This window comes from Stegostoma tigrinum, chromosome 1, assembly GCF_030684315.1.
Source record: "Stegostoma tigrinum isolate sSteTig4 chromosome 1, sSteTig4.hap1, whole genome shotgun sequence".
Taxonomy (NCBI): Eukaryota; Metazoa; Chordata; class Chondrichthyes; order Orectolobiformes; family Stegostomatidae; genus Stegostoma; species Stegostoma tigrinum.
The window spans coordinates 60,405,519-60,549,697 of NC_081354.1; the positions used below are offsets into that span (position 1 = coordinate 60,405,519).

A 144,179-nucleotide genomic window follows, 5' to 3' on the forward strand; every position below is an offset into this window, starting at 1 on the left:
AAAATTGGAGGAGCAAAGGAAGCAGGACAGGTTACCTCAGAGTACAAAGGGATGTTGATCAGAGGGGCAAATAGGCTGGTGAATGGCAGATGGAGTTTAATTTAGATAAATGTTAGGTGTTGCATTTTGGAAAGGCACATCAGGGCAGGACTTATACACTGAATGGTAAGGTCCTGGGGAGTGTTGCTGAACAGAGACCTTTTTTTTCTATTCATTTGTGGGATGTGGGTTTCCCTGGCTGGCATTTCTTGCCCACCCCTAGTTGCCCTTGGGAAGGTGGTGGTGAACTACCTTCTTGAACCACTGCATTCCTCCTGCTGTGGGTTGACCTATAATGCTATTGGGAGAAAATTCCAGGATTTTGGCCCAGCGACAGCGAAGGAACAGATATATATTTCTAAGTCAGGATGGTGAGTGACTTGAAGTGGAACTTGGAGATGGTGGTGCTCCCATAGGTCTGATGCACTTGTCCTTCTACATGGAAGTGGTCGTGGGTTTGGAAGGTGCTGTCTGAAGATCTTCAGTGAATTTCTGAAGTGCATCTTCATCATTGCTGCTACTGAGCATCGGTAGTGGAGGGAGTGAATGTCTATAGTGCCAATCAAGTGTAGATTCGTATTTCCTTGAAAGTGGAGTCACAGGTAGGTCGGGTAGTTTGGTATGTTTGCCTTAATTGGTGAATGCATTGACATTAGGATTTAGCATGTCATGTTGTGGTTGTTTAGGGCATTGCTTAGGCCACTTTTGGAATACTGGTTCAATTCTGACCTTCCTTCTGTAGGAAAGATGTTGTGAAACTTGAAAGGGTTCAGAAAAGAATGCTTGCAAATAGGCCTTTCACCACTCATTATTGACATTCTCATCTTGCTATTGAAATCTTGGTGAATAATTAGGTGTAGAGCTGAATGAACACAGCAGGCCAGGTCATCAGAGGAGCAGGAAAGCTGACGTTTCGGGTCTAGGCCCTTCTTCAGATATACCTTGTTATCTCAGACTCCAGCTTCGGCAGTTCCTACTATCTCTGAATACTTAGGGTTTTTTTCTCAAAGTCAAGAATCTAATTTTTCCAATCCCCTTATCTTTCGCTAACTGTCTTGGCATTGCCCACAACATTCAAAAGTGGGAAACGTTCCACCCAGATATATGGTATAAAATAAAGGATACTATTCTGAAATATCGGCAGGAACTGAGCGTATAGCTGGTTGTATAAGTGCGTAAGTCATTGAAGGTGCCTGGTCCAATAAAGAGAACGGCTAATAAATCCAACAGTATTCCAGGCTTTACAAATAGGCACGCAGAATACAACAGCAGGAGTTAATGACCAATTTATATATTACACTGGTTAGATCTCAGCTGGAGTATGGTGTTGAGTGCATGTGTATGGGGAGGTGATGGCTGAGCAGTATAATTGTGAAACTATTAATCCAGAAACTCAGCTCATGCTCTGGGGACCTATCACACAGATGGTGGAATTTGAATTCAGTAAATACTATCTGGAATTAAGAATTCCATAATAACTATGAAGCTACATTATCAGAAAAACCCATCTGGATCACTAGTGTCCTTCAAGGAGGAAAATCTGCCATCCTACCTAGTCTGGCCTACATGTGACTTCAGACCCACACAATGTGGTTAACTCTCAATTGCCCTCTGAATTGCAGCACCTATCTGTATCAATCACAAATGCCAGACAATGAAAATCACCAGTCAGAGATGATCTAACTACTTCCCCTTAACATTCCGTGGTGTTACCATCACTGAATCCCCCACTATCAACAACAGGGGGGTTACCATTGACCGGAAACTGAACTGGATTTGTCACATAAACACAGTGACTCCAAGAAAGCATTCTATCTGAGTGTTTAATGGCTTGGTATGGCAACTGCTCTGCCCAGGACCGTAAGAAACTGTAGAAAGTTGTGAACACAGCCCAGACCATCACGCAAGCCAACTTCCCATCCAAGGCCTCCATCTACACTTCTCCTTGCCGCAGAAAGGGAGCTAACATCATCAAAGCCACATCCCACCCCATTAGTACTCTCTTCCAATCTCTTCCTTCAGGGAGAAGGTAGAAAAGCTTAAACACATGTACTAATAGCTCCTTCTCTGCTGTATTAGACTGCTGAATGTGTCTCTCAAAACCCGCCCCCGCTGGTCCCTCTGTTAGGCAATACTCCCCAGGACCTTACCATTAAAATAAACTTGTTCTCAGAGCAAGCGGTTAGGCTCTGGAATGCATTACCTGCAAGTGTGGTAGACGCACATTCAGTCAAAACATTTAAGAAGGTACTAGATAAATAATTAAATAGAAATGACATGCAGAGTTATGGAAATAAGGCAGGAGTTTTGCAATACACCAAAATACTCAGTGACCCAGTGAAGACACAAAGAGTGCAATAGCTTCCTTCTGCCCCATAACAATTCTGTGATAGCAGCACAAATTGGTCATCAGAGATAATAGGCTGTAGAGCTGGATGAACACAGCAGGCCAAGTGGCATCAGAGGAGCAGGAAGGCTGACGTTTCGGGCCTAGACCCTTCTTCCGAAATGGGGGAGGGGAAAGGGGTTCTGAAATAAATAGGGAGAGAGGGGGAGGTGGATAAAAGCTGGATAGAGGAGAAGAGACAGATCAGTCAAAGAGGTGGGGATGGAGCCAGTAAAGGAAGTGTAGGTTGGGAGGTAGGGAGGAGATAGGTGAGTCCAGGGAGGACGGAGAAGTCAAGGGGGCAGGGTTAGGTTAGTAGGTAGGAGATGGGGGTGGGGTTTGAGGTGGGAGGAGGAGATAGGTGGGAGGCAGGACAGGTTAGGGAGCGGGGACGAGCTGGGCTGGTTTTCGGATGCGGTCGAGGGAAGGGAGATTTTGAAGCTTGTGAAGTCCATATTGATACCATTGGGCTGCAGGGTTCCCAAGTGGAATATGAGTTGCTGTTCCTGCAACCTTTGGGTAGCATCATTGTGGCACTGCAGGAGGCCCAGGATAGACATGTCATCTGAGGAATGGGAAGGGGAGTTCAAATGGTTGGCGACTGGGAGGTGCAGTTGTTTACTGCGAACCGAGCATGGGTGTTGTGCAAAGCGGTCCCCAAGCCTCTGCTTGGTTTCCCCAATGTAGAGGAGGCCACAACGGGAACAGCGGATGCAGTCTCCCACATTGGCAGATGTGCAGGTGAACCTCTGCTTGATGTGGAAAGTCATCTTGGGGCCTGGGATGGGGGTGAGGGGAGGTGTAGCACTTCCTGTGGTTGCAGGGAAAAGTGTCAGGTGAGGTGGGGCTGGAGGGGAGTGTGGAGCGGACAAGGGAGTCATGGAGAGAGCGGTCCCTCCGGAAAGCAGATAAGGGTGGGGAGGGAAAATTGTCTTTCCCTGGTGTTGGGGTCAGATTGCAGATGGCGGAAATGTCGGAGGATGATGCGTTGGATCCAGAGTGCATCCTGGGCCTCCTGCAGTGCTGCAACGATGGTACCCATAGGTTGCAGGAACAGCAACTCATATTCCGCTTGGGAACCCTGCAGCCCAATGGTATCAATGTGGACTTCATAGTCTCCCCTCCCCTGCCCTACCCTACCACATCCCTAAATCAGCCCAGCTCATCCCCACCGCCCTAACCCATCATTCCTCTCACCTCAAGTCCCACCCCCATCTCCGAACTACTAACCTCATCCTGCCCTCTTGACTTCTCCATCCTCCTTGGACTCACCTATTTCCTCCCTACCTCCTCACCTACACTCCCTTTACTGGTTCCACCTCCACCTCCACAACCAGTATGTCTGCTCTCCACCTATCTTCTCCTCTAGGCATCTTCTATCCACCTACTCTTCTCTCCATTTTTTTCAGATCCCCCTTCCCCTCCCCCATTTCTGAAGAAGGGTCTAATCCTGAAACATCAGCTTTACTGCTCCTCTGATGCTGCTTGGCCTGCAGTGTTCATCCAGCTCTACATCTTGTTATTCGCAGATTCTCCAACATCTGCAGTTCCTTTTATCTCTGAAACAAATTGGTCATCAATTTGAATTGGCAATTAACAACTGACAGGGCATTTATTTCTTGTTGCAAATTAGGTTCATAATGGCATGTGTGTGTCCAGCTTCAGAAGATTATTTTTTCAACAAAATCAGGGCCGACATACCAATCAAAGATCTGGTTTAAAAAAAATCTCTCAGCTTTCATCTTGCCAAGACTTACACAAATAATTTCCATCCTTTTCACTGGGCTCATCTGGTTTGATTTGGTATCAAAGCCTTTCAAATATTTTACTCAACCTGTTCAGACATGTTGTGACACACCTCCAGCACAGGTGACACTAGAGTGGAACTTGATCCCGGAACATCTGGCTCCTGTGCATGGAGATAAGGAAATCAGATTTAGTTCCTTATTAATGATATGAATGGAAATGAAACAAGGAAAAATTGATTTTTTTGTTACCAATTTTGAAAACGAATCTTGAAAGCCAAAAATGAATATGTAGTTCCTCTGTAACAGATACAAATTCCAAACTTTTCTTTACTATTTGGTTATGTGCACTTTTAGCTTTACGTTTGCTGATTGCATTACACGATAGAGCATCAGCAATAGCCGATGGCCGTCTTTATTGTGTTAGCAACCTCTGCTGGACTGTTATGCTAACTACAAATCTGCGTCTTTCAGTTTCTGAAAAGGGTCGTCCTGAGGAAGAGTCACTTGACTCTAATCGTTTTTTTTCCCTCCACAGATACCGCCAGACCTGCTGAGCTTTTCCAGCAATTTCTGTTTTCAGTCACTGCTCATTTATCTGCGCTGCCAATGACTCAATACGCTCTGTGCTATTTCACCACTCATTTGGGTCCGAGCCTGCACGCAGTAACACTCCACTCTAGCGTTCGCTCGTGATCTAGCCTCGAACATATATTCTTATTTAGGGTCGAGGAGGCAGTTTTTCCTACGTCAAAAACAAACTTTTTGTCCAGCCTCCTCCCGTGCTGTAATTTTTACGCTGCCCAACCAAATAACGTTGAAGATGAGAGATGATGGGAACTGCAGATGCTGCAGAATCCGAGATAACAAAGTGTGGAGCTGGATGAACACAGCAGGCCAAGCTGCATCTTAGGAGCACAAAAGCTGGTGTTTCGGGCCTAGAAAGATGAGGCATACTGGGTGGAGAAGCAATCACAAAGGGTCTCTTCAAAAGATGATTTTAACTTTTGTTCCAACTAACGCAAATCATTCATAATTTCCTGGGCCACACCAAAGAGACATTCAGTGAACCTCGGAATGGGAAGGTAAGGAGTCCTTCCCCCCGCTCAGTTTTGAACTATTAGCAATTCGTGTTTCTTTAGGGGGCAACGTTTTGCAGTCAGCAGACATTTTTTAAAAGTTAATTGGAGATAGGAGTTACACCTTTGAGCGAGCAGTGGCAAACTCATCGCCCTGGCAGGGGGAAACGTATCAGTGATTCTGAACTGTCGCTGAGCCAGACTCCTGGAAATTCACTGCCTAACAGCATCCGTGGCGGGTCTCCCTGCACAAAATGGATTGAAGAAGGCAGCTTACCACCGCCATCTCAAGGGTAACTAAAGGAATGGCAATAAAAGCTGGCCCAGCGAACGGCTCCCATCTCCCGTGAGTGAATGAATAAAATCAAAGATTACAGAATAGGGTTGGAATGGTTATCTTCGGTAATCCAGTACAGCAGCCCTGTAGTAAAATGCTGTTGTTGCAGAACCCTCACCCCATCCCCCTCTTTGATGAAGGGTCTAGGCCCGAAACGTCAGCTTTTGTGCTTCTGAGATGCTGCTTGGCCTGCTGTGTTCATCCAGCTTCACACTTTATCTTGGATTCTCCAGCATCTGCAGTTCCCATTATCACTGCTGTTGTTCCTGCTCTGTGACAAATGTTAGGACGATGTGCTGTACTGAGCAAATCATCTATCACTCCTGATATGTTTGTGAACAGCGAACTGAACGACACTGCATATGCCCTCAGTGCCCGTTGGAAGATAAAGCAAGCATAAAAAATCAAGCCTAATGTGGCCTCTATTGCCACCATACAGCCATATGGATGACAGATATCATCTGGAATCTCACCAGTTAGAGGATTCCTGAGCCAACCTGAGTGCTAGGGGAGGGCTGAATGCAATTCCCATTGTACTATGTATATAGAATAACATCTCTTGGCAATTCAGGGAAAAAAAAACATGGGTTTCCTGTTCAGTTCTTGCACAGGTTGCAACATTATATGGGCAGAAGAAATAGATTACATATGTCACATGAAACTTTGAAATACGATTCATTCCCACTTCAGCTCCAATTATTAATAATGTTAATTTGACTTTTCCCATCCAACTCCCCACTGCCTGCCCAGAAACACTGACTGAAGCAGATAAACTGGAGAGTGCAATTTTATTAATGTTGTCCTGAATTACTGTTCCATAGTCCTTAGCAATTACTGGCTCACTGACACTTAGCTTGGGTTCTGTCAGGGCTACTCAGATCCTAACTTCATTACAACCTTAGTACAAACATTGACAAAACAATTGAATTTCAGAGGTGTGTTGAAACAGACTGACTTTGACATCAAGGCTGCATCTGACCAAGTGTGGTATTGAGGAACCCTAGCAAAGGTAGAGTCAATGGGCAGCAGAAGGAAAACTTTCCACTGCTTAATGTCATATCAGGTACAGGGGCGCGTTGTTGGAGGTGAGTCATCTCAGCTCGAGGACATTTCTGCAAGAGCTCCTCAGGGAGTGTCATAGGTCCAATCATTATCAGCTCCTCACCAACAACTTGTGTTCCATCAGAAGTTCAAAGGGGGAATGTTCAACAATGATTGCACTCTGTTCAGCACCATATGAGACTGCTCAGGTACTAACTCAGTCAATGCACAAATGCAGCAAGTCCTGCACATTGTTCAGGCTTGGGCTGATGGTGGCAAATAAGATTCATGCCACACAACTGTCAGACCATTTCCAAAAAGAGAGAACCTTACCGTCACCCCTTGCCATTCAATGGCATCACTGAGACTCCTACTACCAACGTCCATTGAGCTGAAATTGAACTGAATCAGTCATATAAATAGAATGGTTTCAAAAGCTGTTCAGAAACTAGGAATCACTAGGACTCACCTCCTAACTCTTCAAAGTCTGTTCACTCCATACAAAGCAAAGGTCAGGCAACTGATGGAATACTCCCCACTTGCCTGGATAAGTGCCACTCCAACAACACTCAAGAATCTTGCCATCAGGTCAAAGCAGCCCATTGATTGGCACCTCACTTACAAATACCACCCTACCCTCCCCACAAGTGACACCTGATAGCAACACTTTGCATTATTTATAAAATGTACTATCGGAATTCACCAAGGCTTCTTAAAGAGCACCTTCCAAACCCGTAACCACCACTATCGAGAAGGATAGGGGCAGGAGATACATCAGAGCACCATCACCTGCAAGTTCCCTTCCAAGCCACACAGCATCCCTACTTGGAAATATATCACTGCTATTTCAGTGTCACTGGGTCAAATTTCTGTAAGTCCCTCCCTAATGACATTGTGAGTCGACCTGCGTGACATAGATGGCATTCATTGATGGGAATTCGCCTCCACCTTCTTGAGAGCGACTGGGATGGCATAACAAATTCTGTCCCATCCAACAATGCCCACATTCCTTGAATGGATGAAAATATATAAATATTTTCTGGATTGCCTGTAAAAATAACATTGAACTGTTTTATGACATTGTACATTGAAAAGGTTTGAAAGGACATATGATTTCTGAGGGTTGCGTTCAGCAACAATCACTGGCTTGTTGAACTTTGAAAAACATTGTGGCTCACCTACTGTCTATGAAAAGCAAACTGACTGTGTAAAGAATGGAAACTAAAGCTTCTGAAAGAGTTAAGAGTTAAATCTTATGGATTACAATTGCTGGACAGACTGACTTGGGAGATCTTGTCCTGAAGATTGCCTAGCACAGTCTCTGAACTAAAGTTGCTATTTCAGTGCACAGCTGCAGCGATCAATTATAGGAACAAACATCCAATAAGGTGGGGTGCAAGAAGATCTCTCAACCTTAGAAAAGCAACTTTATAGCAAGACAAGCTGCACAGATCTCTCAGTAAAGTATCTTATGGGAAACTAAAAAACTTCCAGAAATACATAACATCAATATACTCATACTCTGAACGCCAACTTCTTACTTCTATTCAAAGATCTAAATCTAACTGACTTTGCAACTGAAATGAAATCCTCTTTGAAGTCCTTATCAATTTCACAGCTGTTAACACTATGATGTCGATCATAAGGTGTTGAATAGTCAATGAGATGTCTTATTTTTCTATCCTTTGTATTTGGACTCTTGGTCCAGCACAGTGTTCTTCCTTTTCTGGTTTACAAACCAATATCACCTCTGCAGAGTTTTATTGCCTTATCTGTCATGTGAATGTATGTTTGGAATTAAGTGTTTGTAGCTTAATTCCACATAGTAGTTTAGTTGCTAACCAGTTTTGGCACCTAATGTAGAAGCACTGTTTTACGCTTATAATAAATAGTTTAGTTTTGAGTTAATTGAAGGAGTCTGGTGAACATTTCTTCTGGACAGTAATACAAAAGAGAAATAAATTGAGCGTTTTGATGATTAATACTTTTTTTACAACTTGGCTACAGCTAGTAGAGCAGTGGGGCTTGATCACATCTGTCAGGATCATATCAAAGGTACAATATATATATAAAATTTTTACAACATTGCATTCAAAATAGAGGTGAGTGAGTATTGGTGGCATCTGTGAAGAATTTTCTTTATTAATTAGAACAAGATCAAAGAGTCACTTTGGTACAGTGATTGAAATTTAAGGGCATTTGTTAGAAAACAGGTGACTACAGACCCTTGTAATGTTAATGGAGAGATGTTCATACCTTTGAATTTTTGACCAGAAGGGTAAACATTTAAAACCATCACTTTTGCTTTCGTTTCAGAAGAACCTAAGACTGACCAAATATTTAACTCTGTTCAGAAGGTTGAATTCATAAGAATGTTTATTCACTCTCCCAGAAGAGTTCAGGCCAGTCTTTGGAAATAATCAACTTCTCAGAGTTTATTTTTCTAAACTAGGAAAGTTTGGTGAGAAATCTGTAGGTTATTAGGACAGGGAACATTTAGGCTCTCAAGTTTGTGTAAAAGTTTCTGTTGGAAGACTTGGAATTGATTCTTTGAATTGCCTCCATAGTCCATAACAAATAAAACTGTAAGGTGCCTGCTCAGTAGAAATTTAGAGTAGAAATAGGGGTGTTTTCTCTGGGCTTGAGTCTCTGTAATGGATAATATCAGGAATCAGGTGGAAGCATTATTTTTCTGTATGCTTTAAGATCATTCTGTGTTCTATATTTAGAAACCTTGCTTTTTTGTGCAATGAATGCCTTTTCTGTTGATAAAGAAAACCTGCAGCTTTGTGTGAATAAGTTTTAATGACTAGCCCCCACTTTAGCTAACTAAACAAATGGAAAAACACAACCTTTTAATGCAAGATTCTTTTGGGGATCTGATTTGTTTGGTCATCTGGGATCACAATTATGTGAGTCTGTTTAATATTGATGTTCACTGAGCTTGAGTGGTTAAACATTGATGTAGACTCATAGAACAGTAAATAAAGTATAAATATTTCTGGAAGTTGGAGCTGCAGCACAAATGCAGATATTTTATGACTGCAAAGCTATTTTAAAACACTTGCTAAAAATGTTCAGTGTACATATGTCCTGGAGTATATTAAGTCAGCATTGCTCTGAGACATAAATTACAGAACAGGGCTGTTTGGCCCATGAACAATGCATGTGAAAGCATAATCACTGTGATTTGGTGACCAACAGATGTATCAATAATAGTCATTAAACTCCTGCTAAATTTCAATCCCACTGCACCCCTTCAACAACATTAAAGGGACTAAGGAAAGCTTTTAATGATCATTGTTCATATGCCCACATTCTACTGCTTCAGGCAATGCCCCTAGAATAATTAGCTGCAAGTCCCCACTGGAAATTAAAATTCTCCTCACGTAATCCTATGGCCTGTATTATGCCAGTACTATTTTTGGCACTACCTGTTATTCTGTGACAATGTATAAATAAACCGACAACCTCACACTCCTTCAACAATATTGAAATCCCAGGCTGTAGATAGTGTTGAATGTGCAGTCATGCATACAAACAGCAATACCCCATTGAATGGTTCAGCAAATGTCATGTGAGCATAGAGTATAATGGCTGAGCCAATAATGGAGATGGAGCTGAGAAAATGTTTGAAACTGCATCAGAGGAGTTAAGTTACGATGTAAAAAGTGGAAAGTTTTGAGCTAGTCAACTTTGAAATGAGATCACTGAGAAGAGACATTCTAAGATGTGTAAGATTTAATAATACAGATAAATCCACAACTATTTCAAATTGAACCAAATGAGTCAGATTGAAGGGCCAGATTAGCTAGAGCAAATTTAGAATTGATATCAGGAACATCACATAAAGAGTGATTGATACATAGAATGGTCTTCCAGGAAGGGTTGTGGAAATTACAGCCTGGAATTATTTAGGTAACAGTTGGATACTGTGAAGAAGTGGAATTTGAGGATATTTCAGAATGAAAGAGCAAGATGGATCAAATGCCCTTACTTACCCTTTCCCATCTCGTTATATGTTGTCAACAAATTCTGATTTTAAAAGAATATTTTAGCATGATAGTTATAAATGGACAATCCTTACAACACGCTAGACTCTTTTTTTAAAAATCACTACTTTTGAAACTATAGCGAATAGTTTCCTTAGAAAGCCCTCCCGTTCTTTGAAAGCAAATGGTAATCAACGAGAATATTGTGCCTGAATCAATCAGAACAGATGATCAATGCTGTTTATAACAGGATGGAACTTTGAATACCATGTTGACTCTGTCAGTTTTACTTTACTACTCAACTACTAAGAGCATAAGAACACAAAAAACCTCAATGACAGGAGAAGGTCATTTGATCCATAAAAGCTGCTCCATGACAGCCAGTCTGGCATCCAACTACCACTCATATATTTACATTTCCTGCCTTATGCTTGGTAGATGAGTCCTTTATTTTCCATACAAGTTTTAAAGTGACTGTTCAATATTCCGAATTTATGTCCCCAGGGAATAGGCATAATTCACTACCTCCTAAGACATCCATTCAGTCTTTTTTTATTCCTTGATTCGATTTCAGTTAGGAATTCCATATCTTATTGGAAACTGTTCATGAAGGCGCACCATACTTCAATCACAACTTCTCTCTAACCTAGCTCTTCAGTGCTACCAGTGAAGGGCGAATTGAGTGACAATGGAACAAGATTACGCAGGTAATTTCCATTAATACCATTGGAATGGTCACGTATAGCTACAGAAAATATGACTAGCAGTACGCATATATGTAAGTTATTGTCAACATCTTCTAGTATACGGCTGAAATGCTGCAAACTTGATTGACAGAATTGGGTTGTTTATCATTTAGTGCCTTCTCTTTCCAGAAGCAGGAATCAATAGGACACTTGTTTTACAATAATCAATATTAACCCATGAAAGTGTACCAATAATTAATATAATTACTTCCCTCTGGGTCAATATCAATCTAACTCTGATTTCTCTCCGTAGATGCTGCCAGACCTGCTGAGCTTTTCCAGCAATTTCTGGTTTTGTTTCTGATTTGCAGTATCCACAGTTCTCTTCTTTATTTTAATCAATTTAAGTAATTTGGTTTGGTGACTTTTGCAAAAATTGATCAAATCTTTTCATTGACTTGTTCACATTTCACTTCATGTCCACTGAACGATGCTGGAATTAGATAATTCTGACTCAATCTGTGGTGTCTGATAAAAGAAAACAATTCAATTGCTATTAGAAGTGTAAGGAAAGAAAGTATTTTGGAATAATCCATCCTGAGGAAGGGTCACTTGACCCAAAATGTTAACTCTGGTTTCTCTCCACAGATGCTGCCAGATCTGCTGAGCTTTTCCAGCAACTTGTGTGTTTGTAGCAGTTCAATAAAGTTTGTGGTATAGAGTAAGTATCGGACTTCTTTGTTGTTTCGTGGCCGGTTATAATATTGCCATACTTAGTCTAATTACTATCTTCCTTCTCGTTGATTGGTTCTTGAATTGTATACTAGACTTAAAAACTAAATTGGAAATGGCAGTGTTATAAAACAAAAACAACAGGAGCAAATTCTATCAAACAATATTTAGAAACGACCATATATTCCTAAAGAAAAGTTGCACCAACTAATGACTGCTTAGCAGACATCCAACAGTGGCTAGTCACTAAACATAAGTGCCCTTTGGCTATCTATACTCTAATAAGTAAGTATTTTGTGTGGGAGCTGAATATGTACCAAAAAGGCTAGCCCTGACTATATATCACAAGTTTCATTTGGCATCGCTGACAACTCTTGTGGGTCCTTCTCGACCAATTAATGTTACTGGAGCACTGAGTGCCAACCCCAATATCTTACAAAAAAACACAAATGTCTTTGAAGTAACTTACATTTAAACATAGACTCCAGCTTCCTTGGTGAAGTCTCTACATAAGTGAGAAAAATACATTGATCTAATTATGCAGCAGTACAGAGCTGTGGACACTTTATGTATGTCAACTAGATAAACTATCCTGCTGTATAAGACTTACATTCCAAAAATTTCATTCATTATCAAGAAGGTCAACTATGTTGTATGACACCAATTGTAATCCTTAAATGCAAGTAGGTAAAATATTGTAGCTGGTGCCTGGGAGTGAATAATTAAGAGACACAAGGAGTGATGATAGAATAAGGTTGGAAGAGCTCTGGTAGAAACTTATTGCATGCAGCTATGATAGTTTGTCGGCCATCACTAACTCCCATAACATCCTATCCCATGCTTGCTAACCTACATGATTTACTGGATTGGCAACACTTGGATTTTAAAACTCTCATGCATATTTTCAAATCCCCCTAATCTTGCCTGTTCTCACCTCTGCCAACTCCCATATCCCCACAATTCTCAGAGAACTCTGAATCTACGCTCCTTCGATTCTAGCTTCTTGTTTATCCTGGATTTCCATTCCAGCACTATGTTGATCATGCCTTCAGCTGTCTTGAATTTAAGCTCTGAATTCCAATCCAAAATTTCTTTGCCTCTCCAGAACTCCCTTCTCCATTAAGCTGTCTCTAAAGCTTAGACCTTTGACCAAGAGTTTGTTTGTCTGTCCTAATGTCTCATGGGCCTCAATATCAAACCTATGAAATACCTTGGGACACACTGTGACAATTCAGGTCCTAATGGATGTGGTTTGATGTATTTTGGAGGGATGTGATTGGGGTGTCTGTAAAGTTTGTGGAGTTGATATTCATCCTTTGTCCAATTATCCTTCATAATATTATTCTTCCGAATAGTGGCAGATTAATAAGCATCCCACATTCTTTGGGTGATGGGAGAAGACAATGGCCAAAATGCAGTTGCTGTTGGTGATGGACCTTCATGGAAGAGGGCAGAAGTTCAGAATAGATGAACGTTATCTCCTTGGGATTAAGGGAAAGGAGCAATGGGGTGGAAGATTGAAGCTTCATAAAATTTGACTTGTATTTGTGCAGGTAAACATTTGCTGACCATGCGACCCTGACCTTGCCATCTTCCCAGCAAGAGCACAATACGTTCCCTGAAACTCCTTAGCTTTCACCTTGTGGGGAAAAAGAGTTTGAGTGTACCAATATCCATTCCGATAGCCTGTGTGACGCTTCAGTGAGGAACCGGTGATGGTCCCCCGCCAAGCAAACCCTGCCAGAACAGCAACAACAGAGAGAAGATTCAGTTAAAGAATTGTTTTTCCAGTTTCCTTCTGGGCCAAAAAAAGCATCATATTCCCAAAAGGAAGTCTTGAGCCCCCCCTTCAACTAAGGTATTCCCCCCCAACCCTAACTCCCACCATGATTCCCTCTATCAGGAACTCACACCTCGTGCTTGGCACCATTACCTGCTGTAATGGAGCTGTCGAGTAGATATTGTAAACAATTATATATTATTAAAAAGACCCATCGGCCTATCAAGTCTGTACTGCCATAAATATCTACACTATCTACACTAGTCTCACTTTCCCACACCAGGCCCATAATCTTGATTGTTATGAGACTTGAAGCACTCATCCAGGTACTTGTTAGGATTTACGAGTTTTCCCATCTCAACTACCCTAGATGCCTGTGATCATTTCATTTCCTATACCACTCCCGCAATGTTATTCTATGTAGCAATTAATATGGTTGCCATCATTTCACTCAACAGCACCTTGCCACTTCACTAGCAATTAGGCTTCACAATTTGACCCAATTGTATTATATCCATGAAAGATGCTGGTAAAGTTCAGAATGTGTGTCGTAACTGATCATAGAATCAGCAGATAAATTCTTGAAAAAAACTTTGCTTTTCCATGTATCTTCAAAACAAACAAATCGAAAATGAATCTACGGTTCCTAGGCCATTCTCTAAACATGCCAAGACATCATTGCCAAACCAAACTGACCTAATTAAAAAGAACAACTCCCATATCCCCACAGAAGATTTCTGATGAAGGGTCCAGACCTGAAATGTCAGCTTTCCTGCTCCTCTGATGTTGCTTGGCCTGCTGTATTCTTCCAGCTCTACAAAATTGCTATCGTAGATTCTCCAGCATGGGTGGTTCCCACTATCCGTGACCATTTACAGCCAAGTCACAGACCACCCTGATTGATCTACCCATTTCAGTCAGGTTTAAGCATTTGGCAGAGTATCATGTTCACTCCTGCTCTTTATGTCCTTGATGCTGTTCCCAGATGCAGTGAAAGACATGTTCCGTTTTAAAGTGCATCTGCCTCTCATTTTTGTAAGGAATTACATCCAGCAATTACAGGCAATGTTTGCACTAATTTGGTCTTTTAAATGACTTTGAATAAAACACAATTATGAAGAACAAAAATATCATCATTGAATTAATCACTCACAGTGGTGCTGAAACACATTTTATTTAGATTTTTTTTATCTGCAAGTTCTGACAAGGCATTCTTATTGAACAAATCTTTGTAACCCTGTGTTATAGTGAGTTACATCTGTTGATGTTCTAGTTCCATGTCCAGGAGGCATTTTAGGTTCTGATTGCTTTATAAAGTAGTCAATTGTAAGTAATTAATTGTGGCACAACATCAGTAAATTTTGCTGCTGCAATGAGCCTGTGAAGCCAGCAATTTAAACTATTACATCCGATGTCTTCCAATTAGCATAATTTCATCCTGAAGTAATTATAAGGGATGTAGTATATTGACTACATCTAGTAACGTACTAAGTAAGTATTAATATCCAGCGATAATATAATAAAATTAAATAACAAAATAGGAATTAGTGTTTCGTTATCTCACTGATTAGTTACATATGATTTTATATTATGAAAAGACCTTTATTATTCCTAAGATAAATTGTGGCATCACTTAGCCCCTGGAGGAACAGCATTATGGCCATACCCTTCCCCCATCACCGGAAGAATGTGCAATGCATATTAATCCATCCCTGTTAGGAAAGGATAATATTACGTTGGCCAAAGGCTGAATATTAGCTTCACAGACTTAAAGGGCAAGCCAACCACATCTCTCCGACATGTATCAAACCACATCCTTCTCAACCACCAGTATATAAAGACATCTCATCATTTCTGAATATCTGTTCTATATGTCTGGCAAATTGCTCTCATAGAGCTGAATATTTTTGAAGTGCAGAGAATATTTCAGGTTAGCAAACAAGAAAGAATTTGACACTAATGCTATTGTATAACTTACGTCTGATATTACAGACTACCATTAGAAATTCAGGGAAAAAATACAATGGGGTTGATAATGCAGCCCTAGAAAGAAAGGGGTGTCTTTGCTGACTTTTGGGGACTTGGGGGGTGGGGTGGGGGGGGTGGCGGAGTGGTTAGCTGTATATGTAGAATTGTGGGCAAAATTCTCCCTTCCCTGGTGTGGTGAGAGTAATGACCAGTATGCTGACAAAATAGGAAGTAAATTATAAGGTTGTAAATGGCGAGAACAATTTCTCATCAAAAATAAATGGCCATTGCAGAATCTTATTTCTAAATGGCAATTCGATGGTTTTCATTTACGTTAATCTCTTTAAAGCCTGATCTCATCTTAGTTAGACTTCCGATTCTTTCCGCCTCCACCAAAAAAACAAGAGACTGCAAATTTATGGCAGGTTAAACATAGTAGAGACATTGTAAAGTCTGAAGGCAGATAAATCACCCAGACTGGATGGGCTACACCCCAGATTTCTGAAGGAGATAGCTGAGGAGATTGTGCAGGTGTTGGTGGTGATATTTCAAGAATCTCTGGAGTGAGGGTGGGCCCCCGAGGGCTGGAAACTAGCTAATGTCACACCCTTATTTAAGAAGGGAGGGAGGCAAAACACAGGCAAGTATAGGCTAGTTAGTCTGACCTCAGTCATTGGTAAGATTTTAGCGTCCATTATTAAGGGTGAGATTGCAGAGTGCTTGAAAAGGCATGATAAAATAGGGCTGAGTCAGGAAGGACCTGCCTGACAATCTGTTAGAATCCTTTGAGGAGGTAATGACTAAGTTAGATAAAGGAGAGCCAAAACACATGATCTGTTTGAATTTCCAAAAGGCTGCACAGGAGGCTGATGAATAAGATGAGTCCATGATATTGGGGCCAAGGTACTGACATGGCTAATGGATTGGCTGATTGACAGAAGGCAGAGTAAAGGGTAAAGGTGTTTTTTTCAAGATGGCAGCCGATCACTAGTGGAGTTCCACAGGGGTCAATAATGAGACCGCAACAGTTCATGATATACATTAATGATTTGGATGAAGGAACTGAGGGCATTATTGCTAAGATGATGCAAAGTTAGGTAGTGTTGAGAAGTGAGAGACCTCAGAAGGACTTGGACATGCTAGCTGAATGGGCAAAGAGATGGTAGATGGAATAAAATGTGACAAAATGTGAGGTTACACATTTTGATGTAGAATAGAGGTGTAGATTACTCTCTAAACGGAGAAAGGATTTAGAAATCTGAAGCACAAAGGGACTTAGGCATGGTAATTCAGGATTTGCTTCAGGTTTAGTATGCAGATTCAGTTGGCGGTAGGAAGGGCAAATGTAGTGTTGGCATTCATGGCACTGGGCTAGAAAACAAGACCAGGGATGTACTCCTGAAGTTGCACAAGACTCTGGTTAGATTGTATTTGGAACATTGCAACCATTTTGGCCTCTATATCTAATTAAAGATGTCACGATAGCAGATGGAATCCGCAAGAGCTTTACAAGAATGATCCCAGATTGAAGGCCTTGTCATATGAGGAACAGTTGAGAACATTGGGACTGTACTCGATGGAGTTTAGAAGGATAAGGGGAGGGATCTCATTGAAACTTACAAAATAGTGGATATGGAGAAGACACTTCCACGAGTAAGAGAGAGTAGGACACATGGGCACAGGCTCAGAGTGCAGGGACAACCCTTTGGAACTGAGATGAGTAAAAATTTCTTCAGTCAGATGGTGGTGAATTTTTGGAACTTATTGCAACAGAGGGCTGAGGAGGCCAAGTCATTGAATATTTAAGACAGAGATAGATAGGTTCTTGATTAGTACAGGAACCTAGGGTTATGTGGAGAAGGCAGGAGAATTGGGTTGAGTTCCCTTATTCTGCTTTTATATCTTATGGTCTTATAGTGTTATGGACAAACTGAAAGGCCAGAATGAAAACGCCAAATATAGCTAAGCATTTGTTGAGATTTTTAAACAAAATTTTGAAGCTAAGCTATCAGGATGTCGTCTCAAAATCACTTTAAGCACCATGTCATTGTGTATTTAGGAGTGATTAAAGTCTGGATTTTTCATATACCAAATGTGTACTTACAAATTCTTCTGAAATTCTATCACAGAACTGACAAGCTTACAGTCAACGCACTGTGGAGCTAGAGGAACACAGAAGGTCAGGCAGCATCAGAGGAGCAGGAAAGTTGATGTTTCGGATTGGGAATCTTTCTTCAGAACTGGGGAGGAGGAAGGGAACTGGGAAATAAATAGAGGGAGGAGGGGTGGGGCTGGGGAAAGGAAAATGGGTTGGTGGTATAACTTTTCCCCAACCCCACCCCTCCTCCCTCTATTTATTTCCCAGCAACCTTCCCCCTCCCCAGTTCTGAAGAAGGGTCCTGACTCAAAATGTTGACTTTCCTACTTCTCTGATGCTGCTTGACCTGTTGTGCTCCTCCAGCTCCACACTGTGTTGACTCTGACTCCAGCATCTGCGGTTCTTGCTATCTCCGACTGAGAGGCTTACCTTACCTGACAGGTTTGCCTTTCTCTGTGCTGTGGCTTCACACTTCATTGCCTCACCTACTGACATTGGTGAGAAAGGCAGACATGCCAATACCCCAGAACTTCTCAAGTGAAGAGGCAATCTCGTAAAGATCATGAGATTTGGTATAAAATCATGAGCTGATATGCTGTTTCCAACATTTACCAATTATGAATAGCTGGTTTTGAACCCTTATCCGTGACTGTTTAAATTTGTAACGAGTCAGATCTGTTTAAAGAACTGTGGGGCAGAATTTCCCCCTGAAGTTGGGAATTGCAAGCCAGAAGGTTCCCTGATGTTGTAATTCCATCTATTGCTTAACAATCCCCAGCCACGCTATTTTCATCATGGAGTAACAGGCATGGGCTGGGGCCGGCACTGCCATTGCCCCTCAAAGTTGGACGTGGAGTGGGTGGATGTCGAGATGGACAGATTGAAAGGCCCATCTTTATTTACTGGAACATCAGCCCAGTTCTTTACATGATAAATGGGGAGATGATGATCAATATTCGACTTTCTTTGGTCCAGTTAATCCAAATCTGCTGGGATTCAAACCTTTTGTTCGCGAGAACATTACACAGGTTTCTGAATTACTAGCCCAGAAGTCTCCAAAATCCTGAGGAGTAGACAGGATAAATGCAGAATGAACAGAGAGTCCAAAGGTTCTCATCTAAGGATACAGGTTAGACCAGTTAGGGCTGGAATGAGGAGAAATTTCATTACCCTGAACAGTGGTCAACCTGTGGAATTCTCTGCCACAGGAAGAGGTTGGGGCTACAACATGCTTTCTCAGAGGAGTTGGATGTAGATCTTAGGGCTAAAGTGATCAAAGAGTATGGGATTGGATGAACAGCCATGATCATAATGAATGGTAGTACTAGCTCGAATGGTCGAATGGCCCACTCCTGCTCCCATTTGCTTTGTTTCCATGAAAGAAAATAGCCTTCTTCACCTGGTCTGGCCTACATGTGACTCCAAATTCATAACAATCTGTTTGACTCTTAATTTTTCTTTGCAATGTCCTAGGAAGTTATTAATTTGTATTAACCTCTAGCAACTAAAAAAGGAATGAAACCAAACAGACTATTTGGTGTCAACCAAGGCACCAGAAATGATAAAAGGAAAATACATCTTGTTGATGCTGAAAATTCCTACTAACTAATATGTTGGGGCTAGTGTCAACATCGTGACAGCTGTCTCATAGATTAGCCAAGCAACTGCCTGACATAGTCATACTCATGGAATTATACTTTACATACAACATTCCAAGGTACATTCTGCCCCGCCAGCATGGCAGTCCCAGCACAGGTAGTGGCACAGTGGTGTACAGTCAGGAGGGAGCTGCCTTAGAAGACACCAGCATCAACTCCAGATCTCACCAAGTATCACGGAATCCGGTCAAACATCGGCAAGGAACCATCCTGCTGACTACCCTCAGCTGATGAATCAGTATTCTCCAGGTTGAACAGCATTTAGCTTTAGTTAAATGAACAGTTTTCTTTGTTTATTTAAAAGTAATTTTGAGGTGTTGATTGTTTACTTCGGCCAACTTCATGGCCACATCATAAGGTTAAGATTTTTCAAGTGGAGCTTTAAAGGGCGAATGCTCCCTGAATGTTAATATACAGCTTATGAAATCTGTCCAAACTGAATAATGTGTGAGTGGGCATTGGGGAATTTGGGGACCTGGCTGATATAGGTGAAGGTAGGATATGAGGAAAGGATGATATTGCCAAGGCAGGGAGTGGGTAGGGGGGTGAAGGAATAAGAGGTAACTTCAATGGATGGGAGAAGTGAAGGGGTAAGAGATATGCGTTAGTGATTTTTAAAAATTTATTTGTTTGTGCATCTTGGCTGGGCCTTCTTTGTTGCCTTCATGAGCCATTGAAGTTAATTTACCGTAGTTGGACCCACAATGCTATTTGGGAAGGAATTCAGGACCCAGCAACACTGAGGAAATGATAATATGTCGAAGAGTAAGGATGGTACGTGACTTGGAGGGAAACTTGTAGGTAGTGATGTCCCCATGTAACTGTCGCTTTTGTCCTTTGAGTTGGTAGTGATCATGGATTTGAAAGAAGCATTGGTAAATATCTGCAATTCATCTTATAGACGGTGCACATTGCTGTTACTGAATGACAATGGTGGAGGGACTGAACATTTGTGGATATGATGCCAATAAATTGATATGCTCCATCCTGGACGGTACCAAGCTCCTTGAGTGTTGTTGGAGCAGTATTCATCCAGACAAAAGGGGAGCATTCCATCACACTCCTGACGTGTGCTTTGTAGATGCTGGACAGGCTTTGGGGAGTCAGATCCTGAGTTATTCACTAGTACTCCTAGTCCCTGATCTGCTGTTGTAGTCCCTCTATGTGTACAGCAAATCCAGTTCTGTTTCTGGTCAATGGTAACCGCTAGAATGTTGATAATAGGGGAATTCAGTGACTGTAACACCATTGAGTGTCATTATTGGTTTTATTTTCAGGCTTTGTCTACAAAGCTGTGTTGGCCATTCAATTACACAAATGTTGAAATCGCATCAGAGTACTTTTGGGAAAATTGTTGGTACGCATTTAAAACAATACAAAATGTTTTTTTTGAATAGCTAAGGTAATAAAAATGATTTGAATGTCTTTTCAAAATTGAAAACAAAAATTAATAACTTTCACTTAAGAGAAAGAATGTCCCTTATCTCCTCTTGATCTGTTTTATTGATAGGTGCACCTTGAAAAACCCCAACTATTTTTATTAAGCTCATTACTTACATTTCCCAGAGTTTAGCAATAAATGTAAGCCAATTTTGAATGCTTGGCTGAGTTTCAAAACATTGAAATATCTTATCTCAGTGGGAGCCAGTGTTCACAATTTGATTGGCAGCTTTATGTGGTTAATAAAGAAGTTTGCCTTTGATTTACTTCTGTGAGTCAGAAGCGCAGAATCAGAAAAATCCAAATTCTGTGATTCTAACTTTTAAAAGTGGCTGCTTGTACATTCGATTTCCAGTCCAGGGTTTGGGTTACATTAGCACCTGTACTGGGCAACCTTGGAACAAGAGTGGAGTCTACCACATGCAAAGATAAGCTGAACAACAGGTTTATAATGATGCACCAGTATTACGTTGATATTTCAGAAGAACAGTATATAGAATCTCCCTCCATCTTTCATCTGCTATACCCATTCTCCCCCACACTATCACACATTCCCTATCCTTGCTAATTCTAGCCACAACTCACCCCATAATCCATTAGCACCCCTTGTCAAACCCTGATAATCCCTTATAAATCTTCATATCTTCAATGTCAACTGATACTCCTGTACCCAATCAATAATGCCCATCCATATCCTCCTTGTCAACTTCACTTCCTCCACCCAACCCTCCTTGGGCTTTATGGTCCCAGTCTATATTAACCTATGTCATCCATCCAACACACCTGGCCTGTATAGCCATAATGTCAAAATGGTACCAACTTGTGCCTACTCATGTACCTTACAGGACCCTTTGCTCTTTCATCTACTTGATTTATATCCATCATGCTCAGAACGTAAATAAAGTTCTAAGTTTATGATGTAATCTTCACTATATTGGAAAAAACACTCGTTCATAAAAAACAACTGTATTTATTTTTCTTCAAAAACATGCGGCCTAAAGACCACGTATTTCTTTAAAGTGCACCACCCTTTATAAAGACAAGTAATTGAATTAAAATGCAGTCGCACTTCAAAAATCTATCATCACATGTTTGCCAATCAAAAAATGAAGTTGCAGGCACCCCACTGTCATATTGGATAGTCATGAAATTAACCATGTAGCAATAATCCACGAATGGAAACTTTTAGAATTGCATTAACAGATGGATTGAAGTAACAAATAATGATTTTTTTCAACAAGTGCAGGCATTCTGTTTTTCCAAGCATTGTGAGGGCATTAAGTGCCTTAACAGCTCCTTTTGACCATTGTTTTTTAAGCTAATTTTACAGTTCTATTGACAATTTCAAGGAGATTGACAGATACTACCTTTGGATATTTTTACACACATTACGCCTACTTTAAACAATTCAAAAGGGCACATTACCTTCCCAAAAGTGACCTGACCTATTCCTAAAATGTTACAGGCCAATATCCAATGGGCTACCTTACTTCTCTGTGATCAAATGACCAAGGCCCAGAATTTCACTAAATTAAAAGCCAACGCCTATTGAGAACAGTGGAAACCAAACTGAAAGAAGTTACAAATGTCCAAGGGAACCAGTTACAACCAGCCCAAGGATTGTGTGTCAATCAGACATTCTGACACCTTGACTTTCAGCCAGTGATTGAGAATGTGCACTTTATACCTCCCAGGCACACCAACAGCGAAGGATGTTGGCACAATCCCATTGAATGATTTGAACCCAGTTCAGGACCCCATTGGCCAAAGGCCTCAGAAATCTCCAGAAGGCCAGGAGTAAGGGGGTCACTCATTTGATCGCTAGCCAGCCAGTAAAGACTCAGGAAACTCGTCTTTAAAACTGGCCCAGCTGGGGAGCTGCAACCACCACAACAAAGAGTGAGAGAGACAGAGACAGTGAGAAAGAGAGAAGACCCACTGTGACTTGTGAGACCCACTTTGTGGAAGAGAGCCAGGCCTAATTGGAGAGGAAAGAGATTCCAATGGCCCAGCTCAAACACATGGAGCGTTGCAGGCAATATCCTTTCTCAGATGGCTAGATGTAAATAAAGAGTAAATATTGTGGGAATTGGGAAATGCACACATGGTGTTTTTAATAAAGAATATTTTGTGAATAAAATTGTGTTGAACCCCAAACTGAATTCTGTGCCCCTTTGTCCACGTAACTAGCAAGAGCGCCTGGGTAAATTGTTTTTAATGTATAAACTGTTGAACCATCCAAAGGATGGACACCATCTCCATCAAAACACTTGCACATATTTCAGTCATGCTCTTACAATGTCTACTCTACATACTTCAGGATTCATGCTCCTGGGCTACAAAATTCCAACTTGTGTACAGGCAGCTGACTATTTAAATGACTTACTGCCTCGGTGAATTGCACATGAATGAATCCTAATGTGACTTTTCGTTTTACCCTGCAAAAATAGGGATGCCATGTTTTGTGGCAGGACCTGTGATTTCCAAGCTCGTCTGCCATTTTTTGCCATCTTCATCACAACAAAAATTCAGGCCTATGTATTTATGATGCATTTAGTAAACTGCTTCTTTTTCCTTCAGAAGTTTTAATATTTGAGAAGCTTTACTTTGAATGCATTTCAGGATGAGTGATGTTTTAATTAGAAATGAATTTCCGTGAGAGATATAATAGAGTTGCAAAAATTTTTGTTGCCTTTCTTGTCTCCATTTTGAAGACATGAAATCTGTTCCTCGTCAACACTGGGTAAGTGACGAGGGGACACAAAGGGAAGCTTCAGAACTGGTGAAATGGGGAGAATGCAAGGGCATGGAGAATATATAGGAGCATGTGTGATGTGAGGGAGAGTGACAGGCATTTGGTGTGAGGGTGGCACATGATGATTTAAGGACCTGACATTCTTCAATTAAGTAGGGCCAATGCCCCAGTACATGGGTATGATTCCATCCCATTTGCCTCCCAACTGTTTGCCTCCATTGTTGCCTCAGGCGTCAGTCTGAAAGTTGACTCCATCCGATCTGGAACAAAAATATGATGAGCAGCAATCTATTTTTGAGAAAGGTTTGTGGGGATGAAAGCTTTTTGATAGGACCTTATGTTGTGCTAAAGATCGGCAAAATCTTGTAAATGTACATCGATTGCCGAAGGCATCAGGACAAGTGGATTGGGTGGTAAAGAAAGTATAAGGGTTATCTTTACCCTTATTAGTTGAGTTGAGAGGTTATGACAGATCTATAGAGGATGTTAGTTAGGTCACAACTGGAGACATATTGATAAGGTATGCCAATGAGAAACACTAAAACTCTTGCAAGCTAGCCCAAAGTTTGCTATTTAATATGGGATAGAGATGGGAAAGTCTGAGCCACATTAGTGAAGATTCTTCTGGTGATTATAACCATATATTGTAGACACTCACGTAGACATATATGTAATGGAGTTTTAAATGTAAGCAACATTAAGGGGTTTATTTGAACTCCTGCAGGCAAGTCAGCTTTAGGCAGTAGGAAATGACAACCTTTTCCACTTGCAGGTGAGTACTGAATAATTGGTGCAGAAATTCAATCTGGAATGTGGTTGAAAAAATGCATTGTGAAAGTTCAAGAATATGTAATAAGAGGTAAACATCATGAGATCATGGGAAGATACAGAGTTTTCTATGATTGATCATGCAGTCACATAATTAACTTGATTGTGTGTGTATATAATTAATCAATAAGTCAATAAGTTTATAATTGGTTTGTAAATGCTAATGCAGGGTGACGACAAATGTATGATGAAGGGTCTAGGCCCGAAACATCAGCTTTTATGCTCCTAAGATGCTGCTTGGCCTGCTGTGTTCATCCAGCTCCACACTTTGTTATCTTGGATTCTACAGCATCTGCAGTTCCCATTATCACTTATAAAAATTTATGTCTTTCCTTTGTTCCACATAAAAGCTTCTGGACCCATATTGGCATCAAACTCTTTGATACTGGAAGTAGACTCTGGGTGTTGAGTGATTAATTTGGTCATTCCACAACTGAGCTTAAACTTACTCAGTTCTATGTAGCCTCTTCATGGTTTTATCCCCACACCTTTTTGTTTTGGTCTGGGACTAATATTTTTCTTCACTCTAAGAATAACCTATATCACTGTATCCTTCTCTCTCAGGAGCACTGGTCTATAGTACCAACCTCATCCAAGGACTTCAAAGAACTGCCTCACTCAAAGTAAAACGAAAACCAAAAACCTCTCGTTCTAAGTTGAGTGTTTCCCTTAAGCTTAAAAAATCAGAAGTTCCAGTGGGCTCTAACAAATCTAGCATGTCATTATTTACTTTGCTAGGTTATAAAACAGTATAAAATGAAATAAAATATCCATTAACAGCATACACAAACTCTTTCAGACTAAAGCAAGTTCTCAAAAACTGTTTTAAAAGAAATCACGAAGGCTAGAGAAACACCTACAAATTAATTAATAGCTTCAGGCACACAGAAAAGCCCCAGGTTACAAATTCAAAAGCCAAAAAACTAAACTTACAATAAATTACATTAAAAATATATATATATCCGTTAGATTGTTTACACTGTAGGATCCAAACCAAACACTACAACCTGAGAGTCATGAAGCCAGCAATTGGGGTTTCTAGTTAACAAGAAGTTATAGCAAGCCAGGCCATGAAATGCCTTTTAAAAAAAAATCCAAAGTCCGGTCATTGTCCTCTTTAAAAAAAAAGTGTCCATATTCCTTCAAACACAAGCCAAAAGAGGTTAGAGACCTTCATAATACAAGCACTTGCTAAGAGAAATTGTAACCAGCCATTGCTTTGGACTATGGCTGGCACACACTTGTTCTTCTTATTGTAAAATAATGTCTCTGCCAGTCAGTAACAAAGTGGACCAATGATAAACACCCTGGATCAGATTTTCAAATCGAAGGAAGGAGTCAGGTGACAGGGCTAATTCTATGTCCCATTCGCTGCCCTGTCTTAAGTCTGGGAGAATACTGGATTTTCTCAAGGTCAATGCCAAATATGCTTGCCTGTGTTTCCAGATAAAGTATTGCAATGCAATCAGCCATTCACCTTTACACAATTCAACTATTTGACCACTTAAAAAAACCCTCAATATATCCCCTCACCCAAATTCTTATCCATTATCCAATCCAATATATAAAAACTTATTGTCATAGCTAGAAGCTGTTATATAGCCCACAAAATTCCCCAAGTGAATAAACAGCCTCTTTAAAACAAATATATAGACAAGATCAAAGAGCTATAAGATAATTAGGCTGTTACATTGGAACCAATGGCCCATAAAACTCCCTGTGAAAATAAACCGACTTCAGAACTGCTACTTCAAAAGATATTTGTATAATATACATAAAAATAATGGGAAAATATTAAACATTTATACATTGTTGTGTCATGCTTGGCCAACTTACCAGTAGTACGGAATGTCCTCTAATTTTTTCTTAATTCTGAGGACTATTCCACATTTATAATGTTGATCTTTTACTCAATCGTTGGCCTGTTTACAAAAACAGCTGTCTGACAAACACTTTTAGGTAATAGTTACAAGTTGAAACGACTGTCAAAACTCACCCTAATTAACGAGTAACAACTCATGTCACAGTATCTATTAAGAAGCCAAATCAATTTTACTTACCTTTTCAACTTTTCCCACATCCAGTCCATGGTTCACACTTCCATATAGTTGGCATTAAAGCCATCAGTAATTGAAATCTAGCTACTTCCTTGAAAATTAAAATTATCAGAGACTCTTGCTGTGCCCACAATGCCTCCTGTACAAGTGTGGGCGGATCCAGAACAGGGTCCCTCTCCTAGTTTCGTGAAAATTGTCACCAGGTGTCAGGCTATGTTGCTTGGAGACTGCCATCATTCCCAGAATCACCTCCACTTCATGCCAGTCAGGACTGTGAAAATCTCATCCCCAGTGGATGACAGTTGATCTGATTGATATTTTTAATAAACCCATTCAGACACATTATGACATCCCTGGTGCAGACAGGGCTTGAACCTACACCTTCTGGCCCAGATCCCTGTTGGTCTGCTGTACCGGTGTTTCTTTATAATCTTCCTGTAACTGGAATAGTAGCTGGTCTGGATTTTTGAAGCCTTGTAACGGGAGACCTGACTTTGAAGGGAATCACAGTACGATTATGATTTAGTTTAGTGTGCTTGCACCATGTGAAGGTGGCACTATCATGCAATTGATTTCATGCAGAATAATAGTAGCTTTGTATTAGAATTTGAGCTTTTCCTCCCAGCTCAGAGAGTAACTGTTGTGTATTCGTATCTTTGAGTATCATCATCATTCATTCCTCTCATTCCTGCTGACAAGGGACCCAATGTGAGCTTTAAAAAAATCAGTTAAATCAATTTAAATCAAAAATCCAAATCAAATCAAATTAAAACCAAGTTAAAGGGCACCAGCCCCTAAAAGGGATACTCTAAGAGAAATCAAGGGTACAAATTTGAATTCATATTCAAATTAGAATTAATATTCCACTCCAGCTCCTGCAGCAACAAGGAGATTGGCCAGCTTGCACAAACAAGATGATGGGTGTTGCAAGGCAGGTCAACAGCTAGGCTGTCATCACCCCCCCACAGCCCTGGGGATAGAAGGCCTTGAGTGTGCCAGTGAAATGTACACTCTTCCTCTCCATAGCATGGCATTTCATAACCACTCACTGCCTCTTTCTGGTGACCTTGGCCAGGCACAGGAGCACGTTCATGAGGAAAGTTCTAAGACCTCCCTGTCGCCTACAAGGTGGCTAGCCATAGATTAAGCATATGGGGCTGAAGTACACCAAAAACTTGAGGAGCCCCTCGTTTCAGAAGTGAAAAAGGGACTGCAAACAATCGTACCTAGTATGTACGTGGAACAGGGAGTCCTTGAGGCTGCAAGAGACATAAGCAATTTGGCAGCCCATGAGCCATCCTAACTGTTTATTACATGGCAGACCCAATATTATGTTTATTCTGATCCAACCAGGATGGGAGTCAGAGGCAGCACACTGCAAAAGACCCATTTGTGAATGCCTATCAAACATTTGAAGATTTCAAAGCCTCCTGTGAGGTTATATGGCTAAATTTTATCTGGAGATTGTATCTGTTCTGATAATTTGTGAGATTTGACATGACCGGAAATAAGAGGGCACTTGGATGACTATTTGAAATGTCACAATATTCAAGGCTGTGGGCCTAGTGTGGGGATAGTGGGAATACTGTCGGTAGTAGTGTATTTTTAGCAGTACAGGCTCAATGGTCCAACTGGCCTCTTGTGTGCTGAGTAGGTGATCGCATTTTTAAGTTCCATCCTTATGATTTGTGAGATATTGTCCAGCTTGCCTATTCTATGAAATGTCTCTCTGGTTGGTTGCATTCACAAACTTTTTTAATACGTTGTCCTGGTTCTCACATTGAGCATACATTTCCAAATAAGGGATATCGATCCCTTTCAGTAAGCTGACAAACTTACTAGCCATTTAGGCCAGTTTATGATGCACTCTACCACCTCCCCAGTCAGCATTCATTTCCTTCTGCCTCCAGTTTCCCTTGCTGTCTTACTTCCTACTCCTATCCTGAAGGGACTGATGCTTTCCAAATCCACACTATCCTTAAGGTCCATGGACGTTCATTTCATGGAGAGAACAGCAGCATATCACACTAACTGAGACCTTCAGAGCAAGATGTTACAAAGCGCATGATTGCATTGCCTTAGGCACTGGACACTGTGCCCTCTGAGCCTACAATGCCGATCAGTTATCTTGTGTTGTCTGATACCTGTCACCTAGGTGATGTATCAGTATGTAATGTGGTGTAGAGGTCTGCATTTACAAGAGCACAGTTGTAACCAACTGCCTAGAAAGTCACAATTTCATTTAACACAAGTTTCCAGTATTTGCACCTCGGTCAGTAAATTCTGTGCTCAGGCAGTGGCTCCTTTTCCATCATGTGCCTCAACCTTTCTTCTGGCCTCTTGATGCTGAGGACTCTATCTTCCAATGTGGTCTGCTTTCTTTGTCACTAATGGCCTAGATGTCTGGGGGTGAACGATCCTTTTCAAGTTGTACTCCTCCTGATGCTCAGCTGGCATCTGAAAGTAATGTCCACTTCTCAATGCCCACACAGTGGCAGGTGATGCCAGCGGGGTGACAATGCTTCCTTCTTCCTTGATCTGTGATGAGCAGCTACAACTTTAAATTCAAAGGGTTCAGCCTATTAATCTCAAAAATGTACTTGTTTTTAGCTGTCTCACGTCTTCATGCCTTCATGAACTACCACAGACATTGTCCCCGCCTCCATCTGAATATCTGATTCACACTGTTGCTAAATTCCAATTCACCCATAGATAGCTAACCCCTCTCTGTTGGTCATTTATCTCATAATTGGTGCATTTATGTTTTGAGGCTTACATTGTCATCTGGCTCGTAAATTGAAGGATGGAAGTGTAAGTGGGACCTCTGACTGCATGACATTACAGCTTTTCTTTTACTGCCTACCTCAACTCAAATTCAAGACCCTTGGAGATCTGGTTATCATTAAGACAATCAAGAAAAGATAAAACATAGATGGCTCCAGTGTAAATATTCACTTTATTTGCAAATTGTGAACGTTTTGTAAGTAAGCACCAGTAGCAATTGAGTTGTGGCCAAACCTTTCCAAAAAAGAGAATAGGCCTTTTGAAGAGCAAATAGCTTTGCAGAGTATAAAGTAGCAAGGTCATTTTTGGCAGGTAACAATATATCACATTTACATGACCACAGTCATACAAACAGTTTGAGTCACTCAATGCGCTGGTATGTTATACATTTTTACTTTTGATATGCTTTTTTGAAAAAAACGTCACTTGGAAATAAAAAAAAGTTGTTTATCTTAAGCAGTAGAAGATATCCATCCACAGAAGATATAAAAAACGTCTGTTGTCCATTTTGTTTCAGAGATATTAGGAACTGTAGATGCTGGAGAATCTGAGATAACAAGGTGTAGAGCTGGATGAACACATGCAAGCCAAGCAGCATCAGAGCAGCAGGAAGGCTGACGTTACGGGCCTATACCCTTCTTCATTTCTGAGGAAGGGTCTAGGCCCGAAACATCAGCCTTCCTGCTCCTCTGATGCTGCTTGGCCTGCTGTGTTCATCCAGCTCTACACCTTGTTATCTCCATTGTCCATTTAATTTGTTATTTTGGAATTCATTTGTAGTGTTTTTAAAGGATAAAAAGACATCAATTCTATTCATATAACAATCACAGAAAACAAGAATAAGGCAACCCGCTCCTTACAAAATTATAGATTCATTCCATCATTTTTTTCTCAAGTAACAGCCTGGATCACACATGCCATAGGTAGTTAGGGAGAAAATATGCCTTTTAATTGAAGGCAACAAACAAAATGATCTCTCGCAAGTTCTTTTCTGCCATAACATACAGGTATAACTTTGGGCATACAGATTCACACAGCAACCAGGTTGGTGTTCATTTCAGTTTGCTATGATCTGTGATGCCCTCTTGTGCTGAGGGCCTGTCATTATAATTGGCCCCTTCAGAACTAAAAGATTAAGAAAATATGTTTTCAAAATATATTTTTCTCACATCACAAGAAATGTTTAAGGTTAAGACCTACAGAGTACAACTGCATTCTCTAAGGCCAACTTGCTCATGTTTCCTCCATTTATTGTAAAATCTACAATCACAATTAATTATTTCGTAGAAGCCAGTCTGGTGAACTTGGTCCCAAATTGGCAAAGAATGACCACCACCAAGGCTTTCCTCCACGTGAAGATGAATATTCATTCTCTTCATCTTCATATCCTGGCTCAGTCCTCTCCAGATGTTCTATCAGGTCTAATTCATCTGATCCTTCATCGAAAGATTCGAAATAAATATCAGGTTCAATGCGACGCAGAACAAAATCCACACGTCCAGATCCCTCCATCTTTATTGGTAAATATATTCTCTTCAAAACGCGTGTGTGACCTCGAGCATATGCACTTACAAAATGTGTACCAGGAGGCAGTAATCTCCAATACTCTCCATTAGCAACTGAGGCCAAAAATGGAAAATAAAGTTATATTCATACATGAAACAGAGCAACATGTTCCAAGAGTATGTTATATTCTTTTACAGAAATTATAAACATATTTACAATATCATTTTACATGAAAACAAAGAGAACTTTTACCCCGTAACTTATCCCAATTTTTCACATATACCTGAAAGGATACTGTGTCTGATTCCTCTAACTTTGATCTGTGCTCCTTTAATTCCTCTTCCTTTGTCATCTTTTACAATTCCTTTTATTCCTCGATGCACCTACAAGACCAACACAATACTGTGAATTAGTTCCAGGTCTTATTGAGAAATTGTGCTTTTCACAGCAATGGACATTCGTGGATTCCATGGCACCCACGCATTTTATCCTAACAAAGTGAGTACAGGACACTAGAAATCTACACACAGAACTCCACCTCTGCCAACCTCCTGTCTTCAGCATATATGCCACCTTTTGCCAGCTACAAATCAATTCTGAAGAAGGGTCACTGAACCTGAAATGTTAACTCTGCCTTTTCTCTGCAGATGATGCCAGACCTGATCCATGATAATGGTTAATTTTGCACATTTGTACTATTTTTTCATGCTATCCTCACATTCATAGAGTCATACAACATGGAAACAGAACCTCCAGACCAACTAGTCCCTGCTGACCATGTTCCCAAACCAAACTAGTCCCACTTGCCTGATTTTGGCCCATATACCTCTAAATGATTCCTATTCATGTGCTTATTCAAACTTATTCTAAATGTTGTAACTATACCGGCATCCATCACGTCCTTTGGTAGTTCATTCCACATATAAACGACTTGCTGTGTAAAAAGATTGCCCCTCGCGTCCTTTCTAAATCTTTCTCCTCCCCCTTGCTAACCTTATCTATGCCCCTCATGATTTTATAAGCCTCTATAAGGTCATCCCTAACCCTCCCATTTCAAGTGAAAGAAGTCCCAGCCTATCTTTCTAACTCAAATCTTCCATTCTTGGCAACATCCTGGTAAATATTTTCTGAACCCTCTCCAGCTTCACAATATTCTTCCTATAACAGGGAGACCAGAACTGGATACAGTCCTCTACATGAGGCCTCACTAACACACTGTATAATGTTAACACTACATTCCATCTCCTATGCTTAAAGGTCTGAGTAATGAATTCAAGCATGCTAAAAGCCTTATTTACCACCCTGTCTACATGTGACATAAATTTCAAAGAATTATGTACCTAAGGCCCTTAGTTTCTCTGTTCTACAACCTGAATTGTATGAGTCCTGCCCTTGTTTGTCTTACCAAAAAGCAATGCCTCACATTTTAAACTCCATCTGCTATTGCTCAGCCCATTGACCCAATTGATCAAGATCTCTTTGTAATCTTAGATAACCATCTTCACTATCCACATATTCCCAATTTTGGTGTCCTTGATATGTTTAATATATAGAAAATGGTTGATCACTGTTTCAGATGTTCACAATGTCTGAGTCTCCACAGACCTACCCAATAGATATAATATTTTTGGGTATCTAAAAGATAAGGCTACTTAATAAGATAAGAGCCAATGGATGGCAACCTGTAACTAGTGGAATGCCACAGAGATCATTGCTGGGACCGCAATGATTTACAGTATATATTAATGACTTGGATGAGGAAAGTGAAAGTACAATTACCAGGTTTGGAGATGACACAAACTATGCTGGAAGGTGAGCAATGGGTTGACATAAAGAGTCTACAACAGCACATGTAAAGGTTAAGTGAGTGGGCAAAGACTTGAAAATGGAATATAATGTGGGAAACTGTGAGACTATTCATTTTGGCAGAAAGAAGAGAGATCTATATTACTTAAATGGAGAAAGATTGCAGAAAGCTGCAGCAGTGAAGAATTTCCTCATAAATCACAAAAAGTGAACATGTAATTTCACAAGATAATAGGGAAGGCAAATGGAACATTGGCCTTTATTTAAAGGGGATTAGAATATAATAATAGGTTCGACTTGCTAAAACTATACAAAGCACTGGTTAAACCAGACCGAGAATACTGCAACCAGTTTTGGTCCACTTAACTAAGGAAAGAAATACTCGCGTTTGAGGATTCCAGGGAATGCTTACTTGGTTGATCATGGGTGTGAAGGAGTTTACTTATGAGGAGTGATTGAATAGATTAGGCCTGCACTCATTGGGATTTAGAAGAATCAAAAGTGACCTTGTTGAAACAAATGACATTCTTGGGGGCTTGACAGTGCTGATGCAGAAGGAGAGTTTAGAGCCATAGGGCATAATCTCAGAGTAAGAGGCCATCTATTTAGGAGAGTGATGAGGAGAAATTTCTTCTCACTAAGAGTGGTTAATCTGGAGCTCTTTACATAGGCGTAGAAACCAGGAGCAAGTCTTTCAGCCCTTCAAACCTGCTCTGCTGTCCACTGATTATGGCTGATCATCAAAAGATTGTTAATAAGTGTATCTGAGGCTAAGATAGACAGATTTTTAATTAGTGAGGGAATCAACGGTTTGGGAAAAAGATAGGAAAGTGGATCTAAGGATTATTAGATCAACCATGGTCTTGTTGAATGGTGGTGCAAACTCATGGGCCAAATGGCTTCCCTTCACTCTTACATCTCATTGTTTTATGGTCTCATGGGTTTTATTGTTATTAATTTAATAGAAATCAGTTTTGTTATTTTGTCTGGTCTGCATTATAACACTGTGTAAACTCAGGAAAAGGATTCCCGGAAAACTGTCATTTGACTTAGTTTCTCAGTTTGGTGAAACAACAGTTGGCAATTAATTTCCTAGTCATATCCACTATTTCCCCTACTCTAGAAAGAACGTGAAGTGAATGCAAACTATCTAGCTTTAAATAACAATTGTTGGCTTATATATAAGTGAATTTAAACATAAATATGTTTGGAAGTAAACTCATGTGATTTAAGATATCAACATGTCAAGTAAGAAAACAAGCTAAAATATTAAAAATGAATTGAGTTTTTGATGTTGACTTTTAATAATGTGATTTGTTAGACAATATCCCAGTATTCAATACTCGATGCAGGGATTAAATTCTTAAAACAAATACCATTTCCATGTATGTCAGGAGAGCTTCCTTATTTTGTTGCCAGGCTGGATAGAGGTCGTCTTCTGGAGGATATTTCTCACATCCAAGCTCCAATGTTATCTCAAAACAATTTGTGTGCAGGTAGTTGAAATCTTGCATTCCTGAAATTTTAAAATGTGTCTGATGGTACTTTAAACATGCATAAACATATACAAAAAACTGAATTGTCCAACTTCTGACTTATTGAACTACAGTAAATATACATTTTTGACTATCCTCCTTGTCATGGTATCACTTTAACATATTAACATAACACATTATTTTTAGTCTCTGTCTGGAGCACTCAGTAAATGATTCACATCATTGTCAAATCAAAATCAAATCCAATATCCAGTGAATCTTTTCATAATGGTTCACCAGAGATGTGTAACACCTTCTTTCCTGCAGCAAAACTTTGAACCTTGACATTTTTATCTGCTGTAGATTTCTTAGTTTTGTTAAGTGACTTTCAAATGCTTTTTGGCCTGTTCTCATGCTTTGGTTAATTTCTCCACAATACATTCACAGGCTGGATGTGTAGTTTCTGAGTTTTGGTTTATGAATTAATTTAAGCGATCCTCTTACTTCACGCCCATAGGGGTTCATAAAGATTCAATCTTGTGGAGTCAGCAGGAGCATCCTTAATGATTAAATCATAACCAAGGAATTTCAGAACGCTGCACGGTCAGTGTGAAGGAGACTTCAGGGGAGTGTGATGAAGGTCCACTGAGTGTGCTGCAGGAAATTTTGGTTGAAGTGGGCATTTGGTGCAAAGGGAGACAAAAGAGCTTTAACTTAAATTTACTGCAAGTATATTATTCAATGGAGCAAGAGATGAGTAAGAGAGGATAAAAGGTATGAATGTCTGCGGCCTGTCTGCGGTGAGACCATTTGCATTGATCTATAGGGCTGTTTTTGCTGGAGAGTTGAAGGCTGAAGGGTGACCTTATAGAGGTTTACAAAGTCATGACGGGCATAAATGGGGAAGCTAGACATGGCCTTTTCTCCAGGGTGGGGGTGTCCAAAACTAGAGGGCATAGGTTTAAAGTGAGAGGGGAAAGATATAAAAGGGACCTAAAGGGCAACTTTTTAACACAGAGGGTGGTGCGTGTATTGATTGAGCAGCCGGAGGTCATGGTGGAGGCTGATACAATTACACCATTTAAACGGCAGCAGGGTGGGTATATGAATAGGAAGGGTTTAGAGGGATATGGGCCAAATGGTGGCAAATGGGACTGGATTTACTTGGAATGTCTGGTCGACATGGACAAGATGGATCACTGTTTCTGTGCTGTATAACTCTGAGGCTTTTATGTCATTTACGTACTAACTAAACATAAAAGACCATAAGGAACAAACCGATGTGGTTTAGATGAGAGTTAAGTGAAGGATATGTTGAAAAGGCGGGTGGGAATGGGAAATATGCCAGGGTCTGCAGGTTATGAAGATGAAGAGGCAAGGTAGAATGTATTCTGAGAAATGGTTAAACCTTTAACATCCCAGATACACCAATAACGTTAAGGTAATTCCTTTTACAGCCATCAACATATTGATGATGCCAGGAGGTGGAAAAATAGGTATTTGTTGCTCAGCAGGGCCAAGACAGGTCCTACAAATACTCTGTCAAAATCATTTTACAAATTGAGAAATTCTGTGTGGGATACAAGACATGTTTAAAGAGTCATCTAGAAATGTGGGAAAGTATTCAAACCTTTGCTGAACTTGGGGATTAAAGAGAATTCAAAGAAGGGAATAAGCATTTATTTGAAAAAGGAATCATGTTTTTGGAGAGAGCTTCTGCAGAAAGCTACAGAACAGAGGGATGTTTGAATCCTTGTCCACGTATCACAAAAAGTTAGCATCCAGTTTCAGTGGGTAATGTGGAAAGCAAATGGAGTGTTAGTCTTTATTCCAAAGGTAATGGAGTATAAAAGTAGGAACATTTTGCTAAAACTATACAAGGCATGAGTCAGACCCCAACAGGAATACAGTGAACAGCTGTGGGTCTCTTATCTGAGGAAAGGCATACTGTCATTGAAGACAGTCCAGAGAAGCTTCATTAGGTTGTTCATGGGTATGAAAGGATTGTCTTATGAGAGATTGAGTAGATTGGGCCTATACTCATTGGAATTTAGAAGAATGACTGGCCAGTTTGTTGATGCAAACAGGGTTCTTAGGGAACATGGCAGAGAGGATGCAAAAAGCTGGTTTCCCTTTGTGGGAGAGTCTAGGACCAGAGGGCACAATCTCATAATAATGAGTTGCACATTTAAGACACAGGTGAGGGGGAACATTTCTTTCTCTCAGAGGGTTATGAATTTGAAGAATCCTTTGAATGTTTAGGCTGGGTCATGAAGGATATTCAAAACTGAGAAACCAATTATTAAGCAGTAAGGGAATCAAGGTTGATGGGGAAATGGCAGAAAAGTCAAGTTGAGGATTATCAAATCAGCCATGATTTCAATGAATGGCACAGCAGACTCAATGGCTGAATGGCCTCCTTCTGCTCTTATGTCTTATGGTCAAAGGAGTTGAGAATTCAGAAAAACTGCTACAAGTCAGATTATGACCACATAAAAGTTTTAATCCTAAAATGATAACAGCAATAGGTGCTCATACTGCTTATTGCACAAATATATCAATTCTTGTGTGAATGCACTTAAATGTTATTCATACAATTTTTCCATAAATTTATGCAGCTGATCTACCTCCAGCAAAACTGTACCACTGTGCTCCATTTATAATGCCTCCTTTTTCAGCAAAGTTCCCTCCACATCTTTCATCTGTTTTGTCCGACATTATAGGATGTGCATCAGCATATGTTTTAGCCAACATCTTAAATATCTGGAATCATAAATGCAACAATTAATTTGTTTTACTATGAATGTACATTTTGATAAATAACATTTCAAATTTTTTTTGCAATATACCTGATCGTCTGGAGTGGGTGAGAAAAACTTGTTTTCTTCTGGAACTCTTGATAAATCAAAAGGATAACTAACGACTAAATCCCCACCATGCAAACTTGCAGAAAGAACAAAAGGTATTTTCTTAATCCATTTTATCACTCCCCTTGTCTCGGGTGCCACCTAAAAGTAGCAGAAAGGAAATGGTGTACAATGCAACATAATAGATAACAGATAACTGTTAAATTTCTAAACATTTCATTAACTTTATCTGGTGTGAACAGTATTGCTATAAGTTTTACTTTTGCTGAAACAATCAAAACTTGTTCAATATTATCATAGGATCAGAGAATACTCCTGTACAGAAGAGGTCAATTGCTCCAAGAAATATTGAGAGGTCTGTCACTGAGCTGTTTATTTAGTTTCACTCTTTTGCTCTTTCCCAATATCCAGTATCTTGCTGTACTAGCCTCCTTCTGTGCCTCTCTAGTTTTCTGAATACTATATATTTGCACTATACTATATTGTAACTGCAAGTAAGAGCCTACAAACAAGTATCACCATCCGCAGCTTGGAAGTCAGTGATGAATGTGGATTAAGTGAAAAGTTGGACGGAGGAATAAGTAAAAGGATTGCATTATTTTCAATGCTTTCAGCTCCATCTTAGTAGTGATCATTCCAATGATGGTGATGGCTGTATTCTTCAAGGTATAAGATATGATGATGTACAGAATTATCGTCCACAGAGACCCACAGGCATCCCAATCTATTAGAGAGAAAGAGAAAGAGAGAGACAGAGAGACAGCGAGAGAGAGAGAATCTGTAATGTGTAGTCTGAAGATAGACACTCAATAAGGTTGAGGTATGAGGCCAATAGATACATATAGCATTGTTCAATCTTGTTAAATAAATATAAGTAAAGAAAAATTTCGCTGAATGCCCATCTAGAACTAATAGGTAGAAGATCAGTTTGTTGGTATGTGATCATCCATGTCCTATTTTCTCCTGCATGTTCCACAGTTAATCAATTGTGGGAGATATAGCAGTTTGGATCGGAAATTGGCTTGCTGAAAGAAGACAGAGGGTGGTAGTTGATGGGAAATGTTTATCCTGGAGACCAGTTACTAGCGGTGTACCGCAAGGGTCGGCGTTGGGTCCACTGCTGTTTGTCATTTTTATAAATGACCTGGATGAGGGCATAGAAGGATGGGTTAGTAAATGTGCAGACGACACTAAGGTTGGTGGAGTTGTGGATAGTGACGAAGTATGCTGTAGGTTGCAGAGAGACATAGATAAACTGCAGAGCTGGGCTGAGAGGTGGCAAATGGAGTTTAATGCAGACAAGTGTGAGGTGATGCACTTTGGTAGGAGTAACCGGAAGGCAAAGTACAGGGCTAATGGTAAGATTCTTAGTAGTGTAGATGAGCAGAGAGATCTCGGTGTCCATGTACACAGATCCTTGAAAGTTGCCACCCAGGTTGACAGGGCTGTTAAGAAGGCATACAGTGTTTTAGCTTTTATTAGTAGAGGGATCGAGTTCCGGAGCCAAAAGGTTATGCTGCAGCTGTACAAAACTCTGGTGCGGCTGCACTTGGAGCATTGTGTACAGTTCTGGTCACTGCATTATAAGAAGGATGTGGAAGCTTTGGAAAGGGTGCAGAGGAGATTTACTAGGATGTTGCCTGGTATGGAGGGAAGGTCTTACGAGGAAAGGCTGAGGGACTTGAGGCTGTTTTCATTAGAGAGAAGAAGGTTGACAGGTGACTTAATTGAAACATATAAAATAACCAGAGGGTTAGACAGGTTGAATAGGGAGAACCATTTTCCTAGGATGGTGATGGCGAGCACAAGGGGGAATAGCTTTAAATTGAGGGGTGAAAGATATAGGACAGATGTCAGAGGTAGTTTCTTTACTCAGAGAGTAGTAAGGGAATGGAACGCTTTGCCTGCAATGGTAGTAGATTCGCCAACTTTAGGTATATTTAAGTCATCATTGGATAAGCATATGGAAGTACATGGAATAGTGTAGGTTAGATGGGCTTGAGATCGGTATGACAGGTTGGCACAACATTGAGGGCCGAAGGGCCTGTACTGTGCTGTAATGTTCTATGTTCTATGTTCAATAGTCCTGCTGTTGGCTTTATTCTGCTCTACACTAGTTGCTGATTAGTGCTGCCTCTTCTGATTAAATGACATCCTTGACTTGGTCGAATTTGATGCTTGGTGAATGATGTGTGTGCAGCATAAAGCAGTCTTTGAAGACTGTGGTGCTATTGGTTGGATATGACATTTGAAGAAACATTCACTAACATTATCCATGCAAGTGAGGCATTCAATTTCTTGGGACACTGCATCCAGGTCCTCTGAGTTAGATATGTGGTATCCAGTAACACCATCTTCGTAAAGTTTGTTTGATTATTTTCTGCCTCCTTTTGGATATCAATATCACTCTTCATCCCCACTTCTCACACAATAGCCTCCAATCGTGTTTTAAAGTCTCGGAGCCTGATCTCTGAAGCTGTCTTCAAACAATCAAACTTGCTTCTCACTTCTCACAGTTTTAAATGTTTGCTCCAATGAGCAGCAACTCAAATGCATGCTTAGCACTGGCAATTTCAATTTGTAGTCATCATGAAATTTAGGGCAGTTTATCAGAAGAAACTGGTGTATGGTATAATATTGCAGTGTCTCAACCAGCATCATTAAATCAGTTGTTGCTTGTTCTGCTCAAATTCACCTGCAGAGGGTGTTGCATTGAATCATATTCCTGATGAGAGTAAGTCTACACACTAAAGTATCCAAACATTTTGTAGGTGATTGACAGGGAGATGAAAGGCAAGCTCCATTTCTTTACCACATACTACAATGTTTGATTGACTGTGGAACATATGGGGGTGGGGGGGGGGGGGGGGGGGGGGGGGGGTGGTGGAAATAGGATATGGATGACCACACTAGAGCCAATTAATCACTGCCCTGTCTTCCATCTATTAATTCTAGATGGGCGTTTTGCAAAATTTTCTTATATTTATTTATCAAGTGAGAACAAATGCTATACGTGGTACATAGAGCATAACCAGCTCTTTTACTTTTTGCTAAATGTACATTGAACTGTTGGCAAATTTCAGGTTCCTAAACCAGCCATGTTTTTGTATTTTCATCTCATATGTAATAATGTTTGCATAAATGTACACATCACAATAAAAACAATTACTCAAGTGACAGTGTCGCTATAATAATATGAACTCTGTATCGCAAAAATAAAAGCCAGAAATGCTTATTCAAAAAACAGAAATTGTAACCACTTTACCTTATTTTCCCTTCCCTTTTGCTCATTTTTCTTAGTTGTACTTGTAACTAATTTATAAACAATACCACATTAACTGAAGAAGAGCCACTAAACCCAAAACATTAACTGCTTTCTCTCCAAAAATGCTGCCAGGCCTGCTGAGGTTTTCTACAAATTTCTGTTTTGTTCCACTTTATCTATTCCTCGATTATCATCATTTAAAAATAATTTACCTTATTTTCATCATTCCCTAGTTTGCACAGTCTAGTTTCAGTTTGAGAATGAAGGTAGAAAATGCTCAAAGGTCATAACACATTTATAGGTTGTACTGATTAATCATGACTCCAAGCACAATGTTCAATATAAAAAAAGTTATGGCTCACAATATTAGTAAGCATGGACTTTCCACTCCAATTCAGCTCGGAGAGTGAAATCTTTAGAGCAGACATTCTACCAGCTCCCCATTTGTCACTTTCAATATAAGATGACTTTGCATTAAAATCACCTAACTTGCTTAAATTGGGTTGAGATTTGGCACTCATCTCACCCTGATCCTACTGCACAACTGTTGCAGCAAGTTGAAACTGGTACTTAAATTTTCATCAAGGTCACAGCAGCCTTACACCCTGAATCATGTTCACTTGCAATTAGATTCAAACAGCACTTGTTAATCTGAATGATGAGTACATTGAAGTATGCATACCATACAAGGTAAGTGCATTGCACCTGAATATGATAAATTAAAACTCTCATCCCAAAGTTAAAGGGTGCTGGAGAGCTTCATTTTCTTCCTTTCATTTGTTCTTATTTATTCACAACCATTGAGAACACACTCAGTGTAGAGAATGGAAACTACCATTGCAAGGCTTGTCACTGGGAATGTCAAATCAGAAACACTCTTTGCATCCTCTGAAAGCAACTTAACAGCTGCTGTATGAAGGAAAATGATGCAATCTGCAATCAACTACTGTGGCCTTTAAATGCAAAGCAAGATTCAGCATTGCTATCAACAGAATAGGATAAAAATAATTTAATCCAGTACAACATGTTATCAGGTCATACCTTACCATTCCAATATGATCTTGGAATTGGGATGTGATCAACACGGCCTCCTCTCTTTCTTCTTTCTTGATAAAATATTTCGGTTAAATCTGGAAAATTCCTGTTCAAATCAATACTCTGAACGTTTAACCTTCCGGTACCCCATCCATTGTACCCAGGACCCTGCATTATTAGGAAAATTAATTCATTAGACATTATCACAACAACAGGTTGAACAGTGATAAATGAGTTCAAAGTCATTATGTTAGTCATTGGCTTTTGTTTCTGCCATCAGCTCTCCTGGCCCACACTCTCCATCAAGTCATTCAATGCTCTATTTGTACCCAAATTCATACCAAGTTCAATTTGACCATCCCCCAGCTCTCCCTTCTCCACATGCTTCAACTCCTGAAATATTTCAAAGTTAACATTTTCAGCACTGTCTTCATATTCTGCATGGCATATCACCCTCCCTTTTGAGGAACTTTGAACTTGGCTGTGAGTAAATCCAGCCCAACCAGAAGTGATAGCCAAACTCTTTTCATGTTTATAAAATTAAAAGTGCACACCAATGATTAATCCCATTGGACATGAAATTAGTTGAGTAATATAATGCCATGTAAACTGGCTATCCCTAGTTTAAACACCGGTGAGGCTAGGCATTCCACCCTACACCAGCACCCTTCTTAATGCACTCTGTTGTTCATCCTGTGCTCCTCTAAGCCTACATTGGGTTATTGCCTTGTCAGCCAACTATCAGGAATTCTCCCTAATCTTTCTGTCTCTCCGTCTTTTCCTTTAAGGTCTGCTTTAAATTTTACATTTTTGACAAAACTGGTTAGTCATTGTTCATAACATCTTTTTCGATCCGCATTCAAATTTTTCACTTGACTTTCTGAGGAAGATGGAGAAGCTAAATAAATTTCTATTGTTGTCGATGGATGCTCAATCTCTAAAAATTCCAGAAGCTTTACAGAATTGGTTTGTATAATGTTGCTGTTAGCTCAAAAGCAATATTAAGCATATGTACTGGAATACAGAATGTCTTGTGAAGCTATTATTGCTACATTGTCGACCAAAATATCCTTATGTACACTATTTGTTCAAAGTAGATATTCATACATCTCTGACAGAGTCATCTAAAATTAAAACTGGCATGGTTTCTGATATCCAAAATCCCATTTTGCTCATCAAGATTTCCAGAGCAGTAACTCTGAAAAGACATTGTTCCCCATAGACCATAGTTGTATTATATTGTAGCCTGTTCTTGCATGACCTTTGACTGGCAATTATTTCAGCTGGAGTAATTTTTGGATCTGAATATGCATTAATGACTTCTGCATTGAAAAAGCATCAAAAATGAAATCAGAATTGTCATTAGCTAGCATGGAGTTTTTTTTTACCTTGTGGGAGAAATGAAGCATAAATTTAGCAATCTCAAAGGCAATAACACAAGCAAAATGGAAAAAAAGACTCCTTTTGAAGTCCAATATATTGACTTCAAATGAAAATTCAGCAGTTCTAATCAGCATTTCATTTCAATACCAGCTCAAAAAGAAACCTCTTTGTTTTGTAGCCATCCTGGTGTCAGTGTGCTATTTTAAACTTAAAGGCATCTGAAAACTATTTTCTGCACTTGTTACAGCTATTATTATGACATTTCTGTCCCGATATGAGAGTTGGTAAGATACATTGCAGTGTTTGTGTATATAATTTGGAAGCATGCGGCTAGTGGTGGCTCTCAAGTAATTGCTGGGAGTCTGACCGAATCATTATGTTTATTAATGGGTTAGATGACAGAAATAGACAGCCACATATTCAAGTTTGCTAGTTGCACAAAGATTCTTGGCACACCAAATAGTCTTCACTATAAAGCCCTAGTTTACTCATTGTTTGCTTGTCCACAAAGTGACATGAATAGATTGAGTGGAGAAAAAAAAAACTGTGGCAGATGGAACTCAATGTAGGTAATTGATAACAATTTGGGAGCAAAAGAGATGTGTATGTTTGAAGTAGTGAAGAGCAGGGAGCACAAGAGGTTGAAAGAGATTTAGGAGTATACATATATAGAAAATTAAATGTGATGGTTTAAAGTAAAACAATCAAGATTGCTAATGTGATGTTATCCTCTGTATCTAAGATCTAGTAAGTAGCCAACAATGTTTTATTTTCAAAGTAGATAAAATGTGAGATCCAGGCACCTACTAAGAGAGTAAAGCCATAAGATTCCACTAGCTTGAACAAATACTGTTTTACTGAACAAGTTAGAGCAGTAATACATTTTATAGTAGAAGTATAAGTTATTTTTAACATGGGTAATATACTAGGATTGAATATACCACAGTTCATATAAAAATGGTAAATGTAATTGATACAAATCCCATGGATTTCACAAATACTCCCCTTGCTTTCCAACATTAATGACATGGGAGGTCTTCAAATCTCCATTAATTTCATGAGGGAGTACAATTTTTCACTTTGGCCAATGCAGTCCTGAAACACCTCCACAGCGTTCTGTGGCAGTGAATTCCATAGATTCACCACCCTCTGGCTGAAGAAGTTTCTCCTCATCTCTGTCATAAAGGGTCCCTTTACTCTAAGGCTGTGCCCTCAGGTCCTCGACTCTCCTGCCATTGGGAACACCTTCCCAATGTCAATTCCGTCCAGGACATTCTGTAAGTTTCAGTTAGATCCCCCTTAATGCTTCTAACTGCATCAAGTACAGATCCAGAGGTCACAAATGTTCCTTGTACGTTAAGCTTTTCATTCCTGGGATCATTCTCATGAATGTCCCCTGGATCTGCTCCAGGACCAGTACATCCTTCCTGAGATATAGGGCCCAAGATTGCTCACAATACTCAAAATGTGGTCTGACAAGAGCTTTATAAAACTCAGAAGTACATCCCTGTTTTTACAATCTAGTCCTCTTGAAATAAATACCAACACTGTATTTGCCTTCCTAACTACCAACTCAATCTGTAAGTTTACCTTAACAGAATCCTGGATAAGGACTCCCAAGTCTCTTTGCAATTCAGATTCCTGAATTTTCTCCCCATTTGGAAAATAGTCCATGCTTCTATTCTTCTTACTCAAGTGCATCACCTCACACTTTCCCACATTGTATTCCATCTGCCACTTCTTTGCCCACTCTCCTAACCTGTCAAAATCCTTCTGCAGCCTCCCCACTTCCTCAGTACTATCTGTCCCTCCACCTATCTTTGTATCATCTGAAAATTTAGCCAGATTGCCCTCAGTTCCTTCAGCTAGATCATTAATGTGTAAAGTGAAAAGCTGTGATCCTAATACCGGCCCATGTGGAACACGACTAGTCACTGGCTGCCATCCTGAGTAGGACCCTTTTTATCTCCAGCCTCTACTTTCTGCCATACAGCCAATCTTCTATCCATGCTAGTATCTTAGCTCTAACACCATGATGGAGAACTTAAGAAAAATGCATAATAGACAGAATGCCATCAGTTTCTGAAGTTATTGAATTTAATTAGAGTGCTCGAGGCTGTACTACACCTAAGCATAAAATTATATATTATTTCACCAGTTTATGATGGGTTTTATTGGAATGTTGCAGCAAGCCAAGGACAGAAATGGAAGCCTGAGATCATTATGATTTACTAAAATGGCAAGCAATTGGGAAGTCAGATTCATTCCTATGGACAGAATGGAGGAGTTCTATAACTCAGTCAGCGCTTGGTCTCGCCAGTGCAAAGGAAGCTGCTTTGTGAGCAGTGAATGCAGTAGATTGAATTGAAGGAATTGCAAATAAAACAATGCTTCACTTGCAAGGTGTGTTTGGGACCTTGAACTGTGAAGAGAGAGAAAGTGAATAGGCAAGCGTTACACCTTCTGCGCTTGCATGGTAGGCTGCCACTGCGGAGTGAGGAAGCAATAAGAATGATGGAGGAGTGGACCAGAGTTTTAGAGAGGGAACAGTCCCTGCAGAATACTGACACCAGCAATGGCGGCGAGATGAGTTTGATACTGCTATCCTGTTCAAAGTGATAGAAACAGTGGAGGATGATCCTTTAATTGTGGGGTTTGGCAGGGCAGAAAGTGAGACAAAGAGGTATCCTATCATTGTTTTTGAAAGGAGGAGAAGGGTTGAGGACACATGGGCAGGACATGGGTTGGAGGATAAAGGCTCCACAAAATGGGCGCAATCCTCTGTTTATGGAAGAGATCATATCAGAGCTGGTGCAATGGGAGGTGGTATTATCTGAACAGATGTGGCAGAGACAGAGAAACAGGGAGAATGAAATGGAATCCTTGCAGGAAGCGGGGTGTGAGGGAGTGTAGTTTTGGAAGCTGTGGGAGTTTCTGGGCTTTTCCTGAATAAATGGGCCTCTGCCTTTGTTAGAAATATAACAATAACCCCTTTCCTTTCAGTTCTATAGAGGTTCTCAAAGTATAACTCAAAACTTTAACTGTTTCTCTCTCCACAGATGTGCCAAACCTGCTGATTTAATGAGTTTTTGAAGTTATTGAACTTCTCTGTTTTTGTTTCAGATTTCCAGCATCCACAGTATATTGCCTTTATGCTCTTGGAACATAACCCACTGTCCCCATACAAAAGCTTACTGTGTTATACGCAATACAATACAGTTGTGACTCAGCACTTCGAGCATGGGATCTACATTGTGTCTGCCTTGAGCACACACTAACATTTTTCACCCTGTCTGTCTCTTTTGAACTTCTGTTGAGTGAATCACTCCCCCCAACTCTACTGAAAACATTGCGCCTCACCTATCATGAGGCAGAATTGAATGTTCCCACTGAGCAACTTATGGAGCTGCCCATTCCTTGGATGTTACAAGTCATGGAGCTGACTTGCTCAGTATGAGGCAGTTGGGTACTTGTGTGACCAGTCCCAGGCTTTCTGCAGAATCCAGGGCCCTGGCACGACAACCCCAAGAGGAGCCAATGAATCTAAAGCTGGTGTTCTTCTTGCAGGTTCAGGACCTCTGGCAGCTACTGGCATACACTCACCAGAGGCCCAGCATTACTGAGAAACATAAGTGGCCAGAAACTGAGAGCAGGTTGGAAGTGGGTATTAATTTCCCACATAAAAGCCTCAGTTTGCAGGGCTGATGGAGAGACTGTATTATGGTTATACATGAGGCCACCCACCCTAAAATTAATGGGCCACATTGGAAATGAGTTCTCATCTACTACTTTTCTGCCCGATTAAATGTCCTCTGCCATCATTCACACCACGAGGGAGGCAAATAATCATTGTCCACGGACATCACTGATTCACTTGATGTGCGTGTGACTCTAGGCAAGGAATTCCTAACAATTTGCAACACTGGTATGTCCTGAAAGGAACACTGGAATGTCCTTTGCCTGGAATGTCTATACCATGGACGGTGCTGAAGAGTAGGTTCCTGCAGTCCAATCAATTTGTCATCACAGGGCCTGTGGTTTGCTCAGGGTGAGGTTTTACTGTGTCCTTTGAATGTAGTGTATTTCAGGGATTCAGTCTCTATATCATTTTATTGCAGTGATTTTGACAAAGGAATCATTGATTGCCATTCTTTGGTATATATGTTTCAATATGCGAAGTAGAAGAATGTTTCTACCTGCACTGGTATTCGTTTTGCATACAGGCACTGCTGAGCCTGTATCCATGGGACTATAATCTGGATACTGGCAAAGATTTCTGCTGGTACCACTGTGCACAAGTCAGCTCATGTTGTGTGTCAATGATCTGGTCTGGTACATCGCTGTCAGAGTAGCTTGGCTAGACATTCCGTGGATTGTGCCTCAGGGTTGTTTGTTGCATGGTTTGATTAGTTAGAATGCTGTACCTGTCTGACTTTCAGTTGTGGCTTCTCATGGCATTGAACAAGGTGTTTCAGGATTTTATTGACCCTTCAAATGTTGACTATATTTTTTCTGGCTTCTTAAGGTGGTCATTAGTCAGACCTAATGTGTTTTATCTGTGTGGGTCTCTGTTGCTGTTAACAATTTGAATTTTAGTGGCTTGTTTTTCTAGTTTAATAATACTGAGGTCCAAAAAAAACCACAGCTTGGGAACTCGGCTGCTGTCAGAACAAAATAAATTCAAATTGAAGAATTGTTGACTTTCAATTGAATGTTGGACATTTTGTTCTGGTCATGCAGCTTTTCTGAGGACTTTTAATCTTATCTGGAGCTTTTATAAGCTGTTCAAGAGTCTTCCAGAATTTTCTGTGTCTTCCAGTTCAGTTCTGGTCTCCCAGGAAGTTGATACTGGGGGATTCAGTGATAGTAATATCTTGGATGTCAAGAGGTGATGGTTAGATTGTATCTTATTGGAAATGGTCATTGCCGAGTATTTGTGTGTGTGAAGGTTACTTTCCACTTTTCACCTCAAGCCTGGATATTGTCCAGGTCTTTCTGCATTTGAATGTGGGCTACAGTTATTGGTGAACACCTCTACTTGATGAAGGGAAGATCATGCACTGATAATAGTCACTGGGAGCTACGTAATCCATTTTATGTCAACTTCTTCTGCTTATAGATTGTCCGTGCATCATGGATTAGTACAGCGTTTCCTATTGAGATGGGCAGTGATTGATAGTAATTGAAATACCCTTTGATGTTTGCACAAAATAACACAAAAGAAATTTGAAACAAAATTGGTGTCATTGTCTAGCTCAGAATAAGAGCTGAATGCTCATTCATAAACATAATTGGAAAAGGGGTGAGGAAAACCTGAACTGGTTTGGAACAATGTGTGCTCAATATATCTACAATGTAAGAAATATACATTGACATATCTGCAGCAGGTAATTAACAAGGCAGATGGAAAATTGTCCTTCATTGTTGGAGGGTTGGAGTTTAAAAACAGGGAGGCTATGCTGCAGCTGTATAGGGTGCTGGTGACGCCACACCTGGAGTACTGTGTACAGTTTTGGTCTCCTTAGTTGAGAAAGGATGTACTGGCACTGGAGAAGGTACAAAGGAGATTCACCAGGTTGATTTCAGAGTCGTGAAGGTTAGCTTATGAGGAGAAGCTGAGTAGACTGGGACGATACCCATCGGTATCTGGAGGAATGAGGGGGAATCATATATAAACATACAAAATTATGAAGGGAATAGAAAAGGTAGAAGCAGGCATATTGTTTCTACTGGCGGTGAAGCTAAAACTAGGGAGCATAGCCTCAAAATAAGGGAGAGCAGATTGAGGACTTAGTTGAAGACGAACTTCTTTACCCACAGGGTTGAGGATCTGTGGAATTCTCTGACCGGTGAAGTAGTTGAGGTTACCTTGGTGAATATTTTTGAGGGAACGATAGATTTTTGATCAATAAATGAATTAAGGGTTATGGTGAGTGGGTGGATAAGTGGAGCTGAATGCAAAAAAACAGCAGCTATGATCTTATTGAATAGTGGAGCAGCTGGTCCTATTTCTGATCTTCTTGTGTTCCTATCAGGATTAAGTGGTAAATTTAAAAGAAAACATATTCAAAGTGAGGAAATGTTTGGACATGTGGAAGGCGACAGGTAGAGGGGGCTTCTTTAGGTTGTTAAAGTTAAGAAGGCTACAGGCCATTCATCTATGAGAGATGAAAGTGTGAAGAATCTGTACAAACACAAAGGAGAGGAGATGGTCAGAAAAACATGATTTGGATCTAGGCAAATTCAGATTGGGCGGGGGAAGGAATAAGGTGAAGATGAGAGGAAGCAAGTAACAAATGAGGAGCAAGATAAAGTTTCAGTCGATTTTGTATTTCATAAGTTACATTTTATAGCCTTAGAAAGGAAAAAAGCAACCTACATGAAAATCATTGCAATAATATAATCTGTTTTGTATGGTACATTAGAGCTTATTGTGATTAATACCATGGAAGATTTCCTGGTATTTATGCTGTAAGAAGATCAAAAAGAAAAACAAAATTACCTCTTCAGATGCTATTTCGTAGCCATCAGGATTCATTGAAGGAAGTAGATGGATTCTGGTGTTATTGATTAAAGCCTGAATTCTTTGGTTTCCACTTAAATACTCAGAACACAAATACTGTGCAAGATATAGCAGTAGCTCTCTCCCCAGTGCTTCATTGCCATGCATGTTTGCAATATATTTAAATTCTGGTTCAACTGAGAAAGAAACATCATTATTTATTATTTTCCATTTTTAAATGTTCATACTAATAACACATTCTACTTCTTTTGTTAATACAAGGATACTTTAGCCTAAACTTGCAGGCAAAAACTGGCAGGATTAGATCTGCAGTGGATCTTATGTTTGAAGTCAAAGTCAATGTCAATGTGTTGTAGCCGATCAAATAACTGGCTGGAATCAATCGGTTTCCCACCAGGTAGATTAGATTAGGTTTATCCAAAAACATTGACATAATTGTTTTTTTTTTAAAAAATGCAGGGCAGAACTTACTAATGGAAAATTACATACCGAATGACAACTATTTTAAGACACCACTCAGTGAAAATGGTGAATTGTTGGCCTTAAGATATTAAAGGCAAGGAGGGGGTGATGTTGGAGGTGGGGATCTGTTACCTAACGCAGCTAAATTATCACGTACATGGCAATTGCATGGGCTCAATCCCCATACCAGCTATGCTTGCTCATGGAGACTGCATCTCACATTACGCCACACTTGTGCAGTGATACCACTCACACTACATATAACCAATCGTCCCTCGGTAAGGGAGAGGGATGGCTATGGTCTTTTACAGATCATGGCTCACTACTTATGCACTAAAATTTAAAATTCTACCTCACAGTTCCAACACATCACCTTTCGGAGGCATTTAAACTTGTGTTATCCCAAATCAGTTCGTCAACAAGCAAACCCTAAACAACAGGCCTGGTCTTATGGTCTTATAGGAACCAAGGGCTATGGGGAGAGTGCAGGGAAGTGGAGTTGAAATGCCCATCAGCCATGATTTAAATGGCGGAGTGGACTCAATATGCCAAATGGCCTTACTTCCACTCCAATGTCTTATGGTCTTATGGTTAATTAACATACAAATGTAGCACAACTTAACCCGAAGGAGGGGGTCTGATAATATTGGCTTCTCAAGTGCTGTAAAAGGCAGACGGAGCAGAGGTGGGTGAAGGTCTGCTACTTCTAGAAGCATGTTACAGACCAGAGCAACAGGATAGACTGTCCTAAGTGCCTTCCCAACCTTGGCCTCCTTTCTGATTTCATTAGTAGCCCTGATCTCTCGCAATATCCTCATTGGTCCCATTGACTGCACAAGGCCATACTCATGGGTGCATAACTGCAACCACTATCTCATAATTTCTCCTCTCACTCACTTGCCATTTTGCCACTCTAACACAATGCCAAGCAGGAGATAGTGAGCAATTATTTAACTAACCATCTAATGCTAATATCATTAAGATTTCCTTGTCCTGGGTAGTGGTAGTGCCAGGTTTGTCCCAGGTGCATTGCACTTAAATCCAAGTCAATGCAAAGTGAACACTGCCCAGTGTAAATTGAGCAACTAATCTATACTGCCACTTGCTCACCAAGCTGGTTAAATTAAAATTTCCTAACTGCAACAGAGAACATAGATAGAACATAGAACAGTACAGCACAGTACAGGCCCTTTGACCCACGATGTTGTGCCAAACTTTTACCCTAATCCTAAGATCTAACTAACCTCCACACCTACCTTATACTATCGTTCATATGCCTATCTAATAGCCGCTTAAATGCTCCTAATGAGGCCACCTCCATTACCCTCTCCGGCAATGCATTCCACACCCCGACCACTCTCTGAGTAAAGAACCTACCTCTGACGTCTCCCTTATATCTACCTCCACTCACTTTAAAACAATGACCCCTCGTAATAGCTATCTCCACCCTAAGAAAAATTCTCTGGCTGTTTATTCCATCTATACCTTTGATCATTTTGTACACCACTATCAAGTCACCTCTCATCCTTTGTTGTTCTAAAGAGAAAAGCTCTAGCTCTCTCAACCTTTCCTTTTAAGACCTTCCCTCCATTCCAGGCAACATCCTTGTAAATCTCCTCTGCACCTTTTCCAACGCTTCCACATCTTTCCTGTAATGAGGCAAGCAGAACTGGACACAATACTCCGGATGTGGCTGAACCAACAACAGATGTGCTGAAACAAAGAGCAAGAGAAGGAACAGGTATTATGAATAAGTGAGCTACTTACGCAATTCATGTTCACCAGGATTACTTGAAAACTCAATCACATAAAGGTTGTTGCCATCAAAACTACGGCCAATGGTGTACATTGTTGAGATAGACGAGCACACTGATGCAGTATGTTTCAGTAATTTTGTCATCTCCGCATAACTGTGGTATTTGAATTGTAATGTGGAAAAGAGTACTTCTGATTCATCTGTCAAACCTGAATCTGTCAAGAAAAGTTACTGCTGTTTATGTTCAAAGCTTGGTAAAAGTTTTGTAAATTCCTGCTGTCTTCATGTCAGGATTGCTTCTTTTTCCGATTTCTTCAAATCTTTGATCCTTCCTCTGATAGTAACAGCCTCTCCCTAACAAATGTGATCAGATCCCTCATGATTTTTAGCACGTCTATCAAGCCTCTCCAGTCCATCTACACAACTGGAGTTCCTCATCTTTGGAACCATTCCTCTGAATCTTACTCCTCTCACTTTAATATCTTCACATTCTTCCAAAAGTATTACAACAAAAACTGGATGCATTATTCTACTGGGAGCTGAATCAGCGTTTTATTCTTTTTTATTTATGAAACCCAGGGTCATATGTACATTATTAACTGCCTTCCCAAATGCCCTGCCGTATTCAGTCATTTGTTAAATATGGTATTCTCTTGCGAAATCTGTTGTGGCTTTCCTAAGCTGATTCACATTTGACCGAGTGACTAGTAATTTTGTTGCAAATTATTGTTTCTGTTTACATACCACTGACATTAAACCAAATGGCTGGTGCCATTCGTTTACCACTTGGTCAGAAATTCAACTTATTTACTTTTATTTGAGCCAACTTTGTAAAGCATTGTGTTGTGGACAAAACCTCCCTGAGTGTGATAGAAATGTATACTACATCAGTGAATTAGAGCTTCTTACTGGAAATGCATAACTTAGCTCCCGCTGCATAATATTCAGTCTCAAAACACAATCAGATACCTACCTTGGTATTTTCCTACAGGATCATAACAACCTTCCTCTTCACCAACAAAGAAACGATCACAGTCCATGAAATATGGCCATGCCATCTGAACCAGTTCAAACGAATGTTGACAATCTTTTTTAAGTGCCTCACAAGCATATCGACAAGGCTTCACAATCTTATTGTTCTCACAACGTGGAGCAAGGATGGAACAGCCCAGCAACCTGAGATCTGTGTTACATTCTCCGTTCAGCAAGTTGTCCAAGACACTGATAAGAACATACTCCGCACTCATCTCAGTTTCTGCCCTTGATATTTGACCAATCAAGTTCGGAAACATTACCTTTGAGTAAGACATGCCCGAACAGTAATTTAGATAGTTGTTCATACACTGTGCTGCAGAAACACAAATCAGAAGATGTTAATTGATTTAGTTGATCATTGCTGTGCTCTGAGATAAGTTACAATGACAGATCGATCATGTCCTCCTTTTAATCATAAATCACAAAATAAGCAGAAATCAAAACATGTATTGCTTTGTATTACTTTGTCAGACAAAGTGAGCACTAAGCTTTGTTTCACCTTCAGATGGCTTGGTGCTTGGATTTGTACTGATAGTAAAACAACCAGTGTACACTAACTTTACTTTGTGAAACGGGAGCTACCTCCAGCATCCTCACCTATACTGCAAATGATGGAAATTGAGACCTTGCTCTCAGTGATTTCATGCCCTTCCACAATGTGTGCTGTCAAGTGGTCCGTGAAATGCTAGAAATCTCTTGGAAAGCACTGAATGGATGAGAACTGCTCCCTTTTTTGCAATACCCACCACACAACTTGTTAATGAGGTGAAACCTGTTTTTTAATAGCATACTAAATCACAATTGGTTAAAAAATGTCTTTGCCTCTGGAAGATTAATTTTACATTTGCACAAGGTAACTTTTTAAAATTGCAGATTGTACCTCTTAATGTGGTAATTTTAGTCTCTGAGAGTACCCACTGTATTTTCCAGAGAATCTGCAATGCTTCTAGTTTCTGCAAGGACACACATTTTACATTGCCATAACGCAGATTTTCAGGTATGTAACTGCTGTAAATAAAGTTTGAAGTACAGCAAGCAGAGCTGCCCAGTAATGGAATAATATCTGTTGCTGTAAAGAAAGGATTGTCAGGAATGACCCTTACATGTGATCTCCTGCCTTCTCTATCCAGCAGAAGCATAGTCCCAAGGCTTCTTATTTAAGGAGGTAAAATCTGTACAATGGAAGTGTGACTATGTTTTAATATTTTTTAACAATTGTTATATTTCAGTTTCTAATTTGTATGCTCTTGTACTTACTACATTTTCTGTTAAATTTATAAAAGATGTCTTTTTTAAAGTAATCATTGTATTTGACCATCCCATTGGCTGCTTGTGAGAATTCTTCAATGTTTTGCTTATCCAGTTGATGGCAACAAAATTATTGAATGTCTAACAAACCCCTTGATTTAGCCCCAGATGCAAACAAATGTCATCAAAAGGGAAACCCATGCCCCATAAATCACTAGATCATTGTAGAGGCTGCTTTCTTTCAGTTCAGTGATAACAGCTATTGCCTCACTACTGATAACAACATCCAAGTCATTGGGCTGAATTTTATTTTTGTGGCTATGTGCCAGTTCATTAGGATTTTTCAATGAGTTTTTCACCCCAAGGCCCATTAAGATTCATTGCTGTTATCTGAGCAAACCTACTTTATAAACTACTTGTCCCATACTGTCCTTATCTCCTGATTCAAGTTTCATCTTACTACACACTGTTCTCAGAACAACTTGCTACTCGGCAGATATCTGTCAAAAGATCAGCATTCCTTGTGTCTGTAGCCACTCACTGGCTGCATCATGACACAACAGTCACAAAGACAAGTGCTGACACCATATAGCCAGCATTGCTGACATTCCCTCACGTATACAATCCCATTCTCTCACGCTAGTCATTGTTTTAATGAGCAGGCTTTTACTGTATCTGTTCTTAGCTATGTCCCTTCCAAGCCACTTTTCTACGTCATGTCTACACTTGTCTCTAATGCCCACTGTAGTATGTCATTGTCTAGAACATCACAGACAGGCAAGCAACCAGACAAGTCCAAACATGAAACTTTATTTACAACAAGCAAAATCAAACACAAATAAACCAAATAGAGGTTACAGTTCAGCCCCACAATGCAAACCAAATGCTAGCATGATAACTAATAACTATTCTAAAGTCCATGATGGTCTGCTGCACCCAGCTCCTATTTATTGGAACTGGGTGTTTCAAGCAGGTTCTGCCTGGCTTGTTGTGCCTGACCCTGCTTAGCTTTGTTATGAACAACAACAGCCTCTTTCTTCCCCCATGTTCTCATCCTTCTTCTCCAATGACTATTCCCATTTCCTCATTCCTCAGTATTGATCTCATTGCATTGCTGCCTCCTCCAATTGACTGAGCTGCATCATTATGGCAGTGCACGTCTGTCCAGGCTATACTGACCAGCCAAGCAGTGCAACCACATCTTAAGTAGCCATGATATCTTATCCACCATGGCCCTGGTCAAAGCAAATGCATCTGTGTGATGAAGGTACCAACACATTACATCAACAAGGAGTGCTTGCTATGGTCTGACCACCTTTGCATCCCTGACCCATATCAATTATTAAACTTTTCATTGTATTCAGTAGAGCCCATTGCAATATTGAGATGATGTTCCCTCTTTCCAGTGCATTCTTGGGAGACTCCCAAGTATGGAAAGTTATTGGACATAGTTTGGCTTTATATCATTGGTACTAGCTTCCACATTATTGAAATGCCAGTATTACATTTGCCAGGACCAATGGGATGCAGCAAATCATTTTTGATCAACATTTGATCACTGTTGCCTTTGACTTGTGCTTCATAGTTGCAGTTTTCAAGTCCTGAAAACATTCTTGTACATTTCCTTTGTACTCTCTCCAGAGCAATTATGTCCTACTTCTAAAACAATGAAGAGAACAAAATCCACAAAATTCCACATGTGCCCAACCAGCATTTTATACAGTTCCAGCATACATCACTGTTTTTATATCCGAGTCTTCATCTAATATCAGAACGTGTCACATATGCTTTCCCTACCACCTTATCTACCTGTCCTACCAACATTCAGCGCCCTATGGATGTGCACTCCAAGATCTCTAAATTACTTTACACCGTCAATATTTTCCCATTATTATGTACGTTTTTTTGGCCTCCCCACATACATTACTTCACACTTCTCTGGATTGAATTCCATTTTACACTTTTCTACTCATCAATGAAAACATTGATATATTACTAAAGATGACAGCTATCCTCTTCAGTGTTGTGTTCTCTGCAAATTTCCCAACTATGTTTCCCATATTTAAGGCCATGTTGTTAATAAATATGACAGACAGCAACAAACCCAACATTGAGCCCTTTCTGTTTCAAAATCATCCAACAACCGTTATTACTTGTTTTCTGTGACTGAGACAATCATGGGTTCAAATTCCTTTGTCACAGTCCCTTGTAGTCCATGAGCTGTTACTTTGCTGGTTGTATTTTGTTAGGTGTCTTAGTAAAATTGACATGGACAACATCGACTTCAATCCTCTTTGTTATCCCTCAAAAAATTCAATAATTTTAGTAAGACAAGACCTTCCTTTAAAAACAATACACACTGACTTATCCCCCATTAATCCAATCCTTTCTAAGTGGCAGTCTATCCTGTCTCTTGAAATGATTCTGGTAATTTGTCTACCATCAAAGTTAGATAGATTGGCCTACTATTCACGACAATTTACCTAATAGTACAATTTTTGCCAACTTCTAATCCTTTGGGACCTCACTTATATCCAGTGATGATTGAAAAACATTCCTCACAACACCGATTATTTCTCCCTTGATTCATTTTATAGCTTGCTATTAAAAAAATCAGGCCCTGTGATTCATCTTTGAGGATGCAAGTTCATCTAGTATTTCCGCTCATATTATGATTGCTGTAACTAATATTTCGCACTTTGTCTCTCTCCAGTTCAAATTTCTGTATCCTTTGTGATGATGAAAACAAAGCACTTTATTAAGATCTCTGTTAACACCTCTGCTTCAGATCCCCTCTAATTTTCTTACCAGCTACGCAGGCCTGACTCAGGAATTCAGTGCCACGATCCGCATGACAATGTCAATCGCCATGCATGGAACTTAAGAGTGGCTGAATGCAGCTTACAGGGAATGTTGCTCTGTATCCAAACATAAATTACATGGTACATTCTGACAGACCCAACCCTTTAATTAATAAAAATCATTCAGACAAACAGTACTGAACCAAATCCTAAGCCTTGTTGGACACAAGTGGAAACCTTTTTCCACCGCGAGGACGTCCAAGGGCATTACACTTTGCTTCCTTTCTTTTTCATTCATTCATGGGATGTGGGTGTCCCTGACTGGACCACTATTTCTTGCCCATCCCTAATTGCCAAAAGGCAATTAAGATATAACTAAATTACTGTGAGTCTGGAGTCTCATGTAAGCCAGAGCAGGTCAGGATGGCAGAATTCCTTTCCTAAAAGACATTAATGAACCAAATGGAGTTTTCCAAACAATCAGTTACAGTTTCATGGTCATCATTAAATTCTTATTTCCAGATTACAATTGATCATCAAATTCTACCATCTGCCATGGGGAGGGTTGAAACTAGATTCACAGAACATTACCTGGGTGTCTATATGAATAATCTAGTGATATTACCACTTGGCCAACACCTACCCTTGTTCTAGTAACTGTCAGAGATTTGATGTTGCTACAGAATAAGTGATATGACTAAAAGGCTTACATTATCATTATTACTTAATACCTCATTATTTTATTTCCAAGGCTGGAAAATGATAGCACTGTTGATCAAAAGCATTTTAGTTGCATTGTCATGCCCATGAAGATTATATTAATTGTTCAATTTATGAAACCAGCACTATGCAATATAAAAAACATGTGAGATTTACACACATTGGAAAGATCAGACAGGTTGGGGTTTATATGTCTAGTAGGCTAAGGGGTGATTGAAGCGAGGTCTTTGAAGTACTGAAAGGATTTGATAAGATTTAAGGGGAGAAATTGATTTCACTTGTGATCTGGAAGTGAACTAGAGGCCATAAATATGAAATGGTCAGTAATAAATACAGTAGGGAGTTCAGGCGAGTGCTTGTTATCCAAACAGTAGTAAAAAATGTAGAACATCTAGAATGTTGCAACTGTACAAAACACTAGTGCGGCCTCATTTGGAATATTGCGTGCAGTTCTGGTTGCCCCATTACAGGAAGGATGTGTAAGCAAAGGAAAAGGTGCTGAGGAGATTTACCAGGATGTTGCCTGGTCTGGAGCGCAGGCCCTATGAAGAAAGGCTGAGGGATTTGGGTCTGTTCTCATTGGAAAGAAGGAAGCTAAGAGGGGATTTAATAGAGACATGCAAGATGATCAGAAGATTAGATAGGGTGGACAGTGAGAGTCTTTTTCCTTGGACAATGACTTCAATTTGTACAAGGGGGCATAGCTACAAATTGAGGGGTGATAAATTTAAGACAGATGTCAGAGGCAGGTTCTTTACTCAGAGAGTGGTAAGGGCATGGAACACCCTGTCTGCCAATATAGTTAACTCAGCCACATTAGGGGCAGTTAAACAGTCCTTGGATAAGCATATGGATGATGATGGGATAGTGTAGGGGGATGGGCTTAGATTAGTTCACAGGTCGGCGCAACTTCGAGGGCCGAAGGTCCTGTTCTGCGTTGTATTGTTCTATGTTCTAAAAGGATAGATGAGCTACACAGCACAGATTTATTTAAGGGGATACTAGAAAAGGAGATGAGGGGCAAAGAAATAGAAAGACGTGTTGATTAGATATACAGAGGAGTGGGAGGAGGTTTGTCTAAAGCAATAGCACTGGCATACACCCAGTTAATTTAAATTGCGCTGTACGTGTGTAATTAACTCTGGGAGACAAATTTGTTTGCGTACACAGTGGTTCTACAGAGCCTCACCTCAATTCCCCAAGGCCAGCAATGTGGTCTTCTATGATAATATCAATGCTTTGCCTGGGGAATCGATTTGTGTGCGTACAAATGCTAGAATGTGAATGAACATCTCCATTCTCAATGTAAATTGATCTAGTGCACAGCTGTGCAAAATATTCCAAGGATGTGAATAACATCAGGAAACAAAATAATTGGCCACATTACTAATGTATATAGATTTTTTTTTGTATATATTCCACAGAATTCAATTATAATAATATTTCTTAAAGGGATATGAACTGAGAAACTTTAGCCACCAGTATTTGTAAATAAACTGGCATTTCATTCTGGTCTTTAAGTGAATCTGTGTGGAGTGGGATCATAACTTGGACAATCATTTGACTAAATTATGTTGCATAAAATTTCCAACACAAAAACTGTTGACTTACAGGAAAGATAGAAGTTTTAACCCTTACCTTTCTCTACAGCTTCAGCGTGACATCGTCCTGAAAGAGAAAAGATGCAGCTTTCATTGAAAAATAATTATGACAGTGTTAGGCATGGGAAAAGACCACTTGACATTCATGGGAATGAAAACAGAGAAAAGTTGTGAAGACAACTAAATCACTATAGTCAGTTTTGTACTATCCTTAAAGTTAAAATTACCACCAGAGAGTTGAAACTTACTTAATAAATTACCACTACATTTGAGACACATGCTAGTGGATGGTTTAGAATGGTGGAAATGGCAGATTATACCCTCCCAAGGCTTGACAAGGGAGTGAATCGTTATGACGTATAAAAGTGGAGTTGTGACAATCAGATCAGCTACGATACTAGTAAACAGTAGAATAGGCACAATTGGCCAAATGACCTAACCCTGCTTTAATCATAAATGAATTTAAGATTTAATAAATGCTGTACTCAGGGCACTGCAAATGCATGCTTAAACACCAGTGACGAATTAGCTAAGGGCACTTGTCCTGATAACTTTGGATGTACAGGGGAAATTTAAATTTCTACCATGTAGGTTTGGTTAAAATTATATTCCCTAAATAAACAAACCTTTTCTTCTGTTCCTTTTAACATTGCTGCACTAACTCATTCCAGTAAGTGTGCTGGTAGGAATTCTAAAGTTCCCAAGACTGTGAGGAAGTAACTGAACAGTGGTCCAGCAATTCCTAATAAAGGGGCATAGAGTAGTATCTTGGCTGCTTAGCTTTGACTGTATTTATCCTGTAAGCAAAAAAAAAATGAACCACAAACGTTTCCAAGGGAATATGCTAGTGGGTGAAGAATCCAACAAAATCTAAAGGTATGAAAAGCCTTAATGGGAAGGCATCATTTAAATCAACCCTCTGCTAATTCTGTTTTTATGTTCTCTGTAAAATTTATAAACTGGCAGGGTTAAGTAATAATTTAGCAGCAGCAGATTGCAGTTGGGGAGATGAGGAAATGCTTTCCAGCAATCAGAATAGGAGGGAAGCGCAGGGCTCATAAGGGACCAGAGTGGTGGGCTGTGTATGGATAGGGAAAATCTGGGCAAAGTCCTCAATGAATATTCTGTATCAATCATCACAACCGAATCGGATGATGCAGGCTTAGGCATTGGTGAAAGTTGTGAAATTTAGAAGAAATAACATAGAGAGGGGAGGAGGTACTAAAGGTTTAGCCGATGTAAAAGTGCTTAATCTGCAGGTCTGACTGAGATGTATCTTAGGTCATTGAAGGAGGCAAGGGAGAAAACATCAGAGGTCCTGGCAGTAATTTTTAAATCCTTTTTGGCCTTGGGTAAGGTGCTAGAGAAAGAGGGGTCTGCTAACATTCTTAAAGGATAGATCAAGAAATTACAGACCAGTCAGTCCAGCCTCCGTATTCTTGAGGTTATTGGAAAATATTGCAAGTTTAGAATATATCTGCACTTGGTGAGATAGAGGTTGATCAGGGATAATCACTGTGGATTTGTCAAAGGTCATGTTTGACAAATTTGATCACATTTTTCAAGAAGTAACCAACATTTGTTGATTTGGCTAATGCATTTGATGTGGTCTACATGATCTTAGCCAGGCTTTTGACAAGGTACCTCCAAGCAGGCTGGTCAAGAAAGTTAAGTGCCCATGGGATCTAAGGAAAATTAGCATATTGGATACAGAATTGGCTGTGAGGGAGGAAGCAGAGGGTGATATTAGAGAGATGTTTCTGTGACTGGAATTTTGTTTCCAGTAGAATTCTTCAGGCCTCTATGGTGGGACCCTTGTTGATTGTGGTGTAAGTTAATCACTTGGACATCAATGTAGGGGCTATGATCAAGAAATTTGAGAATGACATGAAAATTGGTTGTGTTGTAACTAGAGAAATGATAATGTAAACTGCAGGAAGGTACAGATGGACCAGTCAGTTAGTCAAAACAGAGAAAAATCGAATTCAACCTGGAAAAGTGTAAGGTAATGCACTTAACAAAGCAAAAGATTACATTATGGATGGTAAGACTCTGGAAAGTACTGAAGATCAGAGAGACCACAACATGTTTATCCACAGATTCCTGTAGGGAGCACAGCCGGTAGATAAGATGGTTAAGAAGGAATATAGGATGATTGCCTTTATGAGCCAAGGTAGAGAATACAAGGAATTAATGTTAGAGCTGTGTGGACAGCTGGATTAATGCATGCAGTTCTGATCATCACATTATAGGAAAGATGTGATTACACTAGAGATGATGCAGAGGAGCTTTACCAGGATGCTGCCTGGGCTGGAGGTTTTGAACTGTGAGGAAAGATTGGATATTTTGGGGTTATTTTCCTTGGAGAAGCAAAGGCTACAAGAGGATGTGATATGGTTATATAAGATCATAAGGGGCACAGATAGGGCAGATGGGAAAGCACTCTTTTTCTGTGAGTGATGGGGTCAATAATCAAGGTAATAGGAGAAATGTTTCATTTCTTGGAACTGTGACTGAATCAGAAACTCTCATATTTAAGCAGTATCTAGATATTCACTTGTGTTGCCATAGCATTCAGGGCTATGGGTCAAAAATGGGAAGATGGAATTTGTGAGCTCAGAACTTTATTGACTGGTGGGGGATACAATGGGCCAAATGGCTTAATTCTATGTCCATGAGTCAGTAAGTATGAGGTTACTAGTCAATCTGTCATTAAATCTCACATAAATCAGTGAATATTGTCACTCTCTCACCATTCTGGTGATTGCTACTTTTCTATGTCTTTCTTGCCATGTCTCTATATCTCTATTTTTACTTGTTCTTTTAACTCCTGCTTTTGCTTCTCTACCTGGCCTACCGACTCCACTGTTTTTAGAGAGGCAGCTATAGTAAACATGTGTTTATGGTCCACTCCCTACTGTTGCTCCATCACTCAGGTTGCCCCATCCACTTTGCTCCTGTTATGATAACTACCCATTCTCGTTATCACCACCCATTCCCCTCAGTCTGAGCTCCATCCATTGTCACCAGGAAGATGAATAATTAATTTCAAATTAACTTCAAAGCTGCTAAATGCGGAAACATGTCCCAGACATTTTTCACTCACAAATTATTAAATGTTTTAAGCTAAATTGATTTGAAATCTGATCACTCACAAAATTATTCAATATGAACTCTTCCTCAGTCAAGTCTGATATTTGTCTTCCAGTTTTAATTTTAATTTGAATAATTACTGGGTAGGAAACAGTTCAAATTAAAGAATCAAATTCCTTCAAGCTGACTAAATGATACTACATGATGTATTCTTGAGAAATAAGGTGTATTGTAAGTGCTCAGACTTCACGAATCAACTCACAAGGTTTCAGCCCTGGCTGAAACTATCAAGTTCATTTCAGAGATTTGTTTGTGATATCAGGTTTTCAAGTAAAAACTTAATTAAAATAATTGAAAAACACAAAGACAATACAGTACAGCATTTCATTGTAACTTTTTAAGGATGTTGAATGTAAAATATTCTGAGAATAAAAATGTTCAATGGATTTCCAGAACACATTTCATGTGATTTGTGGGATCCTGCTGAGCAAGTTAGATAATCTCACTAAAAAGGCCTACGTTTTGCAATTTGAATCAGAGCAAACTGTTAACATTGCTGTTGCTACGATTGTCATAGTGACAATTTTTGCATCCTCACAAGCAAAGTTAAATGAGGAAATCGAAAGATTTGTGTTAATGATTCCACATCCCTCAATCTAAGATTTTTAAAGAAGCTAGCTACCCCTTCTGAATAAACTGCTTTCAATGATATATGTAATTTACAAGTAATGCTCGCATAGTACAGTCTTATTCTAAAGTTTTTTTTTCTGTCAGTTTATTGTACTGAAAACTTACCTTTTTTCCTCTTTATAGATGTTGATAGGCCATGTGTATATTTCTAACATGTTCATAAATAGTGCTTTGTTCTCTCTGTGACAGCAATGTTAGCTACATATTGATTTGTGACTAAATTGTCAGAGCTACATCTTCTTTTCAGCTAACAGTTGTCCTACAAGGCATTGTGGATTGTCACTTTTTGACTTGGTGATTGTTCAGATATGGCCACTTGAGCCTGTCCAAAAAGTTATTGTGATCAGACTGCGCGAAACAGAAACAAGGTGCTAGGAGGAAATAAATATGGAAATATAATGAACTTGCAGACTCCCGCGATCTCCTAGCAGATCGTCAAGGAGGCAGGATTACATGAAGGGTAAGGTGCAATGCAAGCTGCATATAGTCATTGAAAGCACAATGCAGATTAATTGTGCCAGAGACTCAGAATGTCTTGCCTCTGAAGAAGACTAAATCAATATAGGTAATAGATTAAAAATAGGAGCAAGAGTTGACCATACAGCCCTTCAAGACTCCTCCGCCATTTAGAATAATCATGGCTGAATCTTCAATCTCACCTGCATTTTCTAATGGCAGTATTTGGGAAGGGCATGTTCAGCTTAATTATTATCAGTGAGGTTACCAGTTTTCATTTAGAATGAATGTATTCTTTCCACTCTAAGTATAACATGTGTAGGCGGTCAAACAATAAAAAATCATTTTCTTATACCCTAAGTCTTGTTTCTAGAGTGATTCTGGTGGGATTCCCTCAGTGCAACCATTTCTGTGATAACAGGAAATTGATCATTGAAATGTGAAAATAATTAATATTTTCTTCAGCAGATAGTTATAACTGTGATTGTCTTTTAATATATCTTTGTTTGTGGGCTTTTGAAGGAGCGGGGAATCCACGGTAAAACATTTATTTTACTTTACATAATACACGATCCACCTTCCATCTTATAATATGAGAAAAAAAATTAACTTTGTTGCAAACTTCCAAGTAGTCCACCATATTTCACACAAAATAATTACTATATTAAGGCTTCTCTTGTCTCATCCAGGTTTATGGTTTAACTATGGAATGGCACAAGAGAAATCAAGGATGTCTCATTTGTTGTCAGTCTAGCTACTGTTGCAAAGATACTCAAACGTGGAAAATTATTCACTGAACTTGCAGGATGGATGTACGCTAACAGGCTTGCTGTTAGCTTGAAAAGATGTGGCTGGCTGCAGAAACAGCTTAGCCCAACACTGGAAGATTGAACAAAACAGGTTATTGATTTGTTGTTCCTAGTCTGAGATAAAATGTTTATCAGATGTGACAGTGTTTAGTAGGCACTATTGATTAAGAAATGGCACAGCATAAAAGAATGCAGCTAAGTAATTTCTTGAAAAAGAGAAAACTAATTCTTGTGGTTCACTTCAGACTTCATTGTTAACCATCACTAAGAAGCCATTTTTTTCAGAAAGCATCAAGTAATTGTTCACCAATGATCTTTGCTAACATTTTTAATTCTTCATTTGGACTTAACAAACCACTATTGTTAAACATTCTGAACTATCCATTGCTTGCAGTATTGAAAATAATGTACCTTTCTGAGATTAAACTTACTCAACTGAAAATATTTGTTCATTCCATTTTTAGTGTTAGCGTTGAATTCTCAATTTGTTCTTTTGAAATGATTTTATAACTCTTAATTTTATGTGCAAAAGGGCATTTAAATTATGAATGATATCCTCCTGATGATTCCATGTGCAAAACAGGACTTGGAATCATCAGGAGTAGGTGGTTGTAACAATGAACAATTCACTTGTCAATTACCATGTGCTTTATGATGGATGAGAATTTCTGACCTGCATTTATGTGGAATGGAAGGAAAATGGTGTGAAAATATACCATTACTAAATCAGAAGCTGATTTCTCTCTTTGATGCTAAACCAAGCCGTTGCCAAATAGTATCGTAATGTTTTCAACTGCAGACTAATAGACTGACACAATGGAACTTATTTCCTCACAGCAGGGGAAGTAGCAGAGACTCAAGGACCCACTTGTTGCAGCAGTGGACTTTACAGCAGCTCTCTAACTCAGCCAAAGCAGTGGTATCTACCTCCATGATTCCCGAGCAAACACAGAGTTTGGGCATGATGTCCTGACCCATTCGATGGAAGGGTTCCTATTTAAAGGGACACCAGCAGAAGGAGGTAATCTCCTGTGCAGATGAAGATTTGGAGATTGGCACATTAGCAGAATCCATGAGCACTGACAATGGGCATACTGGGAGCACTCACATACTTGGTAACATAACTATACATCATTCTGCAGCTTAGTGAATAGCAGCTACATTTGTTGAATTGTCAGCACTAACTGAAATGCCCAGACCTAGCAATCATACAGTCTTAAATCTTTGATAATGGGAACTGCAGATGCTGGAGACTCCAAGACAATAAAATGTGAGGCTGGACGAACACAGCAGGCCAAGCAGCACCCCAGGAGCACAAAAGCCGACGCCTCGGGCCTAGACCCTTCAGGGTCTAGGCCCGAGGCTTCGGCTTTTGTGCTCCTGGGGTGCTGCTTGGCCTGCTGTGTTCGTCCAGCCTCACATTTTATAGTCTTAAATCTTTCCCTGTTTCAGTTCTATTTCATATCTAATATCTCCCACAGGCCCTTCAATGTTGACAGAAAAACTGAGGTCAGAAGAGACTGGGATGTTCTCAGAAAACTCTGAGAGTAGCACTATCACATGTTTAATCGTATCCTACACCAGCACAGGAACATAACCTCAGTGACTCATTGAAAAGAATGTTAGATTGTCATATGATGAACTGTGTATTGTTATTTATGGGTCTGAATGGTCTGAGGGGTTAATGTTTTATTGAGTGTAGCATGCACCACCATTTCATTGTGCCATGAGTTTAGAAGGAACTTGTAAGAGACATACCTGGGGCTGGCGTGCTTCTAACGGTGTCTGCAATAACATAGGTCATATTCATATAATTTATATATAGATGTAGGAATGCAATAAACTTCATATTGTTTATGAAGCACGACTCTTCTAGTTAGGCCAGCAAGTTGGCTATCCTGATCAACACTAGACCATTTCAGTCTTGAAAGAGTTCACACAGTATCATTGTGGATAAGAAACAGTGTAATCACACATAGTGAGCATCATGTTTCCAAATGCTGCTAGCTAAGGGAAATTAGACTCCAGAACTTCAAGAAAAAAAAGGGAAAAACATATTAGTGACCCAGAAATCCTTAAATGAAACAGATAGTACTGATTGCTAATATCAGCAAACACCACAAACCTCATGGCAACAGTCTACACAGAAGCATAGTTCAAAGGATTACACAGGAAGCATTTTCAACCTCATAAAGGATGCACAGGAACAGGAAAGATTGCTATAGCTAAGGCAAGGGGAGAAGGCTGTATAATGTGATGATAGTCATTGGGACCAATCGTGAGCCCATATTAAGCCAGCAAGCTTACCTGATTTCAAGGACTGTGTGTGTTAAGAAGAAAAAATCCCTTAGTGAAAATGGGAAATCTTATATAGCACTGGTAGAATAACACACAGATACCACGAGGTCGGGTTGGAAAAATGAAACTAATTGGGTCACACAAGAAAATTTGAATGTTCCAATAGCTGAAAACCAGGGAAATCACCAAGCTGCTTAAAGCAGATAAGAGTTAGGCATTTTAATGGAGGATGTGATTTGATTCCAATTCAGCAATGTTTTCAGGAAACAAAGAGATACAGCGAGCACAGTGGGAGTCATAGCGTGACTTCAAAGTGTGGGAAAACGTTCATTACAGCCATGATGAGCAGAAAACTCTCCATTACAGCCACAAAGTAAAGGAAAACCCTCCACTCCAGCAGCAAAGTGTGGGAGAATGGCTACTAACATCAGGGAATAACAATCATAAAGAAGATGAATTATTCATTCATTGGGGTACATGAGAAAGCAGATCCATGATCTTATTGAATGGTGGGGCAGACTTCAGGGGCTGAAATGCTTACTCCTTTGACTAATTTGTAGGATTGTACGCTCACATTAAAACACATTTGAAAATACGGCATCAGAGATTGTTTCCATGAGTTTTAACTTTCACAGGTGGGCCATATAAAACTTAAAAAACACTCTTGAGGTACAGAATAGCTTCTAAACTAGACACCACGGCAAAATTTGAAGAAGCAAGTAGACTTCTGTACAAAATTGGATGTATAATGTATGATTTTACTGAATGCAAAGTATAAGTTGTGTGAGATAAATTTTAATTGTTTTTCAAAATCTTTTACAATTACTTCACCCTCAGAACTGATAAAAACTTCTAAAAGAACAAGATTTAACTGAAGAATACAGCATCCAGATAAATTTACAAACTGTGTTATTAAAGATCTCTACAGGCCAGTAGAGAATTGTGATTATGATGACTGAAAGTTAGAATTCATTCAAGACTGGACTGTTGTAGGTATTACTGGTGAATCATTGTCAGATTTATTACAGTTAAAAGAAGACCTGACTCCATAGAAATCCATTCAGGTGTTGAGTGATACAGAAGTCCAGAAGCAAAACAGATTGGTGTTATGAGGAAAAAAAAAATTGGCTCAGGAGATCTATAAAGTATATTAATTTCTGAATGTACAAAATCAAAAAAGGACACACTTGATGAGCCAATGCAGCAGGTGGGATATATCTGGAATCGATAGGTTGGGTCTGTACCCTCTGAAGTGGAGAGGAGTCGGAGGAGACGATATGGAAACAGACAAGATCCTGAGGGATCTTAACAGGGTTGATGTGGGAAAGACTTAATTGTTTAGATAGATAAGCTGCAGAGCTGGGCTGAGAAGTGGCAAATGGAGTTTACTGCAGACAAGTGTGAGGTGATGCACTTTGGTAGGAGTAACCAGAAGGCAAAGTACAGGGCTAATGGTAAGATTCTTAGTAGTGTAGATGAGCAGAGAGATCTCGGTGTCCATGTACACAGATCCTTGAAAGTTGCCACCCAGGTTGACAGGGCTGTTAAGAAGGCATACAGTGTTTTAGTTTTTATTAAGAGAGGGATCGAGTTCCAGAACCAAGAGGTTATGGTGAAGCTGTATAAAACTCTGGTGCGGCCGCACTTGGAGTATTGTGTACAGTTCTGGTCACCGCATTATAGGAAGGATGTGGAAGCTTTGGAAAGGGTGCAGAGGAGATTTACTAGCATGTTGCCTGGTATGGAGGGAAGGTCTTATGAGGAAAGGCTGAGGGACTTGAGGCTGTTTTCGTTAGAGAGAAGAAGGTTGAGAGGTGACTTAATTGAAACATATAAAATAATCAGTGTTAGATAGGGTGGATAGGGAGAGCCTTTTTCCTAGGATGGTGATGGCGAGCACGAGGGGGCATAGCTTTAAATTGAGGGGTGAAAGATATAGGACAGATGTCAGAGGTAGTTTCTTTACTCAGAGAGTAGTAAGGGAATGGAACGCTTTGCCTGCAATGGTAGTAGATTCGCCAACTTTAGGTACATTTAAGTCGTCATTGGATAAGTATATGGACGTACATGGAATAGTGTAGGTTAGATGGGCTTGAGATCGGTATGACAAGTAGGCACAACATCGAGGGCCGAAGGGCCTGTACTGTGCTGTAATGTTCTATGTTCTATGTTCTATTTGTAGGAGAATCTAGAACTAGGACTCACTGCATTAAAACAAGGGACTGCTTTAGGTTATAGAAAGATTTACTTTCCCAGAGACCAAAAGATGCAGGAGGAAAAGTAGGTCATTCAGTCTATCGATTCTGCTCTGCCGTTCAATGACATCATGGCTGATCTGATAAGCCTCAACTCCACTTTCCTAAATTCTCCGTATAACTCTTGATGATTAAAAATCTGTTTATCCTAATTTTGAATACATTAATGACCCAGCCTCAATGGCATCTGTGGTAAAGAATTTCACAGATTGAATACCCTCTGAGAGGAAACAATTCTTTCCTCATCCCTATCTTAAATGGACAGCCCCTTCCCCTGATATTATGACCTCTGGGGTTGGTCTGTCCCGCCATGGAAAACAGCCTCTATCCATCTACCCCATCAAGCACCCAATGAATCTTACTAGTTTCAATAAGGTTGCCTCTCATTCCTCTATATTCCAAAAGGTACAGACCAAATTCACTCGACCTCTCCTCATAAGATAGTACCCCCACCCCCAAATGTAGAATTAGCCACATGGACTTTCTTTGGATTGCCTCCAATGTCACAGTATCTTTATTCAGATAAGGGGTCCAAAACTGTTTGCAGTATTCCAGATGTGGTCTGACAAGTACGTTGTATAGTTTTAGAAAGAACTTCATGATTTTTATATTCCATTTCCTTTGGAATAAAAGCCAACCTTCCATTTGTCTTTGCTATTACCTGCTGAACTTACAAATTAGCATTTTGTGATTCATAAGCTAGAACTCAAAGTCCCTCAGTGCTGCAGCTTTGTGCTGCGTTTCTGTCTTTGAATAATATTCAGCTCCTCTATTTTTCCTACCAAAGTGCAAAACTTCATGTTCTCCCACATTATATTCCACCTGCCAGGCTTTATAACCCCCCCCCCCCCACCACCAACAGAAATTGCTTATATCCCTCTGGAGACTCTTTGTACCATACTCACAACTTGACTTCCCATTTCTTTTTGTGTCATTTGCAAACTTTTCGATAGTACATTAATTTCCATCATTAGTCATTAATATACGTTGTAAATACTTGTGGCCACAACACAGATCTCTGTAGAATTGCATTAGTTATAAGTTGTCATCCTGAAAATGCCCCCTTTATCCTAAATCCCCATTAGTTAGCCAATTCCTCGATCCATCCTAATGCACTACGCCTAACACCATAGGATCTCATCTTATTAAACAGCCTTATATGCGGTACATTATCATACAACCTTTGGAAATCAAGATATATCATATCTACTGGTTCTTTTTGATCGATCCTGCCTGTTGCCTCCACGAAGAGCTGTGATTCATAGCTCATAGGATCCCTATAGTGTGGAAACAGGCCCTGTGGCCCAACAAGTCCACACCAATCCTCAGAGCACCCACCCAAACCCATTCACTTATAACCCACCTAATCTATACATCCCTGAACACTACGGGCAATTTAGCATGGCCAATCCACCTAGCCTGCACATCTTTGGACTGAGAGAGGAAGCCGGAGCACCCAGAGGAAACCCACGCAGACATGTGAAGAATGTGCAAACTCCACCTCGTCACCCGAGGGTGAAATCGAACCCGGGTCCCTGGTGCTCTGAGGTAGCACTGCTAACCACTGAGCCACCGTGCTGCCCCAAAGTGATTGATGGGCGTGATCTCCTCTTCAAGAAGTCATGCTGACTGTACTTGATTTGATTAAGTATTTCTAAGTGCACAGTTATTTCATCCTTTATAGTAGACTCTAACATTTTCCAAATCACAGATGGTAAGCTTATTGCCCAATTGTTATGTGACTTTTTTTTATCTCTCTTCCGTTTTGACAAGGGGTGTTACATTGAGACTTTTCCCAAATCTAAAGATACTGAAAGGTTTCAGCCAGTGCACCCAACACTATCTCTATAGGTACATTCTTTAAAATTCTACATTGTAACCCAACAGACTCCAGCCCAAGACGTTTCTCCGGTACACTTTACTCTCATAATAGTTATTGTATTTATTCCTTCCCACCAACTCCAGTATAGCCCTTTATACAGTCATAGCACAGAAACAGACCTATCGGTCCAACTCATCTATGCCAGCCAAACATCCTTATCTGACCTAGTCCCATTTGCCAGCATTTGGCCCATATCTCTCTAAACACTTCCAATTTACATACCCATCCAAATGCCTGTTAAATGTTGTAATTACATTTGCTCCATGCAAAGGTCGATAAATCCCCAAGAACTGAATAGGTGTTACCCAGAACTTTGTAGGAAGCTAGGGAAGACATTGTTAGACACCTTGCTGAGGTATTTGTATCATCAACAGCCATGGATGAGGTGTCAGAAGACTGGAGGTTGACTAATGTGGTGCCTTTTTTTGACAAAAGGCTGTAAGGAAAACCCAGGGAACTATAGACTGGTGAGCCTTAAATCAGTGGTGGGTGACTTATTGGAGGGGCTCCTGAGGGTCAGGATTTACATGCATTTGGAAAGGCAAGGGCTGATTAGGGATAGTCAACACGGCTTTGTGCATGGGATATTGTCTTTCACTAACTAGATTTGAGTTTTTTGAAGAACTGACAAAGAAGATTGATGAAGACAGGTAGGCGTCGTCCACATGGTAGACTGTTGAGGAAGGTTAGATCACACAGGATTCAGGGGATCAAGCCATTTGGATACAAAATTGGCATGAAGGTAGGAGATAGAGGGTGGTGGTAGAGGGTTGCTTTTTGGACTGGAGACCTGTGACCGGTGGAGCGCCGCAATGATCAGTGCTGAGTCCACTGCTTTTCATCATTTCTATTAACAATTGGGATGTGAATATAGGATATATGATTAGTATGTTTGCAGATGACAGCAAAATAGTTGTTGCAGTGGACAGTAAATAAAATTATTTCAGAGTACAATGGGATGTTGATCACATGGGTCAATGGCCCAAGATTTGGCAGATGGAAGTTAATTTAGATAAATGTGAGCTGTTGTACTTTGGTAAGGCAAACCAGAACTGGACTTATACACTTAATGGTGGGGGACCCAGCGAGTATTACTGAACAACACACCTACAGTTGCAGATGCATAGTTCCTTGAAAGTGGAGTCACAGCTAGACAGGGTGGTGAAGAAGGCATTTGGCACGCTTGCCTTCATTGATCAGAACATTGAGTAGAGATCTTTGGACGTCATATTGCAGCTGTACAGAACATTGATGTGGTCACGTTTAGAATACAGCGTAGAATTTGCATCCCCCTTCTATAGGAAGGATGTTGTTAAACCTGAAAGGGTGCAGGCAATATTTGCAAAGATGTCACCAGAGTCAGAGTGTTTGAGTTATACGGAGAGGCTAAATAGGCCGGAGTATTTTTCCCTGGAGAGTCAGATGCTGAGGGGTGATATTATAGAGGTTTATAAAATCATGAGGGGCATAGATAGGATGAATAGCCAAGGTATTTTTCCTCAGATGATGGTGTCCAAAACTTCAGAACATAGGTTAAAGGTGAGAGGAGCAAGATTTAAAAAGGACCTGAGATGCAACCTTTTCATGCAGAGGGTGATGTGTGTATGGTTCATCCTCTGATTATTCAGTATTTTGGAACTATTAATGTCCCCTGCCATGAGGACTGATGCAAAGTATTTATCCAACTCAGAAACAAAACCAGAAATTGCTGGAAAAATTTAGCAAGTCTGGCAGCATCTGTGGAGAGAAAGTAAAGTTAATGTTTCGGGTCCAGTGACCCTTTCTTAAAGAGTCTGCCATCATCCATCATCCCTCATCTGTGATTTTTACTCAACTCCTCAGCTTGTTCCTTTTAGCCACCTGAGATCTCTTATCAAATCTGGCTCATTACACATTGCCATATCCAAAATAGCCTAATCTCTTGTTGAATCCACACCATATAGTTTTAAGAAACTGTCCCAAAAAAAGCTATGCTTTCTTCCATCGCTACCTTTATCAATTAGGTATTCTCAATCTACTTGAGGATTAAAGTCATGAATAATGTACTGCCTTTTTTGCATGCCTTTATTATCTGCTTGTTTACTTGCTGTCCTACAGAACATATACTGTCAGGAGAGCTGCAGACTGTTTCCAACAGTGAGTGTCTTGTACTCCTTTATTTCTTTATTACTCCTTTATTTCTTTCCTCCATTCTACATCATCCAACCCGAGAATATTTCTCGCTACCAAACTCAACCTATCTCCAATAAACAAAGATGCTTCACTACATTTCCCCATGCATGTTCTTTTGCAAAGTCACATTCTCCTGATTATTTAGTTCCCAGCTTTGATCTCCTTGTAGCCGTGTCTACATAATGATGATACTATCATACCCAATAAGTCTTATTTGTGGCACTAGTTCATTTATTTTGTTCCAAATACTATGTGTATTTAAGTAACGAGCCATAAATATTGTCTTATTTACTATGCTTTTTCCCTCTTTCTTCCTATTTTCTGATTTTTTTTAAGCATTAGAAACCGTTGACATGATACAGCATAGCTGACCCAAAGACACCCAAATGCCCTTTCTATTCCCATCTTCCAACACACGGCCCATAGCCCTGCAGCTTACAGCACTTGAAGTGCAGATCCAGGAACATTTTGAGAAAGTTTAGGGTCTCTAACTCCACTACCAATGCAGGCAGCCACTTCCACACACCTACCACCCTCTTTGTGAAAAAGTCTTTCCTCACGTCCCCTCTAATCCTTCTGCCACTCACCTTGAATCTATGACCACTAGTTTTTGAACTCTCTGCCAAGGAGAAACAAGTTCCTCCTGTCTTCTCTATCTCTATCACTCACAGTTTTGTCTACCTCAATCATGTCACCCCTCAGCCTTTTCCATTCCAAGGAAAACAACCCCAAGCTCTCCAATCCCTCCTCATATCTACAGTTCTCCAGCCTGGCAACATCCTAATAAATTCTCTCTGCACTCTCTCCAGAGCATTACGTCCTTCCTGTAATGTGGTGACTAGAAGTGCACTCAATATTCTAGTTGTGGCCTTACCAGTGTCATACATGTTTGTACACTCTCGTGTCCCATTCTGGACATCATTATTAAAATAGTTGCCTTACAATGCTGCCAGATCCTTTTTCTTTGTAAGCCTATGCATCCTATGTTCCCCACACCATGACACTCTAATTAGTGTTAAGTTCCCTCTACAGCCCTACTTATTAAATTCTCCAGACAAAGATCCCAGCAAAGTTCAAGTGAAGCCTGTTTAACTAGAACAGCTCTCCTCCACATCAAAATTCATGTCAGTGCCCCATGAACTGAATACCATTCCACCTATACCAAACTTTAAGGGCTGTAAGAGAGTTGTGTCTTTGAATTCTCACCATCAACAGGGGACAGGAGCAGAGTTTTGAATATTTTTAAAGCATACACAAGACCGGTTCTTGGTAAGTAAGGGGGTGAAGGGCTATCAGGAGAGCACAAGAATGTGAGATAATCAGATCAGCAATGATCTTACTGTTTGGTGCAGAAAGCTTGCAATGTCAAGTGGTCTAAACCAGCTGCTTATTCATATGTTCAGACCTGCTAACTCTGTGAAAACTACTAAAGACGTGATATCAAGCGCACACACACACACACACACACACACACACACACACACACACACACACACACACACACACACACACACAATTAAAAGGGGGATTTTCATTATAAAGATAGGCACGGGGATATACGGTTTAGAGTGTTTAGGTTGTCCTTAAGCAGAAGAATTTGAACTATGGCCCATCAGTAAGACTGAATATTGGAGTTATAGTTTCAGTTCTCTGTGTCATGAGTATTTTTTCCAAACAGTATTGTCACTTGGGAATTTATCTTCTTGAAAGACAGAAAATAACCTTAGCCTTTTTTTTAGTGCTCTATCCTTAGTTCCATCTCAACTCTCTGCCAAAAACAACTCCTTGATATATAATTCCTTGTCTGTATAACATCTCCAACGTGTAACCATTCTCTTAAAGGTATAAATCCAAATAGAAGGTAAAACATAAAGGCTGGGGAACTTGCTTGTTGATTTCATTGAATTTGGGGAAATGTTAATTTCAGCTCAGGTTGGGTTTCTTGGTTAATCCAAACACTGGCTGGTGCATAAATAATCACCTTCCAATAACGTGGCAGCGTCATCATATCTGGAAATGCAGTAAAAAATAGGCCTTTATGTACATTTAAATAATACATAATTTAAAGAGCTGACTGCTGCCAATCATAAAAGGCAGTCACTGACACAGGAAAATCGATAAGTGAGGACATTAGCGATCATTTTCGTGCAAGTGTTTACTCATGATTATTTGATGTGAGGTAGGTTTGACAGTCTATGTCTACCTGTCAGTTTCACATATCTGGACTTGCAAGACAAACAACAAGCAAGCCAATGAATTAGAAAGGTTTGAGCTGAGAAACTGAAGAGCTGCAGGCACAGCCTAGTGCGAAGCTCCTGCTCAAGTACTTCCCTCCGAAGAGAACTTTCAATGCTTGATGAGCAGTTGCCAACTTCTTGCAAAGCACTTCATCTGTCCAGTGTTTTAGTCACCTCCAGCTTTCTTTCCCGGGTCCCAGCCATCACCATGAATCAGATGCAGGCAAAGCAGTTTCTTTCCAAACATCTGATGGGGAGTGAAAGGAGTCACAGTAATGATATCAATAAGACCCAGGAGCAGGACCAATTGTACTAGTCACTCCTCAGGTGCAGGCTGCTCTATGCTCCAGAGGGGATGGAGAAGCTAACCATGTACCACAGACACATCACCTTCCTCAGCACCTGCCTATGGAACCGGATCATCCCCAATGGACTACAGTCTACATTCAAGCCTTCCCAATTTGGCCCCAACCGTGACCACCTCTACACCCAGAACATTCAGAACCTTCAGAAGCGTTTCTCCCTGCGAGTCCTGAAACAGACACTCGCAGCCATGTGCCGGCATCTCTAAGCACTGCAATCCAGCCTGCCCCAGGTCAGAGCCTCCCTCTCCCAGACCTGCAAAGGACCCCTCCTGTTTTTTTATCCTCCGCAGGATCCACAGACTGAACACTCAGTTCTACTCAGCTTTACTGGACACCAAAAATCGTAAGTACAACAAACTCACTGGCTCCTGCCACCTTAAAAAGGATTCCTGCACCTCCCAAATCCTGAGCCTGTCCCTGCCCCTCCCCCACCATGCACCTGCCGCCATTGACCATGAGGACACGGCTGGTGACCCCACCGATGACATCACTTCCGCCACTGCCGGGCACACCAACTCCAGGACCGCGTGCACGACCGCTGCTGCAGTCACCGCCTCCACTTCCAGAACCAACACCACACACATCACCCTCACCGCTGCTGCTGCTGCCCACTCCGCTCCGCCCACAGCCGAGGGAACCCCGCCCACAGCTGACGCCGACGGAGCCCCGCCCACAGCCGACGACCTCAACGCTTCGCCCACAACCTCCACAGCCTGCAACCCCAGAGAAGACAGCCACACTGAGCTCTGCCGAATCTTCACCACCCCCCAGACCTCCCACTGACCGAGGACGAATGGTAAGTCCTAAGCAAGGGGCTCACCTTTGTCCCCCTACAACCACACATCAACGATTACCAGTCACGTTTGGACATCGAGCAATTTTTCCGCCGCCTTTGCCTCCACGCTTGCTTCTTTAACCAGGAACCTAACCTTCCCTCCACTGACCCCGTCAACTGCTTCCAACACAAGTCCTCCTCCTGGACACCAACCCCAGGCCTCCTACCCTCCCTCGACCTCTTCCTCTCCAACTGCTGTCGAGACACGAACCGCCTCAACCTCTCCACCCCTCTCACCCACTCCAACCTCTCCCCCTCAGAACAGGCAGCCCTCCGCTCCAACCCCAACCTCACCATCAAACCCGCAGACAAGGGAGGTGCAGCGGTAGTATGGTGCACTGACCTCTACATCACCGAGGCCAAACACCAACTCTCGGACACCTCCTCCTACCGCCCCCTTGATCATGACCCCACCTCAGAGCACCAAACCATCATCTCCAACACCATCCATGGCCTCATCACCTCAGAACACCTCCCACCCACTGCCTCCAACCTCATTGTTCCCAACCACACACGGCGCATTTCTATCTCCTTGCCAAAATCCACAAACCCGCCTGCCCTGGCCGACCTATTGTCTCAGCCTGTTCCTGCCCCACCGAACTCATCTCCACCTATCTGGACTCCATTTCTCCCCTTTGGTCCAGGAACTCCCTACCTACGTCCGTGACACCACCCACACCCTCCACCTCCTCCAGAACTTCCAATTCCCTGGCCCCCAACACCTCATTTTCACCATGGATGTCCACTCCCTATACTCCTGTATTCCTCTATGCAGATGGCCACAAGGCCCTCCGCTTCTTCCTGTCGCGCAGGCCCGACCAAACCCCTCCACCGACACCCTCACCCACCTAGCCGAACTCGTCCTCACCCTCAACAACTTCTCTTTCGATTTTTCCCACTTCCTACAGACAAAGGGGGTGGCCATGGGTACCCGCATGGGCCCAAGCCATGCCTGCCTCTTTGTAGGTTACGTGGAACAATCCCTCTTCCGCACCTACACAGGCCCCAAACCCCACCTCTTCCTCCGTTACATTGATGATTGTATCGGCGCCGCCTCTTGCTCCCCAGAGGAGCTCGAACAGTTCATCCACTTCACCAACACCTTCCACCCCAACCTCAAGTTCACCTGGGCCACCTCCAACACATCCCTCACCTTCCTGGATCTCTCTGTCCCCATCTCAGGCAACCAGCTAGAAATTGATGTCCATTTCAAGCCAACTGACTCCCACACCTACCTACAATACACCTCCTCCCACCCACCCTCCTGCAAAAATTCCATCCCCTATTCCCAATTCCTCCGCCTCCACCGCATCTGCTCCCAAGATGAGGCATTCCACTCCCGCACATGCCAGATGTCCACGTTCTTCGAGGACCGCAACTTCCCCCCTGTAGTGGTCGAGAACGCCCATGACCACGTCTCCCGCAATTCCCGCAACACATCCCTCACACCCCGCCCCCGCCACGATCCAAGAGGATCCCCCTCATTCTCACATACCACTCCACCAACCTCCGGATACAATGCATCATCCTCTGACACTTCCGCCATCTACAATCTGACCCCACCACCCAAGCCATTTTTCCATCCCCACCCTCGTCTGCCTTCCGTGACTCCCTTGTCTGCTCCACACTCCCCTCCAACCCCACCACACCTGGCACTTTCACCTGCAACCGCAGGAAGTGCTACACCTGACCCCACACCTCCTCCCTCACCCCCATCCCAGGCCCCAAGATAACTTTCCACATCAAGCAGATGTTCACCTGAACATCTACCAATGTGCTATATTGTATCCACTGTATGCAGTGTGGCTTCCTCTACATTGGGGAAACCAGGCGGAGGCTTGGGGACCGCTTTGCAGAACATCTCCGCTCAGTTCGCAATAAACAACTGCACCTCCCAGTCGCGAACCATTTTAACTCCCCCTCCCATTCCTCAGACGACATGTCTATCATGGGCCTCCTGCAGTGCCACAATGATGCCACCCTAAGGTTGCAGGAACAGCAACTCATATTCCGCTTGGGAACCCTGCAGCCCAATGGTATCAACGTGGGTTTCACAAGCTTCAAAGTCTCCCCTTCCCCCACCGCATCATAAAATCAGCGCAGTTCATCCTCTCCCCCCACTGTACCACACAACCAGCCCAGCTCTTGCCCTCCACCCACTGCATCCCAAAACAGCCCAGCCTGTCTCTGCCTCCCTAACCTGTTCTTCCTCTCACCCATCCCTTCCTCCCACCCCAAGCCGCACCTCCATCTCCTACCTACTAACCTCATCCCACCTCCTTGACCTGTCCGTCTTCCCTGGACTGTCCTATCCCCTCCCTATCTCCCCACCTATACTATCCTCTCCACCTATCTTCTTTTCTCTCCATCTTCGGTCCGCCTCCCCCTCTCTCCCTATTTATTCCAGAACCCTCTCCCCATACCCCTCTCTGATGAAGGGTCTAGGCCCGAAACGTCAGCTTTTGTGCTCCTGAGATGCTGCTTGGCCTGCTGTGTTCATCTAGTTTCACACTTTGTTATCTTGGAATCTCCAGCATCTGCAGTTCCCATTATCACTTCAGGTAGAGGAGATAAGATTTCCCAATGTGGGCTTCAGATTCAGAGTACCAGCTCACAGAGGATATCTGTGCACTAGTGACCCAGAAGATTAACATTTTCACAGCAATCTCCTACTGCTATTTGTAGCCTCCTGGAACAAAACTTTCATCCCAGTCAAGTCGAGAGGAATTCCAATACAGGTCTAGGATATGTTCTATTGGTTACCCCTTGACTGGATATTTACAAACTGTTTATTGGACAGTTGTGTTCTGACTGATTTGCTTTAGATAGACTTGACATCATTCTCATTAGATATGTTCACTGCCCACTGTTACTAGTTCATATCCAGCTTCAAGAAGAGCAAGTTTGAGACGTGCATATGCTCAACTGAAGCTTCTTGATGATAAATTATTTGTACATTTTTTTCTATCTGGCACTCTTTGTGTTGCAGAACTGCTTGTATTATGCCTTTCAAGCAACTCACCATCACCCTCTCAATGGTAACTAGGGACGGGCAATAAAAAACTGGCCTAACCAGCAACACACATGTTCCCATGAGTGCATATCGAAAGGAAATCTTGCTTGCTGCTCCCCCAGGCCCATGTTTTTGTCTCTACAACAGATAACTTCTGGATGTAGATATTTCTAGTCAACCTGCTCAGCGATGTTGCGGCACACCTCTTGAGCAGCCAAGACTTGAACACGAGCCTCCTTACTCAAAGATGGGGACACTACCACTGGGTCATGTTATTTTTAATCAAACTATTTGGCCATGCTATGAAAACACCTCCAGGGAAATTGGGACTTGGACATGAACTTTCTGGTTAAGAGGAAGATAATACTACTTTACCGCTAGAAGCTCATAACTGCGGGTTGTGTTCTTATGGTAACCAATCTCATAAGACAGTAACATTTATTCCTGGATGAATCTTAAACTTGATGAGATATTCACTAACACAACCAAGTTCTGTCATACTCCAGCTGGCTAGATCACCAATCTCCCTGAAGAATGCATTAGGCATCTTTTCTAATGCTCTCTGTTGTACTGTATGGCCATTTGTTTTTTTATGAAGGGGCATTTGGCTTTTTCTGCTCAGTAATTGTGTCCTACTTCTGCATATTTTCTGGAAATGGCATATAAGTTTACCTAATTATTTTTTAACGGATAGTTACTTCTTTTTTTGCCTGTGAGGCTTGTTTGTACCGTAATGCTGATATTGGCTTTTAGTAATTGCAGTCTGGCTTATAAATTAGATTGCCTATAGTGTGGAAACAGGTCCTTTGGCCCAACAAGTCCACACCGCCCCTTGGAGCATCCCACCCAGAACCATCCTCCTATAACCCACACACCCCTGAACACTATGGGCAATTTAGCATGGCCAATCCACCTAACCTGCACATCTTTGGACTGTGGGAGGAAACCAGAGCACCCGGAGAAAACCCATGCAGACATGGGGAGAACGTGCAAACTCCGCACAGACGGTCCCCCGAGGCTGGAATTGAGCCCGGGTCCCAGGTGGTGTGAGGCTGCAGTGCTAACCACTGAGCCAACATGCTGCTTATTATTTATTGTGATCAGAGATAATGGGAACTGCAGATGCTGTGGAATCCAAGATAACAAAGTGTGGAGCTGGATGAACACAACAGGTCTAGCAGCATCTCAGGAGCACAAAAGCTGACATTTCGAGCCTCGACCCTTCATCATAGAGTTTTTTTCCCTGAGGTTGGTCTGGAGGGAGGAGGGTAACTTATTCAGGTTAGGCATCCCTGGAAGAGGCTTTGCAGTGAGGTTAAAATTGTGATCAGAGATAATGGGAACTGCAGATGCTGGAGAATCCAAGTTAACAAAGTGTGAAGCTGGATGAACACAGCAGGCCAAGCAGCGTCTCAGGAGCACAAAAGCTGACGTTTCAGGCCTAGACCCTTCATCAGAGAGGCTCTCTGGTGATGTAAGCCCGAAACATCAGCTTTTGTGCTCCTGAGATGCTGCTTGGCCTGCTGTATTCATCCAGCTTCACACTTTGTTATCTTCGCTTATTATTTATGTTGATTTATCATGTGCATTAGCTTGTCACATTTGTCTTCATAACCTGTTGGATTCTGTTGTTTTCCTGTGATAGAGTATTCTTCTCACTCTTTGTTTGGGATTCTTCCTGCTTTCTGGTTCCACTGAATTGCTCTCTCCTCAGTCAAGCCTTCTTTAAACCTTCTGCACTGACTACCAACTCCTTTCAAGATAGGGCAACCTCATAGAAGGTTAAACACAGCAGGACACTGAATATGAACTGGCCCACACTAACAGGCTGCACAGTCTGACTGCCACTTTACACAGGATCAAACAAAGCCTTGCTTTGGTAGCTGCATGACACAGTGATGCGCAATGAAGTGTTCCCCTGTTCTCTACTAGCACTGAATTGTAGGTGAGCCAGGAGAAGGAGGGTGGGGAAAGGGTTATGGAAATGACACTTCCACCCCACTCAGATAAAAGACCATGTGCTGCCTTTTTCCCTGTGCCGCTACAGCTGGGTTAGTGTTTATTGTGTTCTCACATGCTCTAAATCCAGACGATATCTGCCTTGCATATTCCATCTCTTGGAGCAGGGAAACAAGGAGCCTTTCTCCACATCCTGCTTAAATCACAGGCATAGCATTGCCTGAAGAGTGATAAAACAGGTGGAGGAAAACTATAGTTGTTAAGGGGTTTACTAGGATGTGTGAAACTATGTAAATGTTGGTTAACTGGTGAAATAGTTAATGAAGAATGATTGTCTTCCTCTCTTCATTGTAATATTGTGATTCTCCGATAGACAAAAGGCTCAAATAGGAAGGTGTGCCCACACTGTGCACTTCATTCTCCACCTCATCTTCCTCCTTCTCATCGGAAGATGATCGGTGCTCTTTAGCTTCTTCTTCCTACCCCTCCAATATTCTCTACAGTGCCATATTGTGCAGAGTGCAGAGTGCAGTAGGTCACTCCCAATCTTATCACCCTTGCTACTGCAGGTGAAGGAACAGTCTCAGAACCAGCTTGATCTCTTAATCCCATTTCAGGCAACACAATCCTTAAGACCATTGTGTTGATGCGGTGCCTGTAATATCACTCCCTATTATCATTTGAAGATCTCTTGACAGGAAGCAGCAGGCAGCGCCTCTGTGAACAGGCCACGTCTCCAAGGAACGACCCATTTTGTTTGCTTGTGGGGGTGGGGGGGGTGGTGTGTTTCAAATATCTGTTATGTTACGCAACTGGTGCAGAATGTAGGAATTGAATAGCTATTGGGAGATCCTGCACACAAATAATAAACTGACAGTGGGCAAAAGACCATCCTCCATGAACTACATTGAGGTTCTCTTACAGCAACCAGACCTACCTGGCTACAGATATTCTTCACAATGGCTGGAAACAATGGTTGGAGGGTGTCACAATCCCTCCTGGAAATACAAGGGGTTATCTGATGCTGCCTTGCTCCATGTGTAAAGTCAATGATTCGCTGATCAGTTGAAGAATCCAGCAAATTCAAGGGCTGTCTGCATTAGAGATCGTAGGAACTGCAGATGCTGCAGAATTTGAGATAACAAGGTGTAGAGCTGGATGAACACAGCAGGCCAAGCAGCATCAGAGGAGCAGAAAGGAAAATTTCTGAAGAAGGGTCTAGGCCTGAAACGTCAGCCTTCCTGCTCCTCTGATGCTGCTTGGCCTGCTTTCTGCATTGGTCTGGTCAATGCCAAAGTGCATACAGTGTACAGCCTTGACAAACATGACACTTATGAGCTGGGAGACAGGCCTGGGGTTACTCTGTGAGTTATGGGATCCTGGATATGCCCTGAGCTGATGCCTCAAAGAACTGGAGGTGAAGAAACCCAAGGTTATGATGGCCTTGACATCAGATGGGCACCTGACACCCTTGGGAAGAGGTTCTATATGGCAGCACATGGTAGTAATGAGTTTCTGTGAAGTACTCTTTTTCCGGCCCATTGTGCAAGCTGATCCTCTGTGGATCTTGTTTGGAAGGGTATTACCTCCCGTGAGCTACAGATCTGTGGTGACACCCTTTCCCCTGCAGAGCAATATGTGACAGTAGAGAAAGCAGCTACAGTTCCTTTGGTGCTCCTGCTGTTGCTGGTCCCTTTGACCCCAAGAGGCCAATGTAATGGCTCTACAAGCCACTTTCATTCTGTTGTACAGCCTGAGAGTAGGCAAATTAACAGCAAGATTAGTAATCCCCAAGCTAAGTTAAATGACTTCCAAAATGTTGTCCCAATTCTGTAAATCAGGGAAATTACACTCTCAAGACAAATGCTGGGAGTTCACTTCTTTCCTGCTCAGTACTCCTGCGGCTGTTTAATTTCTCCACATATGTCAGATTGGTCAGTGCAAGGCCATAATTCTCTCCTTAGGAGAGCTTTCCATTTCATAGCCTGGGCCAAGCAATGTGGCCAGAGTGTAATTTCCACAAACAGGTCAAACGTCTCCAATGGGCATATCCTGATGGTGGTGCCCTAATGATTGCCAACCAGTAGAGGCTGCACCTTGCTCTCTGGTAGAGATGCCACCCTCCTAAGGCTGCAGGGTCCCTGATTGAATCTGTGTGGTGATTGGAACGAGGTCAGTCAGCTGGACCTCATAGAATATGAGTTCCCTGATTGGGGCTGTTAACCAATCATGGAGCCCTGGCTGACCGGCATAAACAGGAGTGTTAGGTTCTGATCATTCTAGGAGGAAGCTCTGAGCTAGCTGGATTAGTGTCATGTAGTATGCACGAATAAATAAAGGGTAGTTTACCTGGGCAGTTAGAATTGGGGTGTCTCTCCACCACAGCTGCTGCCAACCTACAGAGCTTTTCCAGCGTTTTCGTATTTTTGTTCCCGACCAATGTTGATTTTTCGTTCAGTCAGTGGGATAATTAAATGAGAGTTGTGTTTAGCTTAGACATTATTACATTTTACCATGAAGGCACTAGGTGGCAGCAGAAACTTCTGTTCAAGCCTGACAAAGTGGGCAAACGAACAAAAGGCAGCGTAGTTGAGACTTTTGACTGTCTTCACGGACCGAAGCAGAACCAAAATCTCAATTTTGGCTCGGAGCTTAAAATGTCACTTGTACATTTCGCTTTGTCTTCATGCTTTAGAAAATCTTTCTCTGCCTTTGAGCAGAGACGAAAACTATCAGTTTTGTTCAAAAAAAAGGAATTCGCGTGGGACCCGATATAAATTTGTACGTTTATCCAAAGTGGCAATGTACTTTTAGATTATGCAAAAGGAATTCGGGAATGATGAATGAAAACCGAAAGAACCGCGGATGTTGTAAGTCTGAAACAAAAACAGAAATGTTTTTTTGTTTCGGCAACAATAAACATTGTCTTTGCGGTTCTGCAATGGTTGATTCCACTTCAGCTTTCCAAAGGAACGTGGAAATGAGACAATCAGTCATGATACACTGTCGTGAATTCAGTCCTTCCCATTGGAATTGAAACCAAAATTCTGGTTTCAGTTGTTTGTCTGAACCAGTCCCCGCTTCAATGCTGACAGACAGGGGTCTCTGAGAAACTTCAACTCATTTCTTCAGCAGCCTGTGAGCATCTGGAGGAAGCAGCGACGGGAGTGCTCACTCACCCTCTCTCGGTGAGATACAGCACCCATGTGCCTGAGAGTGTGCGAGGCAGATGTGGGCGCGGACTGAAGAGGGAAATGTTTTACTGTTAAAGCGAACCTCAGCGGCGGGGATACGGTGACTTCAGGATCCAGTCGGTGTGCCCTCTAGAAATAAATAGCATTTTTTTTGGGGGGGGGTGGGGGTGGGGTGGTGGCAACGTGAAAGGTTTCTTTGACGTTTTTTTGTTTGCGCGCTCCAGTGTTACAAAACCGCCACGGAGACACCGACGCCCAGGCACACTTTTTTTTTCGAAAAAATCATCTTGCGGACTAATGTGCAAACTCTAAATGTTTAAAGCATTTGCGTATCTCAACGAATTTCCACTTTCGGTAGTTGTATTTTTTTTGTATACCGTACTATAGCCTCAGGGAGCAAATGCATATGGTTCAAATCCAGAGCTGTCTGCCTGGTGCAGACGGAATAAAAAGTCTGATATTACAGACCACAGCATCAGAGCGCGGGAGGTAGCGAGCAAATATTTTCAAAAGCGTCCAGGGACGCGGGTAAAAGACGAGCTGATTTGTACATTTCCACGTTAAAGAAGGAGCCAGGGTTGTGGCTGGCGGGTGGCAGCAAGGGGGAATGGAAGGTGCGGTGAAGCAGCAGGCTCAGAGGTGAGTGAACCACGTCCCGGGGTGCCGTGTTAAATGAGACATGCACACAGTTACTGCTTTCTTACCTTGTGCTTGATCCCCGGGCTCACACCGTGGAGGGGCACAGCGCACCAGAGTCACCAAAAGGACCACCAGAGCAGACGCTGGCGGCTTCATTTCACTCCGTTACTGGGCACTGCTCTCTGATAAATGGCACTGGGCGATAGGCTTGACTTATATTTGTGCACCCTTGCGGAATAGCATCTGAAAGGCAACGTGCATGTTTTATAAGAAATACGGCGCGATATCAGATTACCGTATTGCCACGTGGAGGTACGATTAGAGTCGGCAAAAGTACAGGAGAGGGAAGTCTCAAGTTAAATCTGGGTGGAAATGTGAGCACTGGTCAGAGACACTCATCGCTCTATTGTGAAATGTATAGTCAGCTACACGTCGGCTGAAGTTTCGATCCGTTTGCAGTCCCTTCAACTTTTTTGTTTGCCGATTATTTCTCCAAAAAGACAGACTCGAGTTCAAATAAAATTCCGTCCGACACACCAAGTTGTCCCATGAAACGTTTGTTTTTTTTATTATTGTTTCAATCATCTGTCACATCGAAGGCTCAACAAGTTTAGTACTAATCTCACAGCGGGTTCCGCCCGGAAATCTACTCTAAATCGGCGGGTTTTGAGCGCACGTTGGGAACACCGTTGAACACAAATGACTTGTTGGAGTTGTCTCCATCTTTAACGTGGATCCACTTTGTTGCTTGCTGCTTCAAACAGGATGCTTTAACTTTTCTTTTATTTTGGCACATAGTTACTAATTGACATTCTTCATTTTCTAACCGCTCTATAGAAAGCCTTAACAAAGTTTGAGATACAGTGTGAACACCTCCTCTCTATATATATAAATACTCAAGCTTGATAATAATTTGCACAAAACTGCGAAAATACAAATATTTACGGATAAACGACAGAAACTCGAACCATAATACATTCTTTCAATAAAATATTTCATATCATAAAAAGACGAATTTGCCTTTGGCTCGTATAGTGTCCCTCCTAACACTGGAATGGTCAGAAAGTGCATGTAGTCTTCTCGGATTTGGCAGAACTTTCACTTACAGTTGGGGCGAGGGGAGAGCTCAAGGCGCCGCTCAGACCCTCTGCAGGCAGTAATCGTTCTCTGTGTCCAGGGAACTGTTGTGGCCAGAGGACGGGTAGAAATCCTTTCTGAGTATCCGGTTGACTATGTTGACCAGGACTTTCTTGTACTGTTGGCGCAGAAGCGAATATACGAAAGGATCCGAAGCAGCTTTGGAGTAGGCGAGGCACTTACTCAGAACTCCCCAGTAGTAGTTAATAGTGACAAAGGGAAGTAGTTCCATCAACCTGTGTGTGTGGGTGGGAGGGACAGAAAACCAAAGGCGCTTTATTAATGATGGTCTGCAGACCTCCAGTCGACACCGAGCAATTCACTCATCTCCCGTAACATGACTTCCATCGTACAAAGGGGCTATTGGAATAAATGGATTTGTACTAGAATAGGAGAAAGGCGCATAGTAGATGCTGGGAATCTGAAAATACAAACCAGATAGTATTTGAAATGCTCAGTAGGTCTGATAGCATCTGTGGCGACAGTTAATGTTTCAAGTCCGGCATAAATCTTCTTTAGAAACAGGATTCCCGGGAAGAGTTATGTTGGATTCAAATATTAACTCAGTTTCTCCCTTTTTGTGTGGAGACAGCAACTGAATTAATATTTGATTCCAACATGATTGCTGCTAGGAATCCTAGTTCTAATCAGTAGTTATTGCCGGACTTGAAGCATTAACTCGCTTTCTCTGTCCGCATATGCTGCCAGATCTGCTGAGTTTCTCCAGTACTTGCGGACCGATACCGGTGTTTTCCCTTCTAGTTCCTTCACCAAACAGTGGTACCCATATCAGCTTCCCAATTTGGAGAAGGCACCGTAACTTTTAATTTTTTTCCCACAAAGTAATCTGTCTCCCCTACATACGTAAATGCAAACATTAATTTATCAGTTTATGGAGGGTCTGCTCATGAAAAGTCATCTAAAAGTTGCATCCGTTCTCACCAGACATGGTAATATTAACCTGACAGGACCTGATGCTTGATGGCCAGCTCTGAAACTTCAACGTGCTCCGTTTGTATACAGCTCCCTGAGGCTTCCTTCACCACCACCCCACTCCCCACCTTGCCCAACTCCGGGGTCAACCCAGTTCTCGCTATTCCCAGTCCGGAGATGGAACAGAATTCCCAAGTGAGTGTCGGAGGAACGCACTCGCGATATTCTATCCACAATGCTATCCTTCAGTGTTTATATAACACTGCATTCACCAAGTTGGAGATTCCAGCATCTTCAAGAAAACCCGCGTATCTCGTTGTTTTAGCGACACCTACATAGTTTATCGGAAATGAAATGCCTTTTCCGGTTCTCAGCAGGAAACGTGAGGACGACATCGGCTTCACTAAGCATGCACCCGGTTCCGGCTGTGCAAGGAACTCCTCTGGTCATCGTTTTTTATTTTAGCGAAAGTAGACCATTTGTGTCCCTACCATCCCGGACCTGCCCTTTCCAGTGGGGCAGAAGATATAAAAGTTTGAATGCACGTACACGTAGATTCAAGAACTGCTTCTTCCTTGCTGCTTTGAAGGGACCTCTCGAATGTTAATTCTGACCTCTCTCTGGCTTTGCACCTTCCCTGAGGCTGTGACGCTGTATTCTGTACTCTGTTCTGTTAGCCTGGTGCACTTTGCATGGTACCGTCTGATCATACAGCACACAAAACAACAGTGTATTTAGGTACATCAAGTTGTTCTGGAGTGTTCAACGACATTCATAGGAAACCAGCCTTGCCATTATTAGGTAGGGATCATGGAATTTCAAACACAAATTCTGCCCAGCCCAACTTGTTTCCCATGACCTTTCTCTTGATTAAAGAAACCATGGCTCTAGAACTTGGTCCTCTCACAACTGACCATACCCTTCATTCACACATTTTATTGTAAGAAGCTAATAATCAAACTGTGCCCTTTGTGACAGCCCTTAAACTGGAACATTTTTTGGGGGTACAGGGGCACATACATGCAACTGCTGAAAATTGCTTTTTCTTCAAGTATTCAAAAATATTTCCTGAAGACCTGAGTATACAATGCTAAATGGACTACAACTTCAAATGTTCATAATGATACCTAACTTGGATGAGCAACAAACAGCAAATATCAAAAGCAGAGGTGCTCCAGAACTGACAACATCAGGAGTGTCGCTGGACTTAAATGTTAACTCTGTTTCTCTCTCCAGGAACTGCTTCCAGTCTTGCTTAGATTCCCCAGCAAGTTTTGTTTTTGGGTGCTTCAGATCTCCAGCATCTTGTTTTATTTCATAATCAGAAAATATTAATTGGCTGCAGCAGGATCTAGGTAAGCCACAGAATAGGCAAACAAATGGAAGCTGGAATTTACCACAGCAAAGGTACAGTGATGCATTTTGGTGGAAATGATGAACTGAGGCTGTATAGACTAAAAGATATGGCTCTAAAGAAAAATTTAGATAGATATTGGGGTTCTGGGCATAAATTCTTGAAGGTGGCTGGATGTTTTGACAGATTGGTTAGCCAAGCATGTGGGATATTGAGCTTCATAAATAGAGGTATTGATAAAAACAGGAAGCTATGCAGAGATGTTTAAAGCTATGGTTCAGCCACACCTAGAACATTGTGCTCAATTCTAGTCATTCTGTCAAATGTTAAATATTGGAAGCAAACCATTTTCACTTGTATTGGTGAGTCTGCCTCTGGATTATCTCTTTTAAAGGCATCAAGGAAAAATAATTAATGCAAGAGAAAGAACTATTATATTCAAAATCTAAATGCATTATAAGTTGAATTGTTTCAGAACAATGGGTCATACAAGATTTTACATTCAGCAATATGCAAATATGTTTGTGTAGTAATTGAGCAAAAGTCAATTTAAACTATTAGTGTGATTTTGAGTGCAAATTGTGTCTAGATTTCCAATTTCACCCAAAGCAGACATTACAGGCTAATCATTACCTATCCTCAAATGCTACCTGAAGTGTGTTTTAACTTATTCAGTTAGCTGTATTCATTTTCTGGTACATTGGCTATGTTCATTCGCTGTCACATTTTACCTCCTGAGAATTGCTGTTAGCATTATGAGTCAAGGCCAAAAATACTATCTGACAATAATATGAACACATTTTTAATTGGATTTAACAGGTTCCAAAGATTCAAAATCAAATAAATTCATTGTGAGGCTGACAGTTCATTTGATGGAACGTTTCAACAATAAAAATAACAACTTTGATGCAGTAAAACACTTTAAGATCAATATGAAACAAATTCTGACATGAAGGTGATACTAAATCAGATAATAAAAAGCTTGGGCAAAAGATAGGCTTTAAGAATTTTCTTAAAAAAGGAAAGCGAGGTAGAATAGTGGAAAGGTTTGGGGGGGACAGTCCAGAGTTTGGAGGGGTGGCTGCAGAATACATGGCCACCAATGTTGTTGAGTTTGGAATAGTGATGTGTCGAGACATGAATTACAAAAATACACAAGACTCAGAGAGCCGAATGGTTGGAGGAAGTTAAAGAGTTGCTAACAGATGAGGCAATGGAGGAATTTTAAAGCAAGGGTGTAAAAAATTAAAACCAGGGCCATTTAACAGGAAGTCAATACACTTATTAAGTGATAGCAAGGTGAATGAACACAGCAGGCCAAGCAGCATTAGAGGAGCAGGAAGTCTGATGTTCCAGGCCTAGACCCTTCATCAGAAATAGAGGCGGGGAAGGGCGTTCTGAAATAAATAGGGAGAAAGGGGGAGGCAGATAGAAGATTGATAGAGGAGAAGATAGGTGGAGAGGAGACAGACAAGTCAAAGAGGCGGGGATGGACTCAGTAAAGGTGAGTATAGGTGGGGAGTTAGGGATGAGATAGGTCAGCCCAGGGTGTAGGAACAGGTCAAGGGAGTGGGATGAGGTTAGTAGGTAGGAGATGGGGGTGGGGCTTGAAGTGAAAGGCGGGGACTAGCTGGGCTGGTTTACGGATGAGGTCGGGGAAGGAGAGATTTTGAAGCATGTGAAGTCCATATTGTTACCATTTTGGCTGCAGGGTTCCCAAGCGGAATATGAGTTGCTGTTCCTGCAACCTTCGGGTGGCATTGTTGTGGCACTGCAGGAGGCCCAGGATGGACGTGTTGTCTGAGGAATGGGAGGGGGAGTTGAAATGGTTCGTGACTGGGAGGTGCAGCTGTTTATTGTGAACCGAGCGCAGGTCTTCTGCAAAGCGGTCCCCAAGCCTCCGCTTGGTTATCAAGCACAAGGGTGACAGGAAAACATATCTTGGCACAATTGGAAAGAAACGTACTTTCCCTATCCAATCTGTTAAAAACCTCAGGAACTTATATATTTCTACCCTAGTCACTTTCAAGATATGATGCACAAGATTCTTCTTAAATGGACTGTTAGAATATTGGAAGTGCCTGTCAATTTGTAAAGGTGCCACATTGGTTAATCCCCTTCTAATTTATTATTTAAGATAACTGTCAGATGAGGGTCTAGCAATTATCTACGTTGTTTAATTTGTTATTTATTTTATTTCTCATATGTAGGACCCATTTCAAATCTAAAAATCAATTTCATATAATGGTGATAATAAATATAGTGGATGGGTGATCTATACATACTTAAAATATTAAGTTGGAAAATTGTAAAAATCAATCAATGATTAAGATCCCAGATTGGAAGAGGATGGATCTTTAGTCTAAAAGTTGAACTGTAGCACATTGATTGGAAATAACACAGTGTGGAGCTGGAGGAACACAGCAGGCCAGGCCGCATCAGACGAGCAAGAAAGTTGATGTTTCAGGTCAGGACCCTACTTCAGAAATGGGGAGGGGGTAGGGAGCTCAGAAATAAATAGAGAGAGGAGGGCTGGGGTTGGGGGAGGGAAGTGGGATGGTGATAGGTGAGTGCAGGTTGGGATGGTGGGGACTGGTCAGTGAGGCAGTGCTTTTTTGTAGATAAAACAGTGGATGAAAAATGGGAAAATTTCAAAGCAGTGATGAATAGCATGCAAGCATGGTATATACCTACAAGAACTAAATACAGGGTATCCAAAGCTAGAGTACTCTGAATGACCATGGATATTGATTGAAAAGAAGGAAGGAAGAAAAAGAAGGCATATGATACATACTGGAATAGTGACAGCAATAGAAATCAGGAAAAGCAGTCAAATGCAAGAGTGAGGCTAAGGCTAGAATAAGGAAGGCTAAGAGGAAGCATGAGGAAAGGATGGCAGGCTATGCTAAAATGAAACTAAACAAAATGTTCTTCAAACACATTATGAGTAAAATAATCTATGAGAAGAACAAAGAAGAAGGATAGAGTAGAGGCCAAAAAGAACAAGCGTGGTAAGTTGCTCACTGAAGCAAAGGATATGGCAAAGGTACACAATGAATTTGTTGCTTCCGTCTTTGCTAAATTAGAAGATGGTGACAATGGCCGAGTTGCAATTATGGGCATTGAGCAACTAAGCAGTACAGTGATAGATAAGAAGTGCTAAAAACGCTGGCAGCATTCCAGGTAGAGAAGTCGCCAGGCCTAGATGAGATGCACTTTAGATTGCTGAGAAACGTAAGGGAGCAAATTGCAGAGCCGTTGACAAAAATTTTCCTGGCCTCGCTAAACACAGTTTTAGTCCTGAGAGACTGGAGGATTGCAAATGTGACTGTGTCATATAAGAAATCGGGCAGAGGATAATCCAGGAAACGGTAAACTGTCAGCTTGACATCATAGAACATAGAACATTACAGCACAGTACAGGCCCTTCGGCCCTCGATGTTGTGCTGACCTGTCATACCGATCTCAAGCCCATCTAACCTACACTATTCCATGTACGTCCATATGCTTATCCAATGATGACTTAAATGTACCTAAAGTTGGCGAATCTACTACTGTTGCAGGAAAAGCGTTCCATTCCCTTACTACTCTCTGAGTAAAGAAACTACCTCTGACATCTGTCCTATATCTTTCACCCCTCAATTTAAAGCTATGCCCCCTCGTGCTCACCGTCACCATCCTAGGAAAAAAGTTTTCCCTACCCACCCTATCTAACACTCTGATTATTTTATATGTTTCAATTAAGTCACCTCTCAACCTTCTTCTCTCTAACGAAAACAGCCTCAAGTCCCTCAGCCTTTCCTCATAAGACCTTCTCTCCATACCAGGCAACATCCTAGTAAATCTCCTCTGCACCCTTTCCAAAGCTTCCACATCCTTCCTATAATGCGGTGACCAGAACTGTACACAATACTCCAAGTGTGGCCGCACCAGAGTTTTGTACAGCTTCACCATAACCTCTTGGTTCCAGAATTCGATCCCTCTATTAATAAAAGCTAAAACACTGTATGCCTTCTTAACAGCCCTGTCAACCTGGGTGGCAACTTTCAAGGATCTGTGTACATGGACACCGAGATCTCTCTGCTCATCCACACTACTAAGAATTTTACCATTAGCCCTGTACTTTGCCTTCTGGTTACTCCTACCAAAGTGCATCACCTCACACTTGTCTGCATTAAACTCCATTTGCCACCTCTCAGCCCAGCTCTGCAGTTTATCTATGTCTCCCTGCAACCTACAGCATACTTCGTCACTATCCACAACTCCACCGACCTTAGTGTTGTCTGCGAATTTACAAACCCATCCTTCTACGCCCTCATCCAGGTCATTTATAAAAATGACAAACAGCAGTGGACCCAACACCGACCCTTGCGGTACACCACTAGTAACTGGTCTCCAGGATGAACATTTCCCATCAATCAGTGGGAAAATTGATTGAGGCCATAATATGGGTTAAGGTAAATATACATTTAAAGAAAAATAAGTTAATACTAGACTGTCAACATGGCTTTGTCAAGAACAGGTCATGTCTGACAAATTTAAATGAGTTCTTTGACAAGATGACACAGGCAGAGGATGAGAGTAATACTGTGGATTTTGTATATTTGGACTTTCAGAAAGCATTTGATACAGGGCCAAATGTCAAGTTGATTAGCAAATTGGAAATATTTGTGATTGATGCATCCTAGGCAGCATAGATTAGGAGTTGATTAAAGAAAGGAAGCAGAGGGTAAGTATAAATGGCCATTTCTCGGATTGGTTTTGAGTTGAAACTACTGCTCCCCAGAGATCAATATTGGGACTATTGCTTTTTATGATTTGCCTAAACAATTTGGAGATGGTTATTGAGGGGAAATCTTTAAATTTGCAGATGATACTAAACTAGGGAGAATAGTTAATTGGAAAGATGATGTTCAGCACCTTCAAAGGGACTTTGACAAGTTGGCCAAATGAGTCATTGCCTGGCAAATGAATTTCAATCCAGAGAAACATGAGGTATGCATTTTAGTAGAAGAGAAACAGAGAAACAAATAAAGCCTCAATGATGCAACTTTGAGGGGAGTACAGGAACAATGGGAATTTTGGGTTCATGTGCATGGTTTCCTGAAAGTGGCCAGGCATAGTTGCTAGTTAAAATAATTGCTAAGACAGCTAATAAGAGCCTTATAAATAGTTCATAAATAGAGGCACAAGCAGTTAATGCTAAATTCCCACAAATCATTAGCCAGACCACATGTGGAGTATTATGTTCAGTACTGGGCATCTCACTTAAGGAAGGTATTAAAGCCCTGGAAAGAGTTCAAATAGGAGTTATCAGAATGATATCAGGAATGAAGAATCTTAGAAACAAAGAAAGATTAGAGAAACTGGACTTATTCTCCTCAGAGCAGAGAAGATTAACAGGGGATCTTAATGAAGTGTTCAGAATTATACACAATTTTGACAAGGCAAAGAAGGATGTTCAGTTTCCATTTGTTGGTATGTCAGTAACCAGGAGTCACAATTTCAAGACTGCCAGCAAGTAATGAGATGAAGAAAAAGTTACTTACTCAGAGGATTGTTGGAATTTGTAATGCACTGCCTGGGAATGTGGTGGTGGCGGATTTTAAGGAGCTTTCAAAACAGAACTAGATATATATTTGAAGATGATTAATGTAGAGGGCTACAGAGATAGGGCTGGAGCTTGGAACGAGCTAGGTAGCTCTTTTGGGAGCCAGTGCAGATATAATGGGTTGAATGGTTTCTTGCTGGACTCTAAAATTCTGTGATTCTAAGTCTGAGGTTGTGAAAAAATGCCTGTCTTTATGCTCAACATAGGCCTGCTCCCATCTCTCCTCATTTAACCACCAGTTTCTCCTTCTGACATACTTTTATCAAACTTCTTGTTGATGCAACTATGCCATTCATCATAACCAGTGGCTGGTACTCCCCATTCTTATTGATCTTCAGGTAAACACATTTTTTCCAGACTTCTCTATGGGATTAATTGGTGCCTAGGCCTGAATAGGCCTCTAGTTCATGGGTGCACCACAGATGGAAACATTTCCTCTATATGTACTATGTCAGACCTTTTGATAAACTTAAATACCTTTGTTGGCACACCCTTTTTATAGATATGTATCCCAGCCTATTCAGTCTTTCCTGATGCATATAATCCATATGTTTCTCACATAATATTGTGCTGGCTTGTTTCATAAACTCATGAATTTGTTTCTCGTGGACATGACAGCAGAGTTGGAAATGCTTTTGATTAACCTCACTATAATTTTACAGTCTTGGAAATAAAAGTTAGGATTAAATAACAGTCATAAAGTGAGACTACTGGTCACAGCCTGAGTTCTCCAGCAACCTCAAATCCACAAAAGTTTTCATTCAACCAAGTGTCCAGAAAGAAGCAAAATTTCCCTCTGTCAGAACACAACTGAATGAATGAAATAGACCACATACTTAAAACTTGATTCATTCAAATATAACATCCAAATTCACATCAAGAGTGGAATACAGTATTTAAAAAGATTGTTAATTAATTAGAGGGAGTCTTTAAAAAAAAGTCACGGTTTATGTTAGGGTGACTCAAGGGCTGGCAGGGAGGCTCAGTGGTTAACACTGCTGCTTCACAGCAGCAGGGACCTGGATTGATTCCACCCTCAGTTGACTGTGTGGAGTTTGCATATTCTCCCTGTGTTTGCTTGGGATTTCGTCTGGGAGCCCCGGTTTCCTCCCACAGTCCAAAGATGTGCGGATTAGGTGGATTGGCCATGGGAAATGCAGGGTTACACCAATAGGTTAGGGCAGTGTGGGCAGGTGAGATGCTCTCAGCGTAGACTCGATGGGCTGAATGGCCTAGTTCCACAATGGAGGGATTCGATAAATTCTATGTTTCTTGCACAAATAAACATAATTGCAGTGCAATTTCCATTACTTGAAGAGGTTTGCTGTAACAATTTTTTTTAAGAAAGACAGCCTGTTACATTTTGGATTGCCATCAAGCAGAATATCCCTTTGCAAAAAAAATCACTGTAATGATTACCATGTGTCTCTGTGATAAAAAGCAACACTCAGCCATTTAAAATTGTTCTTTATCAGCAATAGACAATGCAACTGACAATCTTAACTGAATAGAATGTAGCTAAAGGTAAAATCAATAATTAGATTTAATACTGGTTGACAAAACTAAATGGAGTAGAGCAAATTTTGATTTCAATTTGATTTGTGATTTGTACTCATCCCTAATGCATCCAAGTTATAATGAAGATATGATCGATCTGCCACTGCAGCTTACTTTAGAGTACAGCAACGGTCAACTAATTCAACTAACATATTCCGGTTTATATTTCTGCAGTACAGTGTATGAACAACTATCTAAATTACTGTTCGGACCTGTCTTACTAAAAGGTAATGTTCCCGAACTTGATTGGTCAAATATCAAGGGCAGAAACTGAGATGAGTGCGGAGTATGTTCTTATCAGTGTCTTGGACAACTTGCTGAACGGAGAATGTAACACAGATCTCAGGTTGCTGGGCTGTTCCATCCTTGCTCCACGTTGTGAGAACAATAAGATTGTGAAGCCTTGTCGATATGCTTGTGAGGCACTTAAAAAAGATTGTCAACATTCGTTTGAACTGGTTCAGATGGTATGGCCATATTTCATGGACTGTGATCGTTTCTTTGTTGGTGAAGAGGAAGGTTGTTATGATCCTGTAGGAAAATACCAAGGTAGGTATCTGATTGTGTTTTGAGACTGAATATGATGCAGCGGGAGCTAAGTTATGCATTTTCGGTAAGAAACTTCATTTCACTGATGTACTATACTTTTATATCACACTGAGGGAGGTTTTGTCCACAACACAACACTTCACAAAGTTGCCTCAAATGAAAAAGGTAAAATTTAAAGCACGTCGAGTGAATGGTAACTTGTTGTGTAGTATTTGTCACTGAGTCAGCCGGACAGTAGTAACCCACCTGCTGGTAAACTGACTGGATTGGATCCCCTGTTTAGTTTACATGCTGTTCAATTGTATTTTTTTTAATTGAGGCTAGGATTGGGTTAAAACGACCTCCGCATGCAAAAGAATCCACTTTAATCCTTCTCTTCCTGACTTCGCTGATCTTTTTTTCGTGCAGCAGGGATACCCTGTCGTTAGTCTCTGAACCTAACGGAACCAAAATAGCAAGTATTGCGGTCTAGTCTATTACCCAGTGATATGTGGACGTCAGCCGAGGCCAGGCTCATGTTTGCTTGTTATGCAGTGCATAACCATGTTGTGTAACGCACAGCGGTTTACAGGCTTCACTGTAGTTCCCCCGCCCATCACGTTATTATAAGCTTCTGACAGCGACATCAATTGAAGCTCTTGGGTGGGTGGATCAAACTAGTTTGCAATTTACGTTGATGTATCACGAATGTCGGACTCGGATGCTGACACGGGATAAGAGAAAGTTTGCAGGCCATATTGCATTGGCGAGGGCCGCTGGTGCTATGCCAAAGGCATGATCCATGCGTGCAGCCTTTATGAGTTTGGAAGGCTTTTAAATGCACGTCATTCACACCTTACAAGTATTTACCAAAGCCCAAACATCACTCGAGGATGTATTGTGAAACTTGCTGCTTTTAGATCCACCATGCAGTAAGCTCGAACCTGTCTCCCGTTGCTCACGCACTGGAGTAGTTGAAATTACTTATTTATACAGTGCACTATTTGCATCACATTTATTTGCAATCACATGGTGGCCATATTAGAATCATAGTTTCATACTGCACGGAAACAGACCCTTGCTCCAACACGTCCATTTTACCCAACTAATCTGTCCCATTTGCCTGTGTTTGGCCCATATCCCTATAAACTTTTCCTATTCAGGTACCTATCTAAATGTATGTTAAATGTTGTAACTGTACCTGCATCTACTACTTCTTCTGGCAGTCCATCCCAGCAGCGAACCACCCTCAATGTCAGGCAGTAAAAGTCAGAACGTTACATGCGAACCAGTTGTATCACATGACAGATTTTAAAGCGCAGAGAGCAGCACTTCCTCTTTACAATGTAATGATGCGGTGTTTGCTTTGTCGTGCTGTTTCGGAGTTTGTTTTAACTGTTACTGACGTATCTGTGGCATTTCCAAATGCAGGACGATGGATTCATATAAATGGCGTAATGGAAGTCGAGTTTCATGTGACTTTTGCTAATGTACTGTTGCGTGCGTAAACAATATAGACCGCTGCGCGTACTTTTGTGGTACAGTGGTAGAGCTCCTATCTCTTGAGCTGAGAAGTCCCGGTTCAAATCCCATTTGTTTTCGGAATAGTATGTTATCTCTAAACTGGTTGGGGATGGAGGGTGGGGCTAGGAGAGGGTGGAGAGTGGACTGAACTCAAAGCAAGGAGGGCATAGGTTCCGGTATCCAGTAGCAGCTCGGTTGTAATGAATGTTGTTTACTATACTGGGCTATCTCCACACTGCTGTGGACTAACTCCTGCAAACCGGACATGTACTTTAAGTTGTAGGAGCCCTCTCACTCTCATACGCCTTTCCCCCGATTCTTTCTAAATCTCCTGAATTTACATTATTTCTTATTTACGTTTAACTAGAAAACAACAATGAACCTCCCAATTATTTGGCAAACTATGGATAGCCATGAAAGGGGAAGCGGTTGAAGTTGTTTAATTTTACCTGGTTATGATATATGGAGCAAAACAGACAATAAACGACCCTATAAAAATGCTGATCTTCTTGGTTGCCCGCTGTCTTCGACTTTTCTGCTCCGCGAGGCATCGCTGTTTGACGCTGAATGGGAAGAAAGGAGATAACCCAGGGAATTAGCAGGTATAGCTGGCTCTCCAATCAAACATCACTTGAATAAATATTCAGCTTTGAGTAAATATTCGGTTTTGCTTAAAATAACAGTCCGCGAACATGCAAAGAAGGAGAAATTGGAATTAAATATGTAAGAAAATGATTGCATGACTATAGCACAGTTTCTAAGCAAGTCCTATTGGTGGATAATACCTCTCACAGACCAATCATCCTTCATAGTTTCCCGAGCATCAAATAAATGCCATCATTTACAAAACGACGTTGCTTTATATTCTATATAACACCCTGCTTGATCTACAGCGGGATAGTTTGCTGAACTTGTTTTATTTTGGGGAAGTTTTTGATAGAATATTCTTCCTTACAGAAGTTTGGTATCAAATACTACACCGCTACAGCGGAAACCAAAAAAAAAGAAACTGCTCTGAGACTCTGTTCTGCCATTCTGCAGAAATAATGTCGCTAATATAAAAGATTAAAGTCTAAAGTCTTGATTTCCGGTATGGAGAGGTTAGGGTCAGATGCTGTTTGGCGGTGGGATGCCAAAGATTCATAGAAATAGGGACAATAGGAAGCTCCCAAAGGGAATTAGACATGTTCTGGTAAAGGAAAAGAGATGGTGGGCTATAGCGAGAGGGGAAGGCACGGATTGGCTAGTTCTTTCAAAGATTAGCCAGCATTGGAATGGGCCGAATGGCCTCCTCCGTTGTGTAGGATAAAATGATCGCTCAAACTAACCGGGAAACAAAACGCCAGACGGAATGGAATTAGCTACACAGGATAATCAACCTCGCCTACAACACCCGGGTGTTTTTCTTAACTTTAAACAAAACACACTTCGTGAACTTGAAATAGATTCTGATGCAGCCACACTGCATTGCATGATCTCCAGCAATTTATGGCGCTCACACTGTCGAGAAGCTGTTGAAACTAACAATAGGATCCCCTCAAATAAAAAGTTACCTGGGGTGGATGTCCACCAGTAAAACCAAGGTCTGCATGGTGATAATGTCTATTCTTCTGCAGTGAAAGCGGGCAACCTTCAAGACTTTCAGATATGTAAAGCACAGTATAACGAGGGAAAGCATAAAGCTGATGGCGTGAAAGACAATGGTGAAGACTGTAAACTGTCTCCTGTGCATCTCCTCTCGCAGATGCAGGGTACACGAGGCGTATCTGCTGTTGAAGCCGACCCAGCGAAAGAAAACCGCCACGACCGGGAAAGTGAGAGAGTGGGCCCAAGTGTAGCTCATCATGAGCACGGCGTCCTTATACCTCATCTTAGTGGCGTAGCTTAAGGGGAACACAACAGCAATCCACTTATCGATGCTTAAAGCGGCCATGCTCAGCATAGTGTTGGTGCTGAGGAATGTCTCCACAAAGCCAACTGTTTGACAGATGCAGTCGCCAAATGGCTGCTGTCTTTTGACAATCCCCAGCAGTGTAGCTGGCATATTAAGGACGGTGAGAAGCAGGTTGCAAAAAGACAAGTTAACTATAAATATGCCCGGCACTTGCTTGCGGATGTCGGAGCTGTAGATGAAGCATATCAAGACCAACAGGTTGGACAACAAGGAGACAATCAGCACCACAGCGATGAACAGCGCCACAAGAACTTCTGCCAAGTCCATCTCTCAAAGGGTCGCTCTGTAGCAACAGGTCATAGCCCCTTTTTTTAACCTCCGGAAAGATGCGGTTGAAATATCAGCAGCGCCGCTCATCACCTCCTTCGAAGCCCATGTTTTTCCCCCAACATTTGCCCAAGGAAGCTACTGTAAATCAGAGCCGTCCACGATGCAGGGAGGAGGGCAGTTGAAACGCTCCAGATGTCGCTCACCGTTGACCGATGCAAGCCTCTGACAGTGTCTGCACGGGCGACCAGTTTCTCCTGCTCAATCCTCACACCCTCCTACTCCCCCATGCACAGCCAGCGAGAGCGTTAACCCGTCCCCGTAGGCAGCGTTTGTCACCTTTTCAACGCCAGCTCCATCCAACAACACCGTCCGACTCATGCGCACAGGGACGCTCGGTGCGATTATACACATCGCCCCGAAGGGCATGGCAGGGACAGGACAGGAACCCAGGGCTAGCTGGCAGCTGGCAACGTGCAGTACGCCGGCCACGACTCTAGCCAAAGCATCAGGCTTGTCTCCAAGTCAGGAAGGCGCGTTCTGTCATTCCTTCCAGCTGGAGTTGTTTTATTTGTAGCCTTGTGGCAGCCGCCTCTGGTGGACGTGGAGACAAGTGGGGGGATTACTCAGCTCCCAGTGTGTCAGCAAGCACAGGGGGGAAACGCTGCCGCAACGGGGACTGCTCAGTTGGGGCAGGCTGCGTACACTTTAGCTTGTTCGGTAAAAGTAGAAGAAGCCGTGGAACTGGAGCCAGAGAGTTGACGCTGCCTCCCATGAGCCGCTTGCTGGCCGGGTGGCAGTTAGGAATGAATGTTCAGCTGCCGAGTTGTTTGAAAGCTATCTACGTTCTCGCAATCACTTAACACGCAGACTGCATTAAAACACTGCGAATCCAATCTGCTTCAGTGATAGGCAGCGCAGGCATATTTATACAGCTGTGAGAATATTGCAACACCCTACATAATATTAACCACATACAATGGAATACGATTGTTAAGAGAGCGAACAGTCTTAATAGTCTTCCTTAGGACCTGGTCTCTGTCACTAACTGGAAGATCGTGTTTGGATGATTGCCCGCAACAGTTGATTCTCAAAAATATGAAGGGAAATGTTTTATTGGGGCCAGTGACCTTTTTCCTTTGTCCATGGTATTTAAATTGTGATGAATATTTCCGAATATATTGGTTGCTTGAAGGGAGTATTTTTCCTCTTCACGACCCCGCCAGCAATTCGGGCACTTGAAGTGATTAACGGATCGTTTATTAAGTGGGAAATATAATGCTAACTGAATTAAATATTGAAGGGATCACGATTCAATTCAGTTTGAACTGCAAAACAAAAGAGCAAGTTAACTAACGGTTTAATAGAGACAGATATTAATGTAAGCCTGTAAATGTGGAGCACGATGTTTACTTTAATATGAATCACTGGTGGTTTTAATTAAGGTTAAGATGATTGATATTTCTACTGTAATAAATATCGTTTCAAATTAACTTATTGATAAAGAGCATAACGTGAAAAAATTAAAGCAGCGCACAATCTTTAAGAAGATAAATGAGCAAAGAAGGCATTTGAAATAGTCAAAGATATGAAGCACTTTTTTTCATTTTATTGCTGATTTCATTGAATTGATTGTTTTATTGGAAGAAAGCAAATTGCCTGAGTAAAAGAAAATGGACTAAAACTGAGTTTTCAGTGCAATTCATAATACTGATGTTGTCTGTCCACTTGCTTACCTATCAATCTGCAAGAACAACTTCATTTTTACCACACCTTTCACAAAGTAGATATCCCAAGGTATTTCACAAGGGTATTATTGCACAGGATTTTGTGCCTGGTCATATAAAAAAAAGTAAATGATTTGATTTGCTTTATTCATCATTGTCAAATGTATCAAGATATAGTGAAAAGTATTGTTTTGCATGCTAACCAGACAAATTATGCCTTACGTAAATACATCAGGATAACAGAACAGAATGCAGGATGTAGTGTTAAAACTGCAGAGGAGGTGCAGGGAAAGATTAATTCTAATATATTAACTGAAGTTGGTCAAGAGAATAGGTTTTATAGAGTTCCTTGAATGAAGAGAAATTTAGGGAGGGAATTGCAGAGCTTGGAGCCCAGGCAAATCTTGCTGCCAATCATGAAAATTGAGGATGGACAAGAGAAGAGAATTACAAGAGTACAGAGGAGAATGATAGAATTGTGAAGGTAAGATTTTTGAATGAATGAGACAGACAAGGGATTCAATAACAAGGATTTTGAAATCAGGGCATTGTTTAACTGGGTGTCAAAGTAAAATAGCAGGTGCCTGACTACTTAGAATCATTTATGCTGTGTCAACTAATTCAGTGAGAATTATTAAAGGGCCTTGTTTCTTACAGATATTCTTCTCAGTCAGTATCTTATGTGGCTTAGAGGACAACTTGCAGATGATGGTGTCCTCATGGATCTGCTGCCCTTGTCCATCACTGTGGTAGAGGTCAATGGTTGGGAAACTGTTGTTGAGAGAACCTTGCTGAGTTGCTGCAGTGCATCTTATTTAAAGTTGACACTGCCGTCATTGTCGGTGTTGATGGCAAAGGGAATGAATGTTGAATGTGATGGACATGGGTGGGCATCAAACAGGCCATGTTGTGTTATATGTTATTCAACCTCTTAAGTGTCAGCCATACTGAGCATGTTCCATTACACTTTTGACTTCTACCTTGTAGATGATGGCGAGTCACTAAGGAGACAGGAGTTGAGTTATTCGCCATGGTATTTTTAACCTCTGATCTGCTCTTGCAATTGCAATATTTATAAAGTTGGTTCTCTTCAGTTTCATGTCAATGTAATTCAGTGATGGTAATGACATTGAATGTCTTCCTTTTTGTTAGGTATAAGTCCAATAAGATAAGTTGTCCTAAGTTCCCACTGACTTCAATTTTGCCAGGGCTCTGTGTAGCCTCATTTGGTCAAATGCTACCTTAATATCAAGGATAGCCACACTTATCATGATGTCTACCTTTGGGTCGTCAGCTTTCTATGCCATCATTTAAGTCATTAATAACTACAGACAGATTTTGGCACAACACCTCTGACCACATGTTGTCAATTAAGTGGATTGACCTTTTATCCTTACTATTTGTCTCCTACCTTGATGCAATTGGTCATCCAAGTAAACAATTTAACGTTAGAACTTGTACGTAAAATTTTAATAACAATATCTTATGTGGAGCTTTGTCCATTACTTTTTGGGTGTTCATTTAAATAAGAATTGTAGCCCTTATCCTGACCACTACTTCAATCAACTCAACGTCAACAAGTTAGTCCAGAATCTTAATTGTGCTTAATTATTTTCTCGAGCAATTTCCTGAGAACTGGTGATAGACTAACAGATCTACAATTCCCTGGTGATCTTCACTAAGTTAGGGAGTTACCCTTGCATATATCTAATTTAAACTAATGTTTCCTAAACCAACAGAGCTTTAGAAGATAACATTTTGGGCAGCTTTAATATTTTCACCTCCTACCTTCAGAATAGAAGCCATCTGGTTCGAGGGGTTTGTCACTCATATGGCCTTTTTTTAAGTTTTTATTGTTATTTTGTCTCCGTTTATTTTGGCGAATCACTGTCCTCAATTAAGAATTTTTTGGGGGCTGCATTTCAGGTAAGCTAACATTCCACTCCAAATACTCCACTGCAAATTAAGCATGCAAAATGCACATCATTGTTGTCAAGGATTCTACATTGCTTCTAGCCTTGTTTTCCAAGTATAATGATTGAACATTATTAGTTGTTTTTAAAAGCACTCAAACATATTTTCATGCTCTCATATTGTAACGTTGCTTATTTACATTATCACCCTTTGCCATTCTTTGTAGCTTTCCCAACCATTAAAATCCATGCCTCTATTTGCATGTTTGCTTTTTCTTCCATCTTCATGTTGTCTCATCCTTTTTCTTTATTATGGCCTTTTCTACTTGATAAATAGAAATGTTGCTCTTAAGGGTATAAATTGATGGTACATCACATTGAATTCTTTTATGATCCACTTCCACTCATCTTCTATTGTCTCACTGAGGTTACTGTGGATAGTCTGTATTTCATCTGATTAAGGCCAGTGTTATCACAGTTCAGAATCTTAACTGTTGCATTCTTTTATTAAAAAAATATGTGGGAAAACAGTATAGGTAGCTTTATTTAAAGCAATATTGTCAGAGATTTTATAATAATGAGATAAGTTATAAACTTTTCAACTGTATTTCAATGCCTATCATACTTCAGCATAAGATTGTTATTGATTCAGTTAAACATATGTTAATAGAGTGATTGATTACTTTTCATTTCTTCTTAGTATCTGACTAGGACAGCATTTATTGCCCATCCCTAATTCCTATCAGAAGGCGGGGTTCGTCATTTTAATGAGGTCAGCCATGAGGACTTCAAAGAATATGATTTCCCTGACTGGGGCTCTTATTCTGGTCCAAACAGGGAACCCTGGCTGACAGATGTGAACAGGACTGTCAAAAGTTCTATTCACTCTGAGAGCTGGCTCTGAGGAAGCTCGATCAGCATCAAGGATTCTTCACGTGTAAATAAAGAGTGACCTGGGGTCTGGATACTGGCCTCTCTGGAGTCATTTCAGGGTTAAGCTGGCTTCTTAAACTGTTGCAGACTTGGGATGTACATAACACAGCACCATTAGGCAGGGCTTTCCGGGGTTTTGACTAGTGATAAGCAGTGAAGACAGAGTTCTATGTAGATTAGATGCAATTTATTCTCATAAAGTGATGACATGACAACTGATAGCTATCGACAGTGAGGAAATAATGATCACTTAAATCAATGTACTTTTCAAATAGCTATCATTATCTTCCTCAGAAATGCAAATGGTCAAGACTCTACATAGCTACTGAATAGAACAAAGCATTACAGTTTGCATATTACAATGTATTACTGTATTCTTTCTTAAAATGACGGTCAAATCTAAAATTATTTTAGGGTAAAAATCCCAAATTATAATAAGCAACCACTTGTTCAGATAAAGTGGATAGCACAGAGGGAAGGGGCTGGATTTGGACAATCAGTGTATACAGTTCAGACATTTCTTGACTAGTAGAATAACAAATTGTGGAGCTGGATGAACACAGCAGGCCAAGCAGCATCTCAGGAGCACAAAAATTGACGTTTCGGGCCGAGACCCTTCATCAGAGAGGGGAATGGGGAGAGAGTTCTGGAATAAATAGCGAGAGAGGGGGAGGCGGACCAAAGATGGAGAGAAAAGAAGATAGATGGAGAGGAGAGTATAGGTGGGGAGGTAGGGAGGGGATAGGTCAGTCCAGGGAAAATGGACAGGTCAAGGAGGTGGGATGAGGTTAGTAGGTCGGAAATGGAGGTGTGGCTTGAGATGGGAGGAAGGGATGGGTGAGAGGAAGAACAGGTTAAGGAGGCATAGACAGGCTGGGCTGGTTGTGGGATGCGGTGGGGGAAGGGGAGATTTTGAAGCTGGTGAAGTCCACATTGATACCATTGGGCTGCAGGGTTCCCAAGCGGAATATGAGTTGCTGTTCCTGCAACCTTTGGGTGGCATCCTTGTGGCACTGGAGGAGGCTCATGATGGACATGTCATCTAAAGAATGGGAGGGGGAGTTAAAATGGTTCGCGACTGGGAGGTGCAGTTGTTTATTGCGATCTGAGCGGAGGTGTTCTGCAAAGCAGACCCCAAGCCTCCACTTGGTTTCCCAATGTAGAGGAAGCCACAACGGGTACAATGGATACGGTATACCACATTGGCAGATGTGCAGGTGAGCATCTGCTTAATATGGAAAGACATCTTGGGGCCTGGGATGGGGGTGAGGGAGGAGGTGTGGAGGCAAGTGTAGCACTTCCAGCGGTTGCAGGGGATGGTGCCAGGTGTGGTGGGGTTGGAGGCCAGTGTGGAGCGAACATGGGAGTCCACGGAGAGAGTGGTCTCTCTGGAAGGCAGACAAGGGTGGGGATGGAGAAATGTCTTGGGTGGTGGGGTCGGATTGTAGATGGCGGAAGTGTCGGAGGATGATGTGTTGTATCCGGAGGTTGGTGGGGTGGTGTGTGAGAATGTGGGGAATCCTCTTTGGGCGGTTGTGGCGGGGGCGGTGTGTCAGGGATGTGTTGCGGGAAATGCGGGAGACGCAGTCAAGGGCGTTCTCGACCACTGCGGGGGGAAAGTTGCGGTCCTTGAAGAACTTGGACATTTGGGATGTGCGGGAGTGGAATGCCTCATCCTGGGAGCAGATGCGGTGGAGGTAGAGGAATTGGGGATAGGGGATGGAATTTTTGCAGGAGGTTGGGTGGGAGGAGATGTATTCTAGGTAGCTGTGGGAGTTGGTGGGCTTGAAATAGACATCAGTAACTAGCTGGTTGCCTGAGATGAAGACTGAGAGGTCCAGGAAGGTGAGGGATGTGTTGGAGATGGCCCAGGTGAACTTGAGGTTGGGTGGAAGGTGTTGGTGAAGTGGATGAACTGTTCGAGCTCCTCTGGGGAGCAAGAGGTGGCGCCGATACAGTCATCAATGTAACGGAAGAAGAGGTGGGGTTTGGGGCCTGTGTCGGTGCGGAAGAGGGTCGGTTCCACATAGACTACAAAGAGGCAGACATAGGTGGGGCCCATGTGGGTGCCCATGGCCACACCCTTTGTCTGTAGGAAGTGGGAGGAATCAAAAGAGAAGTTGTTGAGGGTGAGGACGAGTTCAGCTAGGCGGATGAGGGTGTTGGTGGAGGGGGACTGGTCAGGCCTGCAGGACAGGAAGAAGCAGAGGGCCTTGAGGCCATCTGCATGAGGAATACAGGTGTACGGCGACTGGACGTCCATGGTGAAAATGAGGTGTTGAGGGCCAGGGAATTGGAAGTTCTGGAGGAGTTGGAGGGTGTGGGTGGTGTCACGGACGTAGGTAGGGGGTTCCTGCTTCCGTGACAGCACCCACGCCCTCCACCTCCTCCAGAACTTCCAATTCTCTGGCCCCCAACACCTCATTTTCTCCATGGACGTCCAGTCCCCATACTCCTGCATTCCTCATGCAGATGGCCTCAAGGCCCTCCACTTCTTCCTGTCCTGCAGGCCCGACCAGTCCCCCTCCACCGACACCCTCATCTGCCTAGCCAAACCTGTCCTCACCCTCAACAACTTTTCTTTCGATTCCTCCCACTTCCTACAGACAAAGGGGGTGGCCATGGATACACGCATGGGCCCAAGCTATGCCTGCCTCTTTGTAAGTTACGTGGAACAGTCCCTCTTCCGCACCTGGACAGGCCCCAAACCCCACTTTTTCCTCCATTACATTGAAGACTGTATCAGCGCCACCTCGAAGCTCCCTAGAGGAGCTCGAACAGTTCATCCACTTCACCAACACCTTCCACCCCAACCTTCAGTTCACCTGGGCCATCTCCAACACATCCCTCACCTTCCTGGACCTCTCTGTCCCCATCTCAGGCAACCAGCTAGAAACTGATGTCCAAAACTGACTCCCACACCTACCTACAATACACCTCCTCCCACCCAACCTCCTGCAAAAATTCCATCCCCTATTCCCAATTCCTCTGACTCCGCCGCATCTGCTCCCACGATGAGGCATCCCACTCCCGCACATCCCAAATGTCCACGTTCTTCAAGGACCGCATCTTTCCCCCCGCAGTGGTCGAGAATGCCCTTGACCACGTTTCCCGCATTTCCCGCAACACATCCCTCACACCCACCCCCGCCACAACCGCCCAAAGAGGATCCCCCTCGTTCTCACACACCACCCCACCAACCTCCGGATACAACGCATCATCCTCCGACACTTCCCCCATCTATGATCCGACCCCACCACACAAGACATTTTTCCATCCCCACCCTTGTCTGCCTTCCAGAGAGACCACTCTCTCCGTGACTCCCATGTTCGCTCCACACTGCCTTCAACCCCACCACGCCCGGCTCCTTCCCCTGCACCCACAGGAAGTGCTACACCTGCCCCCACACCTCCTCCCTCACCCCCATCCCAGGCCCCAAGCTGACTTTCCATATTAAGCAGAGGTTCACCTGCTCATCCGCCAATGTGGTATACTGTATCCATTGTACCCGTTGTGGCTTCCTCTACATTGGGGAAACCAAGCGGAGGCTTGGGGACCGCTTTGCAGAACATCTCCGCTCAGTTCGCAATAAACAACTGCACCTCCCAGTCGCGAACCATTTTAACTCCCCCTCCCATTCTTCAGATGACATGTCCATCATGGACCTCCTGCAGTGCCACAAGGATGCCACCCAAAGGTTGCAGGAACAGCAACTCATATTCTGCTTGGGAACCCTGCAGCCCAATGGTATCAATGTGGAATTCACCAGCTTTAAAATCTCCCCTTCCCCCACTGCATCCCAAAACCAGCCCAGCCTGTCTATGCCTCCCTAACCTGTTCTTCGTCTCACCCATCCCTTCCTCCCATCTCAAGCCGCACCTCCATTTCCTACCTACTAACCTCGTCCCACCTCCTTGACCTGTCCATTTTCCCTGGACTGACCTATCCCCTCCCTACCTCCCCACCTATACTATCCACTCCACCTATCTTCTTTTCTCTCCATCTTTGGTCCACCTCCCCCTCTCTCCCTATTTATTCCAGAACCCTCTCCCCATTCCCCCTCAGTGATGAAGGGCCTAGGCCCGAAATGTCAGCTTTTGTGCTTCTGAGATGCTGCTTGGCCTGCTCTGTTCATCCAGCTCCACAATTTGTTATCTTGGATTCTTCATCATCTGCAGTTCCCATTATCTCTTGACTAGCAGGACCTGTTTTCTGACGTGTCCACATTACAGAGCATGAAGTACTGGACATCCTAAAACACATAAAGGTGGATAATTCCCTGGGACCTGATGAGGTGCATTCCAGAAATTTTGGGGAAGCTAGGGAAATGATTGCCAGGCTGAGATGTTTGTATCATCAATAGACATGGGTGAGGTGCCAGAAGATTGGAGGTCGGCTAACGTGGTGCCATTACTCTGGAACGATGGTAATAAAAATTCAGGGAACTATATATCAATGCGCCTGATATCAGAGGTGCGTAGTTTGTTTGAGGGGATTCTGAGGGATAGGATTTATATGTATTTGGAAAAGCAAGATCTAATTAGGGATAGTCGACATGACTGTGAATGGGAAATCATGTCTCACAATCTTGATTGAGGTTTATGAAGAAATGACGGAGAAAATTCAATTCTGGTTTCCCTGCTTTTGGAAACATGTTGTTAAACTTGAAAAGCCTCAGAAAACATTTAAAAGGATGTTGCCAGGTTTACAGGGTTTAAGCTGTCGGCAGAGGTTGAATAGGCTGGCGTATTTTCTCTGGAGCTGAGAGGTGACCTTATAGAGGTTTATAATATCCTGAGGGGCATGGGTAGAGTGAATGGCCAAGGTCTTTCTTCCAGGGTGGGCAAGTCCAAATCTAGAGGGATAATAATAACTGCCAATGCTGGAGACTGAGATAACACAGTGTGGAGCTAGAGGAACACAGCTGGCCAGGCAGCATCAGAGGAGCAGGAAAGCTGATGTTTCGGGTTGGGATCCTTCTTCAGAAACCTGGCCTGTGGTGTTCCTCCAACTTAAAACTGTGTTATCCACATCCAGAGGACATAGGTTTACAGTGAGAGGGGAAGATTTAAAAAGGACCTAAGGGGCACCTTTTTCACACAGAGCGTGGTGCGTGTATGGAATGAGCTGCCAGAGGAAGTGGTGGAGGCTGGTACAATGACAACATTTAAAGGCAACTGGATGGATACATGAATAAGAATGGTTTAGAAGGGTATGAGCCATATGCTGGCAAATGGGACTAGATTAATTTAGGATATCTGGTTGGCATGGAAGAGTTGTACTGAAGGATTTGTTCCGTGCTGTGCATCTCAATGAATCTCTGAACGCAACAGCCAGGTCTGTACCATCCAATGCTACTGCTGGTTTTAACCTCTGCCTGAAAATCAAAGCAAAACAACAGAGGGATTTTTCTAACTCTCACTGACAGCTGTTGACTTTTTTCCATGCATAAAGTGTGGTTTATTTTAAAAAACCCTTCATGATAGTTATTCGTGTCTTATTTGCCTTTCAAGCAGGCTTATACCTACTCCTTCAATTTACTAGTCCCATATCACCAGTTAAGGCCATTATGAGGCCCAAAATATCGTTCATTTAGAGTTCAGCACTAAGTTCAAATGTTCCTACGCTGTCAGAATTACCTAAGTATGTGATTCGCCCTACCACCACAATATTGGATCTGCCAGCAGTGGGACAAGGCTTCAATACCTGGCTCCTGCTACCCATTTTTAAATATCCAAGGAGTACAACAAATCGAACTGACTGCCCATCAGAAGCTTGAGTTTGCATTGGCAATCACAATATTTTCACTGAGTCAAGTTTTTCCCATTTGAAATCTGAAGGATGAATTGAAGAACATTTTAAAAGTAAAGTTGTATATTATCCGCAGCTTCTTCACTATCTCAGTTGGAAAGCGGCTGACTGAAATACAGATTGACCTTTGCAGAAAGAGACAGAGAGAAATACTTAGAAAATAAAAAACGACAGAACTGCGGATGCTGTAAATCAGGAACAAAAACAAAGTTTCTGGAAAAGCTCAACAGGTCTGGCAGCATCTGTGGAGGAGAAAACAGAGTTAACGTTTCGGGTCCAGTGACCCTTCCTCAGAACTGAGCTTTTCCAGCAACTTTGTTTTTGTTCCAGAAATACTTAGAACCATATTTCATTTTATTATTTAGAATTAGAGTTTGAAACGCATCATTATTTACGGGAAGAGATAATGGGAACTGCAGATGCTGGAGAGTCCGAGATAACAAATGTGTGGAGCTGGCTGAACACAGCAGGCCAAGCATGCTGCTTAGCTCATTATTTACAAGAACATTTTTGCACAGGTAAAGTTAGTAAGAGAAACACTCACTAATTTTGCAGGAGGAAAACAGGACAAAAAAAACCTGCTGCACTGTTTCAGATTCAAAGTCTTAAATATTTACTTCTAAAATCTTGCATGTAAGAAATGATTGCTTCTGTGCTCCAGTATCAACAAGCTTAAAGCATGAACTTTTGAACACATTCTGAAACAAGATAATGAACAATGCCTGCATTTGGAGTGTTTCTATGCTTGCAAATGCACTGAGGAAATCATACTCATGATTCCTGGAGAATTTATTCTTAGAATAGCTTGTGTCTGCTGACCATTAGCACCTGCAAAAGCAATCTTATTCAATTTGCAAGAATTCATCAGTTACTCTACTGCCTCAGATGACATCTCTATAAAATGTTTGCCTGATTTTCCTGCCAGATACCAAGATTCCATCTTTCAATCTGCGAACACTATCAACCCTTTGACCAAAATGCAAAATTCTCCCTCCATATTGTTACTAAATCACCAGAATCCCACACTAACTGTCCCATAACAAAGCTGTGGATCCCTTCATTCTGCTCCAGCGTCTATGCAAGAGTGTTGACAAAATGCCACGCAGCACCATCTTAGTGCTGCTAAATTTCTCAACGTCTGTTTATTTTTGTCAAACTACAGAATCACCATCCCTGTTTTGATGAGATTCAAGGAAACCCTGGTCCTCAAAGCAGGACCTCACTGTTGCTAGACTCCATGATACCTTGTCCACTGTATTCATAAACACTAAGAATTTATCTTTAATCTGATGCATTACATCTATCTCTTGAAGGTGCTAATTTTTATAAAGTGGTAAAGTAGAGTCCAGATTGAACTCGCCTTCACAGGACTCTTAGACAGAACAATTCAGACTTTAGCTGTGTAAAAAAGTAAAGGAATATAACAATAATAAAAACTTAAGGGTTTCATGGAACATGATGTTCAAATTTCTGTTAAATATCCTGAGTACCATGTTATATCAGTTCTTTAAATTTTTATAAATTACTGATGCACTTCACATGTAAACCATCACACAGCAAACAGCAATGAGAATCATTAATCAGAAAGCTAAAAAACTGGAAGGCAAGTTGACAATCTCAACAGCTAACAATCCAAAAAAAACTCATTTACACCCTCAAAAATATGTTGTTTTTTTTCAAAATCCCTATGATTGCACCCTTTGGTTTCTTGAAAAGGAATAATCTAAATGTAAGGGGTACATGTGGGGAGTAAGGAACATGTCTATTCTGAAGAAGAATCACATTTGACATGAAATGTTAACTCTGTTTCTCTACAGATGCTGCCAACCGGGTGGGTTTCTCTAGGGTTTACTGCTTTTATTTCAGATTTCCAGCATTTGGCATATTATGCTTTTATTTAAGCATCTGAACATAAGGTTCAAGATAAGATTGGTAACATAATCTCAAAATATCTATCTTACTGATAATATAATTATATTTTTGTGTGTGTCTCTGAGTGCGAAATGACATTATTTTTGAGACCTGGCAGCTGAGGGCATTTAACAACTGCAGGTCTCAGCAAACATCTGTTCCTAGCATTCCCAGTATGTTACAGTCTGAGTGTCTGCACTGTGGAGCAATTCTCAGCATGCGTTGGTTTCATTTTCACCAGCTAAATAGTTCCCTGCTATATGAAGCCTCAGACTCAAGCAATAGTAATAAATATGTTTGTTTTGGAGATGCAAATAAAGTTTGGAACTTCTTTTGAGGCAAGTTTTGACACAGAAGCTATTTTCAAGAATGTATTTTTACTCCTGACAAACTGATGCTGTATGTGAGAGACGAGAGGGAGGAGGTAAGGAAGAGTTGTGTACAATAATGACACAGGCACAGTAAGACTCAGAAACAGAGGCAAAAAAATATTGCATCTGATGGAGACAGAAAGCCAAAGAAATTATAATAGAATCAAAGACAGACAGACAATCAATCTTACAATAGAAAGGACAGTCAAACTGTGACACGCAGGAAACGATTTGAAATATGGGACCAAGAAGATAGTGACAGATAGCCAGTGACAGAAAAGATACTGACAATTGAGAGATGGGAAGCCACTGCTAGAAAATGATGGAAAGATACAGTGGGTATTGAGTTTACTGTATTTAATCCAATATTAAAGGCAAGTCATGGTCTCAAATGGAGCCAGGAATCTTACTTCACTGTTAACCCAAAAAATATTATTAATGCTGTCTGGAAAAACGTTGACCTCCTGGTGCCCAGAGAGGGGAAGCTTTTGATTTACGTATCAGTACCCACTGAACGGATTGAGATTTCGGGTTGGAACTGTTTGTCTGGATTAGCTGTATTCTCACTCACTCCTTACTTGCTGATGACCAAAATGGTGACTAACCATGTCAGACTACAAGTTGTCATAAAAAAGCAAGTGAGGTTGGTTGGCTGGTTACCTAAACATGCACATTTCAGTGCTCATCAGTAGCTTCCTGCTCACCGGATGGAGGGGCATTGAAGTGGACTCCAACTGTTGGCCGGAGTGGCCTGGAGTTCAAGGACAAAGTGATACTATATGTAGGTCTGCAGAAATAGCAGACAGCCATCAAATGGTCTGCTGAATTTCCCCCTCCATGATGGTAGGCACTTTCTTCTTAGCGAAAGCCGTGTGCTCGTACACCTGAAGCATGGCACAACCCAGGGCCCCTTTGTAGTGCTCCGTTTACTATGCCTGGCAGAGGTGCCAAATGTTAAACCATCTGGAACTGCAATTTCAGTGGCCCAGTGTGGCTCTAAACAGAGGTCAGTCACCACCCTGGGGCTCAGCGTGGGCTTAGCTTCTACCTATCCTTTGATTGTCAGGGCCATCAGCGACTGCAAACCCTGTCTGCTGCGTCAGTGTTCCTGTGAGGTTTTCACCAGTTTGTGTCTCCAAACTAATTTGCAACTGCATACTCGCTGAGGTCTCTTCCTCCAAGGTGGACTGTAGAGCATCCTGATGCACAAAGCATGTCCCTCCACAGTGTGGATAGCTGCATGGAGGAGTATCATCAATTTGCTCCTGGGCCTTGGCGTTCGCATTCCTTTTTCATGCCTGGCTGGAAAGGCCAGGACTTTTTTCACTTGAGCATAGGAGGCTGAGGAATTTAAGGAATTTCAAGACTGGTTCATGTGTGGAATGAACTGCCAGAGGAAGTGGTGGGTGTAGGTACAGTTACAACATATAACAGATATTTGAACAGGTACATGAATAAGAAAGATTTAGAGAGGTATAGTCCAAATGCAAGCAAATGGGACCAATTTAGTTTATCATCATGGTCGATATGGACTAGTTGGACTGAAGGGTCTGTTTCCACGCTGTATGACTCTATGGCTTCATTTCTGCACAGAGGTGGATTCCAAATTCTAGTCTTCTTCACTCTCATTGCCTTCTGCTTTGATCTTTTTTTTAGTGATGACCTGACTTTTCTCAAGCCTGGTCAGGTCAAGAATTTCTACCTCAATAGCTGTCACGGTTCTCAGAACTACACCACCGTCACACTCTCTTGTGAGCTGTTGGTCATTATCTCACAGGGAGACTGAGTCTGCAGATGACTTGCCTTCTTGTGCAGCTCAGGGACATGGTGTTTTTCAATGGATGTCTGTCTCACACATCCACTCACACAGGATTTGGAGAACCCTGGCACTGACTCTAGTGCTTGTCACCCATGTGTAGCCACTCATCCTGAGGCAGCTTGGGTACATGGTTCATTCAGCCTCCTGGCTGAACCTTCCTCACATCGAGCTTGCTCGTACACACACACACACACACACACACACACACACACACACACACACACACACACACACACACACACACACCTGGCAATACAGGGGAGGTAGTAACCCTCCTCTGCCATCAGATCCTGTTGCATTGTCAGACCCCATGCTACTACTAGCTTCTGCTACCACCTCCATCCGGGTATAATTGACCAGGTGGGACACTCCTTTCTGTCAGTTGGGGGCAAGACCTCCCACTGCCCTCAGGCCCCGTTAAGGGAAACCTCCAGTGGGCTATCGTTGACCAACTGCACCACTGTCTGGCCTGTGCCATTTTCCAGCTGACACCCTCTTGCCTCATGTTCTTCCTTGAAAGCTGAAGAGATGGGAGATGCAAGGTGCTGATGTGCCCAATGATGGGTCCAAATCTTTCTGTTCAGTTGGTCCTGCCTTGGAATTGAAAGCTGGTGGCAGGGTTGGCAGTGTCGGGGAGGGCCAGGGTAGGGTGCGACAGGATGATGGTCTCAGCTACAGGCCTGCGTGCACAAAAAAATGTGGAAATAGAACCAAGATATGCAGTCATCAGTGGGCAGAGAGAGGGCCAGAAGTAAAACACATCAACTGCATGCTTTAAAATATCAACTGTTTTTACAAATCAGACATAGAGCATAACGTCAAATTTAGCTGACGGTATAAGCCATGTAGTAAAGAGTTAAGGGGATGGTTACAGACTTCAGGATGCCTTAGACAGACTGTCAAAATGGGTAGACACGTGGCAGTTGACATTTCATGCAGAGATGTGTGAAACAATTCATTTTAGCAGGAAAATGAGACGAGGCAGTGGAAAACAAAAGCTGTCATAATGAAGCGACTCAGACACAGAGAGCTGGGCTTTCGGTGTTTACAGATGGCAGCTCATGTGTAGTCATTGCTGTCAAAAAGGCTAAGGGATTACCTGGGCTTTGTAAACAGAGACATGGAGGAGAAAGCAAGAAAATAATGTCAAATCTCTGGACCCTAGCTGAATATTCTGTCTGGCTGCCATTTTTAGGAAGAAAGTCAAGATCTGCTTGAGGTTGCCACAAACTTTGTTGAAAATGTATCAGAGATGTGCAACATCAGTTATGTGGAAGGACTAGAGAATCTAGGATTGCTCTCCTTAGAGCAGAGGTGGTGAAATTTTATGGAGATGTTCGAAATCATGGACAGTTTTAATACTGTAAGTGAGGAGAAACTGCAACCAGTGACAGAAGAAATGGTAGATGATGCAGGTTTAAAGAAATTGGAAAAAGAATGGAGATGCGAGGAGGAATATTTTTATGTAGTGATTTATGTTGTTCTGGAGCACACACTGTCTGAAAGGGCTATGAAAGCAGGCACCAAAATAACTTCAACAAAAGAATTCATAAATACTTAAAGTGGAGATATTTTGTAAGGCTGTAAGAAACAGACAGTGAAATAGAACTATTTGGATAGTTCTTTCAAAGAATTGGTAGTCACAGAATAGACCAAATGACTTTATGCCATTATTGTCCAAGTAGAAGACATCAAAGTAACTTTCTAATGGCTTATTGTGATATTTAACCATTCAGTTGACAAGTGATTAGCTTTAACATTTGATTTACCAGGGACAGAAGAAATTGACAACTGTGCGATTGTTTGTGCTCATTAACTCATTAGTTAATTTCCTTTATTTTCAGACAGCTTGATAGATTAAAGCTTGGGAATTTGAAAGCACAAATTGAAGTGTCACAACACATGTCCCTATCCTTATGAAACAGCAAATCCACTGACTTACAATGAGGAAAGTATAGGGAATCATGATTAGATCTCTTATGGTGTTATACTAGATATGCTGAGAATACACATTCCTTGGATATGATCCTACTCCATCAAGTTTACCTTTCTGACATTTATAAATACTACCAAGGTCAACATCATTCCCAGGAATTTTCTGGCCATGACTTCTCTTTCTCACTGGCAAATGTTGTTGCTTTGAATTGCCATGTCTCTCCTGGCATCCTTTTCTGCATCTTTCTCTCTCTCCCCCTTTTTGCATCCTGTCTTGTATTACTCATTAATCTTTGCGGGGGAGGTGAGTGTAGCATGGTTTGGCAAAGTGGCAAAAGAAGCTACCAGCCATCACATTTGAGGATGGCTTTCTGTGAAAATGTACCCTTCAGTTGCTTCCTTTGCATCCTATCCCTCTGAAATATGTCCTTTCACAATCAACTACATTCTCATTGTGTTTCCGACCATTTCACTTTCTCAGCGCCCACTTCCATTCTGACCAAAATCTCACTCCCAACAAGAGTCCTGCCTCTTTGGAACCAGCCACTCAGTTCTCCCGTGTTGTTTGCTTCCCACTGACCATATACAGTAACTACCACTCCATTTTTCTATTTCCCTTTTCAAGGGAGAGACCAGAGAACTCTGTTATTAATCTGTTTCCTTTCTCTCCTTAGTTTAATTTCCAAAATGCTTCCCTCAGATAAGTTTCCTTTTGAAATTGCCTCCTTTTCTTTTCTTTCACCTTATGAGTGTAAAGAGTTAAAATCTCAGCAGGAGGTTCTAGTTTCAAAAATCACAGTAGGTTGAGGGCTAAATGAGATGTAAAAACGTAAAAACATCTCAATGCTAATACCAAGTCCCTTTTAGTCATTTCTTCATTGCTTTCTGTGGCCTGTTCAAGCACCTGATACAGACCATGTCCAAACTATCCATGTTAGACTATAACAGAGACAAGATACTTCTGGGAAACCAAACTATTCCCAGTAGATGTTTTATCTGTTTAAATATGATGCTGAGCCTGGGAGCTAAGCATTCAACCTCTCTTTTGACCAAATATCAGGGAATCTAACACCTCCCTGGAATTTAGGACAGCTTTGGGAAAAAAATCTAAGTGCCATCGCGGAACTGTTTGTGCGCCAAGTTGAGCAGGAGTATTTTTTCCTGCTATCCATGCCCCCAAAGATAACTGGTTCACCTGCCAATAAATCCACACCTTCACCATCAGAAACCACTACCAGAACCTCACCCCATTCAAACAGCAGCCCATACCAACAGGACACTTACCTACTCCAGCTTTTACGTGGGAGCATGGTTTACAATTAGACTGGCTCTCAGGACCTTGGGAGAATGTGTTAGAACAAAATGTTGCCAGGTATGGAGTTAAGGAGAGGTCGGCAAAATATTGTCTCACTGGTAATATGATCCAACTCAGAAAATATTACGACTTTGGTTTTAAAATAATAATTTGTGCTTGTTTCATCCAACTGTCAAGAGAAGAGAAGCAAGGTTGCAAAGTCCAACTGCTGCTTTTCAAAATGGAACAAGTAGAGTGAAGCAGGAATATTTCTGATTTAATCATCCGTTCCAGTTACTCTCTTCCACCAGCTCTGGATAGCTCCTCTGTTGTTTTCCCTCAACCTATCTTGCTTTGTCTCCGAGATTCATACATTTTTCAAAGTTCACTAACACACATAAAGAAAAAGTTCTTACACAGATCAGTCTTTCATATTTGGAAGAACAAATGATTTTATTGTTATGTATATTTTGCAAATAGAATACAATAAAATACTGTGAAAAGCTTTCATTTGTCATCACAATTTGACACCATTTTGAATAATTTAAGATTAAGGGAAAAAAAAGCAACAGGAAGGAGACAGGTTAAAGAGAGCCCATCACTCCTGAGCCAGCTTATTACCATCAACCGTGCCTATGTGGCCCTCTCTCCTCCCACCACACACCGCTGTCTACATTGGACCTAACCAACGTTGAAGTCACAATCCTCAGGCACTATCTTTTGTCACTGGGCTTGCAATCTTCCACCACCACCTCACCACTGTTTGTGTCGCACCAACAAATGTCGCTTCTCTCACCACTAGACCCACCTCATCAATGTTGCTGTGAGGCTCTTCTGCAAATGCTTCACAGCTGCCAGCGCCAGATCCAACCAATGACAAAGTCGGCCGATCTTCAGGTGCCATCTTTTGCCGTGGGGCCTACCTCGCCAACATTGCCTCCATCAAAGTAGTAGTCACTGATTCTGAGGCCAGGTCCTGTGCTCAACCTGAAAGAGTAAGCAAGTGCTCAATCGAGGGCATCATTGGCCACACGCTCCTCCACACTAAGCCCACTCAAGATCCATGCTGGGCCCTCTTCATGTCCGTGCTGGGCTCTCACTGCTGACGGTGCCATCAGAACTTAGGATAAGAGGTAAGTAAAGGTATTGAGAAATAAAAGAAAAGAGAGAAAAGAAAGAAAAAACAGAAAAAGAGACAAAGGGCAGTTGGACAGACAAGTTCAACTCAGGAGCCCTACGCTGATACCATCCTTCTCAAACAAGTGGAGAAGCAGACACATGCACACATTTACAGCTTGCACCTGTTTGTTTTATGTATTGTATTTTACACTGATTTTCAAATTTTAATTTTGCAGTTTGTTTGCAATTATTTGGTTGAAATATCACATTCATGAAACAGCCCAACTCCTACCTGAACAAGTCGACAATTCTTGAATTCCAATAAGGAAAAGTGGACGCCCAACGGACCAATGAGAAACTATATATAATGCATAAAACTGTCAAAGCCACACAGACAATGAAAGCTACCAGGGAAAATAAGGAAGAGCTGAAAAGAATTGCCCAAATGTTTTTAAAAAATTCCTTTCAATGACCATTTTGAATCCCATCAACTACAGAAGTATAAAAAACTCGAATTGATAGTTCAAGAAAAATATTGGCCCAATAGAATCATGGAATCTCTACACTGTGGAGGCAGGTCATTCAGCCCATCAAGTCCACACCAACTCTTTGGTGAGCATGCCACCCAGACTCACCCTAATTCCTGCAACACTGCGTTTCACATGGCTAACTCACCCAGCCTGTGCATCCCTGCACACTCTGGGCTATTTAGCTTGGTCAATCCACCTAACCCATACATTGTTGGACTGTGGGAGAAAACCTGGGCAAACTTGGAGAGGATGTGCAAACTCCACACAGACAGTAGACTGAGGGTGGAAATGAACCTAGGTCCCTGGTGTTGTGAGGTAACCACTAAGGTGCCCAGCTTTTCTTTGGAATTTTGGGGAGAGGATGTATGTTGGGAGATACACATCAGGACCCTGTTGAAGTCATGACACACGCAATTACATGTCCCAATTTCTTAGAAAGTTTAAACTTCTGGTGTGCATATTCCCTGCGAACCTGGAACTCCGTGAAACTCTCCAGTGCTGAGATCAGTGTCAAGACTTGGGTCAATTGTACAGACTAACCTGGATACTTGCACAGGAAAACAGGTTGATACCTGGAGTAACAGCTCTGTAATTCAACTGTGTGTCACAAATGACATTGTCAATCACCTCCCCTCCCCAAAAACCCACCCTGATCAGATCTCACCAGCCCCGACAAACAATACCAATTCTCACCCCTACATGAATGCCTCCACATTTGACCTAACTAGCTTTTCACTAACCTCTACCCAGTCGGCTAACCCGCCGCCACTCAATTACATCTATCCATCTAAGTACCATTAACCTGATCCACATACCACCAACCACCACTGACCCCCGGCTAAAACCCAGACCAGACTTGATAACCTTCCAGACCCACCTTCTCACCTCACCTGCCTGCTCACTCACCCATCTACCCATCTCAGCAGCCTCACTCGTCTACTTCTAATCATTTATTCAGCCATTCCTTGACTCATTCACAAACCTGCACTAATTGAGTAAAGAATCTACTGGACTACAAGAATCACTGTGATAAAAACATGGCCTGCCCTCTCTTTCCCACCCATCTTTCCTACTTTTGTTGGACTTACCCCGGAGAGGCTGTGCTGCTGATTCCCATTTCAGTTAGGATCAGAAGATACTGAAAAAAATCGAGCCATAAGGTTGCATCAGAAAAATAAAATGACAAGTCAACAGCATGCCCTCCGTCATTGTTGCGGCCTGGAAGAACTAGAACATTAAAATTACAAGTATGCAGTTAAATGTTCTGTCATTTCCAAATGAATTTCTTCTCAAGTCCTTTCAGCACAATCTTCACCACTTCCTCAACAAGTCGGGCTCTATCATTAAAATTAGTGCTCATTGGGTTTCTATTGGCATTGTTAATAGGAGAGGAGCCAGTTGTTCTGATAATATTACCTAATATCTAATAGTTAGGAAATTTAAGCACTCCAATTATTAAATCTTTAACAGGAGAGGCCACTGTTTACTGAGGTCAAATTCTCGAATGGATTGATTTGATGCTCTCGGCATCACAGATGTTTCAGCCAATTTGATTCACCCCATATTATGCCAAAAAGCAGTGGAAAGCATCAGTCACACAAAGACAATATGCCCGGACAACATTATGCCTGAAGCATTAGAAATGTCTGATCCATAGCTAACCGTGCCACTAGTTCAGCTTCTAGTCCTTCTGGTTCAGCGTCAGCCCTGAAATCTGCACCACATCATGGATATTTGACCCACTCAGCATCACTCACCAAAACAAAACAAATTCAGCCTGGCCAATTACTGTCTGGCTAATTTGTTAGAATGTGGCAACAGCAATTTTCTCAAGTGTTGCCGTAGCCTGTTCACAGAACTCAGGTTGGGTTCCACCAAGGGTCATTTGAGATCTCTTCATGCCGTTCATGTAAATATCAGTAAAATAACTGAATTCCAGAAGTGAACATTCTTGATACTAAGGGAATATTTTATTGCATGTGACATGATGGAGGTCTGGCAAAAGTGATGTTAATGGGAATTGGGGAAAAGCCTACCACAGATTGGAGTCATATCTAGAACAAAGGGAGAATATTATGGCTACTGATCAATCATCTCCATTTCTGGATATCTCTGCAAGGATTTCTCAGAGTAGTTTCCAAAGACCAATAGCCTTCAGCTCCTTCATCATTGGCCTTCCCTCCATATGAGGTCAGAAGTGAGATGTCTGCTTGTAGTTGCACAACATTCCACAGTATTTTCATCTTCTCAGATACTGAAGTGTGTCCACGTACATGTGCAGCAAGTCATAACAATAATTATGCTTGTGCTGATAGGTAGCATGCCACACAGCTGCCAGACAATGACCGTCTCTAACCAGAGAGAATCTAACCATCTCCCCAGGGTATTTAAAGCATTTCCATCAGTGACTCCCCCACTATTAACAGCCTGGGGAGACCATTAACCAGAAACTGAACTGAACCAGCTGTGTAAATGCTGGCTACAAGTACAAATCAGAAGCTGGAAATTCTATAGTAGGCATTGCACCTTTCGACTCTCCAAAGCCAGTTCACCATCTAAAAGGCACAAGTCAGGAGTGCGATGTATTATTCTGCACATGCTGAATGAGTAAATCTCCAACAACACCCGAGAAGCTTAACACAACCCAAAATCACTTGGTGCACGCTCTACCTTAAACACTCACTCTCTCCACCATCCACATACAGTTTTAGTGGCACGCACAATACATGCAAGATTCACTTCAGCAACTCAGCCAGGCTCCTTTTAAGCATGTGGCATCCACCACTTAGAAGAAAGACAAATGGAATCACCTTCACCTGCAAATTCTTTTTCATGCTATACACTGTCCTGTTTGCTGTTCCTGCGCTGTCGCTGAATCAAAATCAGGTAACTCCCTTTCAAACAAGTGCTGCTTATCTTACCTTTTCCAGAGAAATTACAAACAGGATCTCCTAGTGATGCTCAAATGCCATGAAAGAATTTTTTTTTGAAAGAAATGGCCAAGAGTATAAATATCATTGACCAGCTATAAGTAGCTAAATATAGTATGCCTAAATAGATTTGGGTGGGTCTGAAATCTCAATGGAAGTGACACACATGCTTTGAATGCTCTTGCACCCCACAGCACAATGTTTAGATGCGTACATTTGAGATAGTTTTAGGGACCATGAGTTGAGGAACCAACTTGAAAACAAGTTATCTCAGACTGTGTATTACGTGCTAAGAAAAGAGTTTTTGCTGGTACAACAGTGAGAGACTCCTTGGGGATGAGCAATCACAACATACTAGAATTCTTCATCAAAATGGAAAGTTTGGTAGTTGATTCTAAGACTAGAGTCCTGAATCTTAACAAAGGGAACTAAAATGTGAGTTGGCAATGACAGACTGGGAAATATTATCAAAAGGAATGACAATAGATAGGCAATGGCAAACACACAAAGAGCGATTGAGTGATCTGCAAGAATTGTTTCTTCCTGTCTGTCACAAGATCACAAGGAGAACAGTAATCATATCATGGCTTACAGGGGACATTAGAAATAATGCTAGATGCAAAAAATACATACAAATTGGCAAGAAAAAACACAATAGACCTGAGATTGGAAAATGGCTGATGAATTAAATTCATACTTGGCTTCTATCGTCACAAAGGGGGTCATGAATAATGTACCAGAAATGATGGGTAATTCAGGGTTTAGTTTGAAGAAGGAACTGAAGTAGATCTATACTAGTAGAGAGATGTTGGTGGGATAATTAATGGGGATGAAGGCTGCTAAATCCCCAGGAACCTGATAATTCACATCGTAGAGTACTTAAGGAATTACTATAAATAATGAATAAATTGGTGGTCATTTTCTAAGATTCTTTAGATTCTGGAACAACTCCTGCAGGTTGCAACCCCTGATTTAAAAAAAAGGAGGCCAAGAGAAATCAGTGAATTACAGCCCAGTGATAGTAGGGAAGATGCTAGAGTCAATTATAAAGGATTTTATAGCAGAACTCGTAGACAACAGTGGTGGAATCAGAGACAAAAGGGAAATCATGCTTGACAAATCTACTGGAATTCTTCGACTGGTAGCGTTGATCGGGTGAGCTAGTGAACGTGGTTTATTTGGACTTTCAGAAGACTTTTGACAAAGTTCCACATAAGAGAATAACGTATAAAATTAAAGCACATGCTACTAGGGACAGTGCATTGAGATGGACAGAAAATTGACTAGCAGATGGAAAACAAGGAGTAGGAATACATGGTATTTTTCTGAATGCCAGGCAGTAACTAGTAGGGTTCCACAGGGATTAGTACTAGGGCGCCAGCTATTCACAATGTATGTTAGTGATTTGAATGAGGGAACCAAATGTAATATCTTAAAATTTGCTGAGATACAAAGCTGATGAAAGGGTGAGCTGGGAGGAGGATGCAGAAATGTCACAATGTGATTTGGAAAGGCTGAGTGAGTGGGAAAATGCGAGGCAGATGCAGTGTAATGTGGGTAAATGTGAGGTTATCAAATTTGGTAGCAAAAATGGAAACACAGATTATTTTCTGAATGACTGTAAATTGACGGAGGGGAATGTTCAGTGAGACCTTGTGCACTGGTCACAAGTAAGTACGCAAGTGAAGCAGGCAGAAAGGAAAGCAAACTGTATGTTGGTGTCCATAATGGGAGGATTTGAGTGTGGAAACAAAGATGTCTTGCTGCAATTATATAGGGCATTGGGGAATGTTATGTGCAGTTTTAGTCTCCTTACCTGAGGAAGGATGATTTTGCCATGGAGAGAGTACAGTAAATGTTTAGAGCATTGATTCCTGGGGTGGCAGGACTGATGAATGAGGTGACATTAGGCTGGTTAGGATTATTTGCACTGGAGTTTAGAAGAATGAGGGAGGATCTCACAGAGCCGATAAAATTCTAACAGGACTAGAGCGATGTAGAAAGGATGTTCCCAATGGTGGAGGAGTTCAGAACCAGGGGTCATTGTCTAAGGATAAGGGATAAACCTTTTAGGACAGAGATGATGAGAAATTTCTTCTTCCAGAGAGTGGAGAGTCTCTGGAATTCACTACGACAGAAATTGTTTGAGGCCAAAATATTATGTGCTTCAAGAGGAAGGTAGATATAGCTAAAAAGGATCAAAGGAAATGAGTGAGGGCAAGACTCAGGCATTGAGTTCAATAATCAACATTGATCATAATAAGTGGGAGTATAGGCACAAGGTCTATTCCTGCCCTAAATTCTATGTTTCTATGTTCCTAGCCATCAATTGTCTCAAAACCTCATGTAAGTATTTTCTCATGTGGTAAAACTATCATTTATCCTTTAAGGAAGGAAATATATTGTCCAGACCTGGACTGGCTTAGACCCACAGCAGTGTGGTTGACTTCCAACTACTCTCTGAAATGGTTTGTTGCAAGCTCCACTATTTTCCTTTGAAGGCCTGTGTCTTAGTCCGCATGTAGCTTTGGCTCCTGAAAGGAGCCCTTTTTTTTGGAAACCTCAGAGTGAAACAGTATTGTGGGAAGGGATATTTCAAACAACTGGCCTAATGCCTGTTAAGATATGGGTCCCAGCTGATGATTTGATTCTCAACAACAATAGGCAACACACATTTAGCTTAAGTTTATCTTCCACCTGGGCCTCTGGAAGTCATCTGCTGTCCTTGATTGTGAAGTAAAGATGCCCCTTCACCATTAACTGACCATTCCTTTGAAAAACAGGATCAGCTGGTTATTTCAATGAGGTAAGAGATCAGAAGCTGCATTCTGATCTCAATGCCAGGATGAAAACTCTAATTACAAATTCTGTCCTCTGTTACATAGTCTTTCACAAATCCTGAGATAATGTAGGTTAAGATTGTGTTTCTTTTTTCAAAGAAGATTATTCATTGATACATTTGGAAATGAGATCAAAAATGATCAGAGCATTTGTAAAGGTTTAAGATTTAAGATTTCCAAACTGTGAAGCATTAGATTTTCATGTGGAGAATTAAATGGATAAGAGAAGATGCAACTTTTTTCTCACATTTTTGAGCAGTAGAATCAGCCAACCATCGTTTTAATGTGATTGAAATAGAGGCTCTGAGCTTCCATAAATTTTGTTGGAGATGGTTGTACATCTTTGAAAATAATTAACGAAAGTTGTCATTACTAATACTCTATGGATTGATACGTGAAGTGCTCAAATGTACATTGCACACCATTATGTAATTCTTGTTGTGTTCTTGGCATCATTGGCTATCCCTCAATTCAAACATAACATCCACACAGGATCGTGAGTTTCTGTCAATGGTCTTCACAATTTATTCTTGACCTTTCGATCTTTAGGCTCATAGGGGACCTGTGAGGTTTTGAGATCTGGAGCACAGAATGTGTTTCCTTATCTTTCTTTCTCTGTTGCCACCCTGCCTCATCATTTGTGGTATATACAGATCACCTGACATGTCACTGTCCAAGAGGTTTCTAATATCCTTACTTAAAAGAACTTGTGCAAGTAGCTAAGATTTATAAAATACAAATGAATGGAGAAGTCTATTATAATTGGAAAATGATGCACCACTACTTCAGTTCAAACAAAAAGAAATAAGTTTTGTGATGAAAGTAATCCCACATTGTATCATTTAACTTTTCTTTTATCATTAATCAATTTGTTCTATGTTTTGTAATCTGCAATAGTGACAAAAAATTAAAATGAACTATTTCTGATGGAAGTTTCTCCTTTGCTCATTCCACAATACCATGGATATTGTTCTTATTAAAGCCACAGTTTTTCATCTGCTCTGCATCCTCACCTCAATGGCAGTGCAGTGATGGACAAGCAATTCAATGCACCACGTCCAATCTATTATAAAATGCAATTCAAGATGGAATATATGAACAGATAATAGTTCACAATAACATTATGAAATAATATAATGCAAAAGCTTCATTATTAATGTCAGCAGATTAAAATTTATCTTATCCTATTTTTCGTCTCTACAATACAATGACTGACAGTGTATAAATCGAGTATAAATAATAAATAGCAGCACAACATGGTGCTTGCTCCAGTCTTTAAGTGGAAGCACGTACACAGGCTACATACTGAGACAAAGCCGTTGAAATATCTTGGCTGTTGAGCTAAAAACCAGTTGTCTATATTTCTTCACAATTAACCATCTGCTGATACTAGACTTCAGTTGTGCTAATAGCGGAGAACTTGAGAGGGGCTTAGGCTGCAAAACAGCTGAAAAGATCCTATTTCATACAACAAATTTAGCTGTGAAGATATAATTATAAAACTGTAGAGTGTTTTGAGACTTAAAGGAACCATGAGTGTAGACCATGGGTAACAAAGAGCTTTTGTCATCTCCTTGAGGCCCCAGTATGAAATGGAACTACTTTTATCCCTTATAGTGCTGACAACTCCAGTGTTTCCATGACCAGCCTTGCCCTTCTGCAACAACGCAACATGGGGTGATTTAAACTACTAGCCATTTGTTTCTCATCTGCAAGTTGGATGGTCAGCATTTGAAAATCCGGTTGGGAAGTGGAGAGTTGGAGGAGTGGAGTCATCTCACTTCACCTATTAATGCCGAAAGCCTGCTTATAATGCAATTTTTAGGAGGAATTCCCTATTTCTTGTGGGAAGTTGTTTTAAGTTGCAAATAGGATTAGAAGAGCTCGATTAGGATTTACAAAAATTGGAGAGTATTCATTCTGTGTCTTCTAGTATTTGCATGTGGTGTTAAATGGCTGAAGCAGAGATTCTTAAAGGGGATCATAGGAACCTGTTCAATGAACAGATGAGCAAATGTTTTAACTAGTTTTTGTGTTCCAAGAGAAGCAGATGCACTCCTTCTAGACAAATAAATATTCTGTCCTGTAGCCAGAGGATTGGTTTATTCCCAGTACCCACTCCTCCAACTGCTCCTACCCCTACCCCAACTCCCATCTATGTCTCCTCTATTCCCCAGTTGGATTTGCTGGCTAATTCAGCTTTGAGTCTGCTGTCTCTGGTTGTGTTGTTATTCACCTGTGAACCATGCTAAACAAGGCCTGCCAACTTATCACCAACACTGTTGGAAGTCCAAAACAAAATAGTTCAGGCTTGTTAAGGCCTGCAGTGGGTATGGTAAGGGGGTGGCGTTGTGGCACTGTCATTAGACTAATCACTCACAGACACGGTAATACCCTGGAGATGAAAGGGACTAAGGGGAGACTTTTTAAACAGTGTAGAATTAGAACGCTAGCCATTAATTGCCTTGAAATCTCACATAGGTATCTTCTCATGCGATAAAACATACATCTATCCTTTAGGGAAGGAAATATATTGTCCAGACCTGGACTGGCTTAGACCCACAGCAATGTGGTTGACTTCCAACTACTCTCTGAAATGGTGCAGCAAGTCAGTCAATTGTATTAGGCTGCTGAATGAAGTCCATCTTCACATTGAGGATGCCATCCATCAAGTTTTGTGGCTCTACCGTAATGATAAATGCAATAGACCATCGGATCCAGCACCTCAAGACTGGGATCGGTGGGAACTGTGGGCCATCATCAGAAACAAAAGGTGCTGAAACACACCCTGTAACCTCAAACTTGCACATCCCCACCCTACAATTGCCATCAAGCCAGGGAATCAATCTTGGTTCAACCAAAAATGCAAAATGCCATACCATGACCCACTCAAGGCACACCTAAAAATGAAGGGACAATCTGTTGAAGGTACCAAACAGGATCAGTTACAAAGCAAGCAGCATTAACAGTAAGTGATGGACAGAACTAAATGATTGTACAACCGAAGTACCAGATCTAAGCTCTGTAGTCCTGCCACATCCCACCATGAATGGTGGTGGATCATAATATTATTTGAGGAGGAGGCTCCGCAAATGCCCCCATTGTTACTCTTTGGGGGAGATGAGCACATCAGTGTAAAAGATAAGATTTGATGTATTTTCATCAATCTTCAGCTAGAATTCTCTGGAAAACCTCTTATCATGGATATCAGTCTTCAATTAATTTGATTCATTCCATATGCTATAAAATAAGTCTGATGGCACTGGATAGTGCTATGGGCACAGACAACATTCCAAAAGTAGTACTGAACACTTGTGCTCCATTAAAGTCACATCTCTAGCCAAGCTGTTCCAGTACAGGAACAAAAAACAGAATTTACTGAAAAAGCTCGGCAGATCTGGCAGCGCCTGTGAAGAAAACAATCAGAGTTAGCGTTTTGGGTCTGGTGACCCTTCCTCAGAACTGAAAGGAGTTAAAAGAGAAGCTGCTGAGGGTCAGGACAAGCTTGGCCAAGTGGAGGAGGGCGGTGGTCGGTGGGGGTGGTTCTGGCCTTTGCTCCAAGAAGAAGCGGATAGCCCGAAACCCTCCTGGAGGGGAGTGGATGTGTAAAGGGATTGCATGTCCATGGTAAAGAGGAGCTGGCTGGAACCTGAAAACTGGGAGTTTTGAAACTGGTGCTTAGCGTCAGTGGAATCACAGATGTACGTGGGCAGGAATTGGACCAGGAGAGAAAAGACTGAGTCAAGGTAGGAAGAGATGAGTTCTGTAGAGCAGGAGCAAGCTGAAACAATGGATCTGCATGGATAGCCCTGTTTGTGGGTTTTTGGCAGGAGGTAGAGCAGGCTGTGTAGGGCTGAGGGATCATCAGCTTGGAGACAGTGGTTGTCGGGGGCGCGGGGGGTGGTGGGGGGGGGGGGGGGTGGTGGGGGTGTGGTGTGGAGATCACCAGATGAAATGAGATCAGTTACTGTAGTAGATACAATTGCCTAAAGTATCAAGGTGGGGTCATGGTCCAGGGGAAGGTAGGAGGAGGTATCTGAGAGCTGGCGCTCAGCCTCTGCAAGGCAGAGGTCAGTGTGCTCGACTGCAACAGCACCACCCTTATTGGTAGGCTTAATAACAAAGTCAGCGTTAGATCTGAGCGCCCAGAATGCGGTCAGTTCAGAGGAAGATAAGTTGGATTTGGTGAGGAGGGTAGAAAAATTGAGGCGACCAATATCATGTCAACATTTCTCAATAAACAAATTGAGTGCAGGGAAAAAGCTAGAGGGAGGGGTCCAGGTGGAAGCAAAGTGTTGGGACTGGGCAAAGGTGTCTGCGGTATGGGGAAAGGACTCTTGTCCAAAGAAATGGGCATGGAGATGAAGTTGGCAGAAGAGGAGTTTGATGTCATGTTGTGCCCAAAATTTGTTAAGGTGGGGAAGCAGGGGAATAAAGTTGAGGCCTTTGCTGAGTACAGAGCGTCCAGCATCGGAGACCGGAAGTTTCGGAGGGATGGTGAATACCCAACAGGAGGTGGCGTATGGAGAGTGGATGGAGTCAGAGGGCATGGGGGAGAGGAAGGCTCCAGAAGGCCATGGGTATCTCTGAGTTGTTGCACCTAGTGAGCATTAATACCTGCAAGGAAAAGAAAAAGTTTCTTGTTAGTGTGACGAATGAGCCGGAGGACGAAGTGGAACTGTGGAGTGGTGCAGTCCTTAGCCAGTGTGTTGTGATGCTGTTGGAGAGAAAGGTCAAGACTGTGCATGTGACACTGCATGGCACTGAGTGTGGATTTCAGGATGCGGCAGAGCAGCTGTCTGTGGAACGTTGAACATCACAGAGATATCTGTGATCCTGGGAGGATTCAAAACATGAAGGATGAAAATTCACTTGGAATCCACGTGGGGTGAGTCAGAGTCAGAGGCAGTCACTGAGGATTGTCATATGGCTGTAGAAACAAATTTTAGCAAATACTTGGTTGAACACCGGGAGTGACAGTAAACTAATCGGTGGACATGAAGAAACATGGGAACAGAAATCCTGCCGGAGAGAGGAGCAGAACTTCTTCAAGGTGGGCATGCCTAGAACAGTTGTAGTAGTGATTTAAATACTAAATAAAAACCGAAAGGTGGATACTGTAATTCAGGAGCAAAAACAGAAGTTGCTGGAAAAAGCTCAGCAAGTCTGCCAGCATGTGTGAAGAAAAATGCAAAGTTAACACTTCAGGTCTGGTGACCCTTCCTCAGAACTTCCTCCAGTACAACACTGACTACAACACTGGTATTTATCCAAAAAAGTGGAAAATTGCCCAGGTATGCCCTGTGCACAAAAAGCAGGACAAATCCAACCCGATCAATTACTGTTCTATCAGCCTACACTCAATCATCACATTGGAAGGTGCCATCAAGCAGCACTTACATAGCAATAACCTGCTCAGAGACGCCCAGTTTGTGTTCCTCCAGGGCACCTCAGCTCCTGACTTCACAACTGCCTTGGTTCAAGCATTGCTGAATGCCAGAGGTGAGGTGAAAGTGATTGCTCTCAACATCAAGGCAGCATTGACCAAGTGTATCATCCAGGAACTCCAACAAAACTGGAATCAATGGGAATCATTGGAAAATTTTCCATTCGGTGGAGTCATATGTAGTACATAGGAAACTGGTTCTTGTTGCTGGAGGTCAATTATCTCAGTTACAGCATGTCTCTGCTGGAGTTCCTCAGGATAGTCTCCTAGGCCCAACCATCTTCAGCTGCTTCATCAATCACCTTCCCTCCATCATAAGGTCAGAAATGGGGACATTCACATTTGATTGGCCAATGTTCAGCACCATTTCGCACTCCATCAATACTGAAGAGACCATACCTAAATATGTAAAGACGTTGATAATTTCCAGACTAGGACTTGCAAGTTGACAGCAAGCTTTACACCACACAAGTGCCAGGCAATGATAGTATCCAACAAGAGTGAATTAGACCATTGAGTCTTGGCACCCAATGCCATTCCTATCACATCTCCCCACTATTAGCCTCCAGTGGGGGTTACCATTGACCAGAAACTGAGCCAGACTAGTCACATCGATGCAATGGCTGCAGAGCAGGTAAGAAGCATGGGATATTGCAACAAGTAACTCGCCTCCTTAACCCCAAAGCCTGTCCACCACCTAAAAGACACAAGCCAGGAGTGTGATGGAATATACTCCACTTGCCTGGATGAGTGCAACCACATCAACACTCTAGAAGCTTAACCCACAGGACAAAGCAGATTGCTTGACTGGCAACACATCTACAAACATCCAGTCCCTCTACCACAGATGCTCAGTAGCAGCAGTGTGTACTATCCATGTGATGCACTGCAAAAATTCACTAAAGTTCCTTAGACAGCATCTTCCAAACTCACTACCACTACCATCTAAAGCCAGTAGCAGATAGATGGGGAAATTTCCTCTCCAATCACCATTCTGACTTGGGAACTTGGCTGAGTCAAAATCCTGGAATTCTCTCCCTAACAGCATTTTGGATCAACCTACATCAAAATGGACTGTGCTGCTTCAAGGAGGCAGCTCATTAGAACCTTCTCCAGGGCAACTATGGATGGGCAATAAATTTTGGCCTAGCAAGTGACACCAGCATCCCATGAATGAATTGAAAAATAGCTTTGCCCTTCAATTGATGTTAAAACAATTTGAGGTGGTATCAAAGACCAGAAAACTGTCACTTGATATTATAGTTAAAATGTGACTCCATTACAGGCCAATAGAGAAAATGTCAGTGACCTCTCTGCTTCAGAAGAGCAAATGTCAACATTGTCTCCCTGCTGCCTCATGCTCACATGCTCAACCAATCCTTTTCATCCTTCCAATGCACACACATGTCACCAAAGCTCATGGTCGGCAGGCCTCGTTCTTGCATGTTGTTTGCCCATTCATCCACCTTATCTTCCTAAACTGTTAACTCTTTCTACCAGAGATAATGGGAACTGCAGATGCTGGAGAATTCCAAGATAATAAAATGTGAGGCTGGATGAACACAGCAGGCCAAGCAGCATCTCAGGAGCACAAAAGCTGACGTTTCGGGCCTAGACCCTTCATCAGAGAGGGGGATGGGGAGAGGGAACTGGAATAAATAGGGAGAGAGGGGGAGGCGGACCGAAGATGGAGAGTAAAGAAGATAGGTGGAGAGAGTATAGGTGGGGAGGTAAGGAGGGGATAGGTCAGTCCAGGGAAGACGGACAGGTCAAGGAGGTGGGATGAGGTTAGTAGGTAGATGGGGGTGCGGCTTGGGGTGGGAGGAAGGGATGGGTGAGAGGAAGAACCGGTTAGGGAGGCAGAGACAGGTTGGACTGATTTTGGGATGCAGTGGGTGGCGGGGAAGAGCTGGGCTGGTTGTGTGGTGCAGTGGGGGAAGGGGACAAACTGGGCTGGTTTAGGGATGCAGTAGGGGAAGGGGAGAGTTTGAAACTGGTGAAGTCCACATTGATACCATTAGGCTGCAGGGTTCCCAGGCGGAATATGAGTTGCTGTTCCTGCAACCTTCGGGTGGCATCATTGTGGCAGTGCAGGAGGCCCATGATGGACATGTCATCTAGAGAATGGGAGGGGGAGTGGAAATGGTTTGCGACTGGGAGTTGCAGTTGTTTGTTGCGAACTGAGCGGAGGTGTTCTGCAAAGCGGTCTCCAAGCCTCAGCTTGGTTTCCCCAATGTAGAGGAAGCCGCACCGGGTACAGTGGATGCAGTATACCACATTGGCAGATGTGCAGGTGAACCTCTGCTTAATGTGGAATGTCATCTTGGGGCCTGGGATAGGGGTGAGGGTGGAGGTGTGGGGGCAAGTGTAGCATTTCCTGCGGTTGCAGGGGAAGGTGCCGGGTGTGGTGGGGTTGGAGGGCAGTGTGGAGCGAACAAGGGAGTCACGGAGAGAGTGGTCTCTCTGGAAAGCAGACAGGGGTGGGGATGGAAAAATGTCTTGGGTGGTGGGGTCGGATTGTAAATGGCGAAAGTTTCGGAGGATGATGCGTTGTATCCGGAGGTTGGTAGGGTGGTGTGTGAGAACGAGGGGGATCCTTTTAGGGCGGTTGTGGCGGGGGCGGGGTGTGAGGGATGTGTTGCGGGAAATACGGGAGACGCGGTCAAGGGCGTTCTCGATCACTGTGGGGGGAAAGTTGCGGTCCTTAAAGAACTTGGACATCTGGGATGTGCGGGAGTGGAATGTCTTGTCGTGGGAGCAGATGCGGCAGAGGCATTGGAATTGGGAATAGGGGATGGAATTTTTGCAGGAGGGTGGGTGGGAGGAGGTGTATTCTAGGTAGCTGTGGGAGTCGGTGGGCTTGAAATGGACATCAGTTACAAGCTGGTTGCCTGAGATGGAGACTGAGAGGTCCAGGAAGGTGAGGGATGTGCTGGAGATGGCCCAGGTGAACTGAAGGTTGGGGTGGAAGGTGTTGGTGAAGTGGATGAACTGTTCGAGCTCCTCTGGGCAGCAAGAGGCGGCGCCGATACAGTCATCAATGTAACGGAGGAAGAGGTGGGGTTCGGGGCCTGTGTAGATGCAGAAGAGGGACTGTTCCACGTAACCTACAAAGAGGCAGGCATAGCTGGGGCCCATGCGGGTGCCCATGGCCACCCCCTTAGTCTGTAGGAAGTGGGAGGAGTCAAAAGAGAAGTTGTTGAGGGTGAGGACGAGTTCAGCTAGGCGGATGAGAGTGTCGGTGGAGGGGGACTGGCCGGGCCTTCGGGACAGGAAGAAGCGGAGGGCCTTGAGGCCATATGCATGCGGAATGCAGGTGTATAGGGACTGGACGCCCATGGTGAATATGAGGTGTTGGGGGCCAGGGAATTGGAAGCCCTGGAGGAGGTGGAGGGTGTGCGTGGTGTCACGGACGTAGGTTGGGAGTTCCTGGACCAAAGGGGAGAAAATGGAGTCCAGATAGGTGGAGATGAGTTCGGTGGGGCAGGAGCAGGCTGAGACGATGGGTCGACCAGGGCAGGCAGGTTTGTGGATTTTGGGAAGGAGATAGAAACGGGCAGTGCGGGGTTGGGGAACAATGAGGTTGGAGGCTGTGGGTGGGAGGTCCCCTGAGGTGATGAGGTCGTGAATGGTGTTGGAGATGATGGTTTGGTGCTCGGGTGTGGGGTCATGATCGAGGGGGCGGTAGGAGGTGGTGTCGGAGAGTTGGCGTCTAACCTCGGCGATGTAGAGGTCAGTGCGCCATACTACCACTGCGCCACCCTTGTCTGCAGGTTTGATGGTGAGGTTGGGGTTGGAGCGGAGGGAGCGGAGGGCTGCCCGTTCTGCGGGGGAGAGGTTGGAGTGGGTGAGAGGGGTGGAGAGGTTGAGGTGGTTAATGTCTCGACGGCAGTTGGAGATGAAGAGGTCGAGGGAGGGTAGGAGGCATGGGGTTGGTGTCCAGGAGGAGGACTTGTGTTGGAAGCGGGTGAAGGGGTCAGTGGAAGGAGGGTTAGGTTCCCGGTTGAAGAAGTAGGCGTGGAGGCGAAGATGGCGGAAAAACTGCTCTATGTCCAACTGTGACTGGTATTCGTTGATGTGTGGTTGTAGGGGGACAAAGGTGAGCCCCTTACTAAGGACTGACCCTTCGTCCTCAGTCAGTGGGAGGTCTGGGGGGATGGTGAAGATGCGGCAGGGCTCAGTGTGGCTGTCTTCTCTGGGGTTGCTGGCTGTGGAGGTTGTGGGTAGAGCGATGAGGTCGTCGGCCGTGGGCAGGGTTCCGGCAGCCGTGGGCGGGGTTCCGTCGGCCGTGGGCGGGGTTCCGTCGGCCGTGGGCGGGGTTCCGTCGGCGGTTAGAGTATCGGGGTGGGCGGCAGCAGCTGTGGTGAGGGTGGTGTGTGGGGTGTTGTACCTGGACGTGGAGGTGGTGACTGCAGCAGCGGTTCCGGAAGTTCTGTGGCCGGCGGAGGCGGATGTGACGTCATCGGTGGGGTCTCCGGCCGTGTCCTCATGGTCAATGGCGGCGGGTGCATGGTGGGGGAGGGGCAGGGACAGAGTCGGGATTTGGGAGGCGCAGGAATCCTCTTGTGGGTGGCAGGGGCCCGTGAGTTGGTTGTACTTATGATTTTTGGTGTCCAGTAAAGCTGAGTGAAACTGGGTATTCAGTCTGTGGATCCTGCGGAGGATAAAAAACAGCAGGGGTCCTTTGCAGGTCTGGGAGAGGGAGGCTCTGAGCTGGGGCAGGCTGGATTGCAGTGCCTGGAGGTGCCGGCGCTTGGCTGCAAGTGTCTGTTTCAGGACTCGCAGGGAGAAACGCTTCTGAAGGGTCTGAATATTCTGGGTGTAGAGGTGGTCACGGTTGGGACCAAATTGGGAAGGCTGAAATGTGGACTGTAGTCCTTTGGGGATGATCTGGTTCCGTAGGCAGGTGCTGAGGAAGGTTATGTGGCTGTGGTACCTGGTTTGCTTCAGGACATGGTCGAGCAGTTTCAAGGCCGAAGAGATTACAAGAGAGTTGCAATGGGAGAGAGATTCCCTGAGGTTGGTCCGGAGGGAGGAGGGTAACTTCTTCAGGTTAGGCATCCCTGGAAGAGGCTTAAACCAGTCGCAAACCATTTCCACTCCCCCTCCCATTCTCTAGATGACATGTCCATCATGGGCCTCCTGCACTGCCACAATGATGCCACCCGAAGGTTGCAGGAACAGCAACACATATTCCGCCTGGGAACCCTGCAGCCTAATGGTATCAATGTGGACTTCACCAGTTTCAAAATCTCCCCTTCCCCTACTGCATCCCTAAACCAGCCCAGTTCGTCCCCTCCCCCCACTGTACCACACAACCAGCCCAGCTCTTCCCCCCCACCCACTGCATCCCAAAACCAGTCCAACCTGTCTCTGCCTCCCTAACCGGTTCTTCCTCTCACCCATCCCTTCCTCCCACCCCAAGCCGCACCCCCATCTACCTCCTAACCTCATCCCACCTCCTTGACCTGTCCGTCTTCCCTGGACTGACCTATCCCCTCCCTACCTCCCCACCTATACCCTCTCCACCTATCTTCTTTACTCTCCATCTTCGGTCCGCCTCCCCCTCTCTCCCTATTTATTCCAGTTCCCTCTCCCCATCCCCCTCTCTGATGAAGGGTCTAGGCCCGAAACGTCAGCTTTTGTGCTCCTGAGATGCTGCTTGGCCTGCTGTGTTCATCCAGCCTCACATTTTATTATCTTGGAACTCTTTCTACCACCTGTGATTCGTACTCAGTCACTGGGAAAACCTCACCATCTCTCCAGCTCCTGCCTGAGCACTAACTGTTCCTTTATCTACATCCGTGATACTTGGCCTTTGTCTCATTGCGGAAAAACTGGCCCAAAACTAGGCCAAGGGCAGTGAGAACAGGGAAGGTGAATACCATGTTTCTCATTCTGTAGGAAGTAAAAACTTTCATTGTGGCTGAAGGAGAGCAAGACTACTCCTAAGTGGATGAGAAGACCACAATTGCCAACTAGCCAAATGACTTTATTGAGCAGTGCTGCATTGCTCTGACATTACACTATTGTTAACTTGTTCTGAAACTACACAATCTTTTACTACCTCTTGCACGACTAATTTCCTCTCTTCTCTTACATAGGTCCTAGCAGTTAACACTGTAGACATTCAACTCCATGTCTATCTCTGAGAGGAAGCCACTGAACTCTCTGAGGACGCACCAGCAAGGCTTTTACCTTCACACTCCACCAGCTCAGAGACCTTTAGAGATCTTGGTGGTTATTTATTCCATATTAGACTTGGCTATACATGGTCTGTTGAACACATTACTCACATATCTTTGTGGCTGGTCAAGGAAGAAACACCACAGCTGTTTGAAATGAGGATTGGGAAATGAAGAGATTACTGATTGTGATAATTCCTACAAGCTCCGTGGGGAATCATTGATCTCCCTGTGGCATTCTGTTGGTACCAGTGATGGCCTGCCCAGCAGGAGTTCATCACCTGAGCCCTTTATAGAGCAGACCCAGGGACGGTGAAACAGGTGAAACATGTTCATTCAGGCTGAAGAGTGAAGGCACTTCAAGACAGGGTTTTGCAAATAAATCAGCCTGAGAATGAAGGATTGACACAGCTAAATTTCATTACTGCTCCCAAAGTGGCTCCAATTAAGATAAAACACTATTTAAATAACCAACCCCTAGACATGGAAGTGTACAGAGGTACCACTGCATTTATTGGTGGGAAACAAATCTTCAGGAAACTCCTATGGGGCACCTTGCCTTTAAGTAGTGAGGCATGAGGCTAGGTTGGCCAGGCGCACTGGAGGGTCCTTTCGTGTTATTGGGACCGCTGTTGTCCTAGTTCCACATGGGCAACAGTCATTCTGAATCCCCTCAATGGTGGTGCAAGGGCCAGGTCCCAACCTTTTGGGAAGGGAATGACGAAAAAAAACCCACCTGAATTGGCAACAGATCTTTAAAATTGCCACTGGCGATCTCCATGAAGTCATTGGGAAGTATCCCAAGGGGTTCCAAGAGGGCCTCAAGAGGATAAAAGGTGCCAGGACAAAAATTATTATAGACACAGAGGCCTGACCTAAACACTTCACAGCATAGTCAGCCCTCTGTGCCCTACATACCAAAGTAGCTGCCAAATTGGAATGTATGGAGGAACTTGGCATCATCAGCCCAGCACAACTTACTAAATGGACCATGTCAGTAGTCCCTGTCAATGTGAAAACCTGACAACTCAACACATCTTTGTGGCGATGATGAGTTTACAGTCAATAGTTTCCTGTTTAGACAGAGACCCCATACTTTGCATTGAAGGCTTAGATAGAAAGTTGGCTTGGGGTCCACTTATCTTCTAAATCAAATAGGAGCCATGCCTACCTCCAAAAGGAGCTTGAGGGTTCACCCAGGAATTATGTCACTATAAATACTTGTAAAGGACAGCATGAATACATTCACTCACCTTTTGGAGTATCTTCAGCTTGTGCCATCTGTCAAAGGTTAGTGGGGGAAATCCCCCAAGAGGTATCAAGAATAACGGTCTGTCTGGGTGACGTTTTAATCTCCAGGAGCTACTGCAAAGGAACATGTGGAGAGTTTGGAGGAGGTCTTGTGGTATTTTACTGAGGCTGACATCCAGCTAAAATGTATGCTCCAGTTAAACAAGGTTTTAGTGTGTTTTGCTGTGCCTCTCCAGCACTTTCTGCTTGTATCTCAGATCTCTAGCCTCTGCAGCCTTTTGCTTTTATAAACTATCAGAAAGAGCCTGTGATGATCAAGCGTTGTTCATCTCTCACAAAAAACTGACTTCTTCACTGCAGAAAGCTTCAGATGGAGTTTAATTCAGATAAATGTCATGTATTACATTTTGGTAAGGCAAACCATGGGAAGACTTATACAGTTCATGGTTGGTTCTTGGGGAGTGTGGCCGAACAAAGGGACCTCGGGGTGTAGGTGCATAGTTCCTTGAAAGTGGAATCTAAGGTGAACAGGGTGGTGAAGAAAGCATTTGGTACGCTCGCCTTCATTGGTCAGAACATTAAATATTGAGTTGGGACATCACGTTGCAGCTGTCTAGGACATTGGTGAGGCCACTTTTGGAATACTGTGTATAATTCTTGTTTCCCTTCTACAAGAAGGATGTTGTTAAATTTGAAAGGCTACAGAAAAGATTTACAAGCATGTGGCTGGGATCGGTGATTTTGAGTTATAAGAAGAGGCTACATAGGCTTTTTTCCTTGGAGCGTTCGAGGCTGAGGGGTCATCTTATAGAAGTTCATAAAATTGTGAAGGGCATAGACACGATGAATATGAAAAATAAGGTCTTATTCCTTGGATGGGGGAGTCCAAACCCAGAGGATATCAGTGTAAGCTGAAAGAGGAAGGATTTGAAGAGTACTCGAGGCATAACTTTTTTACACAGACCAAGGTGCATATATAGAACAAGATGCCAGAGGTAGCAGTAGAGGCAGCTACAATTATAATATTTGAAAGGCATTTGGACAGTTACATGGATAGGAAAGGTTTAGAGGGATATGGGCCAAATGCAGGCAAATGGGACGAGGCCAGATTAGGATGCCTGGCCAGTGTGGACAAGTAGGACCAAAGGGGCAGTTTCCTATGATCCTATCCGCCAACAACTTCTCATGTCTCCTCCTGGCTTCTGAGCTCTCTCTTTAGGTCTTTCCTGGCTACCTCGTAGCCCTCAAGTGCCCTAACTGAGCCTTCACATCTCATCCTAACATAAGCCTTCTTCTTCCTCTTGACCAGAGATTCTACCTCCTTCGTAAACCACGGCTCCCGCACTCTACAGCTTCCTCCCTGCCTGACAGGTACATATTTATCTAGGCACACAGGAGCTCTTCCTTGAATAAGCTCCACATTTCTAATGTGCCCATCCCCTGCAGTTTCCTTCCCCATCCTATGCTCCCTAAATCTTGCCTAATCTCATCATAATTGCCTTTCCCCCAGCTATAACTCTTGCCCAGTGGTATACACCTATCCCTTTCCATCACTAAAGTAAACATAACAGAATTGTGATCGCTATCACCAAAGTGCTCACCTACTTCCAAATCTAACACCTGGCCGGGCTCATTACCCAGTACCAAATCCAATGTGGTTTCGCCCCTTGTTGGCCTATCTACATACTGTGTCAGGAAGCCCTCCTGCACACACTGGACAAAAACTGACCCATCTATGGTACTTGAACTATAGTGTTCCCAGTCAATATCTGGAAAGTTGAAGTCTCCCATGACAACTACCCTGTCTCTCTCACTCCTATCGAGAATCATCTTTGCTATCCTTTCCTCTACATCTCTGGAACTATTCGGAGGCCTATAAAAAACTCCCAACAGGGTGACCTCTCCTTTCCTGTTTCTAACCTCAGCCCATACTACCTCAGTTGACGAGTCCCCAAACATCCTTTCTGCAACTGTAATACTGTCCTTGACCAACAATGCCACACATCCGCCCCTTTTACCATCTTCTCTGTTCTTACTGAAACATCTAAATCCCGGAACCTGCAACAACCATTCCTGTCCCTGCTCTATCCATGTCTCTGAAATGGCCACAACATCGAAGTCCCAGGTACTAACCCATGCTGCATGTTCACCCACCTTATTCCGGACGCTCCTGGCATTGAAGTAGACACACTTCAAACCAACCTCTTGCTTGCCAGTGCCATCTTGCTTCCCTGAAACTTTATTTCAGACCACCCTACTCTCAACTTTTTCTATAGTCGAACTACATCCCCCTGCTGAATTAGTTTAAACCCACCCGAAGAGCCTTAGCAAATTTTCCCCTCAGGATATCGGTACCCCTCTGGTTCAGGTGAAGACCATCTTGCTTGTAGAGGTTCCACCTATCCCAGAAAGAGCCCCAATTATCCAAGAATCCAAAACCCTCCCTCCTGCACCATCCCTGTAGCCACGTGTTCAACTCCTCTCTCTCCCTATTCCTCGCCTCACTAGCACGTGGCACGGGCAACAAACCAGAGACGACAACTCTGTTCGTCCTAGCTCTCAGCTTCCATCCTAGCTCCCTGATTTTCTGCCTTAAATCCCCGTCTCTCTTCCTACCTATGTCGTTGGTGCCAATGTGGACCACGACATGGGGCTGTTCCCCCTCCCCCTTAAGGATCCCAAAAACACGATCAGAGACGTCACGCACCCTGGCACCTGGGAGGCAACACACCAACCGTGAGTCTCTCTCGTCCCCACAGAACCTCCTATCTGTCCCCCTAACTATGGTGTCCCCAATGACTACTGCTCTGCTCCTCTTCCCCCTTCCCTTCTGAGCAGCAGGGACTGACACTGTGCCAGAGTCCTGTGCCCCACTGCTTTCCCCTGGTACGTCCCCCCCCACCAACAGTATCCAAAATGGTAATCTTACTGTTGAGGGGAATGGCCACAGGAGATCCCTGCACTGCCTGCCGGTTCCCTTTCTGTCCCCTGACCATAACCCATCTGCCTTTTTCCTGTACTTGAGGAGTGATTACCTCCCTGTAACTCCTCTCAATAACCCCCTCTGCCTCCCGAATGATCTGAAGTTCATCCAGCTCCAGCTCCAGTTCCCTAACGCGGTTTTCAAGGAGCTGGAGTTGGGTGCACTTCCCGCAGAGGTAGTCAGCAGGGACACTAGTGGTGATCCTTACCTCCCACATTCTGCAGGAGGAACATTCAACTGCCCTGACCTCCGTTCCCATTATTCTAAATTCCCAAAGACTTAAAAAAAAGAATAAAAAATAAACTTGTTACCTTACCAATCAGGCACACAAGAACCTTTTTTTTGGTTAGAGGAGGAGGATGGGTGGCAGACACTACCCGGGTAGTGTTTCGGGTAATGCTACCACACAAATATATCACCTCACTCACTCACCAGTCCCGTGTCGGCTCCTGCTCAGCGTCCCTCCACCTATTCACGAGGTAAGCTTTTTAACGATTCAAAAACAGTGACTCACCGGCTTCCCGACAGGCTCCTGCTCCAAGCACCCGCTCGTGCTGCTGCTGCAACCAGAAATGGAAGGTACCGGCACTCAAGGTAAGCTTTCTATGATGATGATAACCACTGCTTCCCTCGACATTGACTTCACATTTGATGCAATGCCACAATGACTTCAACTATATGATGCCCATGTCAGATGTGTGAACATTGAAGGGAATGTTATAAAGAGAATACCATTTAAGTAACAGTACACCTCAGCCCTCACATCAATTACAACAAAAAGTCATGTTATTCCTTGACACAGTGTGGTAGAGAAGTTTCTCAAATAGGTAATTGTCATGCTTTGAAATGGAACTCTGATGTGTATAACTGTACCCTAATGTACATTGGTTCCGCAATGCACTCATGTTATATTGAGGAATAGAATTATATCACCATGATAGGTGTTGCTTCTTCTCTTAAAGAAATGGCTTCCTTTCACTTCACAGATCATATCTTTGTATTCTTACAGTTCGATGTATGATTATGGTACCTCTAAATTGTTGTATTCCAGGAACAACGGTCAATATGTTTACGAAATGTCAAGCCAGGATGACACTTTTATGTTTGCTTATGTGATTATATTCACTCAGCCGACACAATAAGGAGACAATTAGTATACACCATGTAATGGCCATGATTTCTTGAGGCTATAACTTGTGCATTCATGCATAATGAATGACCTGCCGATGAAATGCAGATTGATGTAAGATGGATGATGTTACTGAAGCATATGGATGAGTGACATAAAAGTAACTGCAAGTTCTGGAAACGAAGAACACAAACTGAACTTGGTGGTAAAACTCAGCAGATTCTGCAGGATATGTGGATAGAGAACAGAGTTAATGTTTCAGGTCCAGTGATCTTTCTTCAAACCTCCACAGATACTGACAGGCCTGCTGAGATTTTCCAGCAATTTCTGGATGAATGATGCCCCCAGTTGTAGCAGGGTTTTTAATGCAGCGATGTGGCTCTGCCCTTGAAAGAAAAAGAGAATGTCAGTTGACCTCCTCAAAGTGCTCCTAGTCAACATGTGCAAAACACAAATGCACAATGCCCCTGCCAGTACTGCCACTGATGTAATTCCATCATGTTTGCTCGTGCCTATTGCACATATTTGGGCGTCACCATGTTTGTTACTGGCAGAGTGGCTTGCAAAGCATGCATATACAGAAGTTTCCACAAACACAATGTGAACCTTTCTGGTGTGTCAGGATACACATGCAAGAAAAAAAAGGAACTTACTATACCTACTGTCGATGCAATGCAGTCAGTTTCTATCATGAACGCATTGGATTGAAGATTCAACTTTGTGTCCTTGTGATTGTAATCATTCCCTCAGTAAACCAGTCCAACGAGCACCATCCACAGCCTTGAGGTGCCCACTTTCTCCAAACTTCATAGCCTAATCCCTCAACTGCAAGGGTAAAGATTCCTGGACTCAAATTCCTGACTGACAGTTGTCAGCCCCACAGACTGGAATCAGACTTGACAGAGGATGGCGCAATCCCTAACCAACTTTCAGACGTGGCCAACTGGTTGAAGCACTTGCAGTGTGATTTCTGGGTATGCTTTTTGCACATGCTGCATGTATGACATTGATGTGTATTGGTAACATATCCATACTATTAACTGGGATAAGTGGTTTACTTTTCTCTCTGCATTGAAAAGCAATTCAAGCCTCAGACACCAACAACTGCCAAACAACCACAACGAGCGCTAAGATGCACCGTATGTAGATGCATGAAACGTATGTCTGTCCTTGAAAGTGACCTGGCAGAAAGATATGATTTGTAAGTAATCCTAAACTCCAAAGCCAAGCCCTGAAGAGGTAAAATTGTACATGAGTTGGACTGAGAGCAAGATGATGATGATGATGTGGTGAGGCTTGTGGTTTGCTGCTGTTGTCTTGTGTGGTGAAAGTTTGGAGTAGGACAGTGTTCATGCAGCATGCAGCAATGCTGTTGTGAAGGCAGAGGTGGATGAACACTGGGACTATCTTTCAGCACGCTGCCACTGTCAGGTGACTGCTCTGACTTAAATGTCAGGGATTTGTGCCACCCAGTTTCTTGAGGAAGGAGAGAATTCAGATGGGAAGAAATTAGGTGAGATGAGGCTTTAACAAGATGCAAATGCATGGAAATTAGGCAGTCACCACTCAACAGTGAGATTCTGAAGTTGCCATTTAAAGGGAACCTTTATTTCTTAATGTCAAGATAAATATTTTCACCCTTACTGTATTTACCTAATTTTACTGATGGTCGCCAAGCCACACCAGGAAGGGGAAAAATCTGCTCTTTGTAACCACCTTTACATCAATGCGGATAAATGAGGTGTATGAAAGAGAATTTTTTTCAGCTGTTCTGCAAACTGAGTCCATCTTGAGTTTACTGATACTTCCACAGCCATCAGTAGATTGTGACTTGCACAAGAATGCCATCAAGTATTCAAGCACTTTAATTAAGAGATTTTAATTGTGTGGTCTTAGCGTGCAACATTTGAGTACATGTGTGGTTATACCAAAAACCGAATCAAATTCCCTTTTGTGCTACTCTTGATTATTTATGTTTGATTTATACACTGTCAATCATTGTATTGTGAAAAAGATGAAAAATAAAAGAAGTGCAGAAATATAATCTGCAGCTGTTTGCATTTATATTGTTTTGCAGTTTTGAATTTGTAAACCATCTGTGGTCATCTATCCCTTCTTGATCTGCTTTGCATAATACTCAAATATGTTGCATTGTATTGCTTGTCCATCACAGTGCTGTCAGTGAGGTCGGAAGATTATTGATGTGGAAGTAATATTATTTCAGTAAGAATAATTACCATGTTAAATTGTATTACATTCAAACAGTAGTCTTGGTTCACTGCAAATGTTCACATATCTGTATCAAGGATGCCACTGGAGTGGTTTGAACTTATTGGCTTAAAGTTATGTTATGATCTGATGGCACATGCCATTGGCCTTTTGAAAGTTATTCACAAAGACTT

General features: G+C 42.2%; 2 protein-coding genes across 3 annotated transcripts; both read right to left on the reverse strand.

The window, feature by feature from the left end:
• Positions 1-30,098: 30,098 nt before the first annotated feature.
• Positions 30,099-86,006, reverse strand: cpz (carboxypeptidase Z). The gene is made up of 12 exons (XM_048540688.2): positions 85,892-86,006; positions 84,851-85,028; positions 58,926-58,955; positions 52,457-52,831; positions 51,495-51,698; positions 49,245-49,441; positions 41,366-41,527; positions 37,042-37,200; positions 36,820-36,955; positions 34,094-34,233; positions 31,195-31,294; positions 30,099-31,024 (listed from the first exon to the last, which is right to left on the reverse strand). The coding sequence occupies exons 2-12, from the start codon at positions 84,939-84,941 to the stop codon at positions 30,678-30,680; spliced, it is 1,941 nt and encodes a 646-aa protein (XP_048396645.2). The 5' UTR covers positions 84,942-85,028; positions 85,892-86,006; the 3' UTR covers positions 30,099-30,677.
• LOC125457016 (G-protein coupled receptor 26-like) lies at positions 85,924-100,536 on the reverse strand. Of its 2 annotated transcripts, none has more exons than XM_048540700.2 (3): positions 98,983-100,536; positions 97,879-97,992; positions 85,924-86,158 (listed from the first exon to the last, which is right to left on the reverse strand). In XM_048540700.2, the coding sequence occupies exons 1-3, from the start codon at positions 99,648-99,650 to the stop codon at positions 85,924-85,926; spliced, it is 1,017 nt and encodes a 338-aa protein (XP_048396657.1). In that variant the 5' UTR covers positions 99,651-100,536. The 2 variants fall into 2 exon arrangements, with proteins under 2 accessions (XP_048396657.1, XP_059501749.1); XM_059645766.1 differs by lacking the exon at positions 85,924-86,158 and adding an exon at positions 95,568-95,908.
• Positions 100,537-144,179: the final 43,643 nt, after the last annotated feature.

Bases quoted from the DNA above. Each gene is read 5' to 3' on its own strand.
- cpz (XM_048540688.2), bottom strand. From the start codon at position 84,941: ATGAAGCCGCCAGCGTCTGCTCTGGTGGTCCTTTTGGTGACTCTGGTG. The intron at 49,442-51,494 runs GTAAGTAGCTCA...TTTCTTTCTCAG, and splicing joins TCCTGGTGAACATGAATTGC to TTGAACCAGAATTTAAATAT. The intron at 36,956-37,041 runs GTATATTGCAAA...TTATGATTCCAG, and splicing joins CACCCACTCCAGACGATCAG to ATATTTAAGATGTTGGCTAA.
- LOC125457016 (XM_059645766.1), bottom strand. From the start codon at position 99,650: ATGGACTTGGCAGAAGTTCTTGTGGCGCTGTTCATCGCTGTGGTGCTG. The intron at 97,993-98,982 runs GTAACTTTTTAT...CTTCCCATTCAG, and splicing joins CTGGTGGACATCCACCCCAG to CGTCAAACAGCGATGCCTCG. The intron at 95,909-97,878 runs GTAAAATTAAAC...ATTTTCCTACAG, and splicing joins GCTCCATATATCATAACCAG to GATCATAACAACCTTCCTCT.